General features: G+C 39.4%; 11 protein-coding genes across 12 annotated transcripts; 6 read left to right on the top strand and 5 right to left on the bottom strand.

The window, feature by feature from the left end:
- Nucleotides 1-3,668: 3,668 nt before the first annotated feature.
- On the bottom strand, nt 3,669-7,559 carry LOC146309465 (protein VCF1). The gene is made up of 3 exons (XM_084745026.1): nt 6,936-7,559; nt 6,294-6,411; nt 3,669-4,975 (listed from the first exon to the last, which is right to left on the bottom strand). The coding sequence occupies exons 1-3, from the start codon at nt 6,950-6,952 to the stop codon at nt 4,715-4,717; spliced, it is 396 nt and encodes a 131-aa protein (XP_084601152.1). The 5' UTR covers nt 6,953-7,559; the 3' UTR covers nt 3,669-4,714.
- An 888-nt stretch (nt 7,560-8,447) lies between these two features.
- hid1a (HID1 domain containing a) lies at nt 8,448-20,185 on the top strand. Its single transcript, XM_084744812.1, has 19 exons — nt 8,448-8,528; nt 10,133-10,282; nt 12,000-12,170; nt 13,428-13,544; nt 15,010-15,116; nt 15,244-15,360; nt 15,546-15,753; nt 15,841-15,897; nt 15,983-16,123; nt 16,953-17,043; nt 17,138-17,289; nt 17,878-17,956; nt 18,115-18,279; nt 18,430-18,657; nt 18,884-19,035; nt 19,445-19,534; nt 19,619-19,710; nt 19,855-20,013; nt 20,096-20,185. Exons 1-19 carry the CDS (start codon nt 8,463-8,465, stop codon nt 20,157-20,159), a joined length of 2,406 nt encoding a protein of 801 aa, XP_084600938.1. The 5' UTR covers nt 8,448-8,462; the 3' UTR covers nt 20,160-20,185.
- Nucleotides 20,186-21,757: 1,572 nt separating this feature from the next.
- LOC146309463 (proton channel OTOP2-like) lies at nt 21,758-25,938 on the bottom strand. Its single transcript, XM_084745079.1, has 7 exons — nt 25,688-25,938; nt 24,547-24,938; nt 24,332-24,468; nt 24,174-24,232; nt 23,975-24,099; nt 22,849-23,654; nt 21,758-22,051 (listed from the first exon to the last, which is right to left on the bottom strand). The coding sequence occupies exons 1-7, from the start codon at nt 25,738-25,740 to the stop codon at nt 21,881-21,883; spliced, it is 1,743 nt and encodes a 580-aa protein (XP_084601205.1). The 5' UTR covers nt 25,741-25,938; the 3' UTR covers nt 21,758-21,880.
- A 1,210-nt stretch (nt 25,939-27,148) lies between these two features.
- amn (amnion associated transmembrane protein) lies at nt 27,149-29,255 on the top strand. Its single transcript, XM_084744582.1, has one exon. The coding sequence runs from the start codon at nt 27,565-27,567 to the stop codon at nt 29,002-29,004; it is 1,440 nt and encodes a 479-aa protein (XP_084600708.1). The 5' UTR covers nt 27,149-27,564; the 3' UTR covers nt 29,005-29,255.
- A 216-nt stretch (nt 29,256-29,471) lies between these two features.
- Nucleotides 29,472-34,399, bottom strand: LOC146309461 (tripartite motif-containing protein 16-like protein). The gene is made up of 6 exons (XM_084744581.1): nt 33,673-34,399; nt 33,232-33,327; nt 32,058-32,291; nt 31,587-31,758; nt 30,157-30,231; nt 29,472-30,071 (listed from the first exon to the last, which is right to left on the bottom strand). The coding sequence occupies exons 1-6, from the start codon at nt 34,156-34,158 to the stop codon at nt 29,533-29,535; spliced, it is 1,602 nt and encodes a 533-aa protein (XP_084600707.1). The 5' UTR covers nt 34,159-34,399; the 3' UTR covers nt 29,472-29,532.
- A 1,779-nt stretch (nt 34,400-36,178) lies between these two features.
- Nucleotides 36,179-44,341, bottom strand: ush1ga (Usher syndrome 1Ga (autosomal recessive)). 2 transcript variants are annotated; one of them, XM_084744480.1, is made up of 4 exons: nt 43,948-44,338; nt 39,415-39,865; nt 38,100-38,896; nt 36,179-37,178 (listed from the first exon to the last, which is right to left on the bottom strand). In XM_084744480.1, exons 1-4 carry the CDS (start codon nt 44,109-44,111, stop codon nt 37,175-37,177), a joined length of 1,416 nt encoding a protein of 471 aa, XP_084600606.1. In that variant the 5' UTR covers nt 44,112-44,338; the 3' UTR covers nt 36,179-37,174. The 2 variants fall into 2 exon arrangements, with proteins under 2 accessions (XP_084600606.1, XP_084600607.1); XM_084744481.1 differs by lacking the exon at nt 36,179-37,178 and having other exon boundaries at nt 38,096-38,896; nt 43,948-44,341.
- Nucleotides 44,342-45,958: 1,617 nt separating this feature from the next.
- LOC146309459 (proton channel OTOP2-like) lies at nt 45,959-50,086 on the top strand. The gene is made up of 6 exons (XM_084744482.1): nt 45,959-46,890; nt 47,531-47,667; nt 47,756-47,814; nt 48,677-48,822; nt 48,913-49,763; nt 49,855-50,086. The coding sequence occupies exons 1-6, from the start codon at nt 46,452-46,454 to the stop codon at nt 50,023-50,025; spliced, it is 1,803 nt and encodes a 600-aa protein (XP_084600608.1). The 5' UTR covers nt 45,959-46,451; the 3' UTR covers nt 50,026-50,086.
- Nucleotides 50,087-52,367: 2,281 nt separating this feature from the next.
- LOC146309458 (Golgi apparatus membrane protein TVP23 homolog B) lies at nt 52,368-55,602 on the top strand. The gene is made up of 7 exons (XM_084744943.1): nt 52,368-52,430; nt 52,632-52,696; nt 53,823-53,967; nt 54,275-54,364; nt 55,020-55,145; nt 55,241-55,369; nt 55,468-55,602. The coding sequence occupies exons 1-7, from the start codon at nt 52,419-52,421 to the stop codon at nt 55,492-55,494; spliced, it is 594 nt and encodes a 197-aa protein (XP_084601069.1). The 5' UTR covers nt 52,368-52,418; the 3' UTR covers nt 55,495-55,602.
- Nucleotides 55,603-58,544: 2,942 nt separating this feature from the next.
- Nucleotides 58,545-63,493, bottom strand: LOC146309457 (5-hydroxytryptamine receptor 3A-like). The gene is made up of 9 exons (XM_084744338.1): nt 63,406-63,493; nt 63,192-63,337; nt 62,061-62,105; nt 61,872-61,978; nt 61,608-61,777; nt 60,423-60,538; nt 59,940-60,150; nt 59,678-59,839; nt 58,545-59,391 (listed from the first exon to the last, which is right to left on the bottom strand). Exons 1-9 carry the CDS (start codon nt 63,482-63,484, stop codon nt 59,132-59,134), a joined length of 1,296 nt encoding a protein of 431 aa, XP_084600464.1. The 5' UTR covers nt 63,485-63,493; the 3' UTR covers nt 58,545-59,131.
- A 2,326-nt stretch (nt 63,494-65,819) lies between these two features.
- On the top strand, nt 65,820-71,120 carry LOC146309456 (inward rectifier potassium channel 16-like). Its single transcript, XM_084743966.1, has 2 exons — nt 65,820-65,976; nt 69,504-71,120. The coding sequence occupies exon 2, from the start codon at nt 69,530-69,532 to the stop codon at nt 70,676-70,678; it is 1,149 nt and encodes a 382-aa protein (XP_084600092.1). The 5' UTR covers nt 65,820-65,976; nt 69,504-69,529; the 3' UTR covers nt 70,679-71,120.
- Nucleotides 71,121-72,588: 1,468 nt separating this feature from the next.
- Nucleotides 72,589-77,585, top strand: LOC146309455 (inward rectifier potassium channel 2-like). Its single transcript, XM_084743975.1, has 2 exons — nt 72,589-72,767; nt 75,835-77,585. Exon 2 carries the CDS (start codon nt 76,073-76,075, stop codon nt 77,387-77,389), a length of 1,317 nt encoding a protein of 438 aa, XP_084600101.1. The 5' UTR covers nt 72,589-72,767; nt 75,835-76,072; the 3' UTR covers nt 77,390-77,585.
- The last annotated feature ends 27,248 nt before the right edge of the window (nt 77,586-104,833 follow it).

Here is a 104,833-nt window from a genome sequence, read left to right as displayed (position 1 = left end):
GAATTCTTAGAAATAGAGGTGCTAATTTTAACCATAAAGGGGACAAACCTATGGGGTTCTAGTGAGAACCATTTTGTGTATTGATCCAAAGAGCCCTTGATGAAAGGATTCTTCAAGGACTTCAATAATCCTTGAAGAAGTCCTTCTCCCAAAAAGGGTTCCTAGGATGAAAAGGGTTCTTAATGAAACTCTTACTAAAAAACTAATGGTTTCTTCTTCAGATAAACTTTATTCTTTGAGTTTTTAAAAAAAATCTATTTCAAAAATTGTTCACAGTGAGCTATGAACCTGATTTGTCGTTATTTTCAGTGCTATAAAATTAAATGTTTGTGATTGAAAATATTAAATTATAAACCACTATTCACTTTCACTTCAGTGAGTTTACATTTTTTGTTTCAAAAACTTAAAGAATATTTTTTTTTTTAAATGCAGTAGTGTTTTCACCATAATAACCGCAAAATATGTCTAAAATAAAATTATTTCCCCATACTTCTTTGCCTGGGAAAAAAAAACACAGGCTTGTTTCACCTGATTTCTTAATGTCTGACACGTAAACAATAACTATATAAAAAAAACAATATTCTTGTTGATGGTCTTGTTTGCTCAGATAGAGGCATCAGCATTAAACTTAAACCATTTGTTAACCAGTTAAAAAACTCGTTTTAGCTGATTTAAGAAGAATAGATGATCTCAACCAAAGGTTCTAGGCTAGGAAAATTTTTTTAAGTTTGGTTCAAAACTTCTAAGTTTGAGTTTCAGAATTCAGTCAAAACTTTAGTCAAGACAGCTGCCTTGACATTACAAGGTTCCTCAACTTTCTTTTCACAGTTTATGAAAAAAAAACCTTTCACTTATTTCACCTTGAATGACATGCAATCAAATAGTGTCAGGAGATGCATCTATCTTGTAATCTTTTTAAACCTCCCCAAGTTATTTTATGCAGCATATGCAAGTGTTTTGTTACCCTGTGATTACACTCAAATTTTTTAATAAAATTACATTTTCCAGCATTATAACAGCAGTTCAAAAATGCCTAATAGGGTACTATGGAGGCTTCATTAAATTAGCATTTTGGTGTAAATTATTTCTTTAATATGCAGTAATGTTTACCTCAAACAGAAATTTGGATTGTCACCAGGGAAAATATTTATCCAGGCTGCTGCTAATTGCATCCTCACCACTTTAATTACATAGCACATGCCTGGCTCTGATGTGATGTTTGCTTCAAGATACAAAAAAGGAACACCTCAGATGATGCTAAGATGAAAGGTTCACTTACAACTCACTAATTGTCTCTCTCTGTATGTTACTGTATAGCTGCCTTTCAAAAATAATGATGGGGCGTGCACCTGAGGAAAGAAAGGGCCGCGTTGCCACGATGCAGGAAGATTTCTAATCCTGAATTATCATTTGCTCATTCGTCATCTCTAACTTGGTACAGGTGGAGCTAGGGAATCAAAGAAAGCAAGTAATGAGGACCCACAGTTGCCAGCAAGGTAACTGTGGTTACGTGTGGTGCATTAATGTATGTAATCTGTTACTGTGCCTGTGACAAGACAAGGACATGTAGTGTGCTAATTAAAGAAACCTTTCACTGCTCCTCGCTTAGACACAGGTCATATCTCATTAATGATGGTCTCAATGCATGGGGAGTCATTCATTACTGGCCATTTGGAGGGAAAAGAAAGGGGGATGTGGGGATGGAGGGAATTCCTGTTTGCACATACGGGACATAGCATGCAAAGCTAATAGGTATTTCCTCACAAAAGAACAGTGTGAGAGGACCCTGACCATCGCAGCATCACCATGTTTGACAGTTAATTTGGTAAAACTTCATTTTATAGTATTATACAAGACATAACAAGCCGTACTTTCTATCAAATTAGACAAAAACTATAAATATATTCTTTACTAGACTTTTTAAAGGGTAAAATGAGATACAACAGAACTGTACTGTAAACTAAAGCATGTGTCCCTACTTAGAGTATATTATTTCTTGCATTTGTTTAATTTGGCACAAACTACAACTTGTTACATCTTAATGTGTAATGTAAAATAAAATATGATGACTGATTGTATGATTTTAAAAAAGGGGAACTTCACTACAAAATATATATATATATATATACTTAATGGATAACAACAATAAATAACAAATCTGTTCAAAAACATTAATTTTTATTTTTTAAATGAAGGGGTATTTACAAGAAAAAAAAAAACTCAATGTCAAGGTTAATGTCATGTACATTTACTAAATACAAAAAATATATCATTGAAAAAAAATAAACCACATCTTCAAAATGCTTTCATTTCTGACACATCAGTCTGAAAAAAAAAAAAAAAAAAAGAAAAAGAAAAGAAAACTAAACAGCTGAGCGTGCTCCTGGGATGAGGGTTCATAATGAAACCAATCCCACTATAAGAAAAGGAGAGACGCACAGCCTTACGGTCAGTGCTTGTACCTGGATGATCAGTGCACACATGCACACACACACACAAGCGCGCACACACACACACACACACACACACACACACACACACACACACACACACACACACAGACAGCAACCACTGAATGGTAGTGCACAGGCAGAAAAGGCTCGTCTGCAATTAAAACAGCATTTTAGTGGCTCCAGTAATATTGCAAACAAAGCCTGGGGAATGTCTTCTTGTTCCTAAAAGGCTGTACTGTTACTCCCCATCTAGACAGAAAGAACTATGTTTTCCTACATGCTCAAATGCCACATCAATCAGCCCTCCATATCAAAAAAAAAAAAAAAAAAAAAAAAAAGATCTGACAAAGACTGAGAATTTTTGTGGAGTACGGAAGTCCGCAGAGTTAATATGTGTAACTATAATTTAGTTTTCTCTTTGTAGTCATGAGAAGCTTGTAATGTTGTGATCACATTTTTCCACGATTACAACAAACAAAAATAACCTTATCTGGTTAAAGGCAGAATGAGAGGGCTGTTGGTTAGAGTTTGTAAACACAACACTCGAAGTTGTCCCAGATCAACGACACCAGAAGCTTCCTCTTGGATGCTTGCTTACTATCTTGCTTTTCCAAGAAAAATGCCAATCATCTGGTATTTCCGGCTTCTTAAAAGTAAGGATTTGCTGTTTTTCCATCATCATTTATGATAGTTGTTGGTTTGAAGACGTCACCTTTGTCTCTGGGAAATTTTCAGAATTTTTTGTCATTTTATAGACTAAATGATTAATCGTGAAAATAATTGGATATTAATCGTTAATGAAAATAAGTTAAAGTCTTAACTGGAAGGGATTATTTTTCTAAGAATTAATACATAGTGGGTTTTTTTTTGAGAAAATCCTACTCACTCTGCCTTTAACTTATCAGACCTAAGCATATAACCTAAATATTGTAAATAATTCTCTCATGAGCTTAACTTAGTAAATTTTATCTCATAATTGACATGAATCAGTTTGTATTCTCAGTTATTAGCAAAGACATGCTTGATATTGTTATAATTCATAGTCCATACACTCAAAGCCAATCTCTTGTGTGTATGATCATTATATTGTTAAAGAACTGCTGACAGACGATCACTCCCTGTGTGGAAAGATGACATGGACTCTTTCCTCAGCTGCAGTTGCATCAGTTTATAATAAAAATGGTGTTAAATACTGATGTCAAATATGAGTAGTGACATTTGGTAATGCTGCTGATTATACATTATTTCCATGTCAGAGTCTATATTGTTATTATTGATAATGATCTTGAGAAAATGGTTTTGTTATGTTGAGATCATGAAATTTAGAGATGACAAAGATCATGAAATAATTTGTCTGATCAGGAGGAAACAAAACATGAAAATGATAGCTCTAAAGCAAAGCCGGTGCATACCACTGCTGACGCTGCACAATATTTTAATAATTGACTATTTTTAAAATTTTAATCCACACCTGGAACAATAGCTCCACAACTACCAACAGTTAAATATGGGATAAATGTGCTACTCTCTTTCCCCCAAGTAAGTGCAGTAATTGAGTGTTCAAAGTTCCCTGTCCTGCACTGTGATCTATGCTAAAACCAAATTCATGACCTGACTCTCCACTACATCTAAATGAAATCTATTTAAAAAGATTTATGATTTAAATACTCTATTAACAAATAACATAACAGAAAACATAACCTTGGCCAAGTTAACACCTATGGCTCCTATATGTCCCTGTAAAGGAGTCCCTGTCTGAATATGAAAGCAAATGAGCAGTCCAAGACAAGTGCAAATCCTCCCTGAGACTGGTCCATGTACTCACATAGACATCAGATTCAGCATTATACAACCAAAGTACTCTACTAGGACACTAAACAAGTCACACTGACCGGCCTAAAATTGTGTTTGGCGCCATTTCTGAAGCTACAGTAGCACTGTTTTCAAACAACATTTAAGACAAAACACAGGGATTCATCATCATCATCATTATCAGTCAGTCACAATAAGGCTCTGAGAGCAGCATGTAAACCAGACTGGTCAGAAATCAAGTGGATCACAAAAAATGTTGAAGTTGATCACACAGTTATTATTGCTAAAATGATTATCACGTTCATTTATTTGAATGATGAAACCCCTCCAGATACCTGACCACGAGCTGGTCTCCATCCACAGATATGTAGAGCTGCGAGATATCACAGTAACTGGAGATGGGTGGGAAGAGCTGAGTGAAGTGAATCAGCATGACGTGCCTCAGGGACTCAGTCCTCTGGTGCCTGACAGAGAGACATATCAGGTCGTAATGTGTCTCTGTGGTGGCCTCGGCTATGCAAACTCTGGAAGTGGGCTTGCTTCAGGATGCGGTTGATTTGCAGGTAGGACACCATGTTCGTAGGGCCGCCTGGTTCTGAGGAGTCGCTGGAGCTGAGGGGACTGCAGGGGCCCACAACACACTGACTTGTGCAGCTCCCAGCTGCATGCTCTGGACTGCTGATGCTGCTGGTGCTCTCGCTGTTGGAGGACTGAAGCACAGATGTAAACATTAGCAATTTGCTAGCTAGATATGAACGTCAACATCCAAAATAACATGGACATCAATCATAGACTCAAGTTGCTTTCAGCTTATTGTTCTGTCTGGTGAAATTCAAACAACTTGGTATGAGGCATGATATTTGTCAAAACCAGACACCACAGAGGGCTGTAAACAGACACGGCAAACTAAAGCTTTGTTTATACACGCGCAAAACATTGTGCTGCTGGCCTCTGCAGATGGTGTGCAAATTACGAAAGTTCAAACAAAATATTCTTTGAATAATCAAGAGGTCAACGACTGTTACTGGAAGAATATCATTATCTAGTGAGGCTACATGTACTGCCTGGCAACAGTAGTAAACACTGACATACTGCCAAACATTGCATGTGTGTACTGTAATTACTGTTGCTTACCTCCAAATCAAAGTTGTTTGGTTCAATTCACAGTCATTTGGCTAGTCCTGTCATCTCACTCTTTGTAATTGAAATTAAAAGCTCGGTGTGAGAGGCGCAAGCAACAACTTGCACACACCCTTGAGCTGAGGACACTGCGGCAAGCATAAACCAGGCTTCAGGATGCTTTCATTGCCTAACCTGTCTGGTGCAGTTCAAATTAACTGGTGCGTTTGACCCTCTTGTTAAGTTTGATTATGCTGGTGTGAAAGCTGTCAAACTGTATCTGGAGACAGCTTGGAAAAGTGCTTCTTAATCTGCTTTGAATCAAACTCTGGTGCAGTTTGTTTATGGTGTGAGAGCAAAGGAAACCGACCACAGGATTTTGCTGTAGTAAATACTCATTTTGACAGAAATTCAAACTCTAAACTACTATTAAATCCATCTGTTAATAGTAGGACCTGGTATAAAAAACTATCTCATCAGTGATCTACATATCAAGGTAAGATTATCTGGTAACCAATAAGTGTGGGCATTTTACTTGATACATAAATCTTTACCCGGTCAGACAGTCCAAAGTAGTGGAACAGATGGGATAATATTAAGCTCCAAGTTGCCATTTCTGACTTTTGAGATCCAGTTGCAGACTTGGTGAATAATGCTCATAACTACCAATTTATGCGTTGTGACCACCAGCAAAAACAAATAAATATGTGCTGTCTGTCACCAGATTAGATTTGTAAATACTTTGTATGAATAGAAAATGGAAAACAACTAATAAAATAACTTTTTATTGTTGCTTTTTGTAGTTTGTGGAATGTGAAATAAACTCCACGTGTCAAAGTAAGGTATGTAAGATACATATTTGTCCAACTGTTACAGTTTCTTTCAACTTTAATTTCCCTAATTTTGTACCTCAGAGTCCCAAGCATCCCGGCCTGGCTCAGGAGAGAGAGGATGACCCCTGCTCTGCCTTTTGGCTTGTGGCACCAGGTGGCCGCTCTCCTCATCACCACCATCGCGCTGTCGTTTCCTGTTTTGGGTGCAAACACACACAAATATATAAAATACACAACTATACAAAATAAACCTTTATTAATCCCTAGAGGGAAATTCAGGTGTCATAGCAAAGACATCCATGAGAATTAAACACAGGAGAGGTTAAGATGAGAGTAAGAATAAAGAACCCAATCAAAATAATATAAATAAAGAATATTACTTATAAAAACAAGATTATAAGTGAAAATGTAAAACACTGAGCAGCTAGATAGAAAGCCGCACTGGATCTCTGAAATGGATCTGAAATGAGAAAATGTGTGAGCACAATCGTTTTCAGTCTATCCATAAATAAAAATATTTACGCTATTGTTGCTCTAACCCATCCACAACCAACTCATCTGAGTGAACCCTGATCATTTGTTAGCATGGCTCGTTAACCAATATGTTTTAAATGGCTGCTGCAAGTGGTAAGTAAAGGCCACAGTAACGTTAATGTGACTCCAGCGTTAATTTCAGGCAATACTAAGCGTTACATAAAGTACTGTAGGCCTGGCTCACCTGCTTTCAGTCAACATATGATGACAAGAAATCAGTCTCGATGAGTTTCTTTCGTATTTGTTTGGAGCTGGCTTGAGGACGCGGCTGGTTGGCGTTACCGACTTGATAACGTACCGTTAGCTCGTTTCCTGACAGTCAATGATGGCCTATAACCTGAGTTAGCAAACTAACCTTACTGCCTGGCTAGCTAATCATATTGAGCATTGATGTAATACTACATGCCATTTCGGCAACGGTAAAAGAATAATCGGATCAATTACACCGACACTTTAAGTAACGAGCTGTTAGAAGGTACAAAAATCGGGCGTTAACGAGCTTGCGTTAAGCTAGGTTAGTCAAGAAGCCTGTCCCAAACGCTTTAACGTAAATTCACGTTACAAGCTAACGTCACTGCTAGCTAACCTCCCTAGCTGATGCTCTTAATTAGCTGACCACGGCACATATAGCAGAAAATTCGCTTAGTGTCTTGAATGACAATCTAACAAGCTCAGCGCCAGAGCCCGAAAAAATATACAACTCCTTTTAGTTCAACCTAGCTAACTAAAACAGCCACAATTACAACAGCTAACCACAGCCAACCGCGGCAGTTGTGTTTACATGCTACTGCGGCTGCGCGAAGACCAGTGGTGTTGCTTTCAGGTGTGCTGTCGGAAAATGTCCTTACATTATGTTTTGCGGAGAATCAGAGTAAGATTTTTTGTGGCGTGAGAAATGTAAAACGTAGTGAGAACGGCAGTCTCAACGACAACGATGGTAACTAATATGAATGACACTATTACTTCTTAGTAGCTTACACATATGTTGTACATGCCAGCTAATTTAGAAAAAACAGTAGGAATTTACGAGCAGTACGTAAAGGCAGCATAAAATAACGCTGTCACACCGTTAACAGCGCAATACAAGAAAGCTGTTAATTAACGAAATGTTTCGCTCAATTTTTGTTGAAACGCCACATTTATAAACTTGTTTTGTTAATAAAACTGTCGCCTAATTAGTGTTAATCAGATCGACAAATACTGTCTGGCCTATGGTCAAGTGACAGAAATCTATTCCCCCAAAAGATGTCGCTGTTCACAATATAACAGCTCTATTTGACACATTGTAGCTGAATGTAAAATTTGCTTTATGGATTGAAAATACCGAACTGTCTCCAAAAAAACAAAACAAATCTAGGCTAAAATGCAACAGACTGTTAGTGCAGCCCATTTCTCCATAAATCCATTACGGTAATATATACCAAATGAGACCTATGGAATAATTTTAAGCGTAAGCAGGACATTAGAAATAAATATGCTTTGCAAGATAGCTAAGACAAAAATGGAAACAAAACATCTAATCTGACTGAGTGGTCGACATCCTCACAACCCGGAAGTTACACCCTGTAGTGCAGCAGGAGCTGGTCCAGCCAGCCAATAGTGTAAAAAAAAAGAAAACGCCTCCGCCAATGACTCAAGCGAAGGACGGAGGTGAGATTAACAGGGATTCACAGCAGCAGCGCTCCTGTTATTATAAAGGGAAATAATCGCAATGGGAAGCACCGACTCAAAACTGAACTTCAGGAAAGCGGTTATTCAGCTGACAACCAAAACACAGGTAAACGCATCCCCGTACAACACAATGAAGGATTCAATAATAGGTAGATGTGGCGATGAGCGCAGGAGAGAGCATCACCGAGGAGATGAGATAACGCGTCTGATCTGGTAGCAAAAAAACAATCTGGCTCACGTTGCATGCGTGCTTCTTAAATCACAATCATTTTTATTTTGCATAATCGACATGTTTAAATGGTCTGCGCACAAAGGCTACGTGCACAGGACTCAAAACATGTCATATTTGTCATTAACTGTTGTATTAAATGACGATCGAGTCTGCGATTCAGATTATGATGAGCCTTTTAGTCTGGCTGTACACGTCTAGTTTTTGACGACAAGATAAATGATGGCGTAGTTAAATCATAAAATGATGACGTAGGTCTGGAGATGACCACGTTTGCAGATGCGGCAGGTGGACTGTGCTCAGATCACTGTGCCAGATAAAGCTGTTGTCAGAGGAGAGGTTGTGTTTACATTTCCATTAGGTAGGCCTTGGGTGAGCTATATAGTATAATAGACTAAATGTGTTAAGATGAAAAAGGCAACATGATATTTTAATGCACTGCAAGATCAATCAGGATATTATATTTCAAACCACACTGACAAAAAAATGCTCAATTTGGCTCAGATTAAGGGTAGAGTGGGGACAGCTGCAACAGGGTAGTGTTATCCGTCTTATCAGAAACATGCTACATGAGTGGGGATATTCATAGTGCACATGCCCAATTAGACCATCTCCCCAGCAGGAGGACAGAAGACACATTCAACATCTGCTCCTGCATTTAGTGACAAAAAGGAATGAAAGTAATTTTTTGATGAGCTGTATTTTTGTCATACTGTTACAACCCTTTAAAGAAATGAATCAAAACTTAATTAATTTGAATAATTTTTTTTATTGACATGTTTAACAGGTGTCTAGCTAGCCAGTGATGTTCTCTCTGGGCTGACAGGGTGGGGACACATTGTTGCAGCTGTCACTGGGCTAAGCAGCCATATTATTTTTTTTCAACATAAACTCATCATTGTAGGGTACAAAAAATCAGAATCCATTAATCAAATCATCAAAATCAGTTTCTGAAACAGTTGCAGTTTTGTACAATAAATACGTTTTATTGTTGCATTGCAAATTGTTTATTTTTTCCTATGTCACACTGAAGTACAGAGGGACTGAATAGCATCTGTGACATCTGCACATCAACACTAGGTGGGCCTATGCTCTACACATAAACAAACAAATCAAAAACATTTTTGGTAAATATTAGCAAATAAATAATCAATTCTGTGATATAATTATATAAACAACGTGTGTTTCAGAATACTATGCTTATTGAGACAAAAAGCTACACTTAATTGGTGAAATTTAATGTATTTTTAATATGTTGCAAATATCCCCTGCAACCATCTCCAGACATTGTTGTGTTTGTCACAAATATTGTGAATAATTAGTCATATGTAAATGGTACAGGTAGCAGACAGATCTGAGTTTAATATGTCAAGATTTGTTTGGTGTAGTCTAAACAGTCCCTGAGTAACTGAGAAAAGTGCAAAAAGTGTTGCAGCCATCCCCAGAAAATGGAAATTGAAATGTAAACATCTTTTGTGCAGCCAGTGGAAGCCACAGACGACGCCTTCTGGGACCAGTTCTGGGCAGACACCACCACCACGGTCCAGGATGTTTTTGCACTGGTGCCAGCTGCAGAGATAAGAGCTGTTCGAGAGGAGTCCCCATCGAATTTAGCGACCCTGTGCTATAAGGTACACACAGTATGAACTGTTAATGAATCTGTGCAATGCAGATGAGATGAGATGAGATTGCATTGGGACGTCCCTTGCTTTGAGGCTGCATCATGGAATAATGCTGTTTTGAAACATTGCAGGATTTTGGTTGTTAGAGCCCGGTACAGTCTGTCAGCGAGGCGCCAACTCATGCTTTCATATGTAGGAATAAGTGAGTCAACTCCCCTTCCTTTCCCTTCCCTTTGCTTCCCGTCTCTTGGTCCCAGCTTCCGTTTGAAGCGACCTATCAAAACAAAACAGACATACCGAGGTACTTACAGCCTAATTAAATAAAGAGGAGGAGACAAGAGCTCTTGAAGCAGAATCAAAGAGGGACTATTTTAGTCACAGGCTGATGATGAATAATTTTCAAAGTAATTCTTTGTTAAAGGCCCAAAACAACAACACATGTCCTCATCTCATAGGCCAAATTTTTTCATCCTAAAATTAAATGAACTGTAAATAGATAGTACCTCCCAGCGTAAATGTATGAATACTTAGACTTTAAAGGTCCAATGTGTACGATTTAGGGGAATTAACTGTCAGAATATATCTGAAATGGAATATAATATTCTCTCCTGGAAGGGGAGAGTAACCCTTCATCTACACGGCAAATGGCCCACATCATGCTCACATCACGACAGCGTTCACACCATATCGAAGCATCTTTGTATATAGGATTTATCTTGTTTGTGCATTTCAAAGCATCAGCAGCAAATGAACAGCCAAATACTCCGTGCAATGTGTAGTCTTCCTTTTGATATTTGTGAATCTATTTGCAAAACAAAGCATAAGATTGTGGCATAAGCATGGCAGTGTGCGTGTGCGTGCAGTGATGAGCAAGAGAGAGAGAATCTGTCTGTCTGAGAGTCAATCTGCTCTGCTGAGGTTACAAAATGTGGATAAAATACATGATCAGAACCTCTTCACTGGGCTTCAACCTCGTGTTTTCATGTGTGTTGTTCAAAAACAGACTTGAAGTTTAAATAAACGCTTCAGGTCACATCTGTGCCTGTCAGACGCAGCTGGGATGCACAGAGCTGGTGCAGAGAGTTGCATCAGTTAAAATGAGAGCGTTTCTGTTGCGTGAGACATGTGAGTGAAAAACACATCTGACTTGTTTGCAGTTGAGATGGGGTGAGACCACATGTTTGCAATCTGCAAGCTAAGTGCGAGATGCCACTAAATTCTACACACTGGTCCTTTAATAAACAGTAGATGAGATGCAGCAGTTTGTTGGTAAAACAGTTGTATCTTTGTTTTCCAGAAACAAAATCATTACTGTCTAGCTGATGGCATAGAATAGATAAATATTATATTAGTATATATGCATGTTTTTCTTCACTGCCCATAAGAGCAGCCCCATCAAATCAGTAGTATTTACAAAGATTTTGCTGTTAAAAAAACATAAAAACATAATTTGTATTTTGTAATGGAAAAGCAAGGCCAAGAAACTAAGATATTTGTTATGGCACTGTGCGTGTTGTCTGTATAATGTCTCATTAACCGCCTGAGAAGTAATAATAACAAAATATTTGCCAGTGTTGTTGTAGCAAATTAGATGATTAAAATTAAATTAAATAACTACATCAGGCTTTTTTATAGGAGAAGTAAAATAACAGTGAGCCTGGCTCGGTAGATGTTTCTATACCTGACATCCTCACTCTGACATGTCCCCTGATTCTTGTCTCTTCAGGCCGTGGAGAAGCTGGTGCAGGGCGCAGAGTCTGGTTGCCCCACTGAGAGGGAGAAGCAGGTGGTCCTGAACTGCACTCGAATCCTGAGCCGCATCCTTCCATACATCTTTGAGGACCAGGACTGGAGAGGATTCTTCTGGTCGACGGTGCCTGGTGCTGGCCGCGCCGGGGTGAGTGGACACAAGAATGAAAAACTTACATGCATAAAGCATCAAGACAGGTCTTTTAAAGGGAATTTTGGGTTTTAAGTGGGGTTTAATGAGGGACTTATCCATAGTCAGTGTATTCCCTACAGTAGATGACAGAGGCCTCCAGTTCAGAATAGTAGCAAGAGTACCAGTGTAGGCAGCAAAGCGATGCATCAATGTAGACAGGGTCAGCAGCAAAATGTTTTACAGCCATCTAAAAAAATCACTATCAGATGAGTGTACACTTACTCAGAATATTTTCACCACTTTACCTTACCCAGTGAGCTCCAACCAGGATTTCAGCGTTGATTTCTTCACGTTTCGCCATCTATTCGACCAGCTAAAATGCAGTTATAACATCAACATGTCACAAAACAAAAATTTGTTTAATCATTTTGATAATTTGTTCAGTTGAAGGTTGAAAGAGAAGCAATATTGATTAATGTGAAGGTAATTTCAACATATTTGTTTCATATAAAATGTCATAAATAAAAATAAAATGTCGTAAATATGTTCTTGATGTAAAATAAGAAATTGATGCACAGGTAAAGAGCCGCAAAGAAAGTCTATGAACAAGAAGACATGGTGGATAAGTGAATGAAACACAGGACTTTCATCAAGGCATTTGGGGCTTGAGACTGGCAAGCTAAGCCAAAGGTTAGGGACTCCCAATTAGAAAGCGCGATCTACCTGAGAAATGTGTCTGAGGAACACTTGCATTAGAAAACCATGGGTGGAGGACCTGAGAGCTCGGCTAGTTTTGGGTTATAGACAGTCAATAATGTACCGAGAAGCCTGGCCATGTAGGGCTCTGTAAGTGTGCACTACATTTTTATAATGGATTCTAAAATTAACAGGAGGCCAGTGCAAAGAGGTTCAAATTGGTGTAATATGTGATCATCTGTTGGATTGTGTTAAGAGCCCAGCAGCAGTATTTTGGGCAGTTTGTACGCGGTGTAATGAAGATTTATTAAGGCCGGTGAAAAGAGAATTGCAAGAGTCTAACCGTGACTCAGTTGATCAGTAAAATTATGTAGTTTCCTCAGTCCAGAGGTATGAAAGTATGTGTTCCTTTTTCCTTGTAAAGCATGAAATGTAATGCTGAAATGTAATGTCAGCTGTACTGAGCCAATCCTTCCATGCCATGAACATGTTTTTCATTTTACCAGTTACACGGTTTCTTTTAAAGTTCGTCATCTGGATCAAGTGTCATGCATACAGTTTGTCCTTCCATTCCAGACGGATGAGCTGGATGATGATGACGGAGCCCGACCACTGGCCGAGTCGCTGCTCCTGGCCATCGCTGACCTGCTTTTCTGCCCCGACTTCACTGTGCACAGCCATAAGAGAGGACCCGTGAGTACCCGGTTTGTCATTTCAGCACCATCCAGTAAAATTACTAATCACTGACACATCACGACAGTAGCTGGAAAACATGGTCTATGTTGATCGAATGTTTTTTTTTTTTCCCTCCTTCCTGGTTGCACAACAAACCTGTCAATCAAGTTCTCCGAAGTAACATAGAAAGAGATCATTGCTGCCTCACCAGGAAGAATTCTTCGTTCCTCATGAGTTAGAAAGGAATGTTGCATGTTAGACTGCAACTTTGCATCTTACAGTCATCTCCTCAAGGGGTTTACTTTCCATTGTTAAGTGTAAAATAACTGCATCATGGAAAATGCTCTTAGACACAGCTCCAAGGGGAAGTCTGACTGTTTAAAAGTGTTTTTGTCTCAAAGAAAATGCATTGTTTGTTTGTTTCTTAAGACAAACCATAATTACTGAAAGTTGCAAACCAGGAAGAAGTCTGTAAAGTAAGAGACAGGAGTGTACATCCCATTTCTATTTAACCATGGCAGCAATCTTTCCATAACAGATGTTTTAGTTGCTTAATCTCAATCAAACCCTAATGATATTTCATGTGCTGTGACCATGATGTTTTCCTCTTCTTAACCAAGTAGTTTTAGTTGCCAAAATGTAAGTATTCCTTAAAGGGTAACAAAGCTATATATCAACTTGGACCATATCTTTATGTCTAGGTGACTAATGGGGAAAACAGTTTTTAAAATTGGTCCAGTATTGAGGGAGAGTGCTGCAGCCGGCAGCTGGCCAAACAGGCTGCAATGTAATTCTTATGGGGAACTGTGCACCGGCAAAATACATCCACTAAAAGCACTCGCTTTGCCACTGACAGACAGTTTGTTATTTTAAGGGCCAGTTTCACAGATAAGGCTTAAGCCTAGTCCCAGGCTAAAATGCCTGTTTAAGGTGTCCAAACTCAAAAGCGACTAGCGCAGTTTTAAAATAGTGGTAAATTAAGCCTATTCTGGATTAAACTAAACTGATTGAAAGAGGGTTTAGATGGATTAGATCTACATTAGTACTAAATTGAAACTTAAATTAATAATTTAAAGAGGCAAGTTTAACTTCTGCTTAGTGCTGTTTCTGAGGGAGAATGAACTATTTGGAATATTTAAATGAGGGATGCACAAACTTTTTCCCTTGGAAGGCCAAAACTTATTGTAACTTATTGTAACTTAACATTTATTGTGTTAATGTATTCCTCAGATGTGAAGTGGTACTAAGATCCCAACTTACTTAAATTTACTGACTTATATTAAGAGATACATATTTAACTAGACCAATCAGAAAACACTCACGTGTCATTTAATGCAGCATTAAACAATCTAATATGCCCTTTAGGTTTTAGGACTTGTTGCAGAAAGTTTAAACAATGATCACTGTTGTCATTGAGCAAATACTCTGAGAAATATTAATCCTTCACTTTGATATAAATTATTTTATTTGTGATCACATCCAGGACTCTGTAGAGAGCATGCAGTCTATAGACAGCTGTGAATACATCTGGGAGGCAGGAGTGGGCTTTGCACAATCTCCCCCTCTCAACTACATCCATGACCTGAACAGGTGAGTCATCTGGCTGTGTGCAGCTGTGCTTGGCCACATCTTCATCACAAACAGTCTCCATTTTTAAGTGAGACTGACTTATGTTTCCATCCAACTATGTTTTGTTTTTATCACTGATCCTCTTCAGGACAGAGTTGCTGAGGTTGTTACTGACCTGCTTCTCGGAGGCCATGTACCTGCCGCCGTCATCGGACAACAGTGTCCTCAATCCTTGGGTGACATTCTTCTGCTCCACAGAGAATAGGTAATGTTGGGACAACCGCAGATGTATGGACGAACATGTCATAGCTGTTTTTTTTTTTTAATGCAGTGTGAAATAAAACCATGAGTAGGTGAATAAACGTATCAGCAGAATTTAGACTCAAAGGGTAAATTCTACACCCAGGTGCACACGACTCACTAACATGGTGTTCATGTCTTTGTCCCCAGACATGCTCTGCCTCTGTTCACCTCTCTGCTGAATGTGGTGTGTGCCTACGATCCAGTGGGCTACGGCATCCCGTACAACCACCTGCTCTTCTCTGACTACCGGGAGCAGCTGGTGGAGCAGGCAGTACAGATCCTCATAGTGACGCTGGAGCATGACGGAGGAGTTCCCCACCGCCCCGCCTCCCCGTCCAGCATGGAGGAACAAGAGGTATGACACCAACACAAACTAATCAATCTGATTTGTATATGTCATGTGTTTAATAATATTCAAATAAATTTGTTTATCTTTGTGCAGCCTACAGGACCTGAGAACCTGTTTGTGAATTATTTGTCAAGAATTCACAGAGAGGAGGTTTGTCAATTATCATTTCTATAAAAAGAAATCTTCCCTGTAAACATGTCCAAAACTCAACCTTCTGTTTCTCCATCATCGGCAGGACTTTGACTTTGTATTGAAGGGCCTTGCTCGTCTGCTGACCAACCCTTTGACTCAGACTTACTTGCCTAATTCTACCAAGAAGATCCAATTCCACCAAGAGCTGTTGGTGCTTTTCTGGAAGCTTTGTGACTTCAATAAGGTTGGAATAAAGAACCAAAATGAACAGTTTCTTCGAGAAGCATTAAAGGCTCAAATGCACTGAAAGCGATAATTGAAGCATCTCATTTGATGCGCATCAATTGATGCTCCTATGGTGCACTGCAGGCATCAGATCTGAAATGTCAACACCACAGAGCTGGGAAAAGGTCACTATTTATTTGTATCAGTTTATTTGTTTAGTATTAGCTTTATTAGTCATTTAATTTTACATAAAATATTGTCCTTTGGAGAAAAAATCTAGGTCACTTTATAATGGTGCTGTACTAAATTAATGTTTTTTGTATTAATTTCAGTGGCCAGGAGAACTTAGGTTTGAACAATAATTTTCAACCGTTTGAGAATGTTTTACACTACAGCAGGTAGCAAACTCCAACACTGACATAGACTAAAGGAAAGAGGGAGAGCCAACCCCTGAACAGTTCATCAGAGTTTTATAATAATGTAGCACAGTGACAGATGTTTCTCAAAGGAGACAGGAGTATAAAATGCAGATTTGTGCTGTGCAGTGTAGTTCATTATTAACTGATAAGTCAGAGAACTGTACAGTAACATTAGGATTTATTTTTATTACTTTTTGTATCTGGTTTTCTCCAAACATGTACTGAGGGTGTAGAAAAACAGCTTTGGCTCTCATTTTATGTTCCACAATCAAAACAAGATGTAAGGTATAATTAAAGGCATCAAGGCAGTTTGACACACCTCAATACAATTAGTGTACTTCAGAAACAGAACAGAAGCTTTCAGTGCATTTTGGCCTAAAGAATCCATGCTTTTAATTCAACAATATCACCTTTGTGTTCCCACCACAGAAGTTCCTGTTTTTCGTCCTGAAGAGTAGTGATGTGCTGGATATTCTGGTTCCTATTCTCTACTACCTGAATGATGCCAGGGCTGACCAGTGTGAGTCTCATCCCTCTGTTATCCCTGCAACCATCGAGCCTCTATTAAGCATATATGTTCATTAACGTCTGGTGTGTTTTATTCTTGGTTGCAGCCCGTGTTGGACTCATGCACATCGGCGTTTTCATTTTACTGCTGCTCAGTGGGGAGAGAAACTTCGGCGTGCGCTTGAATAAGCCCTACTCCGTCCATGTGCCTATGGACATCCCAGTGTTCACGGGGACTCATGCGGACCTGCTTATAGTGGTGAGATGTGTACTTCTTTATCTTAATCTTTGTTATTAAAAGGATTGTTTGGATTTCCTGAGGTGGGGTTTTATTAGGTACTTATACATAGATTGCCGTCAGCACGCCCCCAGTTTGCAGAAGCAGCAGGAGTACGGATGTAGGAAGCTAAACAATATACTGTTGTGGACTGGACCAGCAGCAAAATGCATTTTAGCCACCTAAAAACACAATAATAGCAGTAGCAATATTTGACTTATGTAATGGCGGCTGCCTGTCAGAAAAAGCTGTCTGATCACAAGATAAAGTGGTGAAAATATTCTAAATTCTAAATAAAGCCCACCCTTGAAATGAATTGATTTTATTTAGATGGACCTTTTTTAGGTTTGCTTAGCTTAGCCTCCCACACCAGTAAGCCTACTTTTAACTTACTTTACTTTTACTTTTATTACTGTAGGTAATACACTGACTATGTATGCGTACCTTATACAACCTCACTTCAAAAAATCTGAACTATTCTTTTAATAACAAAGACAACAGATAAAGATAAAGAATAATTTCCCTTTATTACAGTTAATGCTCACAGCTGTCACTGTGTTTGTTTTGCAGGTGTTTCACAAGATAATCACCACTGGCCACCAGCGTCTCCAGCCTCTGTTTGACTGCCTTCTCACTATTGTTGTAAATGGTGAGTTGCTTTGGCACCATCTGTCTGGCAATGCCCAGCTTTTTATTTGCAGCTATTGAAAAGTTGTTACATCTCATTAGAAGCTGATTACACTTAATCAAATAAAATAGCCTATCATAGTTTTCTTTATTTAATCCCACAATCGTCTTCTTTTGCAGTGTCTCCCTACTTGAAGAGCCTGTCCATGGTGGCAGCCAATAAACTGCTCCACCTGCTGGAGGCGTTCTCCACCAGCTGGTTCCTGTTCTCTGCAGCACAGAACCATCACCTTGTATTCTTCTTACTTGAGGCATTCAACAACATTATCCAGTACCAGTTTGACGGTAAGAGACGGCTGACATTTAACAGAACAGGTCTGTGTGGATTTTAAAAGCTTTCCTCTTTTTTGTTGTTGTCAAAATGAAGGTAGCAGAAGGAGCTGTAACATGCATCGGCGTTTAGTTAATATGTCTCTTTTTCTCTCACCTCACCAGGGAACTGCAACCTGGTGTACGCCATCATCCGCAAACGTAATGTGTTCCATCAGTTGGCCAACTTGCCATCTGATCCCGCTTCCATTCAGAAGGCTTTGCAGAGGAAGAGGAAGTCTCCAGATGTCATTTCCCGCACCAGCTCCCAGGAGACTGTATCCATGGAGGGCTCTCACCCTGCTGTGCCAGCAGAGCCTGGTACCCTGAAGGCCAGTCTGGTTGCTATTCCAGGTACTGACTCTATTATGTGGATGTTACTGATGGTACTTTTCACATTTTATTGATGACTAGCTCTTGCAGACGTCTGTCCTATGCACAAGCTTACATGTTAGCATAGTCATTAAGCACCTGTAGATAAAAAAAACCTTCCTTTTTCTTGTTGTGGGACAATAAGAAAAAAATAGAATATCACCAGACCTCTCCTTTAAGTATTGATTGGTTTCCTGGTTTCGTGCAGGCATTGATAAACTGACCGAGAAGTCGCAGGTGTCAGAGGATGGCACCATGGTGTCAGTTCCAAAGACAGACTCCCCACACACAGTCCACACAGACCAATGTGCAGCCGCTGGGACCAGTGACACAGAGTCAAACTCGGGCCGAGACAATGAAGTAAGTTTGTGTTTGTGTGTTTCTTTAAAGGCAAATGCATTGTCACATTCTCCAGGAAATACATCACACTGCTTTTGTGTTACTGATAGATTTATTCATCTTAATTGCACTTCAGTCAACATGACCCTCATCAAATCCATCATCATCCAAATACATGACAATATCAGCATGTATTTGTATCACTATAAGTACATAAGACGAAACATAAAACACATAAACATACCTTACTTCTGCTGCATCACATATTCTTGAATTATACTGCAACCACTTGTTAATACAAAACAAACCAATATTCATGAAAATAAACTATTTAAGTGATATATTTAAACAAAATATACCAAATAGTGACACGAATAATATGTTGTACAGTTTAATACATGTTAGTAATTCTAATTCTTCACATTATCAGGATGTTTTCTACACTGAGGCAGAAATGGAGAGAAGACGTTTGTCAAGTGCGTCTTCATCAGCGTCGTTTTGGGCTCCAACACCAGACTGGGTGAGTGACTTCAGTTTTTCAAACATGTTGAAAATTTGGCAGAATGTGTAACTAATCTGGATTTACCTTTTTTTTTAATCCCAGGTCCTTTCCTGGAAGTGCAAACTACCTCTGCAGACTATCATGAGGCTTCTACAAGTGCTAGTTCCCCAGGTGGAGAAGATCTGCATCGACAAGTATGGAAACACTTCTGCTTGTAAAAGTCATATATTGGCTGAGATTCTTATAAAATATTACCTTATTAAAGAGATAGTTAGGGTTACTTGAAGTGGTGTTGTATGAAGTACTTAGAGTCAGTGTGTCCATGTGTTTCGCTGCAGGGGTCTGACAGATGAATCAGAGATCCTGAAGTTCCTCCAGCACGGCACATTAGTGGGCCTGCTGCCAGTTCCTCACCCCATCCTCATCAGAAAGTATCAGGCCAACGCAGGCACTGCCATGTGGTTTCGCACCTACATGTGGGGTGTCGTCTATTTGCGGTGAGTCAGCCAGAAGAGCTGAGCATTACGCGAACAGTCATGTTTTCACACTGACGACTAACACTTCATTCTGTTTTTCCAGCAATGTGGACCCTCCTATCTGGTATGACACTGACGTCCGCCTTTTTGAGATTCAGCGGATGTAGACAGAAGAATAAAAGCGGGACCGTTCAACTCCGGGGTTCCTCTTCAGTATCTGCTGGTTTCCCAGTAAACCTCACTGTGTTTAACTTGCCTCCGTAGTCATCATCATAATGCATACACCACTGACTTGGTTCAGACGAGTGAGGTAGAGATACCCCTCAGATTAAGATGAGAGATGACTGAATTATCAATATTGTCCATAAACAACTGTGTTGTACATTTCTTTAGACCTCAAGAATGTCAGTCAAAACACCCAGACTGGAGGCTGAGGGTCTGAAAGAGGAAATAAGAAGTTTTAAGTCAGATTTGCTATAGAAGGTATGGTGCTCTCCAACAGAGGCTTGTAACATATCCTGGACGGCACAATATTGATGTTTCACACTATTCGTCGTATCCGCCATGCTTTAAAGTGAACTTGCACTCTTTATGAGTTGTCTGTTATTATGGTTGTAGTTTGTGACAATGTATCTCAACAGGATTTTGGAGACAATAATACAGATTGTATGTTTTTATGTATATGGCCAGGTTTAAGTTTTAATCTGGCTGGCTATGCTTACAATGCTTGATGTTAAAAATTGTATTTTCCTTAAATTATCTTTAAAATATATATTGATATGCATCTGTGAATTGTGTGTTGGTCCCATTACTGAACACTGTTTTGACTCTTCACAAAGAAGATCCTCACTGTAACTGGAATTCGAGTTAAATCAACATTTAGCAGATTAACTGAGCAGTTATTCTAAGGTCTACTTTGTCCATCATCTGTATGTAGCTTGGCCGTAACATGCTGTGAAAAATGAAAGCTTCCCCTCTACACCACTAGATGGCACTATGTCCCTATCCAGCAATCAGCCAGATAAAGGCGCACATTTACAAAGCCTTTAGTCAAAAACAGCTGGCACTTTTACCTAAAAGTCTCTGCTGCATTATACAGTGTATGTTGTATTGGAGCACATTACAAATACTTCTGTTTGCATGTAATTGCAGATTTGCTTTTATGCCCATTTTCATGTATAAACTGTTGATGTAGACCAAAATAGGACCCCCAGTGTGGTTGCAAAACAAATCTTAAGGGTCATTAGATTACGCACTCACTGTAATCAAAAGCATACAAAACTATTGTTTCGGAATTCTTGGTATTCTCTTTTGAAATACTGGGCAGTTTTACACCTTCAGGCCTCTGAAAATGATTGAATTTAACAATTTATGGGAAGAAAATCACTTAGTCATAAAACCTGTGACAAGCAATCACAAGTAGATATTACATTGTTTTAAGGGGACAATTAGAGCTTCAGGAACACGGTTTTCTTTATGACTCAGGACTTTGTTTTGTAAGTAGCATAAAGGGACTGCAACTAGCATGTCATTATACAACTTTGTGTTGTAGAAATGAAATTAGCCTTGGATGTAATGTTCAAATACCAGCCTCTCTCTCAGTTTAAAGCAGAAGTAATTGTCCTCAAACCTCTGACTTTTGCATTTAAATGCAATTAAATCACAGTCAAAATGTCATTTTCACCTGTAGTGTGCAGCACACCGTGTAAACGGGAATTTAAATATCAGGACATCAAATCCAACTGCTAATGACAACACATGACACGTTTTCTTTTAATTTAAAATTTATTAGCTTAACAAGTTCAATGAACATTTAATAAATAAGACTATACTATAATGATAATTACTCAAATGAGTGCTTAAAAATATCTACAGTTAACAAGTTCATCTAAGAGATCATGTACACTTCAAAGAGACTGGCGACAGAGTGCATGCGATAAAAGATTCCAAAAGGAAGTCCAATATTCACAATGGCCGCCCACATTGTGAATTTGTAGAATTTTAGCTCAACAGGATGATCAAACTGGGGACGAGCACCAAAGGCAGGCATGATCCACAGCTGTCGATGCAGAAAGAGTAAATTAGACTACATTTCAACATTTGTTGTAATTAAAGTGAATGCAAAAACATTAAAGGGACTGTTCACCCCCAAATCAAAATGACATTTTTCCTCTAATCTGTAGTGCCATTTATCCATCGAGATTGTTCAGCGTAAATTGTTGTGTTCTGGAGATACTGGCTGTAGAGATGCCTGCCGTTTCGCCAATATAATGGAACTAAATCACACCTCAGCTTGTGGTGCTCAAAGTGAAAAAAAAAACTAATACTATTTGCTTATGGGTTTCATACACCAGTGTTTCCTCTTTATTCATTTAGCAGTGGACCAATAACCACCACTGTGGTTAGTCTTAATATCATCTATAAATAAAGGTAGCTCAGATGCTTAATGATTTCATAGTAATTAAGATAATCATTAAAACCTCAACTTTAAGCAAAACTAAGAGTGGAACAGCAACAGATGAGGCAAAACTAGAATTATTCCCCAAAGTGCCACAGCTATATAAAAATTATGGAGGAAACACTGTAGAGTTCCCAAAATAAAACATCTAAAAGCAAACAGATGGGGAGTGGTGGGACAAAAACTTATCAAACAGGTTTCTGTGGTCTAATGAGTCAGTTTAGAGGTCTTTGATGTGAAAATGTTTGAGAACCACTGGCTTTGAACACCACAATCCAAGTACAATCTAGTTTTATTAGATGCAAGAGGGCACACCTAAACGTTAGATGGATAAATAGCACTACAGGTACGTAGAAAAATATTTATTTTGGATTAACTGTCCTTTTAAAACAACTTACAATGACATTAGCGAGCAGCAGAAAGGCACAGACTTCCTTCAACACTCTTCTCTTCCAGCTCGGGTTGTCAGCACTTGCAGTCAGGAAGTAGCTGGACTTGTTTGTCTCCATAATGACGCTCATCTCTGTATGTTCCTGGCAGATGTGAGCATTTGTGTGCAGAGCCGCTTCCTGCATCACGTGAAAGGGCTCCCGGTGGAGGCCTTCGATGATGAAGTAGTTCTGCAGGCCGAGCTGGAGCACCGTGAGCACGGCCCAGGACAGGTTGAGGGCGTTCAGGTAGCCTCTGGCTCCTGTCGCCACCACTGCCACGATGGTGAAGTAGCTGATGATGAACTGTCCCATCGAGGCTCCCACCAGCAGCCCCACGTCCAGGCTGCGGGTGGGGTTCTTCTCCGATACGTGCTCCCTGTGGTCCAACCTGTAGATGATGCAGCCAATCACAGTGGAGAGGGACATCAGGCTCACTATCACTATGTTCATGATAAAGTGAATCAGCAGGCCCTTGTCTCTCTTCTCCTCATCCTCTTGGAGGATGTACACCTCGTACAGGATGAAGGTTATGAGTCCTGCCACCACCAGCAGTATTCCTGTCAGAGGTCCCAAACACACATCCTTTGGACGGAACTTGACGCTGTGGTGGCAGTGATCCTCCACAAGCCGACCGACATTTTTCCACATGATGTAGGCCATAGCTGAAGCAAAGAGGCTGTACTCTATGTTGAAGGGGTAAAGGTAGTAGAAGGCCTCTTTGAAGGTGTCGCACACAGAGTGACTGCATTTGCATGTCTTATTGCCGTAACTGGCTGAAAAGGAAAAAAATGGTTGAGTTATTTTTGTCTTGATAATAAATCCATGAATTAATCTGATTAGAACTGAATGTAAACTGGTTTGTACCTATACCAGTATCATAAACGCCTCCAGTCCAGCCTAAAATGCTGGATTGTATCCGTGAGTATGAGTCTATGCACAGATTAGATATCAAGTATAACTAAACTGTTGATGATACACTTAACAGGGTTTGTAGTCTAGAGCTGTTAATACTTCAATTGTATTGGATCAGTATTTGCTGATAAGTTCAGAAAAAAAATTTATGAAAACACATCTACAAACTATGACAAAATACCTCTGTACATCTTGTGTGTGACATTGACATTTAGATCAGGGATCTCAGTCTGGTGAATCGATTCTTCAGTCACGGCTGCCATCCACAACACCAGGTTGGTTGACAGCGTCAGAGTAAGCCCACACCTGGAAGAACAAAAACATGAGTGTCTTCCGAGATTAAAAATAAGATTTTCTAGCGAGTACAGAAAAGACTTTACCTTGTAAAATTTGTGTGGTGCTGCACACAGTCCTTTGCATGAATCCACAGGAAGTATGTCTAAAACAGGACAGGTTTTGTTAAGTTTTCCCCAAGTCAATCCAAAGTGCAAATTGGAATATGTTCTGACATTGCATAATGTTCTTAAAATGCAACAACCTGGACAAGCAAAAATACAGCTTGCACAACAGGGAAGGCAACTTTAACAGCAGAATCGCAGTGAAGGTAGCCCACATAGGTTGCAATCTTGAAGATGTCCATGAGGAGACTGAGCAACCCAAACAGCACAAGTCCAACTGGAATATAAACATTTAATTATTATCCTAGAAATGACATTCATCTAAAACAGAAACCCAGAGAGTCAAAGTTCTTACCCCTGAGCCACACAGGCCCTGCATGGCTATCTTTGAACAAGACTGCTTGACCCTTTCGAGAGGTGATGGCTGCATAAAACAGCATCCACAGCATTGTGAGGAGGAGGAGGATTATGAGGAAGATCTGCCTGTGCACAGGAGTGATGGCCACGCTGTTGAAGGCACTGCCGCTGACCAGAGCGCAGCCCAGGATCAGGATGTTGATACAGACGATGCCAGACAGGAGCCACCCACCACCATGGTGGGCCCTCTCCATGACAACATCCATGTGATGAATGCCGTCTCTCACACTCGGACGACGGGAGGGATTGGGCAGATGTTGGATGTTCTCCAGCTGTGCTGCTGTCTCAATGTTGGACGGATGGACCTCCACAACATCATTTGGTGTTTTTCTACAAAGACAAGTAATCATGAAAGTGTATTGTCTGGAGTTTCACAGGAAAACAGCACTGCAGAATCTCCCAATTTAAGTGAATGGTGACCAGTTTGCAAATGGAAAAAACAATATGGAAAAAAATTAAAAAAATGCCTCCATACTGCTCATCTTGCATAATCCAAGTCTCCTAAAGCCGTAACATGCTCTCAACTTGCACAAGGTCACTCCACACACACACACCCAGTTCAAACTGGAGTGCAAAGGTGCATGGCTTCACGCTAAGGGTTCTACAGTGAAGATTCAGGCCATTTTCCTGTGAACCTCCAGCAGTGTTTTGCTGACTAAAAAACTAAACACCACCTTAAATCAGCATTAGGGTGAGTAGATAATGACTGATTTTTCATTTTTGAGTGAACTATCCCTTTAACCACAGCTTTGTCACATTATATAATCTAATTAGTTTGTACAACATGCAGATTGAAGAAACAAGGCTTACAAATCATGGAAGCATTCTGCAAATTTAGGGTTTGCTTTTGACTAGGAAGTGTATCCCAAAGTAGGCAGAAGGGATTTTTTTAAAAAACAGGTAATGCATTTTAACTTACTGACAGTGAAATATTTATCAATTAAGCAGTGACCCCAGATTCAGATTCCAGGGCAAAAATGTCTGCTGCCCCTAGAACCGCTCCTGCAGAGTACCTGTGGAGTAGCTCTGCTCAGTTTCCTTCAAAAGTGACAAAGAATGAATACAGGCTACAGGTTTACCTAGAGAAAAGTTTGTTGCAGGTCCGGAACATCTGTTGAGCTACAGTTTTCATGATGTCCCTCCCACCAAGCGGAGACTGAGCGCCAGTTTAAAAAATATATATGTCAGGTGTTATGGCACCTGCTGTGTCATAAGATACAGTCAGGGCTGTGTGTTCAGAAATGTAAGGAAATTAAACGAGTGAGAAACCAAAAACGAGTGGCGCAGCGTTCGTCTCTGCAGGTCAGATGGCACAAAGAGCTCAAGTTCTGCACAGGTGTGGTGAATAAAGGCAATCGGGTGTAATTAGTTACAGCTGATTATCAGATCTCGCCCCGCAAGCACATTGTTCTCCTGCAAAACATGTCAGGGCCAGTTCCGATCGACGCTTCCAAGTCAGTTCCCATTTTGGTCACACTTTCATTGTTCATTGTTATCTGACAGCATGAAACCACGGTGACTGGTCGTGTTTACACCTGGCAATACGCGATCAGAGCTGTGCCTCAGGGCAAATTCAGGTTCGATGAGGGCGTGTGCGTACATCTGTATTTGTTATGCATATAGTCATGTGCCTCTTCCAAGAAGCAGGATCGCTGCCTATTAAGAGATCCTTTCTGAGTAAAATTGTGCTCCTGCTGACTCAACACATTTGAGAGTCTATCAAATGACACACAAACCTACAACTAAGCAGTTTCCGCATCATGAGATGCTGCTGTAAGAGCAACAGTAAAAGCAAACCCTTTAAATTGTTTTCTTGACTTCTTTCTGGTACTAATAGACTTTTTAGAGTCCAATTTCATATTTAATTCAGTTTTTTTTTATTTAGATATATTTGTATTTGTAAGAATTACATTTTTGCAAAAAGCTTACAAGATCATGCACAACTAATGTTACAAAGTCCTTTTCCTTGGACCATCGTGGGACTTAAAAACTTGAAAGGTTGTCAGTGGCAAGAGACAGATATTTTTTTGATTCCGTATAAATTGTGCCACAAATTACACATATGATGCATGTCAATTTAAAAGTTAATTAAAAGTCACTGATTTAGTAAAACTCTTGAAGATAAGTAATTAGAAACACTACAATGTAAGTTTATTTAAAGTTGCACTTCAGTGTACTTTGAAAAAGTAGCAGAAAGAAATTAAACTTTAATTTAACTGATCAAGCATATATAAGTACATACAAAGCTTTATACTTTAAGTGTACAAAGTATACTTAAGTTGTTCCACTTAATTACATAAAAGTACACGTAATACACCTAAAATTGTGTTACAATTAAAATATACCTAGTACAAAATTAGTTGTTCCAAAATAGCAAACATCAGGTATCTTTAAAGCTACTAAAAAAAATCTTTAATGGTTTGAAAATTTTGGAGGCCCCTGTGGAAAAAGCAGTGGTGTTTCTACCATAATAACCTAAAAATATAACATAAAAAATAAACTATCAAAGGAAAAATGTCCTCAGACTTATTTTTAACTGGCTCACATAGTATGTCCTGTAACTTTGTCTGGGAAAATGTAAACAGATTTGTTTCAAGGAGAATCTGACCCAGTGGCAGGGATTACTATATCGAAATAGCTGATCTTTTTGCTGATGGTCATATAGGGGCATCAGTGCTGCATTGAGACTGTTTCTTAACCAGTTAAAAAATCATCAGTCTGACTGCAAGTACACTTGAGTGTGCTAAAATCTGCGTTCTTAGCATATTTATTTTTCAGCATGGGAAGCTCTGTTATTGCAGAAAAAGTAAATATTTTACAGGTCATCTGCTTGAGCAGGTTGATGTTCTTAGCTCAGCAACTTCACTAGTGTGCTGCTGTATGCACCTGTGTGTTAGTCACAAGGTTGGAAACAAAGTTCAGCTGCTGTTCTCTCAGTCTGTCATAAACACTCAAGATGCTGAAAAGAGCAGACGTGCTGCTTCTCCTCTGTCTTGTCGGGACAGTGAATGCCCTGTACAAACAGTGGATTCCTGACACCAACTATGAGAATAAGACCAACTGGGACAAAAATGCTGTTCCATGTGGCAACGACATTGTTGAGTTTCCGGCCCAGAGAAAAGTGTCTGTGTTTGTGGAGACCACACATGCTGTGCAGGAGATGAGGCTGCCAGTCGATGGAGAGTTCATCCTGAATTCAGGAGCAGGATTTTATGTTGTGAGCGGACAAGATCCAGGCTGTGGAGCAGGTGTCACTACCAGGTTCAAAGATCCAGATTCCCTTCAGTGGTTTGACCCAGCTCTGTGGCAGGCGGCTGCGACTCTTGATGACCTGCAGCGAGGAAACGTCTTATTCTCAGTCCACGAGGAGAGCGTCCCCTGCCAATATGATGATGTGGTTTTTAAAGCCCGCTCTTCTTTCAGGGTGGACACCACCTCTGGTCAGTCAAGCATTCCTGTTAAATCCGTGTCTGTGCTGGGGAAGATGTTTGACAGCAGATCTGAGTTCTCTCAGTATCTCAGCTCACGCTTGGGCCGCCTGCAGTTTCACGGATCCTCTGCTGTCACTGTTGGAGAGCCGGGCTGTGGAGATCCTTCTGGTTGTGACTGTGGGAACTCTGTAAACCATCAGCAGATCTGTGGCACTGTAATATGTCCCTCTCTGAGCTGTAAGAAGCCACTCAGCCCTGCTGGACACTGCTGCGATGTCTGCGGTGCCATTGTCACCATCCGAAACAACGCTGATTTCAACCTGCAAACTTACAGGCAACGAATACAGCATCTGTTTCTTGTGCTGCAACAGTATAAATCCATCCAGCTGGGCATGTCGAAAGTCTTCAAGTCACAGCGGTTGATGGGGATCATCCCTTTTGGCACCTCAGCTGAGATCCAGGTGGTCATCCTCGATGGAGAGGAGGGAAAGCAGGCAGAGGCTCTGGCCCAGGACATTGTGAAGGATGCCCACTCTCATGGCTCTAACCTGGGGATCACTGAGGCCAAATTTCAAGCCTCCTCTGGGAGCAGCGACAATCAACCTGGACGGAATGTTGGGATGGTGATAGGAGTTGTGTTTGGAGTTATAATTTTGGTTTCACTCATTGTCATCGTGTTTGTCCTGACACGTACAGGGGTTGTTCGAACACCATCGCTGCCATCACTGCCATCGCTGCCGTCTCTGAGAAGCTTGAAGAGAAGCAGTGGTGGAAATGTTGGTGGAGAGCTTGGTGGGCCTCTCGACCACGGCTTTGATAATCCCATGTTTGACAAGCCCAACATGATGCCTGAAATTCCTGGTCTGTATGGGACTGAAACGAAGACCTCAATTCACCTGACTCAGACAGGTGTGCACTTTATAAATCCAGTTTATGATGAGAATGAAACTGATTTCAATGCCTGATTTTTAATGACTACAGTGAACTTTAGGTGCATTCAATGATTTCCAAAGTACTTTTGCATTGAATTGATGATCTCAGTTCTTAATACACAATAAACTCTCCTTTATGATATCTTTGTTTGTTTTTCATATCATAACCTTCTATTTAGGTGGATAAATATCACTATAGGCCAGAGGAAAAATATGATTTTGGGTTGAACTGTCCCTTAAATAACCAGATGGACTTGCAAAACAAATAAAAACATGGTGCCAGACATCTGTGTAATTATTTCCTCATCCATATCACATTCAAGAGCAGTAAAGTTGCAATAAAGATGCAGTAAATTCCAACATACCTGCTACTGCACAAGTTTCTTGTTTTCATGCTGCACATTCACCACTAGATGGTAGTAAATTTGACTTTCAATGACATGTCAAACATACATACGTTTAGGTACCTTGTCTTGTAACCTCCATGAACATTTATGATGTACTACTTTTCCTTTACAATCTCACAGTGAAGACAGGTGATACTTAAAATGTGAAGGTGCATCATTTTGCATCAACCAGAGAGACTGTATTGTCTTTCTTTGACAACCAGGCTGTAACATATAACGGCTCCATAAAATCAGCCGTGTACTTGTGGAGTAGCCTCATATTAGCATCAGTTACATCATAGAAAGACACAGAGCCTGGCTGAAAGTCAACATATAAGCCAACTCTTGTGATATTAGTGACTTCCAAGGACGTGTCCACACCGGCATGCCAGGTGAAGAAACCTCGGCTGTTCCTGCCCACGCACCAGGAGAAGTCGTTCCCGGTGATGCAGCTGGTGCTCTCCTCTCCCTTACGATCAATGCTCTTGTACGTGACTCCTATGTGTGCACCTTCACCGCTCAGCTCTGCTTCAATGTAGTGCCTCCCCTGGTAAAGGCTCTCTGAAGTCATTGCCTGACGCCAATATTCGAAGCGAGCAGGGTGGTTTGGGTAGCTGTGCTGCCAGGGGCTGGTGTTGGTCAGCTTTCTGTTATCCTCCTTCACACGTAGGAAATGATGGGTGGTGTCTGGGTCAAAGGTCAAACACCTTGTGTCTGTAATGCAAGGGAATTAGAATTTGTGAATAATCCTTTAGCTAACTGAAAACACAGAACATAAAATATTGAAAAGCATATTTACATTTCAAAAAGTCTTCTCGTGTCTCAGGATCAGGCAGGGATGAAGGTGGAGATTCTGGCATCTGGGATTTAGTACCTTGTTTAACATTTTGCAGAGAGAGCATTCAGTATTTTGATAAGACATGAGGAATTCTACAATATACTGAACATAACAGAGAAGTTTAAAAGCTTAGTAACAAAAAAATAATAATAAACTTGATAGTAATAATAAAACACTTTAGCACCAAAATATAGTTAGTAACACATTTAAAACAAAAAGAGAATTTAACAAACTAGGAGCCTAAAAAACCTTAACATATTATAAAACATGAAGCAGTTGAAACAAACTAACATTGTAAGATCATCAAAATGCATTTTTAAAAAAGTAGTTTTTTTAAAAGTGATTTAAAAGACCAGATAGTTTGCTGCCATTATGTGAATAACAAAAGAACATGAATACCAACCAAGAGTACACATCAATGCTAACGGCTTTGTGAGGCTGTACTACCATGTGCTCACCATCTTTAGCATAGCATGTTAGCATGTTAACGTTTGCTAATTAGCACAAAACGAGTACAGCTGAGGCTGGGAATGTTATTAGTTTTGTAGGTATTTGGTTATGTGGCAAATTTCAAGACAATCCATGTTATAGCTGTCAAACCATTTCACTCAAAACCACAAATGTGAACGTCATGTTGGCACCTCAGGAAATGTCACTGTCTGGAAAGCATGATTATCTACAAAATGTTGAGACAGTTAAACAAGAAGATGTTGTGATATTTCACAGGACAAGTGAAAAACTTGACACGCTTTTGATACTACAGTAGAACAAGGCTACCAAAAGTGAGGCCTGCAGGCCAAAGTTGGCCCGTCATAAGGCTCGGTTTGGCACAACAAATGTTTCTAGCAAAAAAAAAAAAAAAAAAGAACAGAGAAGAAAAAAGACAAAGTAGTTTTCAAAATTTAGAATATAAATCACTGATTATGCTGTTGTTTTTGGGGAGGTAAAAATGCTGTGACAGGCATTTTGGGACAAACATTTTATGAAGGGTGGAGCAAAAATGACATTTTGGGGGCCTTTATACTCACCAGGGACACAGATTTGTGAAATGTATTTTGCATTTTATGTGAGTTTTAATATTAATTAAGTAAGTAAGTTTCCTTTGATATGGATTATTTTTCATAATCTGAGCACAGTGTTCAGAGCAGGAGTCAAAGCCATCACCATTTAGCATCTTAACAATACAATAGGTGTTTGCTTTGGGCACCCCTGTACTAGAGGGAAAAGGCAGGAGATCACCAAAGCCATTAGGATTTGTCATCTGGGGACCATGAATGCCTGTACTAAATGCCATGGCAATTTGTGCTATAGTTGTTTATATATATATAGTCATTTTCTCCGTAAGGAGCCAGACGATGTCAGGTAAAATACACAATATGATAGACACTCACCTCTTTTCCAAATCAAGTTGAGTTTCTCCCTGTAGGAGCAGACGATCAGGTCACACAGCTCCTGTGTAGCATCAGTCACTACTTGAACGTAAGAGGTCAGATGGTCCATGCGGTTGATGTACGCAGTTGGCAGACAGACTTCGGTCACTCCTTTCTTCCACTCTGTGTGTTCCTGGAAGAAGCAAAACAAACGTAACATGTATCAGGTATCATGACGCGATACGAAGCTGTTGAATAACATGCAACTCCTTTCCACTGATCCAGAACTTTTCTCTGAGAAATTGCTGAAATGTGTTAATGCCTGCTCTGTGTACACTGTCAACACACCAGCATCCAAAATAAACTCTTGTCTCAGAGAACATCCTCTGCTAATCCCAAATCATATGAGACATCTGACTAAAATGCTTTCACTCCTTCTGGCTAATTTCTCTCCTATTTATCATGATCTTAAATATTTCTTTTATGCTGTACCTGCAAGAAGTCAACATCAGACTTGTTCTTGGACAGTTTGTTCATTTGAGCCACAGTTTTCAACAGCTCGGTTCTCCTCTGCTCCAGATGTGCCTGGATGCCCTCTGCCTGTCTCAGGGCCTGTCTCTGCTCTCCTTCCAGCACCTCCGCCGCTCCTTTTCGGGCCTCCTCCACGGCTGTCTGCAGCCTGGTGAACTGCTGTTCTACAATAACGCAGACCTCCTGCACTGAAGACTGAAGGGTCAGAGAGGAAAGAGAAAAAATGAGTATTGAAATCAGAAAAACATATTGAAACCAATAATTGTGCATTAAATTAATGTACAATCTGGAATTACCACTTTGTATGCCTCTGCAAACCAGTTGCAGATTCCATGCATGTCTGTCCAGACTCATATAATATATGTAGTGAAGACTTTGAAGCAATTTAATGAAAGTTATTAAAACCATAATGTGCAACATTTTTCTTAAAAATAAAAAGGTATGGACTCATATAAATAATTCCTTTCACCTCCCTTACAACCCACTAAACATGTGTGGTGTTGGCTGTCTTTGCAGACTCTGCCCTCTGCCTGTATTTTTTTATTTTGTCATTATTCTGCTATGCTCAAGGTGCCTTACCAACCCAGAATGCTGGTATATGACCTCCTGGAAATGAGACACAACAAGCAACTATCTTCCTGGTGCGTTTACAGTCAGCTCAGACAAATTCTACGGATTCTACCTATAATCATATTTTTGTCAAAATAGAAGTTACCACTATTTTGACATGTATGATTCCAAAAATTGTTTGCAGTGACAAAACATGTTGTCATCACTTAGAGAGTACAGAGGACTGATTGACATTTGAACCTTTGGATATAAAATGTCATCACCTTGTCATTTCATCCTATTAGATGTTATTATTTGTTTGACATTTTGTCATAATCAGCCTATGAATTTTTGAGTTATGGCCAAAAACATGTTTTGTTAGGTCACAGTGACCTTTGACCTTCAAAATCTAATCAGTTCATCTGTCCAAGAGGATGTTTGTGCAAACTTTGAAGAAATTTCATTGAGGCATTCTAGAGGTATTGTGTTCATAAGAATGGGACAGTCCAAAAACACTGTGCCTCCGCCCAAGGCTATCACCAGCACAGAAGCATAAATGTATTGTTCTGTGTTTTATGTAACGTACCTTAATTAAGTCCTTGTTGCTCTCTAACCTTTCTATTGCTTTCTCAGCTGCTGATGCACTCTTGCTGATCTCTTCCTGCTTCTTCTGCAGCTCAGCCTGTAAACAATCATCACAAACAAAACTGCAAAAGATGATGCATAAAAATAGTTAGGAGACAGTTCACCCAAAATCAAAATACACATTTTTAGTTTTGGTGTGAGTTGCAGAGTTTAGGAGATACGAGGCGTAGAGATGTCTGCTTTCTCTTGAATATAGTGGAACTAGATGCACTCAGCTTCTGATGCTCAAAGCACCAACAGATACATTTGAAAAACCTAGCAGCAATGTGAATAAATAAATTAGCACAACAGGTATTTTTGATTTGGGGGTGAACTGTCCCTTTAAAATATAGCCAAAAAAATTTATCCACTGTGTTGAAAAACTGTGTTGTGTTGTTAAGACCTCAATCTGTGTGCGCGCCTCCCCGACAGATGCAGTGGCGTGCCCTTCGTGCTCCTGCTTCTCACAGTCCAGGCACACACAGCAGCCGTCCATCAGACAGAGGCGTTCCAGAGGAAGTCGATGAACCTCACAGGTCCGACAGTCGATGTCGTGGAGGGGATCCACCAGGCGGTGGTTTTGAAATTTGGCGTTCTCCAGATGAGGTCTGAGATGGGCCTCGCAGTAGGAAACCAGGCAGGTCAGGCAGGATTTGAGGGCCTTGCTGGGACCGTCTATGCAGGAGTCACATAAGACGTCTTCTGGGAGCAGCATGTTGGATGCGTCAGTTGAAGGATCCCCCAGATCCTCTTTTACATCTGCGCTGAGTCTTTCCCCGGTGTCCTCCTTCATCTCTGTGCTGAGTTTGTCCCCCGGTTCCTCCTTCACGTCTGTGTTAATTTGACTCTCCTTCAAATTCTCCTCATTGTTACAGCTGAGGTTTGCCATGTTTGAGAGTGTTTGTCTTGTACTCTAGTTGGCTGAGCCTCAGGTGGTCACAGAGCTACTCCAGCTGCGTCTTCCTGCCTTGTGAGACCCTCTGAGTGCATAAGGAAAGAATTGAAAACCACGCCTAAGGTATTTTTGACTCAGCCTGCTGAAGAATTCTCATTTTTCACCCCTCCCCTGTTTTGCTCTTCTCTTTGCTCTGTATCCAACCTCACTAAGCTTAAGACGTAGGAGATTACACAGTGGAGGGGAGGAAATGATGAGTGTATCTTAACCAAGCCAGGGACGGCAATGAACATCCTCCTTTTCACTGTGTATAAGTTTGTGACCTGGCTTCTTTACTGATCTTACATTCTCTGGCAAAGTTGGGTTTTTTCAGCAATAACGGTGAAAAGAAAGAACACAGCTGTGTTTGATGTCTGTCACCAATGAGGAAAGTTAATTAATAAAAATATCAGTAAAGTACAGCATAATCAGAATGGTATGTGAACAGTTTAGTGCTGCAGAGTCTGACAGTGTTTCCTTCTGATAACAGCGTTATGTAAGAGACACGGAGCTTCCAGACAACGACATTTATCTACAGCACAACTTCCTGACTGCATGTCATGCAGCACAAACGACAAATCGACACTCATGTTTTGTGTGTGAGCAGAGGATTATCCAAAGGGTTCAAGATGGCAAAACAAGTATTTTCCACTCTCTGTGTCCCTCTCACACACACAGACAGACAGACACTAAAGTCTTGGCAGAGGTTATGTCTTTGTAAACAAGTAATGACTGAGACAGTATGTTCATTGATCTGTATAAAAAGACATGACAACATACAAACAGTGCATATTAGTTACACTGTGCATAACAGAAACTCAATATATGCATATGTTTGGTTCACTAATGAATGAATTTACTTTATACTGGAGCTGTTTAGAAGTAGAGGACAGTAAAATTCCACCTATCTAGAATTGAAGAATTCTAAAACACATTTTATTTCATATTTGATGGTCTAGTATGCAGGATTTAGTGGCATCTAGCACTTGTTTCACCCTCCCTTTGTAGGAGAACCTACATAAAATGCCATATCAGGAGCCAGTGTTTGGATTGTCCATTCTGGGCTACTGTAGAAACATGGTGGAACAACATGGCTGACTCTGTGGAAGAAGGCCCACTCTGTCCATAGATATAAACTGCTCATTCTAAGGTTACAGGTTTTTATTTTCAGGTGATAATACACAAATAAAAACATAATCATGAATATTATAGTCCATTTCTGCCACATTCAACCAATAAATTTCAATAAATATTTTGCACTGAAACTTTAATTGTTCAATTACATTCTTTTTCTCTGACATTATGGTTTAAATTTTGTTTCAAAGCCTTCTGTACATATCTTTACATGTATTCTAGTAGAAATGATGAAATCCCCAATAAGAAACTTTGACATTGTGTTGATTTTGGCGCCCCTTGTGGACAAACGTGGTAGTTTTTCCTCCACCAAAACAACAAAATATAACATCAAAAATAAAAGTATCTTAAATAAAAATCTATTCCTGCTTATATTTTAACTGGCTAGCATACGACTCACTGCAGCTCTGGCTGTAAATCCTGAAAAAGTAAACACAGGCTTGTTTCAACTGATTTCATGGGGAATCTAAACTGGCAGCAGGGATTAAGAATAACTATAAAGAAATAGCCAGTCCTCTCTCTGATGGTTTTGTTTGCTTATGTAGATCATAAAGAGGCATTAATATTAAACTGAGACTGTCTATTAAACAGGTAAAAACTCCTTGCAGTAGCTTTAAAATGAATAAGTTTAAGTAAATTTTAAATTGGCCCTTAAAATTTATTAAATGTAAACCTCTCTTCATGTCATTAAGACAAATTCGCAGAAATATGACCGAGGACATGACCTCAGTGTCCTAAAGCTATGGCCCACATCTTCAATCTGAGTTACTCTTCAGATGAAATATAGAGCACAGAGAAGAAAACAAAGACTAAGTATACATCATTTAAATAATATACAACATTAAAAACTTAGTATTTTTTATTTAAAGTCCACCTAAAATGTTAAAAAGTTGAGATAATAAACAACTACATATACTCCTGTGCAGATGTACATTATAAAAAAACAACAACTAGACAATATACAAGATACAGTTGTAAGACTGACTTAATGTCAAGGCTGACATGAGGTGATACATATAGGTCCTTAAATCTCCTAGTGTATGGACTGAACATGCAAATATAGAACTACAATATATTATACTGTGAATATATAATACGATTATCTGAAGATCTTGTGTTTTCACATAATTAACAATACTACAGTTAATCAGAACAGTAATCTCAATGAACAATTGGCCTGTATTGCCAGTAAGCTACACTTGGACTGACATGGCTTGCTGTATGTAAACATGTATAGAGGGGAAATATGAGTAAGGAAACAACTGAGCAGTTCTGGGAGAACACAACAACAACAATTAATAATACAGTTACAAGGAAATTAAAGGGATAGTTTGGGTTTTCTGAAGTGGGATTTTAAGCGATTTTAAGCAAATGCACAGGCACAAGCAATGCAGGCACATGAGGTGGTAGGATTTACCCCACGGGGGCAAACATGTTCAGGGGACACAGACCCCACAATCAAGTCTATGTTCTCTATGCCACATGGCATGCAATGACACTGCACAGCTCTGCACACTGATGACCGTCTTTCAGTTTGTTAAACCATGCAGCGCAGGAGGACTCCAACCAGCCAACATACAGAGATAGTTTCAACAATAATCCTGAGGGTCACACGATACTGTGAAAGAATCTTGTTATGAATTTATCTCACACTCGTCTCTTCTTGCTTGACATATTCATCTTGACAGTGTCCTTTATGGTTTGTCACCACTGAGATACCAGGAGAGGTAAATCATTAAACCTCCTTGTCCATATGTGACATTCACTCCGCAATGCTCCAACTGACCTTTAAGGCTGGATGAGCACACAGCATGAGGGCCGTGCACAGCGATCTTTATTATCTGTAAGACAGAAGGAAGACAAAAGAGGACACTGTGTTTGTAACTGAAGATGATATAACAATGTGCCCAAATACTTCCTTATTACAAAAAAATAATTACAAAATAGCAGGGAAGCTGTTTGAAACATTCCACTGGTAAACAGGTGACAGTATTAGGTAACAGGTAAAAGTATCATGACTGGATATGAGAGGGATGTCCTTGAAATGGTTAGTCATTCAACGATGGGGCGAGGTTCACCACTTTTTATTTTAAGAACAACGTTTCTCAACATACGATTAAATTAATTTGGGAATTTCACCATCTACAATCCATAATATCGTGAAAAGATTCAGAGAATCCAGAGAAATCTCTGCACATGAGGGGTACAGCTGAAAACCAACATGCCTCTAATCTTAAACCCCACAGGCGGCATTGCATTAAAAACTGCATAAAAAAACAACATGATTGCATAAAGGTTACTACATGACCAGCCCGCATTGTGCAGATCTGTCTCCTACTGAAAACACATGGTGCTTTATGACGCAAAAATACGACAACAGAGCCTTATGACTGTTGAGCAACTGAGATAGTATATCAAGCAAGAATGTGAAAGAATTACACTTTCACAGCTTCAAGAATTAGTGTCCTCAGTTCACAAACACTTACTGAGCGTCGTTAAATGAAAAAGTCATGTATCACAGTTGTAAACATGCCCCTTCACAACTTTTTTGGAACATGTTGCAGGCAGCAAATTCAGAATGAGTGTATATTTACAAAAAACAATGAAGTTGAACATTAAATATCTTGTCTTTGTACTGTATTCAATTGACTATAGGTCAAAAAATATTTGCAAGTCATTGCTTTCTGTTTTTATTTATGTTTTACACAGCATCCCAACTTTTTTGGAATTGGGGTTTATACTAGTAAAATCTCATCACTCACAGTTCTGTGTCCTCGATGCAGTCTGGATCTTCTATAGTCTCCAGCCGTGTCTTACAGGCATCTAGGATCTTTTTCCTTGGTCCTAAGGGGATATGGATACTCTTAAGGTCATGATCAGAGCACAGCAAGAGTGCTTCAAGGTCAATCTTCTCCCTCTTGAAGATGGAGAAAAACTCGCTCATGCTCTGTGTGGCGAGGAAGACCTCCAGAGGGCTCGAGTCAGGCTCATCATCATCGTCCAGCCCCAGTTCGATTTCTTCCCAGGGCAGCTCCTCCATGTTCCTCTCCTGCAGGCTGCGTGCACTGCCAATGCTGTCTTCATCCACACTCGGGTATGGCTGCAGACGACTGCGTAAGCGCACATTATTGCCTGACCGGTCCACACTGGCCTCATCCCGACCACCGAGGTCAAACATCCCCCCACTCACATAGTTCCTCCTAAAGACCATGGTGCCCAGACCGGGCCGGTTGAACAAAGAATCGTGTCCTGAGTCAGTGCTGATCTCAGAATAGTCCACATCCGGCCCGTGGAGTTCCGGCTCACTAATGGCACGTGAAATGGCATCAAAATTGTCTCCGTGGAACATGTCACGAACATTGCGGCGGCCACGGTCCTTTGGGTTGACATAAGTCCCCTGTTTAAAAAACATGACATCGTTGCCCAACTGAAGTCCAGAGAGGGAGCGCACACTCTTCCTCCCATCCTCGTAGATTTTAAAGGTCCCATCTCCTTGTTTCCTTTTCTCCAGCTTCTTCTGAATCTTTGTCTTCCCTCGATTTGTGGCATGAAGAGTAGCCTTTTGAGACATAGGAAAATAACAATCAGACAAAATTACAAATTAAAGGACTAGATTTCCAAACTAGAATGTTTTTAAAAAACAAACTTTAACAAGGATAGACCAATCTCGCCACCCAATGGCTAATGTCTGACATCAATTTAGTTTTAGAAGGCAACAGCCAATGTTTCGTGGCTTCCAGCATAGCCAGCGGATATCCAGGCCAAGACCTCCTCTTCTGTGTGCCTGCCATTGTTCACAGCGACTTGAGGCGTAAGAATGGACTAGCAACTTATCTCTATGAACAGATAGATATCTGCATACAAATGTTAAAAAGTTAACTAAAGCTAAACCAAAATCATTGTCAGACAATAGCTGATAGGATTCTAAGATCTAATTCTAGGATTCTAAGCCTGCTCAAACTTGACTGGCCACTCATACTAATCTGATTCCAAAATCTTGATCCTTGCCTACAGCCAGATTCTCCATGCAGATATCTGTTTATAGAGATCAAGAATAGACAAATAAAAACTCCTGACCTGAGAATATGGCACACTGACGGTGGCTGCATTAAAGTTGCGCAGCTGGCTAAGAGAGCTGCTGGTGTAACTGGAAAAGCTCATGACGTCTGACGCAGAAGCCTCAGAGGCATCCTTATGAAACTTCCGCTCCATGCGTTTGTGGTGCTTCTTCTGCATCTTCACGCAGTCTTTGATTCGCCGCTCAGCATCACGAAACGCCCGGTCCTTCAGCTTGCTGACCAGCTTGGTGTTGAGGCCTGTCTGCTTGGCTGCAATTGAATCCAGGTAGCGGACGCAATCCATGTGATTCTTTGTGGCCGCCATGTCCAACGGGGTGTGGTAGTCGTTGTCCAGGCACCATATGTTGGCACCGAAAGACACCAGGAAGAAAAGGCAGTTGAGGTGACCATTGGCAGCTGCCAGGTGGAGCGGCGTGTTCCCCCATATGTCACACTTGTCAGGGTTTCCTCTGTGGGCCATAAGAAAAATGTTAGATGCAACCTTTAGACTAAGAGAACTTGTATCAGACGTACTAAATAAACATTTTGATTTCTTGTTCAGACTGTAAGAAAGGTTATGGATACAGGTTGCCTCCTTGGTCTTCTGTTTAGATGACTCACCCATGAATAAGCATGTGATTTTTTGATTATGTTTTCAGCACTGACCTGCCATCCGTGGGTTGTTAATGAGGCCTTATTTAATAATTTACAGTCTAAACACCACATTGCTCTGTCAGAAACCACAGATCTTCTGTCTGTAACAATTTGTTTTAAAGGCTCTGACCAAGTTGTAAAGAGGATGGTTTGATAAAAAATGATGATTGAAAATGAATTTACTATCATGCAGAGGCCCTAACTAATAACATAAGCAACTTTTACCCTTAGCTGACAGTCCACGGCCTTAGGGTTACCTCTACGTGTGCTGTGCTGTTGCTGCTGGTTTGTAATATGACCACAGGCCTGCCAGCACTATTGCTATACTACCTGTATCCAGTTTCAGGGGAGGCCGACTGGGTAGCGCCTGACTCAAAAAGCGCCACTGTGCATGGCGGGTGATGTCACACTGAATTCCTCAAGTCAAAACATGGAGTATTACAGCTGTTTGGAGTAGGTGGAGGCCAGATGTGCGTGGAGCTTTCTTACTTTTCTTTCTCATCATAAGCCTTGTATACAAATCTATGAAAGCTCATTTGTTGTTCATTATTCAAACTTGGTTCAAACTAGAGTTCTGTTAAGCATCTTACTAATAAATAATGCTAAAAACAGAACAGGATTTGTTCATGAGATACAGCTTGTTTGTAGCTACCACAGTTAAATATTGGCAGTACAATTTTAACTTAAAATTTCTGCATTTTTTTCCAGTTTAGAGTCCTCTGATTGGTGCCACACCTTCTGAATTTACATGTCTATCTTGTCTCTTGTACCTGTCTTCCAGTGTAGCCACGTACAGACTGCTGAATATTTGATACGATGGACGTGAAGCCACTGTCTAAGTGCAAATGTATTATTGATGGATTACGTTGTAAGGTTTTCACAGGGAATGTGTGTCAGATCTGCTGGGCAGCGATCAGCAAAATCACACTCTGATTTCTCTTTTCGTCTGGAGAAAACTGTTTGGGTCAAAGGTCAAAGGATCAAGGGGAATGGCTGTAGTCAGTGTGCATAATGGACAGTATGTGGCAAACAGCCCAGGAAGCGACAATAATCCAATGATCAAACAAAAGGAATTACACTGTTACTCTTACACCGGGGCATAAAATGCTATAAATTGACGTCAAAAGATAAACGGCAATTAGCTGTGTTCAGTTTGTATCTTGAGTTGGAATATTTATCACCATTAGATTGTATAACATGCTCGTTGTAGGTAGCGCTTACATAATCTAACATGAGAGCTTTATGTGTCATAATTTATGTCTGTCGTAGTAAAAAGCTGACCACAGCAGTGACAGGTCTGCTCACTTAATCCCTCCCGTTCTTTATCACATTATGGGCTGTTTGCGTCTACACCTCATATGACAGCTTGATGTTACTGCAGGCCGCCAGCTGCAATATACTTGCCAAATATAGCCCTGCATGGTATCTTTCCCATGAAATTGTCAAGCAGTATTAAACCTCTCCTCATTATAACCCCGGGTCTCACAAGTTTGGTGCCTCTGTGAAACATTATGGCAGCTATTAATGTTTAATTTTATTACCCCATGTCAATCAGGACTGCTATCAATAGATAATAGCATGTTCTTTGCAGCCGAATACCTCCAGAGCCTTGTTTACACTTTTTCCGTGGGAAATACTGAATTTAGAATTATCATGTAGCACTGGAAGCTGTCCCTGCTTTGTTGCCTGAAGGAGTGGGAGATCAGGCCCAAAAATATTATTGCAGTCTATTAAATCTCAATTGCTTTTCATTAACTACATTACAATCTTTTACAATTTTTTTTTCCAAATTTTGAAATTCCCTGTAGATTATAGCCAGACTTGAAATATGACTTTCCCAGCTTGTCACTACCAGCACTGCTTTGTCACACCTGTCGATGTTTCATACTGATGCACAAGGTAATCTTCAGCAGCTGCATGAGATGCTGCCAGTAAACCTTTTTAATACATGGTCAGTGTATTTAAATGGTCAGAGTTTTGGTTAAAAAAACGCTATGACAGGATTAGGAAACAAAACTACTTGGCTAGGTTTTGGAAAAGATCATATTTTCGGTTAAAATAAGCATGTTACGTTATGTATGTCGGGTGATATCAGAAAAGCAAGTTGCACGATGAAAGTCACATGATACATGTAAAGTTATGTGCCTTAAAACTTAAATAACATTTTGGTTTCATATGGGACATCATGCCCTGGTTTTCTGGGTGAAAGTCTTGTGTTTGTTTGGCCCATCCAACCATCCCACCTCCATACATACATACATCTGATCTTTTGTAACCAAACCATCTCTACCCAAGTTAACTTTCTGGTTTTTTTTTTGGAACTAACTCCTTCACTCCTTCTCCTTTTGTGTTTAGCCATGCTTGTTGTCACTGGGTGTAGTGGTATGACATACCTTTTTCATCTAAGCAACACAGCCAAAGTTAGGTCTCTCTGGCGGCCATTAAGCTTTGGAATCGTCTCCCAATAAACTTGAGAAATCTGGACTCTATGGAATCTTTTAAAAAGCAGCTAAAACCTACCTGTCCAGACAGGCACTTGGGTACCATATGGTTTTTTTAGGTTTCAATTCTGTGCTTTTATCTGCTCCCCCTGTACATTTTATCAAATGTTTTATCCTAGTTGCCTGAATTTTAAACTGTAAAAATAAAAGTCCTTAACATCTCCCTCACAGACTTTGCTCAATTAAGCTGATTCATAATGGGTCCATTTATCTGGCTGACAGGCAAACTAGGTCAGCCAGAAAAGATGGGGAATGGGCTGTTTCCCCCTCCCTCCCTCCCAACCGTCCATGAATACAAGTCACATTTGCTCACTTTGCTGAAGGCCAGCTTGTACACAATGGTGGAGCCTCCTAAAATGATGCTATCTGTACTGTTAATTTGATAAATCTTTTTTTTCTAGTGATGATAAAATGAAATGGGTAATCATGTAGTGATGGACTATAGTGCCCAGAACAAAGCAATGAAATGCTACTTTTACATAACATTTCATAATTTAAGTAATGTACAGTATTTTTATGGGCCAACTCTTTTTCTATAACTCTTCCCATGTATAGATGTTTTCAGTACCGGTGTTCCTATGAACAGTATCATCATATTAAATGCAAAAGAGGTGTGAGATGGATATCAGCTCTGCTATTGTGGGGATTTATTTACTGCAGCAAATATTGTAGTATCTAGTCCAACATGTGGATTTTTCAGACCTGACCAAATAAAAAATAAGTAGTTACCAAGCAGGTTTTTGGTCAAAGATGTCCATATTAGCCAGGAGCAAACCCTGAAGTTAGTGTGTTGGAAGTATATCAAGGCCTCTCTTCTCCCTTGGGTGTGTTAAAACTAAAATACTGCAACCTGTTAAGGGTGACCTACATTGTTAGGGGTGTATTGTTTCTTCCTGTGTAGTTCAACTGCAAAATCATCTCTGAAGTAGTTCATATATTGAAAGAGGGCTGCAACTAATGATTATTTCACTGTCGATTAATCTGTTGATTCTTTTCTCAATTAATCGATTAGTTGTTTGGTCTATAGAATGTAAGAATATGGTGAAAATGTCTATCAGTGTCAGATATCCACATGTAAGAAGCTGGAATCAAATAATCTTTTTTTTTTTCTCTTAAAACAATTATTTGATGATGAAAATAGTTGCTTAATCGTTGCAGCTCTATATTGAAACATTATTTTCTTATTTTCTAATTATTTCTAATTCTATTCTTTGACAGTCTGGTGATTGTTTGGCTCATTCTGCCTAACCAGACACTAAACTTTGATTAGAATAACATTGGAAAGTTCACTTTTGCTCTAAAACAGTTTCTTTACACTAATGACTGAAGTTGAGTGGATTTCATGTCCGTCTATAGAGTAGTGCGCACACGCCCTATATTGATAAGTTTGCACGCACCCCCTCGCCGCGATGAGCCGCAGAGCCTCCAGATTGCCGTGATAAGCAGCCCATAACGTCGGTGTCATGCCATCCTCATCCGGCGCGTTGAGATCCTTCCGAGTCGCCTCCTTCAGCAGGTCCAGGTAGCCGTCCCGGGCCGCCTTGTGGTACCTGTCATTCATGGCGCGCGCTTAGTCCACCCTGCTCGACTCCATTCCGTTTCAACAGCACCACCATCATCGTCGTCGTGCGGCGATGAAGCCGGAGCGACGCCGGTTTGAGTCCCAGTTTGCCCCCGCAGTCCCCCCGCAGCCGGTCGCTCCTGATCAGTGGAGGAGCTGCAGGCAGGCAGAGAGCGTCGGTGGTATCCACGGACGCCACGATGAGCACCGTGTGGGTTACAACACTGCTCCCGGTGGCCGAGTGGGTCCAACACAGACCAGGGACCCTTCTCTGGGGCTGTATTATAGAAACTCGGACTGGGTTGCACTAACAAGATTAATTAATCTAAAATTAGTTCCAATAAAGGTTTAGCAGAACTAGTTTTAAAAAGAGCAAATCCAGATTAAAATTAGAAATTCAAAGTTTGCTGATGTAAACCAAAATTAAACAGACCTCAATCAATATGAAAATGCTTACTTACCCAAATTAAAGTAAATAAATATAGAAAAAATTAGATTTCTGTTGGGGCTCACTGTGTTTGTGTCTCACTTTGCTACTTTCTGCTCTGGTAAAGTCTCATACAAATAAAGGTCAACTTTATTGTGATCATACAATCATACAGAGTACAATTATACAGTCTAATTCATTCTCTGCATTTAACCCACTTCATTAGGAGCAATGGGCAGCTTCTGTACGGAGCCAAGGGACCAAATTACTTTATTATTTCAGACTCCTTCATCACCGAGAAAGTCATCCAATTAAGTTGTATAAGTTTGTATGATCAGGAAATGATGAGTGAAGACATCTGAGAAAAGAAAACTATAACTGGAAACTGTCATTGTGATTGACACAAGGAAAAGTCAGAGTCACTCCGGTGTCATTGTTTGTACAAATTCTTTTCAATAAACCATTGTTCTCCCTTTTAACTTTCCATTCCTGGTACCACGACGAAACATGATTGCCGACAAGGAAGGTTTTTATAAAGTTTTGCAATAAATTAAAGTACCTCTGCTCTCAGCCGCACCCTGATGAAACACACTTACATTAGCACACATAATAAGCATTAGTTACACCAGTGACTGAAGCTCTATGACACACTGCCCTATTGAAACTTCCATGACAATAGGTAGAGATAGTGGCCACTGGCCAGGCTTTTCATGCTTTACACCTCAGGCGCTTTGCAAAGACAATATATAGATCCACACTCTTCCTTGAGCCATGAATATCATTAAAGAACAGCAAGTATTCCCTGCAAGCACTGACTCATAAAGACAGATAACACATGGTATGCCTATGTAGAGAATTTAGAGTAGATGACGCTTTGATTGTGATGCGTGTGGTCAGTGATAGCAAAAAACTGGATCCAGTTTAGCAAGTCAAAGACAACACAACCCATAAAGCCTTTAAAGTATTTAGAAATACAAAAAGACAATGAAAAAATGTTTTTGACAGTTAAAATCATGTTTTTATTTCCATTTTTAAACATTTATTTTGTGCACACTTTTACAACAAAAGACTGGAATTAAAAAGGTACAGCACAATCCATCCATCCATTGTCTGTAACTGCTTATCATAACGGGTCAGGAGCCTATCACAGCTGACAATATCACAATTTAAGAAAAAAAAAAAAATGCTGTGGATCAAAAAAGGAACCGGTTTCTTGTATTTTGGAATTCGTGAGAAAAGGTTTTTGCTTCAAACATCTTTTGAACTTTACATGGATATTTTGTGCAAAACACTCTGTGTTTGGTAATAATATGGTGTTGTTCATAACAGATTTATTGACATTTATGACCCTTTGTGCAGTAAAGCAGCGTGTTTTGGAAGACATATAAAAGCCATGACGGCTCAGACTGCCTCTCAGGATCACACTGCATCAGGTAGGCTTACAGGTATCCTGAAACCTCCTCTTCATTTTTACAAGGTCACTGCTTTGTCCAGTTGTCAAAAGATTTTGGCAATCTGCAAGAGCTATTTTTTGCCTTATTGTACAACTCTTTCAGATGTCTTATTGTTATTGGTTTTATCAGAGATGGAGAGGGATAGTGTATAAGACTTCCCTCAAGAAAACAGCACAGCTGATCTGGGTAAACATGTATGCGGATTCTCACTCAATACAAGCATTTCTTGCCCAAACTAGGAGATTAAATCCCATTTGTTGATTTAAAGCTGCTCTTTTGTGAAGCACCAACAGGGTGACAATTATGCCTACTTTGTGCCCGTGGAAAGGTTTCACCTGGGCGGGATCTAACTTTAAAAGGAGCCTGTGAGTGGGTGTAGCTGTTAAACCTGTAGCCTCTTATACGGAAACCAGATGCAGCTAACAACTCATTTGTGAATAGCTGTTAGAGAGAAGAACCATGTGTTTGAACACTACCACTCCGTGCCCCTGTCTGACTGATGGCAACCCCTGTGAACCGTGCAGGATGACGGCCAAAGACAAGGAGACAGAAGAGGCCCACCTGTCCAACACCACCGGTGCATCGGGTCAAGCGGGGACCCTGTGTGAACCCGACCTGAACGTCTCTTCCAGCGGAGTCGTGGTGAGGGAGCGGGGCCGGAACTGGGGATGGATGCTGTCCGGGATCATCTGTGTCAACATTTTGATCCTGGGTTGCGCCCTGGTCAGCGGCACCGCATACAACAATGTGAACATCAGCACACCTGACCTGCAGGTTTATCTCATCATCCTCCTCATCCTCACGGCCATCTGGATGATTTATTATGCCGTCGACACATCCAGGAGAGAAAATGCTGTTGTTTTCAAGGATGGCCATGCTGGACCTGTGTGGCTCAGGGGTAAGTAAATGTTTCATGGTAAAAAAAAAAAAAGTGGAGAAAACTAACAATTTTTTGAGTTTTTGAGTTTTGAGCCCAACTCAAACACTTAGGTATTTCAAATACTAAAACAAAACAAAAAAAGTTAAGAAAAAAGTTCGAATCTTTAGTTGAGATAAGTTACTTTTTTTTTCTACAGATAAACTTGAATCTTTGAGTTTTAGAAACCCCCAAAAATATGTATTTCAAAAAGTGTTGAAGTGAGCTGTGAACCTCATTTGTCAATTAAATAGTTTTAACTGCAAATATTAAAATACAAACCGTTATTCACTTTCACTTCGATGAGTTTACTCAATAATGTTTTATAAACTTGAATCTTTGAGTTTTAGAAATATTCGAAACACAATTTTTGGGGTTTCTAAAACTCAAAGATTCAAGTTTATCTAACGAAGAAAGTTAATTATCACAACAAAAGATTAGTGTGTGTTGGATTTTAACTTGGGCTCAAAACACAAAAATCTATTGTAGTAAGTTACCTTAAAAGTTTGAGTTTTCTCAACTAGTTAATTTTTACACTGTATACTTGTTTTGGAATTATTGTTTTTTAATTTTCAGAGCAATTTGGAAAAGGTTGATGATTTTTTTTTTCTTGTTCCTTCAGGAGGACTTGTGCTGTTTGGACTCCTCAGTATTATCATGGACATTTTCAAGATAGCCAGCTATGTGGGCTACCTCCACTGTGATTCTGCTGTTAAGGTCGCATTCCCTGTGATTCAGCTTTTGTTCATACTTGTGCAGGTAAAAATACCAATTGTAAAGAATTGTAAAATGTCCTCAAGCCTTTATTATTGCAAAATATTAACACAGTGGTGAAATCAATCTGCAGACGTACTTTTTCTGGATCCATGCCAAGGACTGTGTGCAAGTACAAAAGAACATTACACGGTAGGTGATTAATGGATTTCCTTTTGCTTGTTTTCTGCATAAATCACTACCTTTGTAAACATGTTATCCCTGACGGTATCTATTTCAATACTTAAAAATATTCCCATCTCCTCTAACACTAAAACTAAGAGTAATCAAAACAGTTTGGAGTATTTTTATACTGAGGTTGCTACCACAGTACTGATGTTGTTTCATTGTTAGAATCTCTTTTCATTTGTAGATATTGAAAAGGTGTGATTATAATTTTTTTAATTGTAAACTAAAAGGGCTGCATTTAACAATTCTTTCAATTTTCATTTAATCTGCAGCTCATTTTCTTAAGGGTTGATAAGGTTGATAAAATTAGGGTTGTTCCAATACTGACACCAGTACTGGAAATGCCTCTGATACATCCTAAAAATCAGGACTGCTCAGGATGCTTTTGGTGCTCAACCTCTAAATCTTTAAATAAAATGTCACAAAATAATGAAAATGCCACCTATAATTTCTAAGAGCCCAGGTTGACATGTTTGAATTTTGTTTGTCTGACAAAGAAACCCAAAGTTTTTCAATTTACCTAATAGAGAAATAGAAAAAACAGTTAATATTCACATTTCCTGAAGCTGAAACCAATTACTTTTTTGTATTTTGCTCAAAATTTTATAAATTGATTATCAAAATGATAGAAAATTGTACATTGACAAGTTATTTTAACCCTTACTCTACCTTAATGCACCAGTTTTGGTCTGAAAACCATATTAAATTAAAATCAGCACTATTACTTGACATCAAAATCTGCCATTACATTAAGTTTAGTTTTTTTTACACTATTTTTGTCTCTGATTATTATTTCCTGTTGCTTCCTTCTTGTCTTCTTATGCAGCTGTGGGCTGATGCTCACCCTCTCCACAAATCTAGTCGTGTGGATGACTATGGTCACCGAGGAGTCTGTTCACCAAACAACAATCCCTGAGCCCCCGAGCGGCAACTACAGTAAAATCCATGGAAGAGGCATGTACATGGATAGAGGTAATTAAAGCAGACAAGTAGATATAGCAATCAATATAACGGCACATAAATATAACACTTCTCTCACCTGTGCCCCGTCATGTCTTACAGCGGGTTACGGTGATGATAAGTGCAAGTGCAGCCACACTTCATGTAAGCTCTTCAAGAACGCCTACTACTACTTGTACCCCTTCAACATTGAGTACAGTCTGTTCGCCTCTGCCATGGCCTACGTCTTGTGGAAGAATGTCGGGAGAGTCATGGAGGAACACAGCCACCACCACACCAAATTCCGTCTGAGGGATGTGTTTCTCGGCCCTGTGGCAGGAGTCCTCTTAGTGGTGGCAGGCCTGGCGACCTTCATCGTATACGAGATGGAAATGCAAGACGACGACAGCGATGACGACGACCAAGACAAAGCAGTGATGATGCACTTTGTCATGAATATAGTGATACTGACCCTGATGTCTGTGTCCACCGTGCTCGGCTGTGTTGTCTACAAAGTGGACCACAGAGAGCACGTATCTGACAAAAACCCCACACGCAACCTGGACGTGGGGCTGCTGGTGGGAGCCTCACTGGGACAGTTCATCATCAGCTACTTCACCATCGTCGCCATGGTTGGAACTGGAGCCAAAGGCCACCTGAACAGTCTCAACCTGACCGGAGCCATCCTGATGGTGATCCAACTCGGCCTGCAGAACTTTTTCATCATCGAAGGTCTACACCGGGAGCCCTACCATGAGGTGCACCCAGTGGTCACTGTGGTTGCAAATCCATATGTGCTGCAGCCAGGCAAAGAGCTGAGCGGCCTCGAAGGATCAGAGATGGACACAAAGTCGAGCCCCGAGCTCACGCCACACAACCAGCATGGCCACGCGACCGAGCACAGACCAAAACTGCTGTGGAAGAGACGGGTGCTGAAGGAGGTCTCTGCGTTTCTGCTGCTGGGCAACGTCATCGTGAGTACCACTCTCCCTCACACTCCCTCACAAACTCACCTTTCTTAAATTCACCAAATGCTCAACCTGTTCTCATTTCTTTCTCTGACAGCTGTGGATCATGCCGGCATTCGGTGCCCGTCCCCAGTTTGACCACGACACTGAAACTCAGTTCTACAAATTCAACATGTGGGCTGCCGTTGTGAATATTGGACTTCCTTTTGGCATCTTTTATCGCATGCATTCAGTCGCCAGTCTGTTTGAGGTTTTTCTGAACTCATAACAAGGGGTCAAAGTAACTAATTACAACTACTCATTTTACTGCAATTACGTCGATTTTTGGGGTACTTAAGTATGCATTACACAACGTAATCTGTGTAGTTACTTTTAAGATCATAATTAAGTACTGGGTACACTTTGAATTAATATCCAAACTAGGCTTAGGTGGTATCTATTTTTTCACAGGTGCATACTTTCCTGATATTTTACCTGGGTATATGGTATTATGGCGGTTATGTAAAACTTGTGTAAAATGGCTCATCTTGACTCTCTTGACAGGCAGAGCTGATGGTTATAGTGACGCTAGTTGGGAAACAACACATTCAGGGAGTTTTAATTTGGTCCTGAGAAGGTGCAGCCTTCACTCACTGAAAAACTGAAACTGTGCTTTTACTGCCAGACCAGCAAATTCACTGCTCATTTTTTCACCTTTGCTCAGCGTGCATTCACCGTCACTCTCTGCCACCATGGACAGTATCAGTCTGCCACTCGCTGCCTCGCTCAACACAATACACTCCTCTGACCAATCAGTAGTCTGCAGTGTTTGCTGGCGCACCTTTATCATCAGGCCTAAATCCAAAATACTCCCAGGGCAGAGGCATTTCTCTTCTTTTCTATTAAGTCCTGTAACTTTATCCCCAGATGCCATGTTTGTCAGCACAGCTGCACAACCTTGTCCACCACATTGACCTCTGGTGGCGCCAGCTGCACACTACAATACAACATATGTCCATCAGTTTAATAGAAAGAAGAGAGTCTGTACATATAATGGTATTAAAGATCACACCATTGGGATTTCTAGTATACCGCAATACCTTTACACCTACCAAGCCTAGTTTAAATATTTCATCTGCATTTTTCTAAGCCAGTTAGGCTGTCCAAACACAAATGAGCCTATGAAAACATGACATAAGGATGAATTCCTGCTGCAGCAGACACACTGACCAGAATGGTGACCAGACACAGAAGCTGGGAGTAATTTAGACTGAAGATTTAATTTCTGAAATAGTAACCGCTTTCGTTTGAATGCCTATTATTGATAATAAATTAAACATCAACTGTTAAGAAATGACTAATATTATGAATGTTTTTTTAGAAGTATTTTTTTTTTTTACATAATAATATTTCATTAATACAACAGTACTTGTACTTGAGTACAGGTTGTCAGCACCGCTGCTCATAATGCTGAAAGAGTATATCATGTGAACAGCCAACTGTTTTGTCAATATAAAACTGTTTTGTACAAATTGTAGTCTGTTTTGATGATGCTTTGTTATTTGTTTTTAAATCTGTGAAGTAGATTTGACTGACAAATATCATCTCTTCAGTGTCTCTCATAAAATCTGTATATGTGACAATGTTCAAAATGTTATTTTCAGAGATTAAAAAATAATTAAATGTGATCTTGCATTGCTCGTTTTATGCTTTAGCTTCTGTACGCACAAAATAAAAACAAGCAATGTAATAAACTGAGTAAAAGAGAATCATTCATTGTGTCTCCAATTAATATTGTTATTTAGAGCTGCAAGTGATAATTATTTTCATTATCTCTTAACCTGTCAATCATTTTCTTGATAGATTAGTTGTTAAACATAAGAAAATGATAAAAAATGTATTGATGACTGCTTCCCAAAGCTCAAGGGGGTGTCCTAAAATGTCTGGTTTTGTCAACAACCCAAAGATGTTCCATCTAAGAACATGAAATCAGAAAATTTGAATTTCAGAATAGTTGCTGATTAATTTAATAGTTGACAAGTATTGATTAATCGCTGCAACTCTATTATTATGAGTTGCAGTAAATGAATTTGTACTAGTTGACCTAATGCAAAAACTATAGTAAAAAGAAGTTTTAAAAAAAGGCATCTTTAAGTAAATTGCTAGCTAGTTGTAGCTGTTTTTTAAAATAAACAAATCTTTGAACTACTATTGACTGATTAGTCTGGTAGAAAATTTACCAATAGTTCGACAACATTTTCATGTTTTGGTTCCAGAATTTCAGTTTAGCTGGTTTTATTTCTCCAATCTGTCCTTGAAGAAATCCTTATGAGCATTTTCCACAATTTAAACCGAAATGTACTTTCATCAAGAAAAGAATCAGTAGCCATTTATATCCCAATGAAAATAATTGTTAGTTTAAGTCCTAATCATCTTTTGGGGGACTTAGTTTGGCAAAGCCTGGCCGAAGTGTCACTAAAGAAATACTTTCCTTCTGGAAGAGTTTACTCGCTTGAAATAAACACAATAATTAACGTTATAAGAATGACATACGACACACATTGCTATTAATTAAGCCTTACCTTTGAGTCAGGCAAAGTTAAAGCCACACCTGCTTGGGGTCCTCAGCACACGGTTGTGTTTACAACCACGTCACCAGGAAATAAAGCGCAAGGTGTCAAAATGCAGAGACAGGTGAGCGATCTTAAATGTAGTTTTTTTTTAATACTCAGAAATAGTATTTGTTTTTGAATGTAATGTAATGCGTCTGAATCGATATTTTCGACTTTGATACTCGTGACTCTTCAGATCTGAATCTCAAATTAAAAAGATATTTGTCTCTGTGTGCGCGTGCAGGATTAGCCTTTACCTGCTAATGTCCGTTTGTGTTTTCAGGACTCAGAAGCTCCTCTTTTCGGTGAAGATGACGACAGCATCAGGCAAAGAAAGTCCAACATGAGGTAAGATTTGATACTTTTGTGGTTGCGGCAAAGTTTCGCGAGCACTTGGTGGAATGTAACTAAGTACATTTACTCAGATACTGCACGAAAGTACAAATGTTAGGTCCTCATAGACTTCCCTTTCTTTCCATGCCACTTTCTAAGTAACTGCATCTCAGAATGAAATATTCTACGGTTTGCTTCACTGTATTTATCGCCTTATCATATTTTAACATCTAGTTTGTCCTCGTTACAGTTTTTATTTTCACTGAAAGGAAGTAAATCATGATGATGACGTGACATTTGTCAGGGTCTGCACCAGACAAATATGTTTTCTTACATCTGGAGAGCCAGATGTGTAGGTCAGGGCATCTCTGCAGCACAACAGTTCTTCATTATGATGCTGTTTTCTAACTAACTGTATTGCAGTTTTGATAATATTGTGTTAAATTGTGCAGCCCTATATTTTATCATTAAGAAGAATTTGTTAAAAAATTATGCCTTATTACAAATTAAACTACATCTAATATGATTAGTGGATTAATGAATTACTCAAATGGCAGAAAATGCAAAAAAAAAAAAAAGTGAGGTTTTGCTGCTCTTCCTTTGGAATATTTTAATTATTTTAATTAAACTGGAAAAATCTTGAGGTTTGGACTCTTGGTTGAACAAAACAAGCATTGAGAAGACATCGCTTTGGTATCTGGGTAATTGTGACAACATTTCTCACTATTTTCAGAATTTCTACAAACCATACAATCAGTTGATTAATGGAGAACATAATCAGCAGATAATGGAATAATAATTAATTGCTGTCCTATAAAAAAAAACTCCATCTTAACCTGCTTTCATATAAATGAGGAATAATTAATAAATTATGTTAGACATAATAATATAACAGCCACACTGAGGTCCTTTACTTTTAATACTTTAAGTTAGTTCATCATTTTTAACAGTTCAACAGTAACAGTTTCAATGCAGGATTTTTACTTGTACCAGAATATTTTTTTACAGTGTGGTATAAGTTTTTTTTTTTTTAACCTAAGTAAAACATGTGAATATTACCTCCACCACTCATCCTATTTAACCTGTCATGTATAAACATTTTGTTTAACTATAAATAGAAATGTGACCATCTGTGTTTCAGACATCCGCTGGTCACATTCTTCCATCTCTTCTTCCGGACGAGTGCCATCTTGGTCTACTTACTGTGCGATATCCTCAGCGGGCGTTTCATCGTCTGCATGGTGACCATCATCCTCCTGTTGTCATGTGACTTCTGGACTGTCAAGGTGAGGAGGTCAGGTTACGTTTAATCAACCATCCTGTGTTGAGCTTCAGGTTTTGTTCACAACATCACCAGTATTCATGTCCCAGATTAATCTGTGAAATTATTTTCTCAATTATTATTTCTCAGTTGTTTTATTTTATTTTATATTTTTTATCTTTGAGCGTCCGTGTCTAATGGTAGATTGAATCTGAGGTTGTTTTGTTTGTTTTGTTGTGTAAATATTTAGACAGGTTTGTTATGTGCTGTTAATGATAGAATCAAATCAAATGACCAGGATTTCATTAACAGATTCCTTTTTTGCCCTCCAGAACGTGTCTGGCAGATTGTTGGTGGGCCTTCGGTGGTGGAATCAAGTGGATGAGGATGGAAGGAGCCACTGGGTGTTTGAGGCAAAGAAGGTAAGCAGAAGCTCATCAGGTACATCTTAAAAAAAGTTTTCTAATTAAAGGACCAGTGTGACAGATTTAGATTGCAACTTGCCTTCTAAAAAAAGTGGTAAAAACGTAGTAAAATAAAACCGTTCTTATTTTCAGGTGATGACGCACCCCCGAAAACATACTTATGCATATTATATTCAGCCATAAATCTTACACACTGGTCCTTTAATAAAGCTGGCCTCCTTGGTGCATGACACCTATTTGGACAAACAACATCAAGAAAAACATTCTTTCTTAGATAAACAGTCTTATCACGTTTCCTTTTTAGAGTTAAAGAATTAGAGATCTCAGTAAAACGGGGGATATTAAATGGCAACACGTGGCAACTTAATTTTTTAGAAAATATGGTGCATCTACAGTTTCACAGATTAATGACACCTTACACCATTTTTTAAATGCCAGTTTAATAATGTAATATTTTCTAGCCACTTTTCTAGTGTAATGTAGCAGCTTGACCTTACTGCACAATTGAAGATACTGTAACATAGAACAGCAGCATTGTCCTCTCTTAGATATATCATGTGGCACAATGGGGACATTCATTTCAAAACACTTTTAACAGATTTTTGCGTCTTGGATTATTATTGAATATCATGTTGTTTCTGTGTCTTCACAGACACCCAGTCTGAACACAACGTCCAGCGCTGAGTCACGGATCTTCTGGCTCGGGCTCATTGTGTGTCCTGTCTTCTGGGTCATGTTTTTGTTCAGTACCATCTTCTCTTTCAAGATTAAATGGCTGGTCAGTTTTCTGTGTTTTTAGAAGTGAATGTCAATTTTCTGTCTAATTAGCTGCTAATTGTTGGCTCATTCCTGTTTGTGACGTGTGCCCCGCAGGCTGTAGTAATCATGGGCCTGGTTTTGCAATGGGCCAACCTGTACGGGTATGTCAGGTGTAAGGTGGGTGGAAAGTCCAATCTGAGAAACATGGCAAAGAACTATCTTGGTGTCCAGATTTTTAAACAGGTATGTGAAAAGTAATCATACTTCTCTCCTTAAATTTTTGTCTTTAAGTGACATGATGCATTAACTTTTCTACTTTCTTTTTTTTTTTTTCACTAAAGGCGATGAAGAAAACAGAGACACCTTGAGATCGAAGAGGACAAGTGATGACCACTGCGAGTGCAGCGCTGAAAGGACACATTGACTCTGTGTTCTGACTCATATATTTTCTCTTTTGACTTTTAGTACATACTGCCATTATAAAGTATGTATTGCTGCATGCAGCATGCATGTATAATTTGGACATACTACTTCCTCATTAACATTAAACCTTAAATTTTGACCCGCTTACTCATAGAGCCATCACAGTTAGTAGCAAGTTTAAAGTCAAATGAAAAAGTATGTGATTTCGGCTAATGAGATCTCTGTCTGTGCTCTCAGTCAATGTGCTGCATATTCCATTGTGCTGAGGATTGTGGGTCACAAAAGCCAAAAAAGTATGCTGGCTGCAGCAGTACATCTCAGTATTTTTGGCATACTGCCTTTTACATACTATGTATTAGGACATAATCTTTTTCTGGCATACCAAACTGTATGGTAGTAATGGTATTGCAACACATTTGCTGCATTCCAAATTGCATGTTTTTTCTTTCTACTTTTAGTGCTGCAACTGCCCTCACAGCAGCCTGAACTTTGACCCTCTTGCTCATGCACCCATCAGAGAGGATTGTTGGTCAGAATAGTCAGAAAAGCATGCTGGTTTGCATACTGCAAAATGCAACCAGATTTAGATGGATGTCCTGTTTTTTTTTGGCATACTGCATTTCGGCTGGTTCGAGATGAGTCAGGCCTGTGCAGGATTGATCAGCAGTGATCACCACACAATGCATGCTGGTTAGATTTCTGTCGGTCTTCTGTAAGATGTCATGCATAAGTATGTGTGTACAAGGTGTCCTCGGTTTTAGAGCCAGGTGTTACAGTTGCTCTCCACCAGCTGCAAATGCCTGACTGTCATCTGATCACTGAGCTGACTGGCTCTGATCGGCAGACAAAAAGAACAGAGTTGGGAAATCTCTGTTCTTCAACTTCATCAGCGATCAACAACGCATACTTTATTTCTTCAGCTCTTATTATCTGAATGTGGTCTGCAGACTACAGGCAGCTGCGGCCGCCTGGTCTCGTCTGTTCTCCAGGTGAAGTGCAGTTCATCTCAAACAAGCCTAATGTGATGAGAAGGTAGTATGTCCGAACTGTTGGAGTACTTCATGCAACAGATGTTGTAAGGGCATCTGCAGCATGTACTAAAAGTAAAAAGAAAAAGTATAAAATTTTGAATGCAGGGTAAATATTTTTCTGGCATGCTCCATACTAGTATGGTGATATTGGTTTTGGAAGGTAGAAATTTTCTTGATTACTGTTGAAATGTCTGCTCTTTCTCACGGTATATAGTTTTTTGTAATTTCAATGAAGTTTCTGGTAAAAATAATTTTGTATGAATTGTTTCCTCTGAATTCACTGACTGATGAATTCAAACTTTTCCAATAATTCAAGTAAAATCCAATATAGCTGCTTTTGATAATAAATTTCATGCAAATGAAATTTAATAAATGAGGTATTTTGGCTGTGCAGATTGCAGGGAGAGTTATATTTTCACTGCTCCCTTGTAGGAGTTAAATAAGTTAATGAGGTCTTTAAATGCCTGAATCCTGAGGGTATTTGGACCAAAACAATGCACTAACTTCAGGGAAGTTTCATTGATAAAAATTAAGGAATTAAACCTGTTTTAGGTGCAGCTTGAGTTTGACCTACTTTTGTGACTTTTGACAGCGCAGCCCTGCAACCAGCATTTATAAATGTAAAAAGATTTGTTACCTTGAAGACCTTTTTCATAGCAGCCATATTGATATTAAATAGGTCAACACAGGTGTTAGCAGTGATACTAATTAAGGCCGTGTTGGATAGGTGAGCCAACATGTACAGCAGCAGCAGCCCGACTCTCTTTGACCTGAATGGAATCTTAATTAGCATCATAAATAACACCTGTGTTTAACCTACTAGTTTGTGTCGACATGACTGCTGTGAGAAAGGTTTAATGTGCCTTTTGTTTAAATCAGGGTTGTGGACATTAAAGTTATACTATTGCTTTATGTACTATTGTTTTGATCAATTTATTTATTATTAGAAATTAGATTGTAGGGGTGGGAGAAGTTTTAAAGTTTAAATGTTTTGAAATGCTGCTAGTTGGGTTATATTTTATATGAAAACTGATCATTTACACAGAACCTCTGTGAAATTGTTGGTGTTTTTACAAAAAATAAAATATAACAATAAATGTAATTATCAGCACCATCCTTATGTCTCACTGTAAACACATTAATTGAGCATCTACTGTGATTATGTCATCTAAATTAAATGTATACCAAACTGTACATAAGAGTAACAAAAGGGTGTCCTAGTGGTTTAACAAGTTTCAGAAGTCTGTTTTAATGTGGACTGTCTGCAGTGAGTGATTTAACCACTAGGTGGCAACAGAGGAACATCTGAACATCAGCTATCTAGCTGGATAAATAGTTGGACAAATGAATATTTGAATTTGGAGATGAATGTCCCTTTAAACGTTTTGACACCAAAAGTTTTTGCTTTTTTAGTGTTGCAGATACCAGCTTTTGAATGCCTGTATAATGTTTTGCCAGACTATAGAAATTAAATATTTAAGTGGTCAATTTTGACATTTTCCATGACTGTGTTTGAACAAACTCTTCCTACAGAATTAATTAGATTGACTTCAGAATTGGTGTGTGCCATGCAGACTACTTTGTCATCAGTTATTAAAAGATTTAGCTATTGTTGAAGTTTTGTGGCATCATGTGGGGTTTTGATGTTTCGCCATGAAACAGGAAGTTGCTGTGATAAATGATTCAATCAGCCCCAGGGGGGCATGAGTGTGAGGACCCGTTCAATGCTGCTTGCAGCTTTATTTCCATTTGTCTTTCCTTGTATTTAATATGTTTGTATTTTTATGGACATACTGTATTATAAGCGCCCTTGTATTGCAGTCCTGGAACACTGCAATACAAGTCTGAAATATCACTGGCAAACATAAAATAAAAAGTAGCTTTAAATAATAATTTCATAAACCTAGAGTAAATACATTATGTGACTCAGATGGAAGAGTGAGTGAGTTAATTTATTTGTTTGATTTTCAGAAATATGCAAACACATTTCTATCAGACATTGTGAGATGAACTACAAGTACAAATCAGCAAAATTTGACATACTATAATGAATGAGAAGTAGGGATGGACGATGTGGCTTATTGATAATATCTCAATATGTTTGTTGTACACATTTTCTCTGAATTAACATTCTGTAAATTCTCAAATAGTGCAAACATGATCTTATAGAATATGATGCATAGCATAGATCAAACTAACCAATAGTATATAAAGTAGTTAAAATTAACACAACGTTAAACATCTACAGCAGTAAAATGCAACATACACAAATGTTAACACACCGACAGGGACAATTTCACTGCAGAATGACTACTTAAAGTAAATTTTGACCAACACCTTGATATTGATATATTGATAATATTGCTGAGATGACTATTGGTGCCTCCACATAATATGAACACAATGAGCTTCTTGATTAAAAAAAACAAACACACATTAATAATTGGGATATAACGACTAAATGTGAAAATGTAAATGATAAAACAGCTGGAATAGAATATAACCACTTTACTATAATGCAGCCTGTAAAACCAGAAAAAAGACAGCACTTTTATTCGTGCCAGAAATCAAAATGATCAACTGTACATGTATAATTCACCATCACATATGTCATGGCACAAAAGTATATGATGCCACAACTTAAATAGAACCAGAAAAATGTCTTGTCCACCGTGTTGGCAAACTTCTGATTTCTCTCACGTTCCAGTTCCTTTGCATCAAGACCCTCCAGGAAGTTGACCACCTTTCTGAGCATTCGACGGTGCTCCTCTGTATCATTCAGCTGAATGACACTGACATCAGCTTTGGCTTCTGTAGGGGTCGAAGCAGAGCAACAAGATTTTGTAAGTTATGGAAGCCTGTGATGAAGAAGGGAGGCTGTAAGTCAACATTAAACTTTCATCCAAAGTTCTCGTTATTTTGAGACAAGTGCGTAATTGGTTTTAGATTAATAAGTCATTATTTCAAGGTTTCTCATCAGACTGACTTACAGAATACTTTTTGTCAACACATTGGTGTAAATGGGCTTCCACACTGAGCATCAAGTATTGCAGCACAAACTCAACACATGCAGTATTTGCTTCATGGTCTTCCTCACCTTCATCCTGTTTCTCCTCTGGCCTGTTTCCTGTGTTTCCCGGGACTGACGCTTTGGTACAGCAGCAGAAGATCAAGGTGCCATCTTTGGCCAGCCGTGTCAGCACCAGGGACACCAACATGCTCAACACCATTAAGACCAGGCAAATACAGAAGTGGGTTCCTGCAGTGCAGACAGGCAAACAGACGGTCAGTGACTCAAACTGTGATGCTGCTCACATACTGGGGTTGGTGTGTAGAGTGTGACTGCAGGTGTGACTGACGGATGATGGGGCTGCACTGGCTGTCTCCAGGGAGCTCGTCATTCAGGATGATGAGGAACATGGTGAAGCTGAGCACCAGAGTGACCTTGAAAGAGTTGCGTTCGCCGCCTCCCAGCGGCAGAGCGAAGCTGACCACATCGGCCAGGACGATCAGAATGGTGGGCAGCAGTAATGTTATGATGGGGTTGAGATATTTGATCCTCAGCGACACCTGAGGAGTACGGCAGACAGAGTGGAACATATAGAGGAAAATGCTTGTTTCAGTGTCTTTACTCCTGGCTGTGTCATTTTCTACTATGACTGAAGTAAAGGAATGTTGTTTATTTGGGCAATGTTCAGTGGAAATACCCATTAAGAGGATTATGTCACATGAGTATAAATATAGTTTTCTTTGGGAAAAGTTAGGTTAATATCACCATTGCAGGGGTTTGGTGAAGCATTACTTTGAGAATAAACCTTAATTTCACACGTTAATGAACACACCATGATGTAATTGCGGTCATCTCTTTTTTTCTGGTAGATCACCCTCTCAGTTTTCCAATCTCCATGGGTGCCATCAGCCAACCTCAGTTCACCCAGTACCAGCTCTGTGCCACATCCTGAAACAAATGAAGTCGTTCCATGGATTTAGCATTGCACTGCCACAACGATGTCAAACTCATGATGGGCAAAAAAGAAAAAAAGATCTAAAGTGATCCAGCAGAACCAGAGATGTCATCCTTTCTTTTTAAATCCATGCATACTTCTTGCAAAAACTGTGCCTACATTACCCACAATGCAATATGGTAAACTAGCAGCAACTGTTTACCTCAAGCAGAGATGATGATTAGAGGTCTGTTAAGCTCATTTTGATACCACACCTCCAGATTTTTGACATTTTCATCTTCTTGTAGACTTTGTGCAGCTCCTTCTGGAGTCACAAAGGTCTTTATAGAAATTCAGCTTTTAGCTCCTTCAAGCAGCAAGACACATATCTGTCCGCATTTTTCATCATCACACCGAGGCTCCTCCTCTAATATTCAATCATTTCTCTTTCCCTTTATCCAGTGATCATGTTAGCTGAAGCATATTTAAAAGACCTTACTAGGATCCACCTGAATCTGAATATCATTTGGGAAAGCACAAATAATGTAACAGAAATAGATATTTATTCTGTCCAAATTTGCTTGTTATTATTCAGGAAAAATACTTTCCAAAATGTAAAGAAGTAACTTGCAGAGTATTTTTTTTAAACTTTTATTTTAAAGAGTTTCTCATGCAAAACTTAAACTTTTGATTTTAAACATTTTTCTCACATTTTTCTCACAGTTAGCAAGCTAGAAAGTTAATGTTCAATTTAAATAATGTTAGACTTCTTTGACATTTTTTTACTAGATGCATGGTGCCCCCTAATACCCATAAATGTAATATGATTTGTAAAGTCAGTAGACTACCATTTTAATATTGTTTGCTCTGAATTCATGTCAGTTATGCACATATCACTGTATTTAAAAGTAAACTGAGGATTTGTCCTGAAAGGGCTGATAATAATCCTCAATATTATTTTTTTCACTTGCAAGTTTTTGTTTTTTTTACTTGTTCTTCTGATCACAAGAATCACAAAAAGCTAAAATACATTTCTGAATAGAATACTGTATATTATTTGTATTAGTGAAGTGCTGAGCTCACCCTTAGTGGCCCATGTTTGGATGGCGACGGGACAGTCATCAGCAGCAAAGGGATAGTTGAACAGGTTGACTTCACAGTTCACCTCTGCGTTTATGATCACAGTGTGCCTCACTGTGCCGTTACTGTACACCAGCAGATCACGGGAGCTGTGCTTCATGGTTGTTACTATTCTACACAGGTGAGAGACGACACACATGCGTCTGATGAATGAACTGAACTTAGATAAATAAGACAGCTGGTGGCTCTTTCATGTAACCGACTGACCCATTTGTCACATGGAGCTCTGGGGTCCAGACTTTTTCCACGGGCAGGACCACTTCATCATACTGGTAAACTGAGGTGTTCCATGCCAACTCCTGATCTGTCCATTGCTGTGGTTCAAAATCAAAATTAATACAACTGAAACATACTCTTTGTTTCTTTTTGTGCTTTTATAAATATCCTGAAGCTTACAAGTACAGCTTGCAGACGGCTATTTAGGCGGAGATTCTTTGTGTCCTGTTAAAAAAAAAAAGATAATAAATGAGGATAGGCAAAATATGAACAAAATTATCACAACACATTCTCAGCATATATTCAGCAGGTTCACATCAACAAAGGGTAAACATCAGGGATGCGGTGACACGTTATTATTTATGTTTTGCACAACCTCCCAACTTTAACAGAATCAGGGTTGCACTACTCATTTTAAAGGGATAGTTCATCCAAAAATGAAAATTCATTCATTATCTACTCACCTTCATGCTGACTGAAGGTTGGGTTTAGTTTTTTTGTCCACAAAACACCACTGGAGTTTGAGAGGAAAACAGCATTGCAGAATCCCCCAAACTATATAAACCAGTCTTCAAATGAAAAATAAAACAACACCCCTCCCTGTCTGGTATAATCTAGCTCTCCTAAAGCACCAACTTGATAAGTTGACTTGGAAGACATCATTTACGTTACGTTTACATTTATTTAGCCTAAGCTCTTCAGTATAAATCATTAGCTGTGTTAGCTCAGCTCCTTAGCCATTTTTTGGTGTACATGCACACTGTGTGATGTGATGGTGTGTACTCGCAAGTGGACGGCATATCAGGGCTTTAGGAGACTTATGGCAGACGAAGAGTGTGGAGACATTTCAATTTTTGGTTGTTTTTTTCCGTTTGAAAACTGGTGTGAAACTCCAGCAGTGTTTGGTTGACTTAAAAAAAAACAAACCTGGCCTTCAATCAGCACGAGGGTGAGTAGATAATGACTGAATTTTTATTTTTGGGTGAACTATCACTGGAAAAATGTAAACACAGGCTCATTTAATCTTATTTCAAAGATAATCTGATATGGTGTCAGGCTTTAAGGGTAACTATGGAAATAGCCTTCTGTATCTTATGTAGAGGCATCAGTATTAAATTGAGACTGTTTAATAGTTAAAAACTCTTTGTAGCAGCTTTAGGTTTTGAATGCATGTCCTGTAAATGACAACAATACAGAGGATAATAATCAAAATGATCAAGTTTACTTCAGGTCATGAGAGGTCTAACAGGAGAAACAACAAAAGCAATTCTCTGTTATCTCCATTATATAACTGTATTAGACAATACTTACAACTGACAGTGTCTGGTATTCCATTAATGGCACATAAATCAGTTGGGTGCAATTTTCATACTGTGGCTGAGATACATATTTGTTTTTGATCAACATTTCAGCCAAACACCGGCGAGTTTTGCAGGTGGAGCCAGCATGTCCACATCCTGGAATTACAACATAAATATGAAGCAGAGCTTTGAATATTGTCAGAAAATATAAAAGTTATATTCACCTGCTGTTAGTAGACTCAGTAAGAAGACTGCCTTCCACAGACTGCAGGTGAGAAATCTCAGCATTTCTGACTCCATCATTGCAGGAATGAGACTGTTAGTTTCCCGTATGACTGATTACGGACTGACAGCTTTGTGGTATTTTCTTTTTTACCACCCGTCGTTGCCTCTGTCTTTAGGTTTCAGCCTGACTTGACACTTAAATAGGCCTTTCTGTGACGTTTAACTACATATTCAACACAGAGGTACACCATGAGACAATATGACTGTTCCACAATGGTGTGTAAGAATACCATTGTGTGATTAATTACAATGAGGGCTCAGTGTTTCCTCAGTGATCCTGTGTAAACACTCTGAACATAAAGGCAATTACTCTCACTGTCTGTTTACCTGCCCGCAGATTCAGGAGGCTCCAGCTGCTATCTGTCATTAAGCTACTCTGCATTATAAAGGCTCTGTGGCTGTCATACAGGACAGTGAGCTGAAGCAGACAATAACGGAGACATGAGTTTTGTCTCCCAGTCATGGGTGCAGAACAAAGACTGGAGGCTGCTGTGGTTTAGGTGCAGTCGAGGGAAGGCGTGTCCCCTCGCAGGATTAAAAACACTTTGTTTTGACAGCTGTGTGATGAATTCACGTTTTCTCATTTTTGTACTATACCCAATATACTCACAAGCTCATTAGGTTATATAAAGCTAATGAGAATCTTCATATAACATGGACCAAAGTGTTATGTGATCGGCAGTGACCCCAAAAACAGGGCCTCGGTTTAAAAATTCTGCAGTTATCCTTTAACAAAGAAAAAAAGGAATTCCTAGAAAGCCAAAATCAGCCTGGACTCTAGATTAAAATAAATGTTTTTATGGAGCTTTTAACAGCAGAGACTTGAAAAACTAGTCCAAAGTATACTGGTGCACACAGCTGGAGCTATTGGTTTGTCTTCAGTCAAGTAAAGTGTCTTATGAAAAAGGGATTTTGAAATGATTTTAAATCTTTTTTCTTCATTCTTCTTGACTATTGGACCACTGAGAAACAGGCGTTTTATCTTGAATATGCTGCATATGTGTCATACCTGATTGACCTGATCATTATCAGTCAGGTCTGAGGTTATCACCTTCTGGTCTTTTTCTATTTGCTTCAGGTTTTAAGAATGTTCACCCATGTTTGGAGCATATTTCTGCTTTCTTGGCTCATATATCAAATCACTGTCCTCTCACAATATAAAGACCACTATGAATTAAGATAAGATGGCCCTCCCCTGTCCCTCCCACCTCAGACTCATGCTAAAACATCTTTACCTCTTTAATCCAGCCTGGTTTATACTACGCACAGCATAACCCTTAGTCACACTCAAACACAGTGACTTGCAACATGTTGCTGTTTTTCAATGTTGTTTTTCTGCTGACAGCAACAGCTGTTACTTTCATTTTCTTGACAAATATTGTAGCACTCATTTTGTTTATAGAACTAATGATTATGCAACTATTATCTAAGTGATAAAAGTTTCCTTACCAGTCTGGTCAAGATTTAAATTACATTTTTTTTTCAGTGTACTATATATATATATATATATATATATATAGACCTGTTTATTTCACATTCTGTCATCTAAATCTCATTTCTTGATTTGTTTTCTTCTGAAATTGTAAATCACAATCCGTTACATGATCATGTTGGATGTTGCTGTAGAGCCACGTGGTGCTGGACACTTCAATCAATAAATAAATCAATCTACTGACCAGTACTTCCACAGTTTAGTGTGTATTATTACGTAAAAGGAAGTAATACTATTTTCTTTCTGCTGCCTAATGACAGACTGGTGAACTGTTCTTGCAGGTTATCTCTTAGAGGAATGTCTCTTATCTCTGTCTTTACACGTCTTCAGGTGAATCAGGCAGGTTTCAGGGGAGAATGAGGGTCATGTTCTATTTTTAAAAACACAACACGGTTGTTTTGGTGTCGTCGACCTGTTTTTTAACGGCTTTGGATGCCCTTATGACGGCAATAAATGTAGTTTTAAAGTCCGTGTGTCCTGGCGGTTCAGCTGTGATCTTTCATGTCTTATCACAACCAAATTGAGGACGACTGAGACAAAGAAAATCCTTGTGCCAATGACAGATGACTCCACCTGATGGGGCAAAGGTTAACTTTCTGTCTAATGAATCATGGAAATCCAAAGGAAAATAACTCAAATATACATAGCAGCAAAAATAACCTGCGATGAATCATCAATATTTCTCTGCCTTTATCATATCGTGGAAGGCCGCTGAAGTTACACAACCTCCCTGTCATGATGCCGAAACAATTCAGAGGACATTTGATGTTTTTGTCCAGAGGAGGCTCTAAAATATTCCATAGGTCATAAATTCTTCCAGATTGTCCAATAAGGATTTAGAAGGAAGTGATTGCTGCGATATCAGAAGAAAACAGGACTTTGCCTCAGGACCAGGACGGCCCCCATTAACACTCTGCAACCAGTTCGACTCAGAGGTGACTTCCACTGTGGCAACACATCGTTTAACGCTGACCAGAACTGATGTGACACCTGACAAAGTCTTACTTCTACTCTGCAAGTAAGTTGAATATTGAGATATACAGTTTGTGTTTATCAGATTTGTATGTATACTACAACTTTATTCAATGTAATAAACAAGATTCTTGACATAAAAGTGTTTCCACAAACAACTAGACAAGTTTTGTGGTTTTAGACTAGTATGTCAAAGATTTTACAAGACTACTTCTTAGTAGCTTAAAGTTACAATTTTAAACATTTTTACTGACAGTGGAGTCCAGTAGGTCCAAATTATTACAGAATAAACAAATATAAGAATTAATGGTAAATATAGAATAGTTATATAAAGATAATTAGAGAGCATGCAAAACAAATAGAAATACTGTAAGACTCATACTAAATAAATTAAAGTTGCTAAATAATTAAAAATGCAGCTGAATATGTACACATTTATACAGACTAATACTTCAAGATATTAGCAGGGTGGGAAAACAAATATCACAAGTTGTAATAATTTCATATTAAAACTTAATTCCTTGACAAACAAATGTAAGAGTAATTATTAGTATAACTATGAACTGAAGAAACATCATGAAAGATGCCATGCAATGAAAGTACAGAAGTGCCTTTTCTTTTCCTATATTCTGTATTGTATTTTTCTCGTGTAGCATTTTGCAGAGATAACAACATGTTTTAGCACATCAACAGTTTGGTTTAGCTTAGTTTAATTACACATAATATATAGAGAAACATAAAGATGATAAAGAATGATAAAAGACAATAAAAGAAACAAAACAAGAAAAAAAGTTAGATAAACAACTCAAATTGAAGAGGCTGGAAGCCAAAAAACAATATCCATACTAGTGTCAAGACTAAGTTGTTGGCATATGATCATAAACCCTCACTTAAGAAACTATATCTAAAAAAACTAAAACCAACTAAATAAAATCCTGGGATGTATGAGGAGATATATGCAATAATTCTTTGGGAATAATGCCATTTATTTGAATTCAGACTCCAGCTTTTCAGTGTAATGTGCTGTCACAGTGTAGCACAGACTGCAGTGTCAGTAGATCTCAGTGACATGATAAAATATTGATAAAACTAAACATACCTTGATGCCATAGGCTGGTCTTGGTAATTTTCCCTGCTTGTTTTTTGACCCTGTCTCACACAAGTGCTGGAGGGTCGGCAGGTCAACACCACTGACCCTTGTTCTTACCTGATTGTCCTGTGACCTGCCCTTGTCCTTGTCCATGGACTCAGTGGTCACTGTGGAGAAATCAGGCTGACGCTGCCTGAAAACTGTTTAAGTATTCACCTAATTATACAAGCATGTTGACTCGCTTTCTTTCTGTGCTTATTTGTCAAATAAAGCCTCCACTTTCCACAATATTACTGCATCACTCCAAAACAAATCTGAGCCTTTATTGAAACACAGAAGTTGTGTAACTAGAAGTTAGTGTGAGTTGTTTATTTAGCAGTATTTCTCATGCATGATGGTGCATATTTCCACAATCTTTGACTATTTCAGTGTCTGAGTATTTTTGTTGACTTCAGTTACTGTTTACCCGCAGACAGGAGCCAATTCAAGCTGCAGTGAAATCTTATTTAGACTGACAGTCATCTGACCGAGAGGAACGCTGTGTTTTAAAGACTGCGCTGTTGCACAAACACTAACAAAGACAGCTTACGGTTTTGACAGCACACTTAAACAGAGAAGGTGTTAAGTTAGAACACATCCATCATAAATTGAGATAAACATCGGCTACGTGCTCTCAGGTGACTCAATTAAGCAATAAAACCTCTGACAGACTTCTTATAAGGAAGCACACGGCTTTAAAAAAAAACTGATCAGAGAGTGAGTTTGCTGAGAAATGATAGCGTCCCTTTCATCAGTGACACGTCAAGCCGCTGTCAGATTACTGAAGTACAGTAGAAGAAAGTGATAAAAATGTCCTGATGTTGTTGTATGTATGTGTAACTGAAAAGATGGTGGTGTGGTTAAAGTTTGACATTTGAGGCAACATTTGGAGGTGAAAGCTGTTAGAGGTAGCTGGAGGATAATAATTTACCCTCATGAGGGCAAAAAAGATCTTAATACCTGCAGCACACTGAGGTCGAGGTTTTGCTTAATTAACCAAGACATACTTTCTCTGGACTTCAGGAGTAACGGCACAGATTATATAAACACCATGCCTGTTTTTTTCTTTTGTCTTGACATAAAGTACCATACATTATTTGTTTTAAAGTTAGTTTAGGACTCGTCAGAAAGCCTGCTGACTCCTCCTCCCTGTTTGCAGTCGTTCTGGGTCACATCTGGAAGGCAACAGACTTTGCCAAAACTCAAAACTAAAGAGATAAGCCAAACTGATTAAAAAGAGGTTCTTTCCATGTGGGGGATAGATTTTCCCTGACCCGAAGCCTTGGTTAATCTTGTCAGATGGTCATTGCCAAATCTATATACATCATCATGGGTGAAGATCAATAACTGAACGAGGTCAAGCCTGAAGAACTTTTGTCCTGTTGCATTAGGTGTGGGCCTGCGAGGGACAGAAATATCAGGTGTCTCAGACCAAACTCTTTTGCATTAACTCAAAAGGAACATGAGCTTTTGAAGAGCAAAAAGGGTCCTGAAATAAAAAATAGGCTCAGTGAATCAAATGAGTATTAAAATGATTCACTTTAACAAATAAAATGTAGTGAGATTAAATTATTAAAATCCATATGTCTATAGTCTTCTAAAACCTTTGCCTCAATACTTCCCATATAACTGTTGATGATTCTTACCAGGAGTCACAACTGTAATTTATTTAAAAAATGAAAAGCTCTTATTTGGTGTTGGAGTATTTTTAACATAAACTAAATAAAAAAAAATACTCTGCATGATTACATTTGGTTATTATTGTAGACCTTAAAGTGTTTATAGAGAGCTTTTAGCAGAAGTGATTTGGACAGTGTCCAGACTGTAATGGAACTGGTAAATAATCAACTGGTAAGAAACTCGTGCTCCTGAAGTACATTTTTCACACCTAGAGCCGGGCATTGCTCAAGTCATTTGCTGCTGATAGCCCGAGGCTCACAGTGACCGAGGCTGGCTGCTCAAACATGAAGAGTTCAGATCAACAAACAAGTTTGAGAGCCTTTTACATTTCAGTCACATGTAATGAGTAAAATACTGTCCCTCCTGCTCATTAGTTGTACCTGTATCTGTATCTATATCTGTATCTGTTCAACCAACAAAATTATTCGTATCTGTATTCTGATAGAAGACCAGAAGTGGGTGTGGTTTATACCTGAGGTCAGGTTAAATTGGGTAGATGTTGTGTTTTCTAACCTAATATTCATTTGCAATGTAATTATTGTGCATTCATCAAAATCAAATCAAAATCAAAAAGCCATACAAGTATATCTATGCTTATCTTTTATCCATGCCAAGGTAATCATGTAGCTGACTTTTTCTGAATAATAATGAGCAACTCGGGACAGAAGACATATCTGTGTCCACTGCATTGTTTGTGCTTTCCCAAATAATTTATTTGGCTGCATCCCTAATGCATTTTCCACCTCATCTCTGTCTTTCTACAGGAGATTGAAAGGCAGCTTTGGTCATAATGAGCACAGAAAGGGGCGAGCAGGTCGTCATTGATACCCGCTACACTACAATCCACAATATGGGCATGAAAAATGAGTCCAGACGGCTTCGCTACATGCAGAAAGACGGCCGGTTCCCTGTGGTTTTTCAGAAGGCCCCTGGAAACTGGAGCCCATATCTCATGGACATCTTCACCACTCTTGTGGAGATCCGCTGGAGGGTGATGCTGCTCATCTTCGCCCTCTCTTACATTCTGTCTTGGCTCTTTTTCGGCCTCTGTTATTGGCTCATTGCGTATGTAAATGGGGACACAGATGATGTAAATAATGAACCCTGTGTGGACAACGTGCGTGGCTTTACTGGAGCTTTCATGTTCTCAATGGAGACCCAGGCAACTATTGGCTATGGCTTCAGGGGGATGACTGAGAACTGTATCGTGGCCATCATAGTGGTGACAATTCAAGATGTATTCAGCTGCCTCCTTGACACTATTGTCATTGGTATTGTCATTACTAAAATGGCGTCTGCCCGTAAGAGAGCTCAGACGGTCGGTTTCAGCAACTGTGCAGTGGTCAACCTGCGAGACGGGGTCCTGTGTCTCTCATGGCGACTTGGGGACTTAAGAGGTAATCATATCCTAGAGGGTGTTGTCCGCGCCATGGTGGTCCGTCACGTGAAGAAGCCACTGGGATCTGTTGTGATGTCATACCAGGACCTGGACATTCAGAATCGAGACATTGTCCTCGCCACTCCGGCCACCATTATTCACAAGCTGGAGCCCAGCAGTCCTCTCTACAGCCTGAGCCCTGAAAACCTGCTGGAGGACAACTTTGAGCTGGTGGTGTCTTTCACCTACACCGGGGACTCTACAGGTATGCTCCACCAGACGCGGACCTCCTACATGCCTGCAGACATCCGCTGGGGCCAACGCTTCCAGGACATGCTGAAAGTGGGCAAGAAGCACTACAAGGTGGACTACGCTCGGTTCAATGACACGACATGGGTGCCAGTGCCCCTGCTCAGCGCAGAGGAGTTTGACGGAAGAAGACGTCCTGAAGAGGGCAATCAGACCCACAGTCCACTCTTTCCATCAGTCAAGAGAAATGGACACACTTGCCCGGTGAATCCTGACATCACTGCAGAGGTGATGCATCAAACCTTTTTGTAGTGCTTCATCCAGCCACACTACTTATTTGAGGAGTCCAACCTTGTTTCTTATGTGATCTGAATTCTAAGAACTTTGTTTTGCTTAGTTCCATCCTGACTTTCCTATCTCCATTTGAAGGGAAGTAAAAAATACAGCCATTATTCTTTCCTATCCTATCGTAACGCTTCCAGTACATGCTGAAGACGAAGAAGACTATGAGCATGATGGTGCCCCTGCTCAGTACAGAGGAATTTGATGAGTCAAGAGGAAGGGACACATGTTGGTCTGGTAGCTCAGATGGTAGAGCGTTTGTCCCATGTACTGAAGCTGTGAGTCCTCTACAGTAGCCTTGGGTTTGACTCCTGCCTTTGGCCCTTTGCTGCATATCATTCCCCCTCTCTCTCTCGCTCTTTCCTGTCACATCTTGAGTTGTCCTATAAAAAAAAAGTCCTCAAAAATATTTTTTAAAAAGAGAAATGGACACGCTTTACAGGTAAATCTTGACATCACTGCAGAGGTGATGCGTCAAACCTTTTTGTAGTGCTTCTTCCACCCCAACCAGCTTTTTTTAGGAGTCCATCCTCGTGTCTTATACAGCCTGAATTGAAGAACTTTGTTTTGCATTCCTCTCTCCAATCGAAGTGAAGTTAAAATGCAGCCTTTACTCTTTCAAATTGTATGAAATAGTGTGTGAAAAATATACATTAAAATATTGTGTGGACTTATCCCATCATGTTAGCTTTTGGTGATAAAACAGTGTATTCATGTGCTGTTGTAAATATATTTATATGTGATTTTATATACAGTGTTTGTCTTTTTTATGATTTTAATTAATAAAATCCATTACCACAAATAAAACTTGTATTGTCCTTATGAAACTCTGAACCAAGAATTAGAGCGATCATGTGATGAAACTAAGTACATTTACTTAAGTACTGTACTTAAAGTGAAAACGTAAAACAGTGTATAGACTCATGTAAATATAAGTGCAAATTACCTTTAAGTGCAAATTCAAGGTATGTTACTTTAGTATTTCTATTTCAAGCAACTTTATACCTCTACTCCACAAAATCTAAGAGGTAAACTAGTTACTCTTCAGATTACACATTTATACTTCCTGTCCAGTGAAAACAATGTCCAAATGTGTTTATTTAGATTTTTTTGTGATACACTGAAGTACGAAGAGTTCCTTTATGGGTTAAGTAAATTCTCTTGCCTCTTAAGCTAAATACACTATTTAAAAACTCTCTTGGATTTGTTGGAAAATACATCTTTACAAAGCTGAAAACAGGGTTGGTTTTCACTATGAAAAGTTGGACTTAGACCTGCTGATAATTCTTACATACTTTTACATAAGTATGGGTCTGAATGCAGGACTGTAACTTGCAGTATTTTTTTTTACAGTGTTGTATTAGTACTTTTATTTAAGTAAAGGCTCTGATTTCATCTTCCACCACTGGTATGGTGTGTGTTCATCCTTTCTTTAGCTCCATACTCCCACCTTGTGTTCACTGCGTGCACTTACCATCATTCCAGCAGTGATGATTGTTTTGGAAAAGTCACAGATTTCACAATCAAAGTAGGTTTTTACTCCATACTACTTCCCGGCGTATTTGCTTGACTCTTAGAGGAAGGAACAGGACAAATATTTAGTTTCACTTAGTGGCGTTTAAACTCCAGTGATAGATAATTAAGGAAGTTGACAGTTTTTACACGTGTAGTTTTGCACTAAAAGTTCCAATTTCAGCGCCAAATTTTCATCGTCCGTTTGAGAGAGGAGGGTTTCACTCCACTCCACTCTGACAGATGATATGAAACCCTCCATGTGGGCGCAGACCCTCAAACAGGCGCTGCAGCTTTCTATTGGCCCGCTGCTGCGAGCGGGGGCGGGGATAAGCACACGTGTTTTTAAAGTCTGTCTTTGCAACGCCAAACATCTTCTTCAGTATTGCTGGAGCGGGTTATGGCAGAATTTGCGGCGCCAGATGGGAAACTAAGTGAACACAAGAAAAGAGCAGCAAGAAGAAAAGGGGACGCGGAGTGCATATCCGGAACATATGGGACTTAATACAACAAGAACACGGAGGATTTGCGCTGCAGGGACCAACAGGTAGGCGCAATGAGGGGGAAGGATTTATTCTCAAATGTTGAGAGTGTATGAAAATATAGGAAATCAAATATAGGTGATGTAATAATAAATTTTAATTCTGACAAAGTTCCTGTGTTATAATGTAGGACTAAACATCGCAAATCTTCATTCTACGTTTTCATCTATCATTATTATTATCATCATTATTATTATTACTATTATTAGTGTTGTTGTTGTTGTTGTTATACACTGGGGACTGCAGTATGTAGACTGGATGATCTGCAGCTCATGATATCTGTGCATGAGCTGAATTTTTTAATACTATACTGACCCTTTAGAGTACAAATATATAAACAAATTTATCAAAAAAAAACAAATATGTGACATTAGTACAACAATATTAATAGGCTTCTATAATAATATATATCAAGTGTTGTAAAAGCTTATAACAAAGGCAGCATCTGCTGAATGATTGGCCATAGTTATTGATTTGATGATAAATAGAGCAGCTTTATGTAACCAGTTTCCATCTGCCTCAGCAGTTGGCTCTAATTGAGACCACATGCAAAACAAACAATCACAGTTTGTGCAGCCTCTGGAAGCCTTGGTCTGTCACCATGTACCAACCTGCGGTGATAATAAGTGATGCGGTATAGTGAGCAGATGACAGCCAAATAAACTGTGACAGAGGACAGAGAGGGACGTCAGTGTCTGAGCATCAGCACCACAGAAGTTAGAGATCTGTTTCGCTCTGGGGTTCTCCTACTGTGTGGTAAAAAAGTGTACGTTGTGTTAAAAGTATCATTGTATCGCACAGATGTCCTCTCAGCCGTCCTTATGATCTTCTTCTTCTCAGTCATGTAGTCCAAACTAAGCCTCTGTGCAGCAAGAACACTCACTGAAACAAAGAGATGACTGATTGACCAGAAAGCGTAAGAGGTAAACTGGATGTTGTGCTTCTGGTGGACATGGTCAAAATTTCCAGTGGCGAGTGTTTCTCCCAAAGAATGTGTGGATGATAAAAATATAGCACTTAAAAGCACAATATGCAAGATTTTTCTAAAAAACAAAACAAAACAATTTATAGACAAACACAGACCCTCTCATCAATCAAAACTTATGTTCCACTAGAAGTGTGTGTTGGTGCCTGTATCTGTAGAGCTCCTGCTCTTTCTCTGTATTTCTCATTATTTTGCTGTGCTCAGGATGCTTTATCAACCCAAAACATCAGTTTTTGACATCCTGGGAATGAGACACAACAGTAAACCATCTTTTTGGTGTGTTTTTGAACAGCTCGTACAAATCTTATTGATTCTACCTTGAACTGATGGATGCAACATTTTCAGTATCGTAAATAAAATCAGTAAAATTCAATCAACATAATTCTTTGGCAGGCTCTGAGCTGTGAATGAATGGAGCCCCATGTTCCCAGTAGTGTGCGTGACAGGTTGCTATTTCTGGTCGAACCAGCAGTGACATCATTAGTTGTGGAAAAAACACAAAGACGATTCAGGCGGATTTAGGATCACGTCCTGCACATCCCATCTCACATGATGACCGTCGATCACTTTCAGAGCGGTTTAATAGGCACAAAATGAGAAGGTGGAACAGTAATGACCTTTATCAATAAAAAAGTTTACTTTATGACCTCTGTGCTGTGTTTTCAAAGCTAAATCAATAAACATTAATTAATTAATTTGCTGAAAATGGCCCCTAGACTATATTTCGTACTTTGCCAACCTCTTTCTGGAGCCTTTTCGGTGTAATACAACAGTGACCCTCAGATGAGGTTAAAAAAAAAAAGTGGAGGTGGGGGGTTATTTTGGCACAAGCAGAGCATGTCTGGCTGAACGCGGCCTTTTGTAGCCTGTGGTGCTGCATTTTAATGGACCTCTCAGGCCACACACACCAAGTCAATAGCTTTTCTAATTCAGCTGTCCTTGTTGTTCTATTACATATGACGCAAGGTTACTGTTGCTTTCGCGGAAAGAGACTCATCCTCTCTGAAAACCTGCAAGCTTCATTAGATGTCGTTACATGATGAAGTGGTAGTTGTGAATTAGTTCTGGCCATGCATATGCACATTTGTTATTGAAACTGTGCACTCAGTAACTGAGATGAAATAACATGAGGTGTAATGCTTAGAATTATTTAGGGCTGCACAATTAACTTGCAATTTTTGAAAAAAATTGAAAATGGAAAATGTGAAAACAAAGCATTTATAATGAAGTACTGTAGTGCTGCAGAGATGCCCCGGCCTAAAAATGTTGTTTTCCAGATGTAAGAAAACATGTTTGTTTGTCCTAAACAAATGTCACATCATTGGGATATTATGAGTTTTCTTGAGTGGAAATTAAAGTTATAATGCAAAATGATCATGAATGAATCATGAATCATATTACAATATCTGTCAAAATATGTATTTTTTATTATAATGTGCAGCCCTAGTATTATTAAAGCTACTGCAGGGAGATTTTAACGAGACCATCCATGAGAAGATCAGCTGTTTCTATGTAGTTATTCTCAAACTTACAGTAGTAGTACTCTAGACAGTTAAAAAGAAACAGGGGGAGATTTTCATTTAGATAAATTTATTTTAGATGTCAGCTTTTGTCCAAAGGGTCTCTAAAATCAACAAAATATGACAATTCCTTGCGGTAGATTTAAATGCAAGCAACATGTTATAACTTTATGGATCATCTGCACTGAGCTCCTACTTGTACTGTAGTTGTGCTTTATTCCAGCGGCCTAGTGGATTCACATGAACTTGATCTGTAATTTGACTCAGCTCCCCGTGGACTGACCTGCCTAATTAATACTTACATTAAGCAGGGCAAACATCCTTTCCCACTTTGTCAGCCATCTAAGTGCTTGAATAATATTTTTAATCTAATACTGACAATGCATGCACAATGCATTCCCTGTGCTTTCTGACGGCACTGCATGCACTGTTTGTACAGTATATCGTCTGTGTATGCAATGCATTATTTAGACAGCAGGTAACCACACACCCTCACACACTGATCTTTGCTCTGGTTCCTGCCAATTACTTTAAAACTGTTATTCTCTGTGTCTGTAATTTCCACAGCCCACTTCACTGATGAGGTCCAAAGCAGCCGTCAGAGAGGAGTGACCTGCCCTCAAGGTGCACAGCACGCCTGCAGAAGCACAGGCCCCCCTGTTCCCTGCAGGATCCGGTCCTGTTGTCCACATTTTCTGCCTGAGTTTGTCCCTGGGATCATTCAAAACTGTTTCTCCAACGCTTCTACCAAAAACTTAGACTGTTTTCCAAAGCAGAATCGGCCCAGCCCTCCCAGGCGGAAGTAATGGGGAGTGTGCGAAGCCACCGTTACAGCATTGTGTCCTCTGAGGAAGATGGCATGAAGCTGGCCACCATTGCCGTCCCAAATGGCTACGGAAATGGCAATGTGAACAAGGCGCACACAGAGCATCAACATCAGAGCCGCTTCGTCAGGAAGGACGGCCACTGCAATGTGCAGTTTATCAATATGAGTGAGAAAGGCCAGCGGTACCTGGCAGATATCTTTACCACCTGCGTGGACATCCGCTGGCGCTGGATGCTGCTCATATTCTGCCTTTCTTTCCTGCTGTCGTGGTTGTTTTTTGGCTTAGTCTTCTGGTTAGTGGCCCTCTCTTACGGGGACTTAGAGAATGACACTCAGATGTGTGTTTCCAATGTGGACAGCTTCACCGCTGCCTTCTTGTTCTCAGTGGAGACCCAAACCACTATTGGCTACGGTTATCGCTATGTGACGGAGGAGTGCCCTGTCGCTGTCTTTATGGTCGTCTTCCAAAGCATCGTGGGCTGCATCATCGATGCTTTCATCATTGGCGCTGTCATGGCCAAGATGGCTAAGCCCAAAAAGAGGAACGAGACCCTGGTATTCAGCCATTATGCTACAGTAGCCATGAGGGACGGTAAACTCTGCCTGATGTGGCGTGTAGGGAACCTGAGGAAGAGTCATCTGGTGGAGGCCCACGTCAGGGCGCAGCTACTCAAGTCCCGCACCACTGCCGAGGGAGAGTTCATCCCTCTGGATCAGGTAGACATTGACGTAGGCTTTGATAGTGGCATTGACAGAATCTTCTTGGTGTCTCCGATCACCATCGTGCACGAGATTGATGAGGACAGCCCGTTCTACGAGATGAGCAAACAGGAGCTGGAGACGTCAGAATTTGAGATCGTGGTGATTCTGGAGGGCATGGTCGAGGCCACGGCCATGACCACTCAGTGTCGGAGCTCATATGTGGCCAGCGAGATCCTCTGGGGCCACCGCTTTGAGCCGGTGCTCTTTGAGGAGAAGAACTACTACAAGGTGGACTACTCTCGCTTCGACAACACATACGAAGTGCCCAGCACGCCTGACTGCAGTGCCAGAGAGCTGGCCGAGAGGAAGTCCAGCGCCTCCAGCTTGAGGAACTCCTTTTGTTACGAGAACGAGGTGGCTCTCGAAAAAGTGGAGATGGAGGAGGAGTTTGAGGAAGAGGAAAACAGGGAGATGAGGTGTGTTGAGGTTGGTGCACTTGAGGACACAAACACAGATGTGGTGTCAGACTCTGAATGCAATCTGGACTCTTTGCCTTTAGAATCAAGGCCTTTGACAGCAGAATCAGAAATATGACTGCAGAGATAAAGAACAGTTAAATACTACCACAGGGTATGATAAAACTAGCTTGAATTTGGTCTTGGATGCTGTTGTTTATGATGCATGACAGTTTGTAAAAGACTGATTTGAATATGAAGTTGTCTATGCAGAAGCTCACGCACAAGACCCCATGGAAATGCAGACATGTTACACTGTTTATGGTGAAAGTGGTGATGAATGAACTGGTTGCATGGAGCTAGAAGGATAAAATGGGTTAGATGCCTTCTTTTACACGCTGTGCAGTATGCCCTTATTAAAATATTTTAGTAGAATAGCCAATTCGGTTTAAAAAAAGCTGACAATTGTATAGAAAAATGCTCTTTCTAATTTATTCAAGTGCATATTTCAAGTTTGCACATTTTGCATTTAGCATCCTGGGTATGAAATGTCTTTTTGTGGCCTAAATGCCACGTAAAGTTGTGATTAAATAATGAAATACACGGTAAAAACAAAAAAGTTGAGGAAACTCAAAATTCCAAGGCAACCTATTGCAACAGATTATTGATTTGAAAAAGATTTACCAAATATTCATCTTTTGTTGAAATAATTTACTTTTCTTCTTTAAATAAACTTGAATCTTTGAGTTTTAGAGACCCCAAAAATGTCATTCAAAAACTGTTGAGTAAAATCATTGAAGCCAAAGTGAATAATGGCTAATATTTTCAATTAAAAAACATTTGAGTTGTCTCAACTTTTGTTGGTTTTCACAATGTATATTATTTTAAATTAAAAAGACAAGAAAAGATTTGAACATGAAACTTTTTGTTTTCAAATGCCAACCTAAATTTATATATTCTTGTATAGTCATTTTAAGCTTAATAATGTTGGTTCAAATGCTACTAAAACCATTTAAAACCAGTTAATCCAGCTGCACAGAGGCTACTGTTTGTTAATGAGCTGGTCTCTTAGCAAAGTATAATTACAGTCTTCTTCATTGCAGTGGGTTTGGTGTTGCTTTCATAGCGTGAGGCAGAGATCACGAGCACAGATGCTCCTATGCTCCTCCACCTATCATCTTGTCTAAGTATAGCATTCTCTGCAGTGTGTGCCTTAACAAAAGTCTCAGTCCTGGTGGGAGGCTTGTCTCCGACTGAGCACACACTGCAATAGATGTTACAGAGGGAAGAGGGATTCACTGTGCAGTGTACTGCCACTCCTCGCAGGTCTTCATGTTCTAATAATGTGCAATACAGGTCAGTGGTGTAACGATGAGAGCAAGCTCAACACTGAGCCGAGGATTATGAATGTTGATGATAAGTGCTGCTAAGTTACATATTGTATGTTTAGAGAGAAATCTAGGAGCCAAAATGTATTATTTATCTTTTAAAGTATCCATTTTGAAGATTGCAGATGCAGCCTATGATGTTATTTCTAGATGTAGACAAGCATGATTCTGTCAGTGTGTTTTCCAAAGCGTTAGTGCACTTTCCCCCCTCCCATAACAGCAGAAACTGTCTTATTACCCACAGCCAAATGTGTACATATATAAGAGACAACCGTAACTCATCTTGTAGTTGATTTTGAACCTGAACCTTCCCTCGTCTAACAGCATTGATTGGCTGTTGATGCATTGAGTTATTTGCTTTTGACATAGTCTGCTTTATATTGACATCAGTGTTCATGTCGTGGCAGACGTGCAGAATTCAGACACATCCTAGTAAACCCCCCCCACACACACACACTTCTCCACTGCGGGTCTTGTGAAGTTCTTTGTCGTTTCTGAATGGGCCCCTCGCTTTGTCTTTATAAAGATCAGGTCTGCTGATTAACATTTCAGTTCCGATCACAAATCCTGAGCGGATGTAGTGCACTCCAGACTCCAGTCTTACACAAGAGATTGAGCTGTAATGTTTTTTAAACCACTATTGTGACACATTAATGCAGTGGAAGCCAGAACACTGTACCGCTTCTCTGGAAATCTATGAAAACATTTGGTCTGTTCTCATATTGACACTTCTCCTGTCTTAGGTCTTTATTTTTCTACCAGGGTCTTCCCAACTTCCTGCACAAACCAGAGACTGTACAGACTTTTTTTTTTATCTTTTGTAAATTATAAGGCAAATACTGTATATTGATATTGCAGTTGTTGAAAACTGTTTATGTCCTTTTTTCAATAAAAGTGTAAAAAAAAAATCATCATGAAGTTGATGCTTTGATTGTTAATCAGTTTCAACGGGTGTAACAGCAAACGTTCTGTGTTTGGGATGTGCAGTTATTTCCATTGCATTTGCATTTTGACCCAAAATGTGTGACATCTGGAGGCCTGTTTGACTCTTTTAGCTGTGGACACACGCGCTGCTCGTCTAATTTGGAGCTGTGGCCCAAATTCCAGGCTGCTAGCTGTCAGAGCTCACACCATCATTTACTATAATTCACCAAACTGACTCACTCCAGTCCTGTGAAAGCCCGCAGAGACCCCGTGCTATATCAGTCCGCTCTGCTGGAAGTCATTTTCAATGACAGCGATGGAAAGAACGCCTCATTCGCTTTTCCCACTGCAAAAAATCACACAGGACTTCACTGCAATCAGCTAATCTTTTCTCATTAACTTAGTGTAAACAAGTTTATTCTAGTTAATTAAACCTAAAATTTCTTGTATTTATTTTCAGAACCTTTAGAGCTTATAAACACAAGTGCGTCTAACTTTAAGTTTAACTTGAAATGATGAGTTGAATGCATTTGAGTTCAATCATTAAACTCATTGTTTCTAAAGAAACATGACTAATACATCAGCAGACTTCCCAACATGCATTGTTTAAGAATTAAAACTCTCCTGAGACCCTTTTTTATAGTTTGAAGGAAACATAAGGAAAACTTGCTGTTTCTGTAATACAATTAAAAATGATTCATGGTTGTTTGTTTTCACAATAATGAAAACACTGTGAACCATGATGAAGTTTATTGTTGACTTCAGTCCCTGCCCCCTTACACTTAGAATTTAATACATGTAGGTTCTTAGTCTGAAATGAAAAACTGACTTTTAAACTCTGAAAATGATGTGAAATGAAAGGGAAATTAATTTTGTTTCTAATGTTTGTCTTTTGTTGGTTCAACTTATTGAACATGGTTTCTCAAGTACAACCGGATCAATATCAAGACTATTTGACTTGAAAAGATTTTGGGTTGTACAGTTTAACTTAAAAAAAACTTAAAACTTTTAACTTAAAGGTTTTTTGTTTTTGTTTTTTTTTTTACAGTGAATCTATTGCAATAAACTTCAGAAAACAAGCATATTCTGTACATTTTTCAAAGCCACAAACTTTGAATCAACAAAAGTATCATCAGCTGTTTATTACTCCAGATTTGCTCTTTTTTTTTTTTTTAGATATTTGCAATAGAAAGGATGAATGTGTTTTAGGTGTAGGGCTAAAGAATGCATCATGATAAAATGTTTTATTTCAGTCAGTAATAATTATTGATGATTTTTTTTTTATTATTTACCTATTTTTATGAAAGACATGAGAAAAAAAGATTGAATCTAACCACTTTATTTTCAATTTAACAATTTTATTCAAATTCAAATAAATAAAAATAAACAAGGATAAAAGCATGAAACATTTTATTGAACTATTTTCTTATTGCTTGAAGTGTCTATTGCTAATACACGTTGTTATTTTATTGGTAAGGTGATCTGTGTTTAAAACAAACAAAAAAACAAACAAAACAGATTATATTAACACACCAGCTCTCCAGAGAGGTTCCCACCACCCAGCGGCTTCTCTAATCCAGCATAAACATGCATAAAACATTAGTAAGCAATAGATCTGATCAATATGGTTGTATCAGAGACAAACGTGGGTTTGCAAAAGTTATGACGCGTCCGTCGGCAAATTTAGTTAGTTTCCATCCACAGCTGCATTCTGCCAGCATGAGACGTAGTCGTGGGACCTATTGATCAGACATGTCCGCAGGAAGGCAGCGAGCCGATGTGATTTGGTTCTACATATAGGAAGTGGGTGCTGCCTCGGGGCTTTTTCCACATTAGCCAATGAAACTGCCACAAAGTGTCGGCTTGGAGTGAAAATAGGGACTGTCCTTTTTTTCCCTTCAGAAAAGGAATTTCAGTTAATCCTCATCAAGTCAGTCTCTCGTTGACTTAAATGTAAAAGCTGATGAAGCTTTTCTGATCTCAGAAAGTTTGTTTTATTAAAATTTTGGATCATGTAGTTGCAGCTTTCTTTCATAAATTACCTTCTTGACCTCAGCAGTGTCACACCTGAATTCTCGAGGCCTCTTCGATGACATTTAACTGAACAACATGGGGGCCGTTCAGTCTGTGCCGGGCGCATTGTTCAAAGAAATTGACAGCCATCGTTGGCCAGAGAGCAGCTGTCGATGATGCGGATGACGTCTCTCTGGCAGAGTCCCCTGCACTGGCTTATTAACAACAGGCAGATCGGCTTGACCTTCAGATTAGATGGGTGAATATAAACATAAACAATCTATCAGAAGAGTAAAGCAACACATAACGAATCACACCATAGTGCCAATGCATTTGATTTATCTGTTACGTGTTAAATAAGGCAACAGGTTTTGGAAGGACAAACAGCTGTAGGAGAGTAGACATACTCCATGCTCCAGACCTCAGCGTGAACTGATAAAACATAAAGATATGACCAGTGGAAATGTAGCATGTGTCCTCTTGTTACATCCTAGAAAAACTTCTGCTTTATCTCAGTGACTGTCACTTAGACACAGTTTATACACATAATTTTAGACAGTGTTAAAACCATCGGCATATTTATCGCTCAGGAGGAAGTGTGCGTAGCCTGGACAAAGTCTCTCCTGAGCATATTTAGAAGGGGTGATATATTAGAAAATTTATACGACTGCTCTTATGTGGGGCCCATCCACAGCCCACAACCTTATAAATAGCTGTAACTGCATGTGTTTGGCCTAAATTCATTCATGTCTTTGTGCGTGCTGCTGAGGTCATCAGGCAACGCTGACAGTGATATTATAAATCAGATTAATAAAAGGTGGGAAAGGTTTTTCTCTGAATCATGAACAAAGATTGTGAAAATCCAGGAAATAAACATGTGTCACATGTCAAATGAAAAAAGACCATAATATCTCTGTCAGTGGAGTTTATTTTACTTCTAAGTAATTAGTGTCATAAGCAATTTAGGGTGTCGTTCCAAAATGCTGACTTTAAGCACATATCACAGATTATTATCACTTGTTTCTATTAGTAACTGCCTTAATAACCACAGCAGATTCATGTGTACAGTTGTTGGCTCGATTGACCCATCCTAAATCTAAAGTCCTAACCTTTGTCAACCCGTTTACTGTACATAGATAATCCTGTACATAGATCCTCTATGTTGAAAAGAAAAATATTTTGAAGCTGATTAAAAATGTTGCTAATGCAGATATATGCTTATATATAGGGCACAAAATTTTTTTTCCAACACCCGGTCAGTAATGAGATACTGAATAGAAGTAAGTCAAAGGCAGCTGGACTTGGTATGCAGTCTTGCAATTTGTGGCTTATCCCTGCAGTTTTTGGAAAAAGATTGAGGAATGCTGTGTGCGCAGTGCCAAACATGAAAAGAGGCAATCGATCTTCAGTACATGACTGAAGCGGAGTGCACACAGGTTTATCTCATCATCACAGACTTTGTTTCCAGCTTTCTGACAGACATGACGTCCCTGTTACACTCAGCTACTCCATTCTGGGCTACTTCCGAGAAAGCAGTGCGATAATGTTGACAGTAAAGTTAAGCTGTAGTAAAGCGGTGACGTCCACAAATTGTAACCATTCAGTCAAAATGACTTATTGGCTCAGTGGGCCTGGAAGTGGGACAGAAGCTGCAGACGGCAAACTTTTCTCAGAGAGTGAAAGCCAATACAAGTCGGAGGGATGTTCTTGAGGGGCTCTGACCTCGGTTTTGACATGTACATAACTCATGCTACATGTTCTCTTTATAGTGAGCTGTAATTAACAGTGTGCTGAAGCCTGTGATCTACAGTCAGGTCACTCAGACAAGGAATGCCAGAGAATTCGGGCCACATTAAAGCCACAAGAAATGACATATTTTGCAGATCTTGGAGGCCTCTTTGGACAAAAGCAGTTATGTTTTCACTGCAATAAACACAAAACATAACATGTCAAAAGTAAAAATGATCAAAAGAAAAATCTCTTCTTTCTTTGTATGGTACGATTACATGTATATGTATACACATATGTTATTCTCAAAATGTAAAAAAAAATAAATAAATAAATAAACAAGGAAAAAAACGATTTGCCTGATCTTCCTGCTTTTTTTCTAGCATTGCTTTTAGCGCAGTCTTAACTATACTTTTTTGTTGTTTCTGTTTTTGTATTTTTTGGGCTTTTAATTTTCTGCATGTTTTGTTTAGACGGGTATATTGGGGTGAAGGGAAGGGATGAGTGATATTAAAAAACTTTTTGCACTCTGTTATGCTTTCATATTTTTGAATTGAAAAGAAAGAAAAACTTCCTCCTCTCTTTTCTTCCCCTTATGTCTAGCCCTAATAGTCTTCTGAAGAAAGCAAGTAACAATGCAATAATAAATTAAATTAATTTTTAGTATTGTAATCTGTAGCCTTAATTCTTGCGTCCCCCCTAAACTTGCATGCAAAAAAACAAAAAAAAAACAAAACAAAAGAAAATCACCATGATGCATCTTCCTACAGTGCAGTAGGACTAAATTAGGTAATTATATAATTCTGATGACATAGCAATTGTGTAAGGCCTGTGGTGAGTGTGACGGTGCAGTGGAGACGTGCTGTCTCATGCAGCCAGCCAGTCAGTCAATGATGGCAGCGGGTTGACTGATGAGGACTCGTGGCTTGGGGGGCAAAACGCTGACACTCCCCCGTCGTCTTTAAACTGCAGCTTGACGGTGATCGTGTTGCCGTCCATCCTATGTAGCATGTTATAGCTGTGTGTCAGCCAGTGTGCTCCAAGTCATCGTGGCTCAGTTATGGATGTAGAAAGGTGAAGTACACTATAGTGAATGTGGTCAGGGATTATTCAAATGACTCCCTGTAAAAAAAAACTTTAAAAAGTTTCTATCCAGACTGTCTTTGACTGAAGTTGACTGAATCTGAAAAGACAAGTTGAAGTAATTTTGTAATGATTCAAAACAAACAACAGCTGAGACTTTTAGAATACAATAATACATAAAGGTTTACAGTTAAAACAGACCTGGAGTGTCAGATCATAGATGGATGTATTTCACCAAACAGCCAACAGCTGACATCTAATCACTTCACCTTCAAGTCCATGTAAACATTGGTGTCAACTTTGAAGAAACTCCCTCCAGGCGTTTTTGAGAGATCAAGTTCACAAGAATGGGGCGACCTGAAAACATAAAGGCCTAAAATTCAAGTGAAACTGCTCCCAGTGAATTTTCTTGTAAAACGAAATGTAAAAGCCTTTAACAGAGGATAAGAAAATTGCACACCTACATAATATGTGAAAAGGAAACACTCAGCTAATTAAAATGAGCTGATGGGACCTGATATTAGTGTCAGAGACATTAGAATACACTAATACACTAGACTCATGAAGCTTTACAGTTAAAACAGGATCGGAGTGTCAGGTCACAGATGAATGTGTTTCACAAACAGCCAACAGCTGACACACTTGCCAGAACCTTCTGTTGCTGCTGTGTGTGTGTGTGTGCGTGTGTGTGTGTGAGTGTGTGTGAAGGGGATTCCTGGTTAGTGACAGTGAAACCCCTGTCGTGATCTGCCTCCTCTCATCATAGCGGGGTACTCCAACTCTTTTTAGCGTCATGTGGGGTTTTGATTTTGCGGTTTATGTCCATTTATATGTAACTTATCTTTCAATACCTTCATATTTAAGCAAAAACATAAAATAACATGAACATTTTGTCCCCAAAAGCTCATTTTAACCTCTTTATAAGCATTTCAGTTTGGTTTTCTTATTTCCCCCCTGTCTACATTTAATTATCGTTTGAATCATTTTGAACTTTATTAACCTTACACATGCACACAACCACACACGCTATCTCACACACCTGCTGACACTCATTTTGGCTCTATCTTTGACAGCTGACCGTCTCATGACACTCAGGGGAGGAACAGGAGAATCAAGCAGGTACAATATGTTGGACTACACTCAGGCTTTTTCCATTCCCCGAGCCTGCTGAAAGACAATATGTATATTTATTCACAGTGGGTGTGTCTGGTCACACAAGCAGAAACTAAAAGCCATTGGGCACATAGAAGCTTACAATGCAATCGTGTGTGTTAGTGTTATCTTATTGCTTCACTTAATTGTTCACGCTTTGCCTCCCCTTTTCATGCGAATATGTCTCTGTCTGTGTCATTGTCTGAGATTATGTTGTCTGCACGCTGTCGTCGCGGGGGTAGAGCACATTTACAGTCTTGCAATTGTGTCGCTGTAGCTGCTCGTCTATTCATGCCGCTGACCTTTATTCTCCTGGCTCAGGCTCCTCTGACCTTGATGAATACATCCAGACAGAGCCAGGAAACAAAAGCGATATCTACTTTATGCTCATTGCTGGCTCTTGACCAGCAGCACCTTGTACTGGGAGGACTTGGCTCTGCGTGGTGTGGCTCTTTGTTGCCTATAATGGAGGTGCATCAGCGGATGAGCCGCAACAGTTAGCACAAAGCCTCCCTGACCTCCGTTTGTGATGCCTGCTTCCATCACAACAAGCCCTGTTGACGACGTGGATCCAGCTACGGAAAACAGTTAAAACTCTTACTGAGGTTAAAGTGACATATTGATCTATCTCTTTCGCTCTTTCCTACGAAAATGTGTTCCTTTGTTATTTTTTCATCTGTGCACGTCCTTCCTGGGTGTTTGCAGAGTCTTGCCTCAAAATCCAAATTTAGAGCTGATGTATTTTTGTAGTCCAACTTTTCCATTGGATTTTGGATTAGTGCAGAAAATAACCTCGGGGCCAACCAAAGTTTATGATACCTCATTCCCAACTCATTTTTTTCTGCCCCTCGCTGACTGATACATATATGCACAATGTCCATTATGCATAACTTAAATGTAAATCCATCTGCAGCTGTATAAGATACCCTGGGCTGTTGACATAGTACAAAGAGAGAGAAAGTACACACATGTTGGAGGCGTGGGGGTGGATGGATGACTCAAACAAGCACAGGCTTTTACCCAGGAGACTGGTATTCATGTCTTTCTAAGACCAAAAACGTTTTTAAAAGTTATGTGACTTTGACTGACCCAAAACATGGTCTTATCCTGAACCTACCCAAGTAGTTTTTGTGCCTAAATCTAACCAATGTGCATCAGTTTCACAGCATTACCCACATGTTAAAAGACTTTTTGGTGTCTGCTAAAGGAAGCCTCATGCGTCAGTATCACACGCCACAAGGGGTGGGGACAAATCGTTGGCATGTGATGGGTTGGGATTACAACATTTTGGAAACTTAACAGGTTAGGGTTAGATTTAGGGTTTGGGTAGATTTTTGAAGTGTAAATGCAATTATCAGAAGTAAAAAGTTAACATTAGGCTCTCTGTTGCTAGCTAGTTACTATTATGTCTGGGAAAACATGGGATATGTCAGAGAATAAACATGAATAAAACTTTAATATTACCTTCTCCATTAATATGATTTCTGCCTGAGTCATGTCAAATATGTTTTTATCAGCTGCTGGTTGTTTAAAAGCAAAGAAAACAACTCCCATGATCCCAAGCCACTTCACAACATCATCAAACTATGTCTTTTGTTATAGTTTTAATATGAGAGAGACCCCTAGAGGCAGAATTTTTAAAAGGTGCGTATAACAATGAAATAAAATATGAATACAAAAAAGCACGGGTGATTTCAAGGATGGAGAATTTAAAGGACAGGGGACACTTGAGAGGGGCTTGTTTATGAGGACAGCTGAGGAGAGACGGATACCTCTGAACTGTGTCCAGCCCTTCAGTGATAAAGGTTACCACCAAACTGGTCTTGCCGGCCAGCTACAGTGCACAGACAGTGCATTGCTTATTTATGTTCGTTGATGTCTGCCAAATACCCGCATGTTGGCTGTGATATAATCAAAGAATATTTCCTGATGTACAACAAAGATAACCTTCTTTAAAAGTTTATATATTCAGGCAAGGTCAACCTGCATATACATTCTGTTCTCGAGGAATACCATGCTTCACATTCACACAGTTAAACACATTCACACCTGGCAGTTTGGACACCGGCGTGATAATCATCAGGCGAGAAGAGATTCGCTCTTCCTACCCACATATTCCCAGCATTCCCTGGGGGATTTATTGACCACAAGCCCGGTTCTGTAACCTGGCTCTGCTGCTGGCTCCGTGTTCAAAGAACCAAACTGCTCCCTCCGCGTTGTAAACCTGTTTTTGTGAATGGGGCTGACGTCTTTCCACTGAATGTGTGGCACATCAGCCCCCACGGGGGAAAAGCAGCTTCCGCACCTAAAAGAGCCAAGAAAGGGCCACAGCCAGGGTTACTATAACGATATCTGGGCAACCAGTAACATCAACTCCAGTGTGGATCCCTCTGGAGGATAGACAGACACAGAGAGAGAGAAACTTGGAATCAAACTCTTGTTGTTTGTTCAGTGTCCAAACATAGATGAGGACGATGATTGTATGACGTGTTTGATTATTTTTAGGGCCCATGTTGATATGCGCAACCATGTCTGTTACTTAACTGTGACTGCTTTTATTCTATTTATTTGGAATGAATTATGCACAATGTAAGATATACTGTGAATCAGACCTATTACTCTGTTAAAAGAGCCAGATTTGATATAAAGTACAATGCTTTCCTCTGTCTGACTTGCAAAGATAGGAATTTAAATGTGTAAAACAATGTGCGTTTGTACTCCGATTCATTCTCCTAAATTCCCCCAGGTCAGCCCGAGTTAAAAACTTTTTGAATGAAATAAATATCTTTGTGCTTAACAATAGATGTAACCAATCAATGGTCTAATTAGCCTCTCTTCATTTGAATAAATTATTTATCTCTGCCAGGCATAAGCACGGGCAGACCAGTCGTGTGTGTGCATGTAATTGACCTTGAGCTTGCCTGCAGCCAATCTCTCATACCACTGGACCCATCAGCCTAAAATTTTGTTTGCACGTTTAAGACCGGATGCTCAGTTGCAGCGATTTGCAGTTTTTGAAAGACATTGAAAAACCTGTATATTTAACTGACTTCTGACTTTTCTGGTAGGGGCTGTAAGTCATCATCAACCGCTAGGCTAAAAACAAGGTGTAACCACTAGCAGGGTAGTTATATGTAATTAAATAACAAAATAAATGTAATTTAATCATTTACAGATAAAAAAAAATGTGTGTTACAGTTAATCAGTTTCAGTTCCTAATCAAAATGATCTTGATTACAAAGGGGTCACATGCAAATACACTTTTTAACAATTTAATTTCTTTTGTTGTTGAAAATGTATTCTTAAGGATTTATATATAAGTAATATATGTATGTTTATAAAATGCTTTTGTCAGTGCCACACATGGGCCACTGTGTCCAGACTCACCTCTGTACGTTTGCTATATTATATCAGAGCTAGTAGGCAGGTGATTTTCATCTGCAGGTCAAAGCGCTGATGGTGGTCCAAGGGTTATCTCAGCTCGGGTTCGAGACTAATTTTTAACAGACAGACAGAAAGACTGGGTTAGAAACTGCAGGTGTTAAGCTTGAAACACTTGCCAGGCATTTAGACAGAGTGTCTAATGAAAAACACTACAGAGTTCCCCTATGGGACGTGTTTTTGGAGCTTGATCCATACAAGAGACCAGGAAAGGACCAAACCACTAAAGCGGTACGTCTCTCAAGATGGTCATGCCAGTCTGTCTGCTGATTGGTCACCCAGACTGAACAACTGTTAGATGGATGACCATGAAATTTTGTACAGACATTCATGATCTCCAGAAGATGCTTGATTGATGACCAAATACCTGCAAAATGATATTCCTATCAGCTGTACAATATGTTTAGTGCTCAGCAGCAGAGGGAAAAAAGACTAAACTAACTTCAGTTTCCCTTCCAGGGAATTAATAAAGTATCTTGTATATTATGGTATGATATTGTAAAGCAACGTAGTTTAGTAAATAAGCCAAGTTAATAAGTGCAATCTACACTAAGGACCAGAAGCAGACAAGGCTTCCTTCTACTGGGCAGTTGTCTCTGTGTCAGAACTACCACATGTCAGTGTAGTAGGTCCTGGATCCTGGTCCTGGATCAGTTGCAGGCATCTTCACCATGCAGACAGGATGACTTGACGTAGTGGAATTATTTTACCCCAGAGAACAGTGCAAAAGCGAAGAGCGCTCACTCTGCTGCTTCTTCTGGGGACCAAATTGTCTCCAGATGTACACTGCGCACTGTATGACAAAACAACATCTGTCTAATATTCTCCATTTTTACTATATGTATCTCTAAATTGATTATGTCCTGTTAACCTTTTAATTATGTAATCCCATTACATGTAATCTGTTACTCTCCAGGCCTGCTCCTGTCAACATCAGGTAGAAATGGTGTCAAAGATAGAGATCCCTGTCCAGAGCCAGGGTAGCTGTCTCATACTGTATCTGTTAATCATAGGAAGGAGGAAGTTAGTTACAGAAACACACACACACACACACACACACACACATACACACGCACAGAGAATTGGAGCACAAGGCAAAGTGAATGTGATCATCCTCCTCCCCACTTTAGATTTAATTCACACAGAACAAGATTAGAGGATCCAATCAGTCGTGACATTGAGCCAAGCACCCAGTGGAATGGGACACCGGGGAGGCCTAATCATCCCCACTGCTCCGCTCTGCAGAGGCAAGCCAATCAAATCCCCTCCAGACGAAGCAGATGGTCGATATCATCTTCTCTCTTTTCTAGGTGAGATTATCTCCTCCGCTTCAGACCTCATGGGTGGATGTTTACTGTGACTGTGGCCTTTCTGCCATCCGGGTGTGGGATGCTGATGCTGAGTTTCCCATGGTGCCAACTACCTGAGATGGGGTCCATGATGTCCTCGCTGTGGTGCAGTGAACATCACATCCTAAGACGTATATATGACCTTCAAAACACTGTAAATAAAAAGCTGACGAGGATGGAGATTTTTTACTTTTAAGTGCAATTCTGACTAATTTTTTAAGTTGAGAAATCACATAAGACATTGGACGTGAATGTTTTTTTTTTAATTTAATGACACTTTAATAGTTAATAAGCAAACTAACCCATTCTAAAAATAACAAGTGATTTCCTCCTTCTGCCCAGAATGCAATTTCTCCCAACAAGAAGATTATTCCTTACGTCACAACACAATTTTCTTTCCTGTCCTGCCTGTCCTGAGATTACGGAGGTGGCTTATGCTTGGTTTAAGCAGGTCTGTCATAAGGAAAACAATGCAGCAGGAGCTCTGCAGGAGACGACATGTGATTCCTGATTAGAAGCTCCTCAGGGGAAAGAATGAGAGAGACAGTGGGCAAAGGTTGACAGTGATTGAAATCAAACACACAGGTTTATGTTGCACAACATTGTTATTATCGGCCTTATCAGCTTGAAAGCAATCTGACAACTCTGCAATATGTGACTAAATCTGTGCCTGAAATAGCAACTATTGTAAAACAAGTGTCATATACAACACTGACACATGTTTGTGCACTTCTGGAAAAGCAAACAGACATACAGTATCTCCCCTGGCATGGTGCCAAAGAGAGGACCGCTTCTCCAGTGTGGTCTAATTAATGCAATGTACAAGAACCACAAGTGTAATGGAAGCCATCTCCACTCTATTAGAGCACTGAATACAGGGCAAGTTTTCCATGTCCGCCGAGAGGAGCGGGTAACAGGAGAGGAGCGGCACGCCACTTAAGGACGTCTTCGCACCAGAGAGAGGGCTCAGTGTTACACCTGTGCGGCTCAGGTAATCAATGTTGTGTTCTGATCTCTTGACTTTCCTCGTCACTTACAGCACACGATGAGCTCCGCGAGGACCTGCCGATTAAAAGTCAAGCTGCTGACACTGACACTGTGAAAAACAAAAAGTTGAGAAAAGTCATCATTTCGAGATGAGTGCCTTGCCTAGTTTTTTTGAGTTCTCTCAAAGTTTTGCTGAACCATGATCTTTTGTTGAGATTATTTACTTTTCTTCTTTAGATAAACCTGAATCTTTTAGTTTTTGAGACACCCCAAAAAATTGTATCTTAAAACTTTTTCACAGTGAACCTGATTTGGCATTATTTGAGTGCTTGAATAAAAAGGTTGCAGGTGAAACTATTAAATTATTACCCATTATTATTAAGTGTATGACTTAAATACTAATTTATTTACAATAATAAATCATAAAATTACCCTGAAATGTTTTCAGAGATAAAGGAACCATGTTAAATTGAAATACTGGCTTCTCTGACATTATTATTAAAACATGAGTTATCTTACCATGTATTAAAGACACACAGAAAGTTTCCATCAGCTTTAAGTCAGGACCTCTCATGCTTCTAAGTTTCAAAATGATCTGAAAATAAATACTAAAAGATTTTAAATTAATGTTATTAAAATTATGTATTTACATTAAGATAACTAAATAAGATTAAGTTACATAAATTAAGATAAACTGAGTCTACTAAATGTCTGCATGATCTTTTACAGTGTGACAGTGGAATAAAGGAAGTGTCAGGCCAGAATTTTAGTTTAAAACTATGGTGTGTAACATTTCTGCATTAAAATGTCAAAAAACACTACTCATATGGTAAATATTTATTTAAGTTAAAGGCAATGGTGCTCTTCCTACAATTGTTGCCAGGTAGTTGCTATGATTTCCAGGAAATCACAAGATACGTTAAACACACCGGAGATTGAGGAGGGAAGTCAGGAAACGTAACCATACGTAACATAACCATAAAACTATACATTATCTATTAATTAATACATTATCTTGGTGATGAACATGATTTCTGCCTGATTCATTACAGATTTTTTTTTATCAGCAATGGTGGTTAACAATGAAAAAAACAATTCCCATGATCCCACACCACTTCACAACATCATCACATTACATCATGTTTTGTTTTGTTTTTTCAATGTAAGAGACCCCTAGCGGCAGAACTTAGATATTGTGCCTTTAAATCATGCATGTGCATGTACATGTGATGCTCTGCACTGTTTTGCCAACTTGAAAGATTACTTTGAAATGGACACACAGCACATACGACATCATCCCTTTCCCAGAAGCCAGGATTATTTGTGTCATTTAAATATTGGCAGACTTGGAAATAATCTGGACAAAAGTCAAACGCTTCTATTTCAGGAACAATACATCATCTCATTCATGAGGAGTAATTACTTTCCAACGCTAATAAAGAAAAAAAAAAAAAAGAAGTGAATGGGGCATGTTGGGGGTTATGGGCACTAATTACTCCCCAGCGGATCTCGTAAGGCCTCGGGAGCAGAGGGCACGACCGGCTGGCTGGCTTTGTACCTGCAAGTGAATCATATCATTGGAAAAAAAGACCTTCCACTTTTCCAGCGTGCAACTTAATCCTCAACATACTGTACACCTGCCGCCACTGTGACACTCTATAGTCCACCTTAGACACACTTAGGCCTCAGCATCGTTTTTATTTTCATGGTGTTTCTCTCTCTGCTGCTGATGTCTGTGTCTCACCTGGTCAACTTTAAAGTATCTATAAGCTCTAAAACAGTTTCCAAAATTGACCATCTGACCTGACTGCAATTTTTCCAGCATCTCTTGCTGCAGTATGATGCAAAGGTATGATAAGTGTGGTAGTATAAAAAGACATGATCAGATCAGGCTGCATCACGCTCAGAAGACTAGAAGAGGTTTATATATAAAATGAAGTCTCAGCGGTCTGTTTCTCTTTTAGTCCTGGTTGTTTTGCATTAACAGGCACAGACTTGCAGCGAGGCAGCCTTGATGAGAAATATCTCTCTACACTCACTCTCACTGGGGACGTGCATGTTTCCATTAGGCCAGCTGGGCTCTAAACACATCGTCTCTCCTTCAGGAAAACAGCCCGGGTTAGGGGGGCAGCGCTCTTTGCTTCTCCTGTCCCTTGCTGCCAGCTTCACTCCCCACCACGAGAAACCAGGAGCCATGTGATGGCAACAAAGAAAACACTCATTTGCTGACTTCACTCCAGTGTCAACAGTAACAGGTGTAAAGAGGCTGAAGAAATACTGTTTATACTAAATGTAATCTGTCCTGGGGAAGGATTTGAATATAAACATAGCCAACTGGAGGTAATTATGTCAGATCCATTACAGTATAACCTTTGGCTGAGGCCGTTTCCAGAAATCTGAGTACCTGTATGTTTTGGCCTCTGCAAAGATTGTTAGATTTTTTTTGGCTGCTCTGTATTTTACAGTACACTAATAAGACATAATAAGCTGTACTTAATATCTATTTGCTTCCCCATTTAAAAACAATATGTGAATTATTCTTTTTTTTTTTTTCTTCTATGTTGTGTAATACTGGAGACAACAAAACTAAGAAACACACCATTATATGGAATTATATATTAAGAAAAAAATGTGAAAACGAGCCAAAATATGTTGTTTTTTTTATTTAGAGTGAGAGTCTTTTTCCTTTTTATTGTAGACCCAAAGTTTTTTGCTCTTTGAAATTTTAGATTTTTCACAGTTGCCATTTACTGCTTTTTTATGACAGCTTTACACACTGTTGGTATAGTCTGAATAATGTCTTATAAAAATGAAGAAAAAGTCTTGACTGAGAAATGTGTCCGAACCTTTGACTGGTACTGTGTGTGTAGAGAAGAACGTTTACACTTTGATATGGTTTGGTCTTATCCCTACGAACAGACTGTCCTGCAATGTTACAATTGTGATGTATCATGTGTAACATTGTAACAACATTACTGCAACATTACAGTTACAGTGTTACCATTAGTTATGTTGCTGCTACATTCTTTAAATGTTACAATGTAACCAGTATTTTCTGGCATTTTTGCAACATCTTTTCAAAATGCTGGTGACCACAAGCCACATCACAAAAAGTTACATTGCAATTATGTTCCTGCAATGACTTTGTGTTAGTAGGGATGCTGTTTATATTGTCAGTAACAGTTTGTTATGTGTATATGCATAAAAGCACTGGGCCTCATTCCCAAATATCTTCATAAGTTTTTTTTTTTTATTTGTTCTTTAGAAGGGTCCAAAAAAGTCTAAGTCAGATTCATGAAGGTGTTCTTAAACCTCAGAATTGCTCGTATCTCGTATCTCGCATGCTGCCAAATTAAAGCGTGTAAAACCTAAAAGCAGGTGATTACTTTGGTAAATAAGTGTTCTCTTCCTTAATATTTTTTAACATTCTTCTTCAAGTTTTACTTAACAGCTTGGTGGATTTATTTTTATCATTTATCATTTATCATTTGTCATTGCTGTCCTGGACATCCCCAGACATTAGTGTACATAAAAAAGCAAAAAGAAACCTGAGACCTGTTTGATTTTTATTTTTTATTTTTGAGTGAGTGATGAATTTCTTTCTTAAGATCATTGTGAGCTATAAAGAACAATAATTAAATGATATGTAATTATTTATTTTAAAAGACCACAATGCTTTGTAAAATATTGAAATTTCTCATTAATAATATTATAAAAGGTAAAAATATTTTTGTAAATTAAATGCTATTATATCAAACATCTATGGAACTGAAGAAAACACAAACCAGCCTGTGCTAAAATGTACATAAGTGTGCTTTTGACAGTTCATAAATTGTGGTTTTACCTAAGAATAAATCTCACAGGAGAAAACATCCCAGAATCTTTGGGAAAAAGCAGGTATTGAGAACAAATTTCTTCTTCAGACTGGTTGGTGAATGAGGCCCACTACTAGTATGATAATGGACTAATGTTGGCTACCTAACTAGCAAGCATGCAGGTGGAACTACCTGTTTGCAGGTGTAGTAAATATTTCCATGGTGGTGTAGTACCTTTCCATGACATTATGAATAAAACATGTAGTGTCTTTAAACAAAGTTCATATCATATGGACTTGTGGCTTCTACCGGAGCATGTACTTTTGTTTCATAATCTAATAGCTTGTGGTCAGTCTACCTTGAAAAGTTAGGACATTATGACTAATAATCTAAATCCTATTTTCAGGATACAAATGGGATTTTAACTTCCGGCGCATCACTGTTGAACTCTATTCTAGTAACTGAAGTAGTAGTCTGAGTGGTGTTAGCAGTCTCTCTGCTTATTTGTCAGGCTGCCTGACACAACTGGTAGATCAATAGATGCTTGTCAGTAATGCTGGAGGTCATCAATGGAAACACGGAAACACATTTATGTAATCAGGCAAATGGGAGATGTGAGGTCAAAAAAAAAATCCTTTTCTCCTTCTTTAGATCTGGCTGAAAACAAAACCCCGCTGCATTAAATAGGTGTGAATCGAACCGCAGCGTGTGAGCAACTGACTCGTCCTGAGTAAATATTCATCCATGACAATATTTGGGATGGCGAGGGCTCTGCCTTCAGCTGTGGTTTGACAGGAGTGGGTGCCTTGCCTCGCTGCAGCTGTTCCACTCGTTGACATCAGCCCACAGCACTTCTTCTCCGGCAATGAGGGTGGAGATATTACATTTCACCTTCTTTGGCTGTCCCATGTTTTAAAATAGTCCAAATGTTCCGAAACATGCAGTAAACAACACACACACCCTCCTTGTTCAGCCTGCAGTATCTCCTGAATGTTGCAACTGTAATCCTCCATAGCAGCAATTATTCTGGCTATTACCAATATCTATTTAGGGTCTCTATTAATATTTCACACTGTATATGGTGGCTTGAGTGTGTGTATTTCCCAGGAGGAGTCGTCACTGGGTCACTTAAAGTCTGGAGGGTTTTAAAAGTGCCATTCACGCACCTGATTTTATATTGAGAATCGATTAATTTACCGAAGCTATCACCAGCAAAACTAGAAGAGTGCACTCAGTAGAGTGAAGATCCCCGCCAGGCAACAGATGATGAGGCACCTACTGCAATGCCACCACAACTGCCAGATGCAACCAGTGGAGAGCTGCAAAGTTCTGCCATCATTACAGTAACGTGACCTCCACATACTTTATCCCGATTTCAAACTGACTGAAGCAGCTGTTGACCACTTGTGGCTCCTATCAGCCAGTTAAGAGGAGTGAGAAGTCAGACGTCAGTGGGCATATAAAACTGACCAGTCAAAAAATAAAATTACTGACTTGCAATTACGTCTCCACCAATCAGTCAGTCTGTCCACACTTATATGTCTGTACTGAATACTTTGAGGGGATTTAATATGAAATGTCTGACTATACTGACCTGTAAATCTGAAGGAATTTCATCATTCATCATTTTATCATATAAGATATTTGTGTAAGTTCGTCATAATTAGTGAATGAATTTTCGAGGTGGTCCCGAAAATATGCTTAGGCAGGTCAACTTGAACTTAAACTTAAAATCTAATCACTTCATCCTTGAGTCCAAGTGGACGCTTAAACCAAGTTTAAAGAAATTCCCTTCAATAATTCCTGAGATCATGCCTTAATGAGAATTGTATGAACACACACAGTGACCTCAGCCTTTGACCACCAAAATCTAATCAGATCTAATCCTTGAATCCAAGAGGACATTTGTGTTTGAAGAAATTCCCTCGATCCGTTCTTGAGGTGTCACCTTCACAAGAATGGGATGACCTGAAAACATGACACCTCTGACCACAGCCGTCATTGGTGTGGAGCTTTAAAATTATGTTTTTTCAAAAATTGTGAATCAATTCAGCAAACAGTCATGGATGTGCTACCCTTACGACTAGAGGGGATAATAAATCAAATAGATTGTAGAAAGTAGGGAAGAGCATGCAGAACATCTTTCACATGTGCCAGTTTGATTAAATATGCTGTCATCTGCTTTTTATGAGGAGCACCGATTACAAATATTTGCTTTAATATGGTGACGTCTGCTTATTCACACACACACACACACACACACACAAACACACACACACACACTCTTCAACAGTCTGTCCATATGAAACGGCACAGGTGGCACACAGATCTCCTCTCAGGCTTCAGCTTTGTGATTTCTGTGATGGATGCTTGCCGCTGGTGCTTCAGGGGGTTAATCGCAATATGGTTTAATCCAGGCTCAACTATCAAATCTGTCCAGGTATCACCTTCAACACAAGAGAGGGGCACCAACATCTACAGAGGCATTGTTTCAGCGCAAACCTGCGAAGATAAACTGCTGCATTGAATTGTAAGGGTGTAATTCTAGAGTGCTGTATTTCCAGTGAGTTCAGACTACTTTGAACTCTGTTTACAAAAGGCAGTTGGAGTTTGAGGATATCAGTTTGAAGCACATCGTCCTCTCCAGTTACCAAGGTTAAGAAAAATCTCTCCAGCAGGTGCTACTCATGATCTAAGATGTCCTGCCCTGCTTCTGTTCAATGCTTAATCCAGCTTTGGCCTTATATTTGATACTCAGCGCTGCGACCTCGTATCTGACACCATGTAAGAGCTGTATCATACTGTATCTGTAATCCTCGCTGCCAACTGGGTTAAGAAGTCTGAAAAGCTTAAAAAAAACATCAGTATACATTCCCAAGCTACCAGCCCCTTTCTATTCCCAGAGATATCACCAAAATGTAATTATGTAATTGCCTTATCCTGCACGAGTCCCCTCTGAGACATCTTCTTTTCTACAGGAGATTTATTCATGGACTAGCGTCTGCTTTGTCGCCCGGTGCTTTGAATCCAGAGAGCACAGCACTGCCCTGAAGGCTTTTGATAGAAGGAAGGGAGTTTACATCCAATGTTGCAGAGATACTTTAGCATTAGAATTGTAGCACTATAGCACTGTATTTAAACATGCTTATATTCAAGTCTTTTCTGAATTACTGAGGGGACTCTGTACTTTACTGTCCTCCTTTATCTCAGACTGATGTTACCTGGTAAAAGTGTGTATTTTATTTTCTGTTTCATTTTATATTTATATTTATATTGATTCCAGCCAACATTTTAATATCAAATTTGGAGACTTTCATTCACTATTTCAGTGTTTTTTTATATACTGAATCTGAATTATTTTTTATTAGATGTATCACCCTTTTTCAATGTTATTTGCATATAGACGTTTTTGGACTTAATATAAAGCCCAATTGATGGATTGAACTGCTCTCCTCAGATGAACTAGGTCGCTCTCTGCTCCTCCCATAACATGTGAATGTAATTGAGGACACTCCTTGTTGTGAGTGAGCGCACCTGTGTCCTCTGCTCCATTTACTGTCTGCTGAGTTGCTTTGTCCTTCAGTAGAATGTCACATCAAAACAAGTGTGTGACTATTTTCTCACACGTCCTCTGCTTTTCCATGGTCTGCACCTCTCCAGTATCGGTGTGCATTTCCTGCCTCCAACCAGTCCTGAAAGCAAAAACGTAAAAAGAACTTAGTGGATGGTGAGATGGTGGTGCTATCCAAACTTTCTACATACAGGAGCAATATGTAATAGTTGTGCATCCAAAAATGAGTACTGTACTACAAATAGCAAGTTGGAGCCATAGACTGTACCCAGAGTTGATGCAGGTCAGGCAGGCTGCAGGAGTGTAAGACAGGTGCAACACTGTAATCTGACAATAACAAGCAGAAACTGTACCAGTTATAGCTATACCACAAAAAGTGAATGCAGTACTGTGTGCATGCTAACAACCCAAACCTGTGTCAGTTGACTTTAATGTAAACTTCTTGCATTAGAGACAAAACCTCCCCAACATTTTGCCAATTACATGGTGAACTGAAAGATGATCACTGTGCACAGACCACCCAGCCAGAGCAGCTGGGTGGTGCACCAAAAAAAATTAATTAGAGTGTTGGTATTAATAATTTTTTAAGTTGTTTTTTTTTTTTTGTCCCAGTTCTCACAAATCAGTGCTATATGTTCTGTGTGTGATCTGGGTACAGTTGCATATTTGATTAAAAGGGCTCAATCTTATCATAACTTGCACGAAATATTTCATCATTGTCCCATTTGCAGAAATGAAAGGATGGCTGCTCAATGACAGTATGCTCTGAATAGCGCTCTGACATAACATTTTCTCTTGTGTAGGTTACACAACGTAGGTTATGTGGATGTTTACGTGCAGAGATCAGACACCCTCTAATTTCTTCTGTAAAGAGACGACTCAAGGCTATTCAACCTGTCATGTCTGTCCAAGTCCATGTCAACACGCACCACCCCTCCCTCCCTCCACCCCTCTAAGACATAGACTCATGGTGCAATAGGAGCCCAGTCATGTTGCATAAGGTTGTGCGGTGTCAGCCCAAGGGTCTAAGAAGATCTGGTTCCATAAAGGCTCTTTCGCCCGCCTCAAAAAAAAGGAACCCCATTCTAACTTTCCACCACAGGCCACCCTGTGTCGTGCCTGTTGAAGAGAAACTTATACAACGTCATCTGCTGCTTGTAGGTCTGCCATCTAAGGGCACGATGATGGCCACGTTTTGCTTGGCAAGGAGCAGAGAGAGTGAGAGGGGCAGTGGGGGATAGAGATTCATGGCGGGTTGACGAGGGATGTTGTCCCAAGTTTCCCCACAACTCCCATTTGTCATTTTAAAAATCACAATGCATAATCATTATAATTGGCACATCACAATCATGAGCAGGATGATTGTATGGAACATTGCATGCGTGTGTTTGTGTGTGTGTGCAGCACTCTAATGAGTTGCTGGGTGGTGTACAAATGCTGCAGCTGGATTTCCATCTCCAGGACGGCAGGCGGGTCAGCAGGTCGTGAGATCTGGCATAAGATTAAGGAAATGATTCCAAAATGGAGTGCACATACATACCATGTCTTGTCTGGTACTCCACTGTCCATCTGTATATCCCCTGGGGCAACAGCAAACAGAGTTCCCAAACTTCACCGAGCAAAAAATAGGCACCAATTTAATCACTTGCTCGTGTTTCATAGATCAGACCTGTCTGAGAGAAAAAGCAGTAAAGGCTGAGCAGAAACTTTGAAAAGCCCCGGCTGGTTTCACTAGCTACTTAAAGCTGTAATATGTGACTTTTCCACATGTGTCTAAAAATGCAAGACAAATATTATATATTTTGCTGAGATGTACTACTACTATACTTACAGCATCCCAAATGTTTCCAATAATGTTCAGAAGCAGAGAAATTCAGAATGTATTTGAGGTAAGGCTGCATTTCCTGTTAGGCCTTGCTAGCTTGGTGCTAGTTGCTATAATTTCCAGGTAGGGATGTGCTTAAATCTGAATATGTTGCCCAGGAAATCACAAATATTGTGATGGAAACAGATCTGAAGTTGATCATTATTCAGAAAAAGTCAGCCCTGTTATTACCTCAGGGGACTTAAAAAAAGTTGATCATGATTATTCCTTTCAACTGAAGGATATTTTTATATACTTGTATATCTTTACTAGCAAGAGAGAATAGAGTTTCTATTTCCAATGCAAAACGGAATTTTTCGATTAATAAAACATTTTTTTCAGTTTCTGAATTTTTATTACACCACACACACACAGAGTGAAAGAGACAGATGAAAGGTACAGTAATAAAAATAAAACATCTACCCAATTTAATGTGAATATCCGAAATAAGCAACGCCTGCTTCAGGTCCTCTATCCGAGTACAGACACAGAGACAGGTACAGACACAAATAACGGTGTCTCTGTGCACCTGTACTTCTGGGAAAACACAGGATACGTTGGATATGTGAGAGATTGAGGAAGGAAGTCGGTGAACATGACTAAACGTAGTGTGAATAAAACTTTAACATTACCTTGTCCATGGACATGATTTCTGTCTGAGTCATGACAGATTTTCATCAGCTATGGTGGTCATTAAAGAACTGATGTCCTGCTGGTATTGCACTGCAAATGTTGGATAAATGATTGTCTGCTGGGATCTGAGTTGTGAAATTTAGATATATTGACCGTTGAAAAGATGGAATACATAGCTATAACATCAATGAATAAAATTACATAATACTAAAAAAAAAGTAATATTATCGTATAAGTGTCTAACATCCACTACAAAACTGATTAGTTATAGTTTTCATTGTTTTCTAGCACGTTCTGCCAAGTTTAAACACAGATATATTTTTTCATCCTGTGATCTTGAGAAAACGAGTTGTTGCCTCATGATGAATTATGTTGTCATCTCAAGAAATCTGTTCTTCCTTTTCTTGAGCGAATGAGATAAATTTACCTATTTTCACAAGAAAACAAGCTTTTGGTGCGTCAAGATAACAGCCAGCAAAACCTTTCTCTGCTTCCATAAAAATGGAAAAAAAAACCTAAAAACCTTATGTATCAAAAGTAAAAAGTACTCATAATGCAGAAGAATGCCCCCCTTTAAATATGCTATATTATCTGGTTAATAATGCTGATGTATCGAGTTAATTTTAACTTGTACATACTGTAGGGTACATGTGTTAGCTGTCAAATAATTGTAGTGCAGTACAAAAAAACATATTTCCCTCTGAATTGTAAAAGCACCTTAAATCTACTTCTGTAGATGTATTTGGCTACATTTCATAACTTTTCTACTGTCTTGCATTTCTAACATTCATTTGTTATGATGTACAAACAAGCCGCAATTACTCAACCATTCACTTCCACTGTTACCCTGCTGAGTTCCTAAAATGCCCATTTTCAGTCTTCAGAGGTTGCGACTCACTTCTGCATCACAGTCCACATTGAATTGAGTTGGGACGGTAATTGAACTTGATGCTGCCTATTTTTCTCCTCACACGACGATCTTTTTGAGCGGCATTATGTAAGTTCTCATCAAAGGCCTTCTTTCCTAAAAAGAGTGTCTTTGGTTTGGCTGGAAAACCACTCTCTCCACGCAACACTGGAGCACTGCCGGCAGTCCGCTGGCATTGAGTTTTCTCATCCTGGCATGAAGTCATTGGTCTTTGACAGACACACTTGGAGCAGAGTAGTCTTCTCAAAGTGAGCTTTTGTTAGCCTCTGTTGTTAACGTTCACAGCAAAAAAAAAGCACTCAGAAAGAGCCATCAAAATGAGATTCTTCATTCTATTCATCACACATCCTGAAGAATCACGACTTGCCAGGAAGTGTGTGTTCACTTCTGGGCACTTACATAAGGATGTTTACACGAATACAAACTGTAATACTGGCAACACGCAGACTGTAATATAAAAAGCCAATTAATTGCAATAAATGGATTTGTAAACTGACTCTCATGGAAAATGTTAGACCTTTAACCCTTGTTAATGGTAATTTTCAGAAAATTTTCTGGTGTTCAGGCTTATAACTGCAGCAGTTAAAGGCTACGTCGTTTTAAGTTACTTTGATCATTTGCTGAGGCCAGGTGTACCATTTCCATCTCCTGCTTCAATCACACTTTCATTACATTATACATCTTTACAGTATCACATGTGACAGAGTTGGAGACTGCTGCTGCTGCTGGTGGAAACCCAAAGACTTGGCTTGCTTTTATCAGCTGGATCAGGCAGCTCCAGTATCTCTTGTCTCGATTAAAGTGTGCGGTTGCAAGAATAACAGTCTTAAGTGGGACTGTTAGTGACATCGAAGTAGGAATTAAGAGGGTTGAGGAGCAGTCTGAAATGCAAAGAAAACCATGGCTGCGAAAATGCTGTGATTTGAGTGAAGCATTTTAGATATGAACTTTCTTTCGCTTGAAAAATTTAGCCGCCAATGTGGAAAGCGACTTTCACCTGGTAAGATTTTGTCGTGTTAAGTTACTGCTCCTGAAAACCCAACACTTCCTGCTTCATAATAAAAGCTATGAGATAATATAAACTTTTATTGTGAAAAATTTATGTGAAATGAAGTGTTTATCCACTGTTTATCCAGACGCTCAACTCAAGCCAAGCCAGCACATGTGTGTAACTGGTCCTGTGGTTCTAGCCATGGCACCATTGATCAGGTCTGATCCATTTTGAAATTTCAATTCCAGTCTGTAACTTGTGTTATTGTTTGGCGGTCTTATGTTTATTTAAGTGAAAATTAATCCTGAATGTTTGCTAAAAGAGTAAGTGTCTGTTGATGAGTTGTAAACATCGCTAATAATCTTTTAGAAGGAGCAGAAGTTCATAACAGTTAAAATAAGTAATATGATAATGGAATCTGGCAGGCAGTGAGACAGGCAGTCACTGAAATTAAACCCCAGAGTTTGTATTTTGAGAGCAGTGGGCTTTTGTTTTCAGCATTATGGGCTTAGCATTACATCGACAGAGAACTGTGTTATAAACAGCTGATCGACTTACAGTGTAGTACTCCTCATTGCTTATTATTGTCAAACTTCAACAAATTGCCTCAAACATTTAATGTATGGCTCCAACTTGCTATTTGGGCTGCAGTACTCATTTTTGGATGAACATTGTTACATATTGCTCGTTTAAACTTGGACAATGTTAAAATCTTTCCGTGACCAGTGAGCAGGAACTACCAATTTAATTACTAAACTTCCAGCAAACGTGAAAGGAAAGCTCTAAACGGACATACTGAACAATAAAGCCTTTATTTTTTTGTCTTTCCATAGTTCAAGTTTGTCAGTCCACCCAATGAAAAGGTGGCAAATAGAGTGAAGGAGTAAGAGGTAGAGCAAGTGTTCCATTCTCATTGTGATCAGCGTAAAAACTCACTTTTACACACCAAGGGAATGGCCATCCAAAGAAGGCCGACTAAAAAAAAAAAAAAAAGAAAAACAAACAAAGAAAAAAAAAATAACAGCAGCTTCTTTGTGGTGTTGCTAGCTTTCCCTTATATTTCACAATCATAAATACTCCTAACTCACTGACTTTTGATAAAGGTTGCACTACAGTGTAAACCAGAGAGGTGATGAGTGCCAGCCATGAACAGAGGCATAGCAGTCATCATCACTATCGTCACCATCACCACCATCATCATCGTCGTCGTCGTCGTCACAGTCTCTGAACACTTGGGAGTGGGGAAACTGCCACATGGCAGGGGCCTCTTGCTGTATGTCCAAGGCGAAGGGGCTCTGCATAGTATGGTCAGACAGAAGAGATAATGGCTGCCCACCACGGACTGTGAAGAGGCTCTCGGTCCAGCACTCGAGGAGAGGATGACCTCGGGAAAAAATAAATGGGGTCATCTCCCCACGAAGGAGAACACAGAAACCTGAGCGGTGGAGCCCGACAGCACATCAGTCCAAAATAGGTGTACGATAGTCAGCTGGCCCTGTGAGTACAAGTGTTTGTGTATGCGTGTCACACTGCATTAAAACTAACTAATACCAACCACTCTACCACTCATCAGCACTGCCAGGTTGGGACAGTGCCATGATACATTAAAAAAGGAGATAGTATTTACATCTTCAACACATAAATTATTTCCCTAACATACTGTCTGTGTAATGCATAATAAGGACTCTGGGGGGAAAAAAAAAATTAACAAGTGCC

The sequence above is a fragment of the Lutjanus erythropterus genome, chromosome 19 (genome assembly GCF_056507025.1).
Source record: "Lutjanus erythropterus isolate fLutEry1 chromosome 19, fLutEry1.hap2, whole genome shotgun sequence".
In the NCBI taxonomy this organism is placed as follows: Eukaryota; Metazoa; Chordata; class Actinopteri; order Lutjaniformes; family Lutjanidae; genus Lutjanus; species Lutjanus erythropterus.
This window is presented reverse-complemented; position numbering and strand designations above follow the sequence as displayed.

What these genes read in the sequence shown, in the direction of transcription:
- amn (XM_084744582.1), top strand. Translation starts at nt 27,565, where the DNA reads ATGCTGAAAAGAGCAGACGTGCTGCTTCTCCTCTGTCTTGTCGGGACA.
- LOC146309459 (XM_084744482.1), top strand. Translation starts at nt 46,452, where the DNA reads ATGTGTTTGAACACTACCACTCCGTGCCCCTGTCTGACTGATGGCAAC. An exon ending in TGGACCTGTGTGGCTCAGGG is followed by an intron (nt 46,891 to 47,530) that starts GTAAGTAAATGT and finishes TTGTTCCTTCAG; the next exon opens with GAGGACTTGTGCTGTTTGGA. An exon ending in GTACAAAAGAACATTACACG is followed by an intron (nt 47,815 to 48,676) that starts GTAGGTGATTAA and finishes CTTCTTATGCAG; the next exon opens with CTGTGGGCTGATGCTCACCC.
- LOC146309465 (XM_084745026.1), bottom strand. An exon ending in GGGATGCTTGGGACTCTGAG is followed by an intron (nt 4,976 to 6,293) that starts GTACAAAATTAG and finishes TCTGTGCTTCAG; the next exon opens with TCCTCCAACAGCGAGAGCAC.
- hid1a (XM_084744812.1), top strand. Translation starts at nt 8,463, where the DNA reads ATGGGAAGCACCGACTCAAAACTGAACTTCAGGAAAGCGGTTATTCAG. An exon ending in CTGGTGCTGGCCGCGCCGGG is followed by an intron (nt 12,171 to 13,427) that starts GTGAGTGGACAC and finishes CTTCCATTCCAG; the next exon opens with ACGGATGAGCTGGATGATGA. An exon ending in TGATGCCAGGGCTGACCAGT is followed by an intron (nt 17,044 to 17,137) that starts GTGAGTCTCATC and finishes TCTTGGTTGCAG; the next exon opens with CCCGTGTTGGACTCATGCAC.
- LOC146309458 (XM_084744943.1), top strand. An exon ending in GTGACTTCTGGACTGTCAAG is followed by an intron (nt 53,968 to 54,274) that starts GTGAGGAGGTCA and finishes TTTGCCCTCCAG; the next exon opens with AACGTGTCTGGCAGATTGTT. An exon ending in CTTTCAAGATTAAATGGCTG is followed by an intron (nt 55,146 to 55,240) that starts GTCAGTTTTCTG and finishes TGTGCCCCGCAG; the next exon opens with GCTGTAGTAATCATGGGCCT.
- ush1ga (XM_084744481.1), bottom strand. Translation starts at nt 44,111, where the DNA reads ATGAATGACAGGTACCACAAGGCGGCCCGGGACGGCTACCTGGACCTG. An exon ending in CGGCTCATCGCGGCGAGGGG is followed by an intron (nt 39,866 to 43,947) that starts GTGCGTGCAAAC and finishes TATGGCCCACAG; the next exon opens with AGGAAACCCTGACAAGTGTG. An exon ending in TCAGTGTGCCATATTCTCAG is followed by an intron (nt 38,897 to 39,414) that starts GTCAGGAGTTTT and finishes ATGTCTCAAAAG; the next exon opens with GCTACTCTTCATGCCACAAA.
- LOC146309463 (XM_084745079.1), bottom strand. Translation starts at nt 25,740, where the DNA reads ATGAAAACTGTAGCTCAACAGATGTTCCGGACCTGCAACAAACTTTTC. An exon ending in CACCACACAAATTTTACAAG is followed by an intron (nt 24,100 to 24,173) that starts GTAAAGTCTTTT and finishes TTGTTCTTCCAG; the next exon opens with GTGTGGGCTTACTCTGACGC. An exon ending in CACACACAAGATGTACAGAG is followed by an intron (nt 23,655 to 23,974) that starts GTATTTTGTCAT and finishes TTTCCTTTTCAG; the next exon opens with CCAGTTACGGCAATAAGACA.
- LOC146309461 (XM_084744581.1), bottom strand. Translation starts at nt 34,158, where the DNA reads ATGGCAAACCTCAGCTGTAACAATGAGGAGAATTTGAAGGAGAGTCAA. An exon ending in GCAACAAGGACTTAATTAAG is followed by an intron (nt 32,292 to 33,231) that starts GTACGTTACATA and finishes CTGACCCTTCAG; the next exon opens with TCTTCAGTGCAGGAGGTCTG. An exon ending in CAACTTGATTTGGAAAAGAG is followed by an intron (nt 30,232 to 31,586) that starts GTGAGTGTCTAT and finishes ATGTTAAACAAG; the next exon opens with GTACTAAATCCCAGATGCCA.
- LOC146309457 (XM_084744338.1), bottom strand. Translation starts at nt 63,484, where the DNA reads ATGATGGAGTCAGAAATGCTGAGATTTCTCACCTGCAGTCTGTGGAAG. An exon ending in ACTGAGTCTACTAACAGCAG is followed by an intron (nt 63,338 to 63,405) that starts GTGAATATAACT and finishes TTGTAATTCCAG; the next exon opens with GATGTGGACATGCTGGCTCC. An exon ending in CCAAACATGGGCCACTAAGG is followed by an intron (nt 60,539 to 61,607) that starts GTGAGCTCAGCA and finishes CATTTGTTTCAG; the next exon opens with GATGTGGCACAGAGCTGGTA.
- LOC146309455 (XM_084743975.1), top strand. Translation starts at nt 76,073, where the DNA reads ATGGGGAGTGTGCGAAGCCACCGTTACAGCATTGTGTCCTCTGAGGAA.
- LOC146309456 (XM_084743966.1), top strand. Translation starts at nt 69,530, where the DNA reads ATGAGCACAGAAAGGGGCGAGCAGGTCGTCATTGATACCCGCTACACT.